Genomic DNA, 144,179 nt, shown 5'->3' on the forward strand with positions numbered 1-144,179 from the left:
ACTTCCCCAAGGACCAGAGTTTGCAGCCTTCAGCTTTTGAGATCCACAGCTGGCCTAAGAGGTACAACAAGGTTACACTGAAAGGAATGGACAGAACTGCCCAGGGTCAGGCTGTCTGAGGACATCCCCAGAGGAAATGTGTGTTTGCTTTGACCCTCCAACGCTGTCAACTGCTCCTTTCATCTAGCTGGGGGAGTTGTAAATGAGACTTTATGAGATTTCTAATGATGGTGGTTTCCCTTTATCGGCCTCCAAATGTGGCTTCCCTCGTCCATGCTTTTCTTGGAATTCTTTGGTCCGAAGCCAGGAAAACACCCACTCACTGTCCTGCTGCAAAGCAGGGTAAGAGTTGCATGTGCTGCCTCAACTGAGGAGGGAGAGGTGAGAAAAGCAGAGAACTAGAAAACACACTAAGAGCCAAGGGTCATGGGTTCTAGCCCCAGTTCCCTCATTACTTTGATCTTCAACTTCTCTCAAGTCAAAAACCTTCCTGTACCTCCATTTCCTTATCTGAAACTGAGAATAATAAAATCTGTTCCTTCTCACTGTGTTTGTCAGTTCACTACCATTAAGTACCAGTCCAGAAGAAGTAGGACAGTTAGGTAGCGCCACAGTGCACAAAGCTCTGGGCCCGGGGTCAGGGAGACTCATCTTCCTGAGTTCAAATCACTTATTAGCTGTGTGACCTTGGTCAAGTCACTAAACTTACTTTCCTCATTTGTAAAATGAGCTGGAAAAAGAAATGGCAAACCACTCCAGTATCTGTGCCAAGAAAACCTCAAATGGGGTCATGATGATTCAGACACAACTAAACACACACTGACCTAACAAAGCAAGACATTGCTAAGTACTGGAAATACAAAGGGGATGGGGCAAGGGAGGAATAGTCCTTGCTCTCAAGGATTCAGCAGTCTAATGTATGTACTCATCTTTGAATCTCTGTTGTCCAATAAGGTACTTCATATACAGCAGGCACTTAACAAATGTTTATTAATGAAATAGAATCAAGCCCACAGGGTTATAAAAATTCAATGAAATTATAGATGTAAAAATGCTTTGAAAAGAATAAAGCACCACACACATGCTTTATTAAAGCTGTACCATCACTACCCTGAGCATACATGAGGCATATGACTATGGGTATTCTTGAGTGTGTGCAGTGTATATGTCTCCATGTGCATTTGGACTTTTTTTATTCCATCTAGATCCGAAAGTATTTTGGGGTGGGCAATGGGGGCCCTGTGATTCACTTGTGTAGGAACTCCCAAGGTAGAAATTAACCTCCATGAATTTTGTATATTGTCTGTTTATACAGAGATGTGCATCTGTCTACAAGACATCACAGGATGGTGGAAAGAGCTAGGAATCTACAATCTAGGTTCCATTGTTATCTGGATGACAGAATCCTTGATTCTAGTGCCTTCCCTCTGTCGATTATTTATCCTCTTTATAGCTTCTTTATATACAGTTGTTTGCGTGTTTTCTCCTTATTTAGATTGTGAGCTCCTTGAGGTCAAGGACTAGGCTTAGCACAGTGCACACACATAGTAGGCACTTAATAAAAGTTAACTGATTGATCTTGGATATGTCACTTCCCCAGTATAGGTCTCAGTTTTACCTTCTGTAAAATGTGGTGGTTGGACTAGAACAGGGGCTGGTGGGGAACCTTAGGCCTCGAGGTAACATGTGGCCCCCTCACCCCTAGACTAGAAGTTCCCTGCTTGCTTCACATCATATGATCCAGGAACTGAGCAGGCATGTATGAATATGTACAGCAATATGTCTTAGTATGTCCATAGCAGAGGGTTGTACCTTCCTCCAGGTGAGGCTATGTATGGAGTCGGTATGATGTGCATGTATCTAATGGCTGATCACTTTTTAAGGGTGTGGCAGGATTGAGTCTGTGCAAATCTCCACATGTGGGTGTCAGGTACTCCCTTGACCCATTAGCTTAACTGTTATTTAGTTGTGCCTAGTTACAATGGACAGTATCCCTGGACCATCCTAGGTCTCCAGAACCTTGCTGTCATTAAACCTACATAGAAAGATTGTCAGGACAGTGCTTGGAACCCGGAGAAGGCCAGGGAAAAGAAGACGGGAGCAAAAGAACAAAAGCTCTTTCCACTTCACCACAAAAAGGGAAGTTTGGTTAAGCCGGCTCTGGACCTCGGGAAGAAATTGATAACTAGGCCTAGAAATGGTATACAGGAGGAAGATTGAGATAGCTAGGTGGTACATTGGGTAGCATGGTGGGCCTGGGATTTGAGAAGACAGGAGTTCAAATCCAGCTTTAGGTCTTCCTAGCTGGATGACTTTTGGCAAACCACTTGACCACTGTATTCCTTTTTTATCATCCATAAAATGAGGATAATAGCATAGGATACAATGAGATAATATTTGTAAATCACTTTGTACATCTTACAGCACCATATAAATGCTATCTATTATTGTTAAAGGTCTCAGGATTAACTTGTTACTATTTGTTTAAATGAAAGAAAGAATGAATGAATGAATGAATGAATGAATGAATGAATGAATGAACTAAGAGGCATTTACTTAACTAAGCCAATCACTCAAGCATGCAAATGCAAAATCTCAGTTCTAAAGGAATGGAGTGGAAACAATTCACAAAAAGCACAGAAGGGAGTGGTGGTTTGAGAGGGGTACTTTGGTTCACAAAATTAATTTTGGGATTGTAAGAAGAGACTTTGGGAATTCATAGAAACAGCCCATCCAGGAACAAAGGCAGAATGATTTTGTTCTGTGTTCTTGGTTCCAGGGGTGGGAGCGGAAGGTCTTGGAGGTGGAATCCTGTCTGGAACTTTCCCGCAGGGGTATTTCCCAATCACTTATTACTGGGTGGGGTGAGGATGGGGATGGGAGTTACCCTAGGGCATGGTCTCCAAAGTGGCTGGGGAGGAGTTTAAACTGAGATATGCTGGCTTTCTTTACTCCTAATTCTCCAGCTATATTCCCAAAGGAACTACCTTCATCCCCCACTCCTAGGTGGATGAAGCCCCTCTTATCCTGTAGGGGTCATTGGTAGTAAAGTGGATAGAGTGTGGGAACTGTAGTCAGAAAGACCTGAGTTCAAATGCAGCCCAGTACATTTCCTATCTGTATAACCTTGAACAAGTCCCTTGATTTCTGCTTCAGTTTCTTCAACTGCATAATAGGTATTGTAGGGATCAAATATTTGTAAAACACTTGGCACAGCATCTGGTACATGGAAGGAGTTATATAAACGTTATCCATTATTACTGTCATTTGCTGAGTGAGGCCAGTATTTGTAGTGGGCACATTTCCTGAGCACATGCCAGAAAGGAAAGAAAGGAAGAGAAAGAACTTATATTTTAATAGCATTTTAAGGATTATAAAGTACTTTCTTCACAGTAACTCCATGAGGCAGGTGATATAAGTATTATCTTCATTTAGTACATAAGGAAACCAGTTGGGGCAGCTAGGTGGTACAGTGGATAGAGCACCAGTGCAGGAGTCAGGAGGACCTGAGTTGAAACCTCACCTCAGACACTTGACACTCACTAGTTGTGTGACCTTGGGGAAGTCACTTTACCCCAATTGCCTCATTCTGGGTCATCTCCAGTCATCCTGATGAGTATCTGGTCACTAGATTCAGATGGCTCTGGAGGACAAGTGAGGCTGGTGACCTGCACAGCCCTCCCTCACTCAAAACAAAGTCAAGAGCAAGTCATGTCATTATTTCTCTGACAGCATGGTCTTCTTCGGCAATGAAGGACAAACATACACACACACGGAAACCAGTAGTACCCATAGTAAAATGTTGAAGTCAACTAGTAAAATGTTGAAGGTTGGATTTGAATCCAGAGGTCCTCCAACTCCCATCATGCAATGCTGCTTCTCCAAAAATATCCTGAGTAGCTAGGAACATTAGCCAAGTTTTAATATCCATAAACCAGACAATCCGTATTCAAGGATGGAATTTCTTGGGCCAAAAAAGGTGAGCTAAGAGTGCTGGGTCTGAAGTCAGGAACACTCATCTTCTTGAGTTCAAATCTGGCCTAAGACACTAGTGATAGAACCCTGGACCCTTAACCCTCTTTGCCCCAGTAAAATGGGGATAATAATAGCACCTACCTTCCTAGTTGTTGTGAGGATCAAATATTTTCTCATATTTGTTTTTTAAAAAATAATGTTACCATAGGTCCTTGCACATAGTAGTGACTATACACTCATTTCTTTCCCTTCCCCTTCCTAGGGTGACAAAATGGGCCAGGATCCTCCAAGGTAGCACCTAAAGATGAATGATGGGGTCTCACCTTCACCAACGATAAACATTGTTAATAAAAAAAAAAGCACTGAGCAGTCAGGGATGGATTAGGATCCTAGTCTCAGAGGAAGTTGTATAGATTAAAGAGATCGCAAAGATCACAGATCTTTGAACTATTGCTGTTTTTTTCAGTTATGTCCTACTCTTTCTGACTCCATTGAGGGTTTTCTTGGCAAAGTTACTGGAGTGGTTTGCCATTTCTTTCTCCAGCTCATTTTACAAATGAGGAAACTGAGGCAAACAGGTTTAAGTGACTTGCCCAGTGTCTGAGGTTGAATTTGAATTCAGGTCCTTCTCATTTCAGGTCCAGCACTCTATCTACTGTACCACCTAGCTGACCCCGAGTAGCAATATGTGGAGTTTAATAATAATTGCTGGGATTTATACAGGTGCTTTAAAGTTTACAGAGCTTTGTTTACATAGAATTGCTCTTCCTAACAACTTTCGGAGGAAAATGCTATTATCACCCCCATTTAACATTTGCAGAAACTTGAAACAAACAAGAATTAAGTGACTTGTCCAAAGTCTTGTAGCAAGTAAGTGGTGAGACTACATTTGAACTCAGGCCTTCCAGATTCCAGGCCCACTGCACTACTTAGTTGCTCCCTGTGTTGGGAGGGAAGGAAGGAAGGAAGGGAAAGAAGGAGGGAAGGAAGGAAGAAAGAAAAGAAGGAGGGAAGGAAGGAGGGAAGGAAGGGAAAGAAGGAGGGAAGCAAGAAGGGAAGGAAGGAAGGTAGGAAGAAAGGAAAGGAGGGAAGGAAAGAGGGAAGGAAGGAAGGTAGGAAGCAAGCATTTATTAAGTGTTTATTATTCCCCAAGCACTGAACTAATTGATGGGCTTATAACTAGAAAGGTAGAACAGTCTCTGCAGTCAAGGCATTTATTTGCTACACATATAGCAGGGTTCAGCTATAGAGTTCATGATAAAGCTGAAGAAATCCTTTGGGCTCAATAGTGGGGCAGGTGATAAGGCCTGATCATCTCCCATCTTTTTTTTTTAATATTTTTATTTATTTTTTAAAATTAAATTTTATTTTTAAAAATAAATATCCCTTTCTCTTCCTTTAGTCTCCCAGCCCCCTACTCCCTACTAATAAAACAAGAAAAACAAAGCCCCTATTTACAAACGAATGCTCAAGCAAAACAAATTTGTACATGGCCATATTCTCCCTCTTAACAGAAAGATTGGTGACTTCCTGCTCATCTACATAGTACTTAAGTAGCCCCAACTCTAGTAGATGGGTAAAAGATAAGACCTTGGCCCAAGGTCACAGATAAGCAGGCCTGAGGGTCAGAGTAGAACAGGGAAGATTCTGTGTTCCCTCCCAAGGAAGTAAGAATGGAGAATCAGCATCCAGCCAGAAGTGGAAGTGATAAAGGGGTACTGGCAGCAAAGCCAAAGGGAAGGACTCTCCAGGTCCCTTGCACTGCTCCTAGTACCCAATCTGGGTAGAAAGTGGCCTGGAGAGGTAACAAAAACAGAGAGGGGGTGAAGAAAATCAGCTCTTACGTCATTATAGTAAAGAGTCTGGCATTGTCCAGAGTCTTAGACTATGCATAATACTAACATCCTCCATGAACACAAATTATTGAATCATAAACATTCAGAGATGGAAGTGACTTTAGAGGTCATCTGGTTGGTTCAACCTTGTATCTGCTAGAAGAATGCCCTGTGCAGCATCTACGACAGATGGTCAACCTGTCTCTGCTTGAACACTTCCATTGCGGGGCAGCTAATCAAAGGTTGATTGTAGTATTGGCTGTTTTGTGTCCTATGCTATCCCCTAAAAATAAACCCTTTTCCTTGGCCTCCCTGCTGCTCTAAACAGATTCAGGCCCTCTCAGGTCCTGATTGTTTGCTTAGCCCCAACACCAATTCTTCTTTCCAACACAGGGGGCAATTTGAGGAAAGGGGATACAGGTGGAGAAATTTGAATGTCTTCTCCCTTTGATTCTTCAATATAGAAATTCCTCTTCCCTTTCACCTTGTCTCCATTTCATCAATTCCAGCCTGGCTAGAGATTGAGCTTTATACAATTCTCTCCCTTTCTTTTGGCCCTAGTTCATTGGGTCATATCTACCCTTGCCAAGGATCCAATTCAATATGTCATTACTACTGTTTGGTTTTGTGTAGGCCCTATCCAACCTAGAATGGTTCCTACAGTTCTGGTACTCTCCTTATTTCCATAATGAAAGCTTGGTTGGTTGGTTTATCCAAAGGATTTCTCTTCTGGATTGGTTTTAGGACTTCCTTGCCCAAACACAGAAGGATGGTTTCCATGATCTTTGAAGTCTCTTCCAGATGAAGGATCCTGTATCCTTCTTGATCTTGTATGGATGATAGGACCTATTCTCCCAACAAGACAACATGGGCATAGATGGAGTGAGACTCAACTGTAACCTTGTAGGCATTAGGAATTTAATATGATTTAGAGAAGGAAGTAACCTTAGCATGTACCCCCTTATTTTAAAGATAAGAAATTGAGGCTCAGATTGGTGAAACATCCTATTCTAGAGCACCCAGATGATAACTGACAAAGATAATGTCTTGAATCTGGTCCCTCTGACTCCAAATACAGTGCTTCTTCCATTGTAACATCCTGGCATAACCCATCAGTGGATCGAAAGACCTGCAGATCCAGGGAAAAACCATCAGCCTTACTGAAATTCAATGACAGTGAAGCTTTGCAAAGATTCCCTAGAAGAATAATAGTAATTAAAGGTTGCTGAGCACTTTGAAATACAGGTGTATTATCATCATCACAATAGCTAGGAGCATTATGATGACAATAATTAGGTAACTGCCATAGTGTTAGTATGGTCAGCTACTGCCAACTATACCTCTCTGCCCTACTCTTTCCCCAGGACTGCCAGGATTGGATGGTCCGTGTGGGTTGGGGTAGAGACTATGCCAGAGTGCAGTCTTCCTTGACAGGGGCTTCAGCCAAATTTCATAAAATTTCCTCTACCTAAGGAATAACAGATTTAGTTTGAAGGGACCTTACAAGGAATCTAATCAATTCTCTCATTTTTCAGATGAGCTAAGTCCTAGAAGGGTAAAGTTTCAGTAATAAATAGCAGAAGTAGAGTTTGAAAACAGGTCCTCTAACTCCAAATAGAGTTTTCTGTTTTTGTTTTTTGTGTTCTGTGTTTTGTTTTGTTTTTGACATGGCATCATGGATTGCCAACTCCCTAGGGATGTGTGTTGTGTGTTGGGGACTGTATTTCATCAGCCTCCAATCATCCCTTTCCATGTGGTCTTTGAGAAGTCTTCAGGAATTTATAATAATACTATTTCCTGAAGAGTAATTAGTTTGACGAGTATTGCTAGGGGTAGGATGACTCTGGGCCTCCTTCAAAGTCAGAAGCTCTTCCAATTGCTGGCTTGAAGTTTCAGAGACTGGGATCATTCTTAGAACTGCTTACCCTTCCTCCTACCTCATCCTACTCCATCCCACCTCATCCCTGGACAGAGAGGTGAGAGGAACAGAGATCCTCCAAATTCCCTTTGGGTCCTGGTCCTGAGAAGCATAGAATATGCAGAGTTGGAAGGGACTAAAGGATTCATCTAGAAACTCTAGAGCAACTTCTCCCAACTCTGGAATGCCTTCTGCAAATTGCATCTCTGGAGAATGCTCAAGGGTGCTGAAAACACAGTTCCTGCCCCTAAGCAGTCTATAAACTAATGGGTGAGACAATATGCAAACAAAAATATTCAAAGCAAGCTACTTAAAGGAGAAATAGGAACTAATTAACACAGAGAAAGTGCTGGATTTAAGAGGGATTGGGAAAGACTTCCTGTAGGAGACAGGATTTTAGCTGGGGAGGTCAGCAGTTGTTGTGACCCATTTCTTCTCTGAAGAGGTCTAATGGTCTGAAATGTTCTTTTTGGAGAGAAGACTCTACTTTTGCCTTTGAAATTTAATTCTACAACATCTTCCCAGGATGACCCCTCAGATATCTGAAGGTAGAAATCACATCATCCTAGAGTCTTTTTCCCCCCAAACTAAACTTTCTCCTCCCTTCAAACATTGACCCAAGTGACAACGCTCTATTGGACCTAGAAGCTGACTTGCAATCAGAAGGTCCAGCATCTCTAGATGGTCCTATTTATTAATTGCAGGATCATGGGGGGAAAAAACTGAGAGCCTCAGTTTCTTCATTTCTAAAGTGGTGATAAAGTATTTATAAGTATATTTATATATTTATAAAGTATATTTAAAGATAAATTTCTAAAGTGGAGACACTTGAACTAGCTACCCCACTGGGTTGTGAAGAAGTAGGCATTATATAAATGCAAGCTATTATTATGCAGATGTCTAATCTCTCCCAGCAACAGTTTGACTTGATCATCCTAAACTCAGGCCATCCCACCTGTCTACAACAGGAGGATCATTACAAGGTATCTGCCATTATATGAGAGGGTGTGTATATAGGTGCTTGCGTGTGTAAATGTTAGAGTGTGGGCATGTAAGCAGAGTTGGACTATGAAGTATCTTGGTGTAGTGCAGAGGTGGGGAATCTTTGGCCTCAAGGACATATGTGGTCCTCTAGGTCCTCAAGTGCCTCCATCTGGCTGAATCTAAACTTCAAAAAGCAAATCAAAGGACTTGTTTTGTAAAACTTGGATTAGATCAAAAGGATGCACCCAAGGACCTAAAGGCCACATGTGACCTCGAGAATGAAGTTTCCCTACCCCTGGAGAAGAAAGAGGTATTGAAATAGCTGGCTTAAGCCCATAAGGCCTCAAGTAATGGAGACTTGAGTTCAGACCTGGTCCCAGACACTGACTAGCTATGTGACCCTGGACAAGTTATATAATGCTGTTTGCCTCACTTTCCTCATCTGTAAGAAGAGAAGAAAATGGCAAACCAGTCCAGTGTTTTTGCCAAGAAAACCCCCAATGCAGTCACAAAGAGTTGGGGTGAACAAGTGGGGTAGAGAACACTGGAAATAGAAGACACGGGTTTTTAAATCCTGACTTTGCTACTTACTCACTATTTGTGTGACCTTGGGCAAGTCACTTCCTCTTCCCTTTCCTCATTTCCAAAGTAAAGGAATTGGATAGTTAACCGCTAAGGTTCTTTTTAATTCTATATTTCCAGGAATATACTTCCAGGAATACTTAAAACAGAAAATAGAAAATTGGAGGTCAAAAGACCTGAGACTCCTCGAAAGAGCTCATCGCCCCTCCCCTTTCCTTTTCTTTTCCGTTTAGGGAAAGAATTTACATTTTATCAAAAGAAAGCCTCATCCCCTCCAGGCCCCGTTTTGGGGACTGGACAAAGGGCTAGGAGAGCTTCGTCTAATTCTCCTATGGCCGGCACCGAGAACTCTGCCCTCTTTGGTTGCAACTGGAAAGCCTAGTCTCCTTTCATTCCTGGAGGAGATCTAGGGGTATGCGGGGTGGGGGAACCGCAGCATGAAGAGAGAGCTTCAGGCTGCTGGGGTAGAAATGACTGTTGGCTTCAGCCCCCTTGGAAAAGTGCCCAACTCACCAGGATGTGGCATGGGTATGAAACGGGAAGGTAGTGGGGAGTTCCTGCTGGGGACACTCTCCGGGTGGGCCACTTTAACAAGGAAATTCCCTCAGGCAGAATAAGGAGAAGAGGGAGGGAATGGCCAAGGAGGGAGAGTTCCCCCTCCATTCCCAAAGGGAAAGGAACATTGTAACCACACTGGTGACTGGGGAAGACTGGGCTCAGAACTGAAAAAGGTTCGCAGATGCGAAGCAATAATGAGGAAATCCAGAAAAGGAACGCTAGTGCATTTCTCTCCAGTCTCACCTGTCAACCACAGAGCCTCCCACCCAGGCTCAGGATTCCTCATCCTCGGCCCCCAGACCAGAAGCTATTAATCCCGTCTAGAATCCTAGAGTCCTTCCTCTCTTTCCCTCTCTGCCCCCTCCCCCCCTCGGCAGCAAAGCCTCCTTCTGCTCTGACCACTAGAGGCCACTACTTCCCTTCGCCAGTAATGCCGGAGGGAGGCTCCCCCTTTGGCCCTTCCCCTGGCAAAAAGCTGCCTAAACGGGCACCCCCTCCAACTCCAGGGGTGGACCTGCTGGTGACCCCAGTCACCCCCTCACTGCAGTCGGACCTTTGCCTTTCCTCCCTAGTATCGCGCGGTCCAGGCTGCCCGAGGCCTGGTCCGGCTCCTAGGGGGCCAGGAGGGGGTTAAAGCTAACCCCTCCTCCTCCCGTCTGACATCACTGGAAGAGGGTGAGAGGCTGGGAGCTGTGTGTGTGAGAAAGAGAGAGTGTGTGTTCGTGCTGGATGTGGGCTACATTGTTGCAGCTCGCGGGAGGAAGGCGGAGAGGGAAAGACAGAGAGGGAAGGAGGGGGACTCTCTCCTTTCGGATGCTGCGAGAAGCCCTCGAGGTAGTCCTGTCACCTCGCAGCGCTGTAGGATTCTGGGCCCCGGATCCCGCCTGGAGCCCACTCTCAGAGGACCCCGGCCAGCCATGGATGCCTGCAACTTGGAGAGAACGGGGACTGTTTGATTGATTGTGCCGAGCGCCCCCCCTTTCGCTCCCAGAGACCCAGAAGATCAGGGGGCAGTCTGTGCTTGGGCTCCGGGAGCCAGAGAAGCCCAGAGCTGCGCGGGGCGGGGGGGAGGGGGTTCCCTCCTGCCCCAGCCGGGGGCTGCGTGGAAGAGAAGGGAGAGAGAAGGGCGGGGAGGGGCGGAAGAAGGAAAGGAGAAGACGGGGCATGACTCGTTTAACTTGCGGCGGGCATCTGCCGAGGCTCTGAGCCGGCTGCCCTGGGGGGCCGGTTTGTGCCTGCGACCTGGGCACCCCCGCTGTATCCGATCCCGAGTTGACACACTGCAGCGAATTGACCTGGATACTCGGAGTGCCGGCCACCCAATATTGATCCCAGCTCGTCTTTGGGGATCGTTTCGGGAGAGGGAGGAGAGCTCTCCTCGAACCCCCTCTCCCAGGACCTACAGCCCCCCAATGGCTCGGATGGGGCATGCGGTCGTCTCTGGCTGCTGGTGGGCTTTCGCTTTTAGCTTGACCACCCTCTTCCTCCCAGGTAAGCGGTTTTCTTCTTTTCACCCTCGTCCCTCCCAGGCTCACATCCTCGGCGAGGCTAGGCACTAGGTGGCTGGACTGCAGGCGCCTGATCTGTAGGGAATGAGAGGGACCAGAAAAGTTGAATCTAGGTAAGGTTTGGGGGGTGGGAGAATAAGGGAGAGAGACTGAAGCTTTGAGAAAACCCAGGCAGACCTGCTGGGAGCTGGTGAAATGCAGGTTTCTCCGTGGAAAGCAAGCACTTTCTTGCGGAAGCTTTTTGAAAAAAAATAATAATAATATGTAATCGCGTTCTATTTATTTAATAACCAACTCTCTGCTCGGGAAGCAGTTTGGAAACACTATGTGTTACATAAATGCAAAAATAATCACCGTAATTACCTTCTCGGGGTACCGATACAACAACCCCTCCGGGGAAGGTGTCAAGTCTTTGAGCTGGTGGGCTGAGGGTTTGGGAAATGGCTTACGGCGGGAAAGCGTTCTTGCCTGACAATCCTTTTCTCTCTGAAATGGATTTTAGGAACTGGGGCTCCCCCTAAACCTGTGTGCATTGGGTCTTCGGCTCCTGCGGCAGTAGGTGGACGAGTGCGAGAAAGAATACTTCTCACCTGCGGCTTTCTAGTGAAGCTCGGTTAGGAATCCAGGAGGTGGGCAGGGGTGGGAACTGAATCCTTGGGGAAGATGTATGGAGAAGGTCCTGGAACTGAATTATCCCTTTCCCTAACTCCCGCCCCAGCTCGAGGAGGTCTCCTCTGAGGAGGTGCTCATTCTTCCTGTAGTCTCACTGGCTGGTGGCTGCGTGACCCACTTTTCCATTCATCCCCGGGGGGTGCCCCCGCCCGTCCCAGGGTGTGGGCCTGTCGGCAACCATGGGGTTAACCAAAGCCCAGAGTCCGGGAGAACCAACAAAAGGTGGCTGGCGTTTGCCCATTCAGATAGTGAGAGGGAAGAGGGAAGCTGGGACAGGCTGGGGTGTATTGTGCTGGGAAATGAACTGGAAAATACGTTTGTGAGGCAAATCTAAATGTTCTTAACCCCTTGAAGCACACTGTCCCCCTGTCCCCGTGGGGGCTACCAACCCTTAGCAAGAGGCCAGAAGGCAATACGCATACTACGTGGCCAGGAATATGGAATAAGAGCACTCTATCACCCCAATCAAATGAAATCACCCAATGAAATAATATTTGTAAATCACTTAACACTGTGCCTGGCACAGATTAGACGCTTAACAAATGCTTATTTCTTTCCCCCTGGTGTGTGTGGGGGGGGGAGGGGTGTCCTGTTTGAAACATGTGATCTTCACCTTGGAATGTGGAGGTATAGACCCTTTTTGTACTGGGATGAGAAGGGGAGGTATTGGCTATCTGGCTTGGCTGCCAATGAGTGTCTGGGTGCAAGTCGTGAGTGCAACAGACCCAGCAGGGGGCATAGGAGCCGGCTTGTCCAGAAGAGGCCAAACCTGCCTTGGAAGGAAGGTGGGTGGGGAGCATGGGGGAGAAAGGTGGAAAATCATAGGGAGGGATTTGTCTAATAGGCTTGGCAAAGAAGGTAGAGGAAGCTAGCACTGCGGTAGCATTTTACTACCCCATCTCTGGTCTCTGTTAGTGGGGGTGCCAAGGCAACTGGAATAGACAACCAGTTCAGTAAGAGTGGGTTGGTCTACCCTATTCTGGCGGTGGCACTGCCCACGTCAGATGGACATATCTTTTCTTCAGGACCTAAAACTTGATAAAAGCTCTACCCTGTCCCCTACCCCCCACTTTGGGGGCTCTGAAAAGAGGCTTTGAAGCTATGGGCCATACGACCAGCTGGAAACACCTGGTACCTATTGTCTGTAAGCCTTGAATCCTTTCATTCTTATATTCCCATCATCCTCAAAAAATCTATAGGAGGGTAATGGTCTGCCTAGGGCACTAGGGGTTAACACCCTAGGCTGGGGACAGGACTGAGGCCAGGAAGCTTTTGGGAGCTGGGAAACAAAGCCTCCTTTCCATCTCATTGTTGTCTTATCCTTCCCTTCTCTGTGATACCCAAGGGCCCCATTCCTCCTGTGGGGCTGGGGACTGACTCAGCTGTGTGCCAGCCCCCTCTGGGAAGGGGGCACAGATGCTTGGTGCCTTGAGCACAAGTGCTCAATATGAATCCTGCTCTAGAATGAGAAAGAAGGGAATCTCAGCACAGACTGGCACTAAGTGCTTTTTGATTGACTAATTGATGGATGTATTGAATCATCTGAGGCTAAGTTTTGTGGACTAAACCATAGGTTTTTCTAGCTTTTTTCCTCCCAAGACCTCTCAGCACTCTTACAGATCTTATTGGCTTATTCTTCCAGCAGTTTAAGAGGGAGGGAAGAGCAGGGAATGATACCTTCCAATTACACAAACGAAGGAATAAAAGACCAGAGAGGTTAAGCAACTTATCCAAGGTCACACAGCCTTCTTTCCTATCCAGCAGTCTTTTCTGCTAGGAGCCAGGGCTGCTTCTATCTGTCTTTCCTCTGGGGGAGCCAGTCTCGCCGGCCCTGCTGCTCTTTTCCAGGTTCTCTCTGGGCTATGGCAGGGAGCCGAGAAGCTGTTGAGGAGAGGATCCTAGTTGGGGAGGGGGAAGTAGAGAGAAGCGGAGCCCCCGGAGTGTGCGTGGGGGCCCCTGACTTTGAAATGCTCCCCATCTGGTTGTTGAAGTATAAACAGAAATATGTTTTTGGCAACACAGACTTTGTCACTCAGGGCAGTGAAATCCTGGATTCTCTCTGCTTCCTGGGATCGAAATCTCTTATTATCATTCACTGTTACTTAGAGTGTGTCAAGAACCAGATTACAGTGTGGGGCAGTGGGGAGTTGGGGGGGAATATTATTTAGAAATGGGAGAATGTCCCACCTATATTCACCCCACCCTTCTTAATTGGTTTCCCTAATCCTTTTGGTCCAAGAGAAAACACATCCTAAAACATTACACCCCCCCAAGAATTGGTTTGAAGACCTGTTATGGCCACAACTGGAATGCCCCTTATAACTCCAGCCTAGGCTACCTATGAAAATTGGAATATTGTTTTTCTTCACTCCTCTTTCCCTCTCATATACCGTAGTGTGTGTATCACAGTCAGTATTGTTATGAAAACACCAAACTCTGCCAACCTGGGATTTCTTTGGATACTTGCTAGCAGGAATTAAAATGATGCTTACCTAGTAAGAGATAGAGCCACTGGCAATAACTTAGGATGGGTTTCTCAGTTCCAAAAGCCAAGAGGAAAATGGGCATAGGGAGTATAGGGGTAAGTAAAAGGAAATGAGGAGGAGAAGGGGAAGGTGTTACATCAGAGGCTAAGTTGTTACATCAGAGCTGAGCCAAGCTCTGAAGTGTCTAACATCGATGTCTATGTGAGGAGAGGGAAACAGAAGGGGTAGTCAGGAAGGGCATTGAGACAGAAGGAATGTCTACATTCCTATGTCTCTCTAAAGAGACTGAAATCTATGTTGTAGGTATAGTTCCCTTATGAGTCACTCATTTTTGCACAGGAAAAAATCTACAACTAACTAGCCATTGATTTTTCCTGACCTCCTTCACCACTACCCCATTATGCTCTCCCCCCCAATACAAGTCCCATTCCCTTGTAGGGATAGGCTAAGGAAGTGTGGGTGGCTTCGAGCACAAGTGTCTCACCACCGTTGAAGACTAGCCCTGCAAGAGGGATGGACTGTGCAGGGGTTGGAGGAGCCATTAGAATGGCTTTGAATGTGTTAGCGGCTGTTTCTCTGCCTCTGTGAGAACATCCTTAGGAGCTGTGGTGGTACCTTTGATTTGCTAATTTTTTTATTTCCTGTTTCTTTTCATGAATTCAGTTTCTCCCACCTCTTGGGGTGGGGGTGGAGAGGCCTAGAGGAAAAGTCTTTTTCATTTGCATAGCTCATTAGCCAGCCTCTCCCCTTTGGGGAACCTTAGCTTACAGGGGAAAACAATTACCCCTGAGATAAAATACTTTTGCTACCATGTACAGTCCTTGTAGGGTGAGTGCTCATACAGGTGGGCCTGTGACTTTCTGTGTTCAGGGCTCTCCATGTAGAGGGCCAGGTCTATAGGTCAGCATGCAAATGGGAAGGGGAGGTTGTAGAAAGAAGCATTTATGTGTCTACGTATATGTGCTTCCAGATTGATTCTGAATCCCCAAATCTATTTTTCTGGGTCTGTTTGAATGTGTCCACACAACAGGACAACTATATACATGTATGTGCACATCGTATATGTGTATTGCTCCATTGGCCATGTCTAGGCTCATTTTCTCCCTTTTATTTAAAATGAAGGGGTTGAGCCAAGTAATGTTTAGGGTTCTTTTAGAGTTCTAATATTCTTTCAAATAATCTGGCCACATTCAATCTAGTCATTAAGAATGGGGGAATGGAAGAAGATAAATGGCTATCTGCTAAGTGCTTTGCAAATATTATCTCATTTTATCCTCACAGTAATCCTGCAAGGTAGCTTCTATTATCCCCATTTTAGAGTGGAGGAAACTGAGTCAAACAGGTTCAGTGACCTGCACGGAGTCTCAGACATCTGGTGTCTGAGGCAGGCCCATTGCTCTATCTACTGCACCATCTAGCTGTCCTCAGAATGGGAAGTTCAGGGATCTGAGGACCCTGGAACCCTGTATCCTCCTCTGATCTTGACCATGAATTTAGATTTGTTGGGTTCACATCACTCAATCATGTGTCTATGGTTTTAGGAGAACTCTTAGAGTGATTTCCTCCCACCCATGTACCCTTTGCCCTTTCCATCTCCTCTGTCGGGGTATTTTATTTCGCTCAATAAATATATATTATTTAGGTGCTTACAATATGCAAGGCTCTGCTGATTACTCCATGTGCAAAGATGAAAAGTTTCTGCCCTCAAAAAAGACACAATAATTGCACTGACTTATGCAAGTTGAAAGGATTAAAGTAGAGGAGTCTAATATATACTGGAATGTATTAGAAAGACAATGCGCTTTCAGTTGCCCTGAAGTCAAGTTTCAGACACTTACTAGCTGTGTGACCCTGCGCAAGTCACTTAACCTCAGTTGCCTTAAAAAAGGGGCTTGGTGGAAGGACCATATTCATGCAACAAACATTCATTAAATATCAAATATAGTTACTATATAAATCTATTATACTGTAGTGTAGATAGCAAGATACTATGCTAGTTTTATGCAATTCCCTGCTCTCAACAAACTTACATTCTACCAAAGTTATAACACATACCCAGGGAAGTCAGTGCACAACATTTTGGGGTAAGAGTACTAATATCTGTGGAGATCAGGAAGATCTAGTAGGTGATGGAAAGAAGAAAACCAGAGGCTTTTTAAGATGGGGCTGAGAGGGATGGTACTCTAATCCTGGGGGGCAGTTTATGCAAAATTTAGGGGTGAATGGTAGACTGAAATATAGGGAAAATTAGATAGGAGTCTGGCTGGAATGTGAAGCTCATTCCAAGCATTAATTATGGCAGGAAGGCAGAAGAGGACAAATTGCTTTCTCCCACCTTGTCCCCTTCTCTGAGGTTAAAATTAGGTCCATCCTTGCCTAGGCTTTCCCTATGTGTGGTCTGAATCCCTGAATTTCTGGGAGGAGGACCCTTCTGAATGCTCCTCCTCTCAGGTCTTTGCATTGGCCTGCAGGGTAGAGGATTCTTCCTTGGAGGGCGGAGAGAGTGTGGGATTTAGGAGAGGGTAAAGGGAATATCTACTGCTCTTTCAATAGCTAATCCCAGTAGGGACCTCAATCAATCCTGGGCATCTCTGAAAGGTCCGTGTGTTGGGGTCAGTGACACACATGCTTAGCAGCATTACACAAAGGAAACTAGGACTTAGAGTTAAAAAGAGCCACAGCTTTTCATAGATGAGAAAGCAGGATGGTGTATTGGAGAGTATTGTCTTCGAATCTCTTCTCTCTCTACGGCTTGTTACTGAAATAATTTTGGTCAAGTCCCTTAATTTCTCTGGATTTCATTTTCCTGGCTGTAAATTGAATGGGTTGGATTAGGTATCCTCTATGTTTCTTGCAACCTTTGAATCTATGATCCTAAATTGAGGAGGTCACCAGAACTGGAGTGATTTACCAAGGTATCTGCATGTGTCTTCCCTGATGGTCCCGGAGAGCAAAAAGCCCCTTTGAATGCCCTGCATATTGCAGAGTGCCTGGCCCTCTGTCCGGGCTTATAAATGCTTGTGAATTGATTTAAATCGCTGAGTCAGCATTGGAATGCTAGTTCTTCTAATTCCAAACTTTCTTTTGTCCCACACATTTTCATGCTAATACTGAGTGCCGAAAGGGACACTGAGAGCTCATTGGATGTGAGGAACTTGGGTGGAGGAGTGCTCACCTGGGTCTCTGGTCGTAGGGCCGGGCAGTACCAGACCTAGCCACGTTTTGAGGAGTGTTTTCCTCCTTGAGCTGCAGCTTTCCTCCTATTGAGCAGCCGATGAGGACACAGGTAACTGGAGATCTAGGTTGGAATCACCTTTCAATGGGGATTCCCTCCCTTCCCCCACTTCCCAAGCTGGAGATAATACACTTTTGTATTGTTAATGCTTTAAGCCCGGGCTCTGCTGGTGTACCTCTGGCTGGGGTAAGGGGAGGGGAATGGAGCTGGGGAGACATATCAGAAATCCCACAAGCCTTGAGACCCTTCCTGAGCTTCTAATACCTCTCTGGGAGAAGACCTGTTTCTGCCTTTGGTCTGGGTCAGACAGACAGCTTTGGGTATAGTGGGAAGTTTGCCCAGTTGTCTCTGTAGAAACTCTGTACTATTTCCCCAATAATAACAATAATGATAGCAACAACTCAAATTTGTGTAGCCGTTCAAGACCGACAAAGATACTTTTTCTTGAAACTATGTTGTGAGGTAGGTAGGGCAAGTATTATTATGACCACTTTACAGATAAGGAAACTGAGGTTTGGAGAAGTTAAGTGACGTCTCCCATTATCACATAGTTCATAAATAATGGGATTTGGTGCCAAATTCTCTCCTCTCCTGGTCCTGCGGTCTTTCCATCTTCCTATACTGCCTACCCAAGGGGGTATGCATGGAAATGTCCTGAGCCCCTGGCTAATCTGCTTAGTAGGGGAAATGCTTGGCCTGCTTGGGAAAGAATATTCCACCCTGACCTTGGAGCAGGAAACTACAGAGCAGAGCAATTTTCCTTAAGCACATCTGATCATGTGACTCCCCTAACTCAACTAACCCTAGTGGCTTCCTATTGCCTTTAGGATAAAAATAAGAATTCCTCTATTTTTAAAACTCTTCACAACTTGGCCCTAACTATCTTTCCAACCTCTTTGGAAATGACTTCCCTTCCCATATGCTGTGATCTGGTCAATCTTGTTCTCTCTTTTTGCTTCATTTCATTTCTCCTTGCCATAAGATTAGAGAGCCCTTTGCCCATTCTCCTCTCTAATGCCTGGAATTCTTCTCTTTGAAGATGCATCTTCAAAAAGGACCATCTTCTAAAAGACTTTTCTGATCCTCTCCAATTGCTAGTGCCCACCCTCCTGAACCACTTTTTTACATTTGTATTTATTAATTTTATATTTATGCTGTCCATATTTTTATATATGCTTGTCTTCCTCATTAGAATGTCAGCTCATTTCTGGGAGGAATCTACACATTTCTTTGTACTTGGCTCCCTGGTCCCTGTACATGGTACACACTAAATACTGTGAATACTTGCTGATTGGTTGATGACTGCCGCTTCTCACCCTGTTATGATTGCAGAGCAGACATACTTGGCATCTCTCCCTCCCATAGGCCCTGGATCTGGTTTTCTTTGTGCTAACTTTTTGGTCAGTGGCTACTTTGGTTCCATTAGAAGCAGGAAGATGAGCCCCTTCTTTTCTTGGAACTAGACACTCATCAAACTCCCCTTGAAAAAGAACTCAAGAGACTTCTACCCTTAATTGAGGCCCTCTGGTACAGATGTAAAGAAATTCAAGAACAATTTGGGGAACCATCTCCTATCTTCCCCCTGCTTGGAAATGGTGTTTGCAGCAATAGTTCTTGGAGGGAGATTCAGGTTGCATCCTTACAAAGGTGTTGGTACCTTAATGGCCTTGATGGTCAAATTCTCCCCCCTCCCCCCAACAGGTGTTACCAAACCTTTGTTCTGTACCATTTAATGGTGGAATCTCTTAGTGTTCTCATCTTGTCTTGCTGGTCCCTGCCCAGCTGGAGCATCATTGGCCATGTGGGGCCCTCTCCCTAAGAGCAGCCAGGAGCTTAAAGGGAAGCCTTGGGATCCAGCCTTGCTCTTATTTGGAGATTTCAGGTAGGGCAGTAACAAATATTTGCAGAAGTCATTTTGCCCATTTCTTGCCCTCTGAGTCAGATTTGGAGATGGATCAAAGGCATCAGTAGTGGAGGGGATTGGGAAAGCAGGTAATTCTCCCAGAAGCCACCCCTTCCTCTCTCCTCACAGCTTTCCCTCTCAGAGAGTCATCCTTCCCCCCCCCCCCCCCTTGTTATTCTTTCCCTTTGTAGTTTGAGACCCTTTCTTTGTGGAGTGAAGGAAGCTCAGAGAATCAGGATGAGTCAAAAGAAAAGAGCCCAAGGTAAACCAAGCATCAGTTTACACTGTCCAGTGGGATCCTATTTGTAGTATGCCCATTTTACAGATGAGGAAACTTTAAGTAACTGGCCCAGTTGCTGATGTAAATGGCCCCTACCTACTGGTCACTGTCACTGTGCAGTGCAAGAGAATGGATCTCAAAAGGATGAGTTAAGGATGACCCCAGAAGGGGTCCTCTCTAGGTTGTATTCCAGACCTTCTCTAACATGCCATAGAAACTTCTCCAACTGGGAAGCTCACTCTACCCCCTGGATACACATGGGAAGTATGATCCCTACAGACTCCCCCTCTGATCCTCCAGAAACCTCCATTTCAGGGAGGATGCCCATGTCTTCATTCCTTACCAACCTGCACTCCTAACTTCAGATTTTCTCTACCTTATGCAGGGTACCTTCATTTCTTCCCCTTTTTCAGCTTCCTTTTATGTATCATCTTCCAGGAATAGAATATAAGCTCCTTGTGGGCAGGGTCTGTTTTTCTGCTTCTATTTGTATCCTAGCATTTAGCACAGTGCCTGGCATACAATGAGAGCTTAATAAGTGCTTGTTGACTTGATTAACTAATAGGATCATGGATTTAGAGCTGACGTGAATCAAGTCACTTGGTCCAACCCCACTGTATAGATGAGGACACTGAAACCCAGAGGCTCATTAAAGTGATTATCAGGTCAGGATTTGAACGCAAGTCCGCTGGCTCCATATGTGGTGCATGTTCATCGAGATCTAGTTAAACATTGGTGTAAACGCACCAAGAGGCACAGATGAATATAGGGTCCGCAGTATCAGGAAAGCAGAGGTCACCAATGGAAACCAAAAACATTCTCATATGAATCTGTGATCTTAAAGATTTGAGAGTTCCCTCCTCTGATAAAGATTGTCACTGATCCATGCCTGCTCATCCTGAGGGTTGCTTTGTTCCATCTTCCAAAAATTTGCCACTTGCAGTCCAACCAATATGGGGGGGGGGAGGAATGGAGATGTCTTCCTGACATTACAAAACAAATACTAGTTATCTTAACCCATCTTTGTATTGTATTTTAAAGTTTGCAAAGCTTTTTACAAAGATTATCTTATTTGAATCTCAAAAAACTGGGAGCTAGAGGCTCAATAATCATTGAGTCTCTGGGTTTCAGTAAAGTAAGGTTGGACTAAGTGCCCTCTATGATTCCTTTCAGCTCCAAATTGAATTAAGTCATTCATCCCCAGGGTCACACACAGTCCCAGAAATTGGATTTGAACTCAGATCTTCTTGACTCCATGTTCAACACTTGATTCATCAAAAGGGGGAATGGGAGATGGGAATCTTAATCGTTGCTAGACTTAAGAGTTACTCCCTGCATGAAGACGAAATCTGGAAAATACAGTCTCTTCTCCGTTGTCCCCTGCCCCCACACCCTTTTTCCTCCCCTGTGCTGTCCCGATTTTTCCCGGTTTATAAGGAGTCTCATTACCCAGCCAAAGACAATAAACCCGCCCGGCCATTCCAGCCCCGGATCTCATTAGAGGACATTAGTTCCGCCGGCTGGTGGCTCCAGTAGGTCCACAGCTGCCAGGCAGAGCACTCGGGAAGCAGGGCAAGGGGGAGGGGGGAAAGTGGTACAGTAGCATTGGCCACAGGCACAAGAGACACCTCTAATGAACTTTAACCTGATGGGAGCATATAACAGGAAGTTTTAGAATCATGGAATTCTAGGGATTCTAGATATCATCTCATCCATCCTCAGTTCTAGAATACCCTAATGAGTGTCCTAACCACCTTAACCCCCCATACTAATATCTAGCATTTGTATATTGCTTTTTAAGGAAAGTGGTTTTTATAAATATTATCTCATTTTATCCTAACAACTCTTGGAGGCAGGTACTATTATTATCCACATTTTATAGAGTGTCTTGAATCAGGTTTTGAACTCAATTGTATTAACAACTAGTTATCTCTAAATGGATCCATCCTTTAGGTGACACTTTTCCATCTAGGAGGCTAAATGCCTGAATTCTCTTCACCCTCCCCTCCCCTCCAATCATTAGATTGGTTTCTGCATTTATTGCATATGTACTTCTATATGTAAAGTTTCCCATGTTATCTCCCTAGAAAGAAAAGAAAAACTTAAGATCAGGGGTTGTTTAGATTTTTGTCCTTGTATCCCTGTGTTGGGTCACATATAAAATATATAAACTCTGTTTAAATTCAGAACACTTCTTAACCTGACCCCTTACTACCTTTCTACCTACACCTTACCATCTACATGCTCTGCCCTCTAGACAGTCACCCTCTCCTTACTGTTCCTTGCTTAGGACAGTTCATGAATTTTCACTGACTGTCCCCCTTCATCTCTACTTTCTGGCTTCCTTCAAGTCCAAACTAAAATCCCACACTCTATAAGACTTTCCCCCACCTTCCTTAATGTGAGTGCCTAGATAGGTAGATCGATATTTGGACATAGTTATCTTTGTAGTTCCCCCCCCATTAGACTGAGCACCTTGAGAGCTGGTATTGGTTTTTTGCCTCTTTGTATTCTCACTGCTTAACACAGTGCCTGACATATTTGGTTAAGTGCTTATAAAATTTGTCTTGACTTGACACATTGGCTGTTTAATACATGCTTATTGGTGAATAAGTACTCATTAGGAAGCATTATCTTTGCTCCCTTCCCAGGGCTATGATGTGGAGGTGTGAAATAACCTTTGTAGAGTACTTTGAGGTCCCTTCAGTGGAGCAGGTTGCCAAACGCACTGGGTCAGAGAGGTTTTGAAGGTCTGGGGAAAAAGACAAGCTTCCTAGGGCCAAGGGTTACATAGCAACCAGGCTGGAAGAAGACACTGTCTTAGTATTCTCACCCACACTGATTTGGCTCTGAAGAGCTTTAAAAGATACACAGTATCAGAATGGATTCCAAAGCTTCCTAGTGTGGCCTTGGAGGGCAGTACAAACAACCCCTACTCACCCCTCCTTACACCCACTTCCTTCCCGGGCAGGCAGACTCAGCCTTTTGAAAATCAGCCATGCCCCCTCTCTCCCCAAGATGTCTGAGATGTCTCCGAGTCCAATAGGCCAAAAGATTTCTTTGTTTTGTCTTTCTGAACAAGGAGGGAAAGAAGGACCTAGAGAGATACAACCTTACTTAACCAAGAAAGGCACCGGACCTTGGCTGCAGGGAAGGAGTCACAGGAGACTAGCCAGCCAGCTGGAGCAGGGCAAGATGAGCTGCCGAAGCTGCTGCTTCCCCTCCCATGCCCACCCACACCTAGCTTTGTTCACATTCCCTATCTTAGCCATTATGGAACTACCTTCATCTAGAAGGAAAATAAAACGCTGGGATGCAGCTAGCAAACACATCTGCAGGCACTTAGCTTATTGGATGGTAATGAGGCCTAAAGTCGCCTCTGATCACTGGTGTTTTTGCACAGGCCACAGATCCAGCCTTTTGGCCATCTTGCAGATAAGTACAGCTGACCACAAGGAAGACTGGTGTAGCTGTAGGTGACTTGGGCACACTCACCCACATAGCAAGAGTGAGAAGGTTAGGAGGGATAGCACTGTCATCCTAGAGAGTAAATGAGATGGATATTTTGTTCCTGGAGTCATTACTGAATCCCCATCCTCTGTAAGTTAATTTTACTGGTGTATCAGACCATGCTGATAGATGTTTTTAGACAGGAAGGAGTGTCTTGGATGCTATTAGCATTATGTCCTGGGAATATCTTGGGAATATTAATGCTGTGTAAGGGTGATAGTACAGTATATCTTGATAGTATTGTTGCTTTGCCCTAGAATATCTTGCCACTGCAACCAATCCCTGTTTCTTGGGAGTGTTAGCATTCCATCCCTGAAGTGTGATATTGTGGCCCTGGAATGTAGAGTCTTTCATTTGTGATCAGGAAACCTGAGTTCGAATTCTGCAGTTACTCTCTTAGGCCAGTCAGTTAATAGCCATGGGCCTTACTTTCTCCTTAAAATGTGTGGGATTATCTCCTGGGTCTCTTCTGGCTCCAAATCCTATTTGTTTACTTAATATGTATTTTGAATTTACTTTGGGGTATATGTTATTTCTTTTTCTCCTCCCCCAGTAGAATGTAAACTCTGAGAGCATGGACTGTTTATTTTTATTGTCTTTGCTGCCTCAGAACCTGGCCTAGTGCCTGGAATTTTATAGGTGCTTAATACATGCTGCCATTCAAGTACATGTCACTTGGGGTCTTTCCTACCTTACTGAGTTGGAGAGATCTGGAGTCTGCTACTGCTTCTATCCCAGGAGAAACAGCCTGGGAATTGTGACTAGCAGGGAGTTATCCCTGCTCTGAGAGTGGGTCCAGGCTTAGAAGATTGATGCTCCCAAAGCCAGCTCCAACCCTAAGCCTCTAGAAGGTTCTGCTCTCTAGCTCTCACCTAGTACTCATCAAAACCAGAACCAGTGATTCCCATGGGGTAGACAGGAAACAAGAGGTCAAGAGAGATGGCAAGGGAGAGGCTCCTCCACCTCCAGGAGTGGGAAAAAGATTTAAGTTGTTCCTTTTTGCCGACTACTTTGATCTCAAGGGATGAAAGGAGTTTGGAGGCTTCTGTCTACCCACTCCCTTTACTCCCCTTTTCTCCCCACCCCACTGGGTACTAGACCCCAGGCAGGGCCAGTCGCTATCATGGGATCCCTATGCTCTGCATCCCTCCCCCAACTCTCAGTCAGAAGCCTGGATTTCTCTCTCCTTAGATAAGATGATAGAAGGGAGCAAGACTGTCATTTATTTGTCAATTATGTTAATAATTAATAGCCAACCCTCAGTGATCCATGTACAGATTATCTACTCTGTGGATTCTCTGCTGCAAGGTTTCCATTCTGGCCCTTTCTCCCAGAGTGTCCTACTGTTCTGTCCATCAGTGTGTACTCAGGGAACGAAAACTCATTTGAGTATTTGCCTGCCTAATTAGGGAGGTAAATCTGCGGCAAAATAATCACCTCATATGTTCCAAAGCCAAAGAGAAATTACTTTTTAGTCTCTCTTCTGCCCTAGACTATCTGTGCTCTGTTAGCAAGGATTACTTGCATGCCCTCTATGTCTCAGCATACACCAGAGCCTCATTACTGGCTCTCTCTAACAGAACTCTGTTTTCTACTCATGAAGTTTTGAGAAGAAAAATTTTGGCTCCTAACAGTGGTAGGCTACAGTGACCCAAACGGGTTAGGTGAGTTGCCCAAGGTCACACCAGATCATAGTAGATGATGGACTTGTGGAGTCTAATGACAAGAATACTGAATTTGGGGTCAGTGAAACCCTGGTGTGTCTAGCTCTGTATTTTAATAGTTGTGTAACCTTGAGCAAGTCACCTGACCCCCCTGAGCCTGGATTTTCTCAGGTATAATCAAATAGAGCTGATAATGCTTGCATTTTCTATCTCATAGGGTTATTGTGAGCCAAGTAGCAAGTGGAGGAAGTAGGTTGTGCTAAAGAATTGTCATGTTATGGCTAATTTCCATCAGATAACAGAGCACCTGAGAAATAAGCAGAAAACCCATTTTTTGCAGGATACATAGGCAAACCCTCTTTTCCTTTCCTCTTTCCCCAGCCAAGACAGACAGTGAGGCCTTTATCAGGAAGCTGCTCTAGGATGGTTGGGTTTTCAGATCCTGGAGTTTCCAGATACCTTTGGGACATAAATGGGAATACAGAGACAGGTTTTTCCCAGTATATGAATAAAATTTGAGCCAGTGAAAGTAATAATGCATGGGATTATTTTATTTATTATCCCCACTCTTCCCCCCTCCCGTTCCCCAAGTGTACCTTATCTGATTGGCCCATTATGGTACATCTCTGGATAATGGATGTGTTGGTGTCCAGAAAGGTGTCCAAGGCAGTTCCCATGGTCCCTTCCTGCCTGGCACTTGCATAGAATTATGCCTCTTGTTTGTGGCACCCATAATAATCAAGAGTCCCCCACTGGGCTAGAACACACTGGTAGTCAGTGTGGGGTTGATGGATGGCCATTAGGGAGCTAATGAAGCGGCCCCCTCCTCTAATGCAACTGGGCCCTGCCTGCCTGTAGCCAATGCCTGCTTTGCCCAGCGCCCTTCCTCATTCTTTGCCTGTTCCCTAGGAGTCAGATAAACCCTAAAGAAATGGGGTAGGAGATTTAGTGGAAAAGGGACAAGGTGAGGGGACACAGACCTCAGCAAGGGATGTCTGCGGAGGCTGCCATGCTGTCCCGCTAGAGAGATGGCTGCAGAGGGCATTTGTGTGGGCCTGTGTCTGCTGCCAGGAAACCTGGGTACAAAAGACTGGCAGTAGTGAGTGCCTTCTGGGCAGTTTCTCCCAGAAGGGCCCTTCCAGCCTACCTGGATGTCCTGTCCTGTAGAAAGCTTTCCCTGATTAAACCCCACTTAGCTCTAGCCATGCTATCACTGTGCCCTCTGATCTGTTTATACAGTTCACCCTATAGTAATCATTTGTACCAGTTTATAGGTTTCTTTGCAAGTGTTTTTATATCCCCTGTGTTTGTGTACATCTGTGTATTCTGTCACTCCTGCGAGATTATGAACTTCCTGGTCCTAAGAGGCATGTTGTTTTTCCTTGTTCATTTCCAGTGTTCAGTTCAGGGTGGGGTATGAGCATGGTGCTGATGGACTACACACAACAGCTATGTCTACACAGCAGTCCAAAGGAAGAGTCAAAACTAGGTCAGCAAACCAGTTGTTTTGTCTACAGGATGCCAAACAACTGGTTTTCCAATTTGTCCCTCGGCTGTTTTGGTTGTGACTCTGAGTGCACCCCTGTATCCCCTCACACCCACAATACACACAATACTTGTACTTTGCTCACTTAGAGGCAGAGTGGTATAGTAGATAGATCACTGATTAGGCAGGCTTGGGATTATTTCAGACATCTACTAGCTGTGTGATTTTAGGCAAGTCTCAAACCTCAGTTTCTTCACCTGTAGAAGAGAAAAAATTTGTATCATTTAATTTATAAGAATAAAGACCAGATGAAATAAAGAATATAAAAGTACCTGGCCAACTTTAAAGCACAACATGTGTTAGTTATCATAATTATTAATATTTCAAGATCACCTTGGACGAACTCCCTCTACCTCCTACCATATTCATCTCCCTTCTCTCTGTTCCAAGGATCCCAACCTTCCATTTTAAACATGACCAAACTAAGATCTAAAGATGTTAAATGGCTTGGCCAAGGCCACACTGCTCTTTAGTAGGTTAATCAGAAGTTAGAAGCCGTAAGGTAAGGTATAGTGGAAAAGAATATTGAATTAGGGAGTCAGAAAATGGAAGGATCAAGGACCCACTCAACCATTTATTTGTATGCTGCATGGACATATCACATAACTTTTTTTTCTTGTAAAACCAAGTGAATAATGTTTGCAAGTCTTCCCTAAAGGTTTCCACGGACACCTTATCATAGTGTGAAGATAATCCTGAGTTCTTAGAGGCTATGAATGCTGTTGCTGACCTGACTAAGTTGGAGTAGGCAGCCTGGGTGTCTTATTTTCCAAGGATCTGCCTGGCTAAGTGTGGAAAGGCTCATTACCACAGGGCTGTCCCAGTAGGTAACACATTTCAGCCACAACAACTCACAAAAACTACCTCCTAAGGCGTTAGAGGGGCTGAAATCCACATGGGTGAAGGGAGTGTCCACATGGATGCAGACATTGATCCTTGAAATATTGAAATCTGTCCTTTCCCACTGTTGGGAGGAAATGACTTTTTAATCCATGAAGTACTGTATAAATCAGAGCTATGAAAAAAACTCCACCCTGGGTCTTGGTGCCTCCCTACCTGGGGACCACCATTTTTGGAAGTTATGTTTCACCTCACTCAGGCCAATTCTGCTTTTCTCTTCTGCTCGCCTGATTGTAGCATTATGCCACTGTCTCCTTCTAACATCCCCTTTTGAGTTGTTTTCCTCATTAGAATATTCGTAAGCTCCTTGAGGGTAGGAACTGTCTTCATTTTTTTGTATTTGTATCCTAGCACATAGCATTGTGCCTGTAACTTAGCAAGTGAGTAATCAATGCTTGATTTAGCTGTCTCTTATTAAAATTACCCAAGTCTACTGATCCTTCATTCTATTAAGAGAAGTAGAATTTCTGGCCTAAACCTCCAGAGACTCACTTCCCTCCTTCCTTTCCCCTATGTTCTCTTTCTTTCCCCTTTAGAATGTGAGTCCCTTTAGGGAAGGGCTGCTTTGTTTATGTATACTTAACCCAGTGCCTGGCATATAGTCCACATATAATAAATGCTCCTGTCCAGCTACGCTGTTATTGTTCAGTTGTATCATAAAAAGATCCTGACGCCATGGACCATCTGTCCATGGGGGGTTTTCTCGGCAAAGATAGTGGAGTAGTTTGCCATTTCTTTCTCCAGTGGATTGAGGCAAGCAGGTTAAGTAATTTGCCCAGGGTCACGCAGGTAAGTAAGGGTATGAGGTTATGAGGCAGGATTTATACTCAGGTCTTCCTTCAGTCCAAGCCCAATGTTCTATCTAGTAAGCTACCTAGTTGCCTCCTAGGCAAACAGGGGTCTAAGTGACTTGCCCAAGGTCACACAGCTATTGTCTAAAGTCAGATTTAAACTTAGATCTTCCTGACTCTGGACCCACAGTCTATCCACTGAACCATCTAGATGCCCTGTCTATCTATATAGCAAGCTGTTATTAAAATAATCCATATCTCATGTTTCCATACCCTTGGGACTTAGAAATTAAGGATCAAGTCCAAGAAAACGATCTCCTAACTCACCTATTTCACAGCCCTTCTCAGACAAAAATCACAAAACCTTTCCCCTCCTGAGGCCTCCAGAGACCTGGCAGTTCATGACAACATGATGAGATAGAGTGAAAGAGTGGTCTGTCTGCTTGCCACCACACTAATTAGTGGCTGTAATGTGGCTCCTCCCTGGCAGATGTATTGATCCTGGTTTTATATGGGGAAATCCCTTCAAAACAATGCTTGGAGATCCCCTAGCCAGGGCTGTGATATCCTGGGTACAGCCCTTGTGATAGGGGGATGGTAAAGTGCCAAGGGGCATGAGCAGGTTGGGGATGCAGCTTCTCCACCCACACATAATGAAATGTTACTACTGAGTGTATAGATACCCCATTAACCCCCTACCCAAACAACCTGGGCACCCAGCCAAAATGTCCTTGATCCACTACTATGCTGGGGAGCTGTGGGGCTAGGGAATAGGTCTAGAGCCATGAGATCATCATAGACTGAGAATTGCAAGAGACCTTAGGGGTCATCTGGTCCAACTCTTTCTACATATAAGGAGTAGTATAGAAAAGCAGACTGATTGCTGTAGCTGGATTTTCATAGCTCCGACAGACTTCCCTTTGGTGTGAGAGCAGAAAGAGGATACTATACTAATGGCTGGGATTTATTATAGCACCTGCTAATGGACAGGCAATATGCTAAGCACTTTGCAAATGTCTCATTTTATCTTCACAACAATCCTGGGAAGTGGGTACTATTATTTGTGCGCATTTTACTGTTGAGGAAATTGAGGCAAATAGAAATTAAATGACTTGCCCAGGGTCACCCAGCTTATAAGCATGTGATGCTAGCTTTGAGGTCATCTCCTGATTACTGTGTCAGAGCTACATACACTGCACCACCTAGCTGCTGGCTAGTTCTTCAGGTCAGAGACATGTAAACTTTCCATCGCTGCCAATACCTAGAACAGAGCTCTGAGATGCCAGAGGATCTCTATTAGGGGTGTGGTGGTATACTAATTGTTAAATTTTCCTGGAGAGCATTTCAACCTCAGAAATTTGCGGAGGCTACAAATCTTGATTACTTTGTTGGTTGTCTAGACTTAAAGAAGTGGAGGAAATGTTAATAGAGATTGAACATGAAAGTATGTTATTTTTCCCCCTGTGAGACGAACTTGTTAAACATTTACCGATTCACACCTGGGGAAATGTTTGTTGAATGAATGAATGAATGGAGCATTTTACCTTCTCTTTCCAAAGACCTTCCCCAAACTAAGTGAAAAGGACACCAGAAGAGAAGAATACTGGTAGTTAGCCTTTCTATAGCACTTTAAGGTTTGCCAAGCTCTTCGGTGTGTTGTTTTAGTAAGGGAGGTGCTATTATTATCCCCATCTTACAAATGAGGGCATTGAGACAGAGGTTGAATTACTACTTGCCCAAGGTCGCTCAGCTGAGTTAGGATTTGAATTCAGGTCTCTTAGGCTCCAAATCCAGCGTTGCTGTCTTGTAAGATGTTGACTCATTTGTTACCCTCGTCACTTTAGACAGGGGAAGTGGTATCTTATCCCAGGTTTGGAGAGCCTGGCTCATAGTTGGGTGTGTGCAGTTGGGAGAGGGGGCATATTTACCTCTTAGGACTCATGAGGACAGGTCCAAAAGGATAATAATACCTTTACACTGGTTATGACGATTTATAGCTTACAGAGCATTTTTACCTGTTGTCTCATTTGATCTTGGCAACAAAGCTGTCAGGTAAAGAAGGAAAGGTATTATTATTCCCATTTTATAGGTAAAGAAACTGAGGCCCAAAGAACTCAATTAACCAAGTCTGGGAAGAAATTGTGGAGCCATATGACTTGAACCCAGTTTACTGATTTGTATTGCCACCATAGTGCCACTGTGTTTTTCTCCAAGAAGCCAGAATTTTTGTCTACCCAGGTTTCCTCAGATGCTGGGATCCATGGGCATTCACAGATATAGAAAATAGCGTTAGAGGTCTTTGGTCCTGTCTACCTCCAGCATTTCAACTTTCTTTTTGGAGGAGAGCTGCTTATCTCTTCTAGAAATTAAGTCAATGAGGAGGAGGAAAGGAACCAGAGAAAATGGTATTTACCAACAGGCAGACATGAGGAAGGGAAGAGTGGGTATTTGAGGCACATGGCACTGAGTCTGGCTTCCTTCTCAGCTAAGACAGCATATCCAAGCTGACCTTGTCCTGGACAAAAAAATCAGGTCATCCTGGTTTGTAGAGAGTTCCTGGCAGGGTTCACAAAGGTTATTTCATCACCATTTGAGCCTCCTGGTGATGCAATTGATGCTATCTGTTCCAGTGAACTGTGCTGAATCAGTGAGGAGGTGGGATGGTATGATTTCTTGGTGACCTGTTGTGATATTATGCTGTGAGGAATCTGTCCTATGTCATGACATGTCAGATCATGTTGTGTTGAAGGAGTGAGATCCAGCAACTATTTTATTAAGCTCCCACTAAGTTGCTTGTGACAAGTCTACAAAGGCAAAAATGACAGTCCTTGCAGGAATACTCCCAGTACTAACATTCACCTGGCACATACACCCCTTTCTCCTCTTCTGCTCACCTCCCTTCCGCTTGCTTCCCCTTCCTGGGCCTCCCTCCTTTCCCCTAAGAGATCTCTTTCCTTTCTCCCTCCCCATTCAGAGATAATTTCCTTTTCTTCTCCGCTTTTCCTCTGTCTTCCTCTTCCCCTCACCATACCCCTTTCTTCTCTTCTTGTCAGCCATGACTGCTCTTTGCTCAAAAGTCCCCTTTACTAGAAGGACAGCCACATAACACTTCTCACCTTTCTTCTCTGGGCTGGACTGGACTGACTTAGTGAATGACAATAGACTACATATATATAGTCACAAAATTTCAGCAAATTCACAACAGCAGCACTGTAGGCAGTGCAAATATTTTTGTCCCCATTTTACAGATAAGGAAAGGATAGGAGGTTCTCTCAGAGAGGGTCACCTAGTAGCTGTTAAAGTGTTAATGAGATGATCCCAGGTTTCCCCAGACTATAAGCCTAGTACTCCCTCTACTCTGACATGCTCCTAGACCTGGAGTCAATCAGCTTCCCAAGAGGTCAATCAGCTTCCACCTCAGTGGGTTTGACACTTATATTTGATTTCACCTTTTCCTGATTTCTGACCTATGAGGGGGAAGGACTCCTCCTGACTCTGTGCCCTCCCCTCTCTCTGGGTCACCTCTTCCCAAGCCCAGCCTCTCCCCATCAGAGCAGCCCCAGAGGGCTAGAATTTTCATCTCCCTGCCTTTCTCTCCATTTCTCTGGGCCTGTCATTCATTTACAACTTCTGCCCATCCCCTCCTGGCATCAGACCCCTCCCTACAAGGGAATGCATGGCATGGGATGGGTGGTACCATTCCTTTGCCCCTTCCTCTGGCACCTCAGACTTTAGTTTGCCAGATCCCTGAAGGCTAGGGAAGGGATAAGGAGAGACTTCCCCATGGCCCAATTCCCAAATGTGGAGGACGGGACATGGACTGACATGGGAGTGGGAACAGACTCTCTAGGCTGTATCCTAGTCCTCATTCCCCCAAGGAAGTTCTCCAAAGAAAAGCTTTAACAAAAATCCCCCTCCTGCAAACCATGGTTCCATTCATCTACAGCAAGACCAGAAGTCCCCACACAGGGGAAGGAGGTGGAGTTTGCCAGTCTATGTAATAGAATCCCAAGGCTCAGACAAGGAGGGAAACAGGAACTGGGGCAGAGAGGGAGATAAAGAGTAATGAGGGGTTTGGGGGGAGAGAAGAAGGGATGTGGCAACTTAGAGAAAAGGAGAATGAAGGAAAGACCTAGAGATGAGGTGAAGTAACAGAACCTAATTGGGGAAAAGTGGACAGGCCAATTAGCAAAGCAAGAGAATTTAGGGAAAATGCTGGAGCCCAAGAATTGGAAACTCAGACCAGGAACTCCACCTCGGGTTAATAATTAGTGAAGGTGGTTAATAAATCATTGACAGTGCTCCTTCCAAATTTCAGCTTCCTCCCCTCCCCCTGCACTTTCTTCTAGGGTTGTGTCCTGGGGTCTTCTAAGAGAGGATCCCCATTCCCTCCTTCCCTGACCCCCCCTCCAGTGACTTCTCAAGTGGGCAAGTCCCCTTGGCTCAGCCTAAGCTCGGATTCCTCTCACTGTAACCCCAGTGGGACGAGGGGGCTACTTCTGTTATTTTCTCCCCTCCCCCCAACAAGGTTCTGGAGAGCCAGCCTAGTATTCAGTCCTAGGGAAGTGAAGTGACCTGGTTTAGCTGCTCTCCCCTACAGAACTTTTGATGTCTCCTGTATGTTTCCTTGATCTTTCAATCTACCAGAAAGCAGGGTAGAAGGAACTCCATAGAGCCTCCTGAAAGGGGCTGGGAGGTGGGGTCAGGGACAAAGGTGTTGCTAGTAGTTTCCAGATAAAGAAGACTCTTAGCACTGATAATGCCCCTCCTTGTCAGTACCTGACTTGCCCCCAGTAGCTTACTTGGCATTAGGCCCTTTTTATCAGGATCACCACCGTAAGGAGGGGCCTGGCACTGGCCCACAGAATGGGTGCAGGATGACCTACATGGGCCCTGTAGTTTCCCTAGAAGGTCATAGTACTCTAGTGTAACGCTATGGGAAACTTTCCCTTCTCTGACCTTTTGAGAAAGATTCCTGCTTCCTTTCTCCTGAGGGATCTTCTCTGAATTCCAGAAGATAAGGTTCATAGGATCATAGATGAGGAGCTGGATGAGATGCTAGCTAGTTCAACCTCCTCTCATCAGGAATGAGAAAACTGAGTCAGAGAAAGGACAATGGAAAGTCTAAGATCATATAGGTGGAAAGAAGATCTAGGCCTTAAACCCAGATGGAAGTAAGAGCTGGGACTTAAACCAAAAACCCAGGTTGTCCAATTCCAAATCGAGGACTCTTCCCATTACACCATACTACCTCCCTTCCAGCTGCTTAAACAGTTCTGTATTTTGACATCCCTGTGGCTCAATGGATCCCACAGTCAGAACCAAGACCCCTCTTTCAAACATAGCTTGTTGCCCAGGGATGTCCCCCTTCCCCACCCTGATGATATTTCTCCCCTCAAAACCCCAGCTTTCCTGTTTTCCACATTCTTTGTGTCAAGCGGACATAGAAGACAAGACTTTGGCTTCCCCAACCTCCAGAGAGACTGTATCTGTGTGTATGAGCAGGTGGCAATTCTGTGTGTAGTTACGTTTGTTGTGTAGCTATGCATGGCTTTCTATAATTGTGGGTTTACTATATATAATGTGTACATGTGCTTCATGGATGCTGAGCTTGTGGGTATGTGATGCGTATGTTTTGCAAAGGCAAGAATTGCCAAGGTTTTTTAAAAGTGTGATAATATTTATTTTGTGTTTTACAAAGCATTTCTTTGTTCTGGGTTAATCCAAGTGTGTAAATGTGTGTCATAGATCATAGATTTAAAACCGTGAGGGACCTTAGAGGTTATGACAACAGCCCCTTCCCTTTACACTTGAGGAAACTGAGGCCCAGCAAGGTTAAGTGATTTGCCCAGGGTCATCCAGCTAAGTGTCTGAGGTGGGAGTCAAACATTTTGTCATGTCCAGCATGCCTGTGAACCCATGTCATTCTATCCTTGCATGCTCATAGATATATGTACACATATATACCTATGTATTTATTAGTTGTGAACGAGTATGCGTAAATGTGTTTACATGTGTTTCCGTTTCAATACATTCTGTATGTATAAGACACTGTTCCCATCGTACCTTCCCCTCCCCACTAGAGAGCAGAAGCAAGGCAGTCATTTTTATGGGGTGAATGAGGCTTTACCCAGAGTTTTTATGTGGTCTCAAGATGGACTTTCTTTGACTTTGACAAACCTTATTAACAGGTTGCCATCAGGGCCCTTCATTGGGACCCACCTTCTTCCCTTACCCCCAACACTACTGGGGTGAAGATCAGACTCTCTTGGGGAAGGGACCGCCACCCTCTCACCCAGCCTGGCTTCACCTACAGTCCCACTATCCTCTGACTGTGCCCTGAACCCACTCTCCCAGTTATAGGTGAAAGGGAAGACCTTGGCTGGAGTGACTTTCTATGTTTGAAGGTAACTAATGTTTATCCTTTGGGGGTTTCCCCATGACACTACATTGTAGCTAGACTCCTGTGAGATATAGAGGAGTGCTCTTCCCCTCATTGTACTCCCCTTGCCCCACCACATGTCTTGTAGAAAGTTGCTGTGTGGAGTAAGGGGCTGGATGAGGATGTTTTGGGAGGGGACAGATGGGAGGAGAGGGGAGCGCGTGCTGAGCCTCTTGTGGCCTGAGTGATTCCTCCCTCTGCTGGCCCTGTCTAATTGGAATTTGGCTAGTGGAGACCATCTGTTCTATTCTGGCCTGTTGTCATGACAACCAAGTGGCTTGAGACTGAGGTTTACTGAGAGAGAAGTAGCCTGGGGGATGTCGGGAAAAAACAACAGAGGTCCTCCCCCTCAAACCCCTTTCCCCTGCATGTCCCCCTCCCAAACCCCTAGCTAAAAATAAAGCCCAAGGTTCTCCTGGCAAAGAGCTTGGGAGTCCCCTTTGGCAGTGACACTAATCTCTCCCCACCCCAACTTCTTTTGTCCTTAGCCTCTACTATTTCCCAGATTCCTCTCTGGTTCCCCCACAGTGCTCTTCCTCCCTCTCCATTCATAAGTACTTTCTGGGCTGCGCTAGCCTCACCAGTCAGTTTATGTGCTTGGCTCCCGCTCCTCTTTGCTTTCTCCCAACCCTCTCCATTAGCTGTCATCTCCCTCCCTGCTCCTCTAGAACTGTCCCAGCCTGGGCCCCCTTCTGTTCCCCACTTACCCACCTCTCTGTTCACCCCACTCTTGACCAGGGGAGAGATGCTGAAGCATTTCTGTCTTTCATATTTCTCCTCCTAGTCATCATTCCTGCTTGTGGCCTTAGCTGTCTACAGCAGGATCAGATAACAAAGCCAAACTAAATCTTGAAAAAAACTGATGGAAAGTGAAGATGAAGTCCTAGATGGTGCCCTCCAGGGATTATCTTGGCTAGCCCCACTCATAGCCCCAGGAAAATAACCATTGGTCCCCGTTAAGAGATTCCACAGCTCCACCCCACCCCCCAACCAACTACCTCATATCCCTCCCCACATACACATCCGAAAAGTCTGTTCGTTATGTCTGAGCTAAACACCACCTGCTTCAGGTAAGGCTGTGTCCTCAGCCAGTGGCTTAGAGAATACTCTTTAACATCCTACGAGGTTAGGCCTTGATAGCAGGATACCCTTCTTATATCAACTGGAAAATAAGGACTCTGTTTTTTAGAGGAAAAAGAAAAACCACATAGCAGACATAAAGAGAACCTGAGAGATCAGAGAGGAGGTATAAGAGGATAAGTGATGTGGATGGTCTGGTAAGGTATGCTTTTAAAAAATTTAAGTATTTTTCAATTAACAAGGAATTATTTTCTCTCCCTACCCTACCTCCAAGAGCCACCCCCCCACCTTCCTCCCTCCCCCACTTCGCACACATACTTTTGAGAAAGAAAAATAAAACCCTTGCAAGTAGACACACAGAGTCAAGCAAACAAATTCCCACATTAGCTATGTCCAAAATATGTGTGTCTCATTCTATATCTTAAGTGAGGATGTAATTTGTCTGGATGACTTTTTTTCCTTCTCTGGGCTCTCAGCTTCCTGCCTTTGGCTTCACTCTGGGACTTTCATGGGATCAGAGGAGCATAGATTTCAAGGTAGACTTGTGGAGATGAAACAAGGTGGTTTAAGGAGGGAAGGTGAGAGTGCTGGGAACAGCATGGGGGATGTATGTACTTGAAGGCCAGCTGGGCAATGCTTGATTCCCAAGAGCTCTGATGCACTCTGATATCAAGAATCTATGTTGTATTGTTTCCCCTTTTATTTCTGGGTGGCTGGTTCTGTTTTCTCAGTGCTACTTTCTAGGTTGGTCTCTAGGTCAAAGCCATGTCCACTATCTCTCTGTTACTGAAGAATCTGACTATCTGATGGGTAAACCAGCATGTAGCCTAGTGCTTTGTGTATGTGGAACTCCAGGCCCTGGGCTCAGCATGTGGGCTGTGCTATGCTACCTTAGTATTTTCTCAAAGGGCTGGGTACACTGCACTTTGATATGTTGTTGATACAGTTCTTGGGACATGAACTTGTACAACTTAGTCAATATTCAGTAGCATCTGATAAAGCTGAGGGTTTGGGCATCAGGGCTAGAATCAGATTTCCTGATTGCCCTTGGCATTCCTAAGCCTCCTGTTTGCAGAGCCTTGTCTGGAATATGAAGCCAGGAGTTAGGACACACTGCACAGACCTAGATATCCCACAAACAAATGTTGTTGTTTGTGTTGAGTCATTTCAGTCATGTCCAACCCTTTTTGACCCTTCTTGGGGAAAAATAATGGAATGGTTTGTCCTCTATTTTTCCGCACATTTTACAGATGAGGAAACTGAGGCAAACTGGGTGAAGCAACTTGACCAAGGTCATATATCTAGGAAGTGTCTGAGGCCGCATTTGAATTCAGATCTTCCACTCTATCTACTGTGCCACCCAGCTGCCCTTACACAAACAAATAGTAAAATACACACACACACACACACACACACACACACACACACACACACACACACACACACACACACACACACACACCCATAGAACTGAGCATTGCTTATTGTAACTGCAAAAGAGCTATAGATCTGAGCTCACTCACTATAAGGGTTACTGGAGAATTCAGTAGAATTAATCTAGGAAAGCTTTCTGGAGGAAGGTAGGCATGATGAAGGGTTGGGAAGGAAGCCAAGGACATGACTTGCCAGAGAGGATGGAGGAGAAATGGAATACCTTTGTCAGGACCAGAGGTGAAGGCTTCAGGATGAAAAACTGTGGGAAAGGTATGAGTCTTGGGGAGTAGAATATGGGGAAGAAAAATGACCTGGGAGGAAGGGAGAGGCTATGGTAGCAAGCTTTATGAAGGGAGACTAGTGGGTGGAAGTTCCAGAAAAGAAAATTTCTGCCTCAAATGAGGCTAGACTTTAATAATTAGAATTGTCTCATGAGCTGTCTCAGGGGGTAAAGAGTTTCCTGTCACTGAAGATCTTCAGACAAAGGCAGGCATGGGTTTGACCAAATGACTCTTTAAGTCCTGTCCAGTTCTAATAGTCCATGATTGTGAGACCTGGTTTCAAGTCCTAGTTCTACTTGCTGTGTGGACCTTGGGCAAGTCATTACCTCTATAGGCCTCAATTTCTTCATCTGTAAAATGAGGGAATTTGACTAGAATTTGACAGGTGGAAAATCTGTGGCCTTCTAGGTCCTTGAGTGCAACTTTTTGACTGAGTCCAAGTTTTACAGAATAAATCCTTTTGTTAAGGGGATTTGTTTTGTGAAGTTTGGATTCAGTCAAAGGGCTATAGCTGAGGATCTAGAGGATATCATTATGATAATAACTAGCATTAATATAACACTTTAAGGTTTACAAAGTGCTTAACAAAGATCCTCACATCATCTCTGTGTGTCTGATTTTAGCATTATCCCCATTTTACAGATAAGGAAACTGAAGTAGATGATGGTTAAGTGACATGCCCAGAGTCACACAACTAGTAAATGTCTGAGGCTCGATTTGAACTCCAGTCTTCCTGACTTCAGGACCAGCTTTCTCCACTGCGCTGGCTGGCTGGCTGTCCAACCCTTACATTTCATTACTGCCTCTACATGCTAAACTCAAGGGTAAAAAGAGAGATAAGCTAAATGGAATTTCTTAGGGATTGCAATTGAGGGGGGACTCAAACATTAAGCTAAGGAATTTGGATTTGTCGTTGCTGGGAGCATTGCTGGTTTCTCATCAGGTGCTGATGCTATCAAGAAGAAGCATATTCAGCAGTGGAAAGAGCTACAGAAGCTTGTCCCTTACTAGTTAATTGTGTGCCCTTGGAAAGCTTACTTGACTTTTTCTGAGCCTCAGTTTCCTCAACTGTAGATTGAGGGAACTGGAACAAGATGATCTCTCTTTAGTTTTTCTTCCAGTTCTAAATCTGTGACTTATGACTAAATGTCACTTAAGAAAGATATGATTCTTTATGCTCTGGGCAGACGAGATGAGTGGTGAGAATGGCAGGAGGCTGATAACAGAGACCTTTGTTTCCTGGGATGAAAGAATGAAATAGGGCCTAGACTCAGGGTGTGGCTGAGGGAATGTGAAGGAAAGGGGGTGTACCGGTGACATTGTAGAGGTGCTTTATAACCCAGTCCTGAAGCCCTTTGCTCAGTCCTCCAATGGAGACAAACACTGCTATGGTCTGCCTCCAAGCTCCATTTCAAAGCTTGAGCTGCTGTGGTTTGCTCTTCTCACCATCTCCTGAACTTCTTGGCTTTTTGCCTGCTTCATTCCCTCTATTTGAAATCCCTTCCTGCTTCTGCTTCCTCTAACCTCTCTCCCCAAGAAGCCCAGGTTCTGATCCAGGCTGTGACACAAGCTAGTTGTGTGGTTATGGGCAAGTCAAGTCAACTTTAGAGAATCTTAAAAGAGTTGGAAGGGACCCAAGGGGCCCTCTACCTACTCCAATTTGTGGCTAAAAAAGAAGCCCTCAATAACATCCCAACAGTGATCATCCAGATTATAATTAAAGATTGCCCCAGAGATGGGGCAGCTAGGTGGTGCAGTGGAGAGAGTACAGGCCCTGGAGTTAGGAGGACCTGAGTTCAAATCTGGCCTCAGACACCCACTAACTGTGTAACTCTGGGCAAGTCACTTAGATGCATTATCTAAAAACAAATTTATTTTTTAAATCCCACTGTAAGAAGAAATATTTACTGCCTCAAAGCAAGCCCATTGCACTCTGGGATAGCTCTAATTTTAGGGAAAAGCCTCTTTATAGGAAGCATAACCTTCCTAGTCTTTTTTTTTTTTTAAACAGGAAAGCCTTTTAAATACTTAAAGATCGGCGTCATTTTCCCCTCAACCCCACCCCCAGTCTTTCTCTCAACAGGCTAAAATTTCCCACTTTCTTCAACAAAACCTCATATAAGACCCTACATGCTATATGATGTAAATGAATAATCATGTTCTCCTCCAAATTATAAATGGCGTTCCTAAAACACGTAGGGCAATGAGGTGGCACAGTGAATGGAGGCCTGGAAGACTCATCTTCCTGAATTCAAATTCAGCCTCAGACACTTATCAGTTGTGTGACTCTAAGTAAGTGACTTAACCCTGTTTGCCTCAGTTTCCCCCTCTGTAAAATGAGCTGGAGAGGAAATGGCAAAGCATTCCACTATCTTTGCCCAGAAAATCCCAAACTGGGTCACAGTCGGACACAACTGAAGCAACAAAACATGGTATCCAGAACTGAGTAGGATACATTCTTGATTGACTGGTTAACTACCACTTCCTTGTTTCCCAATGCTTGCCTCTTTTGATGTAACCTACAACGGTTAGTGTTTTTAGCTGCCATATCACAGCATTCATTACACTTGTGGTCCACTAAAAATCTCCAGATCTTGTCCAAACAATCTCCATGCCTTCCCAGTCTTGTCCTTGAGAATTTGTGGTGTTGTTTTTTAAAACCCTAGTGTAAGGCTACATGTATCCGTATTAAATGTTATTGTATTCAATCATTCAATCTTTTTGGATCCTGATTCTGTCATCTGACATATTAGTTATGCCTTCCAGCTTTGTGTCAAATTTGATAAGCATTGCATCTGAGCTTTTATCTGTCACTCACAAGAAGGGTTGCATAGCTCAGGGCCAAGCCCCGATCCTGGGAGCGCTCCATCAGAGACCACCTTCCAAGGTGACATCCCACCATTAGTGACTGCTGCTTGGGTTAGCCATTCAACCAATCCTTAATCCACCTGTCTGAACACTGACACACCCCATATCTCTTTATGCTGTCTGAAACAATAGCAGTAGCCTCTTTAAGCTGCACTTTCCTCTTCTATAAAATGGGGGTGGTGATACATGGTTCCACTTACAGGGTTATTGTGAGAAAAGCACTTTTACAAACTGAAAACTTGATGTAAACATCTGTTTCATCATCCTGTATGATAGGCATTTGTTATATTATTACTCTTTCACAGAGTGCATTCCAACCAAAATGCCCTGCTTCCCATTCTCCAGACTTTCCAGGTATCCCACTCCTTGTGTCTTCTGTCAAGGAATTGTCTTCTTCCTCACCTTTGCCTCTCAGAATCCTTAGCTTCTCTCTGAGCTCAGCTCAAGTACCACCTCCTAGAAACTGTTCCTTCCACCCCAGTGGTTCTTGTTCTCCCTCACAAATTATCTTTGTCCTGCTCTCTGTGACCCCATTTGTGGGTTTCTTGGTAAAGATACTGGAGTGATTTGCCATTTCCTTCTCCAGATCTGAAAATGAGGCAAATAGGGTTAAGCGACTTGCCCAGGGTCACACAACTAGTTTCTGAGGCTGAATTTGAATTCATGAAGATGAGTGACTGACTTCAGGCCTAGTACTGTTTTCTTCTTTTTACTTGTCTGTTTACATGTTGTATCCTCCCTGCATCCCTTCCCCTCCTCTCCTCTCCTCTCTCCCCCTGCCCTTCCTAACCCCTCTTCAATCTGTCTGTCTCTCTCCCTGCCCCCCTCCCAACTAATAAGTCAGATAGCCAGTAAACCATGTGATCTTGGGCAAATCACAACCTCCAAATACTCTGGTCAGTTTCCTAAGACAATAAGGTGCCAACCTGTATTAGTAGAAGACATTTCCTTAACCAGGAATTCCCTATCTTATCCCATGAAGTCACAGGTCCTCTTTGTTTCTGAGTCAAAAGGTGGGAACATTTATAAGACAATTTATGGAGTTAAAATAATAACTCCAAAGAAGGTTACAGTCACTGCTTATCCTTTGAAAAAAGATCTTTTTTCACCCAGAGAATTGTACTTTTCAGATTTATTTCTTGGGGATGGGGGGGGGGGACCTTATTTAGAGCCTGGTTATAGTTGGGATGTGTGTTATGTAGTGTTTCCCACCCCTTCATTCTCCCTTCTTCCAGAAATATTCTTAATCTTCCCATCAGATATGCCCCCTATTGTTAGAACCCCAGGCTGCATACACTGGGAGAGAAAAGATGTCAGCAGTATGGAGGGTGGCACGCACAGATGCAGTGTTTTATGTGGGGAATTATGGTAGGCAGCCACTTTCCCCACAAAGGGATCCAGTTCCCAAGGAGGATGCCAGGCAGACCTGCTGCCCCTACAAAAAAACAAAGCCATCCTAATTGGCTTTTAATCTAGGAATGTTGAGTCTGCTGGTGTTTGTGCTGAATGGTGAAGGGAGATAATATCTTTTCCTTTGAGTGAAAAGTTATTTGATCTTAGTGTGTTGGAAAACCTGTGCCCTGGTGAGACTGAAGAGGGAGAAAGAAGAGAGAGGAGAAGAGAGAAGGAGGAAAAGAGAGCAAAGGCCTGGCTCACAGCCTAATCTAGAGCCAGGAGGCTGGTTTTCTTCCCAATAACAATCATAAATAAAGAGAAACAAGCATCTCTGTTATCTTAACTCAAGGTCTTTGTCTTGTACTGGGTCTTCCCACCTTACCTCCACCCCTCCCCACACCCCCCATCAGCCATTCAGTCATTGAGGTAGTGAGGACAGATTGTCTGCAGGTAGACATGGGAAGCCAGGCTGCCAGCTGTCTCACCTGAGCTCAGCAGAATGGTGGAGGTGGGTATCAGGACAGGTGAGATGCATCCTATTCCCATGCCTCTCAGTTTTTCTCTGCCCCCCTACCCTAAGAACAAATCAGGGATTCACTATGTGGGCTCTGAAAATGGGCACAAGGGTAGGCAGCTGCAACAACCCCTGGATTCAACCCCAAATGTGCCAGGAACCATGGTGTGTGCTGGGACACAAATGGATTAGGCATGGACTCTTTCTGTCCTTAAGAAGATTATATTCTCCATCCCCGGAGACGTTTCTCCCGTCTTCTCTGCTAAGTCATAACTATTCCTTCCTTCAAAGATCTTAAGATTCGCCACTTCCAAGGAAGCTTGCTCTCACTAGCTCACTGAATTCCACTCACATTTGCAGAGTCTGTACTGGCCTTGGCCTTGTGTCCTCCATTTGCCTAATATTTGTGGGCTCTCTTTGGCCTAATTCTTTGTGTCACTGCATCTTTTTTAGTGTGAGTTACCAATAAAGATATAACTGTTTCAGCAACTACCTAGTCTTCCAATTTCTCTTTCATTCTCTACTTACCACCCACTCTCCCTTCCCCTACCTCCATATGTGTACATACTCCATTAGCCACTGTGGTGAACTCTTCCAAGTGGAAAGCAGAGGAGACTTCAGAAGGGATAAGGTAGAGAACATCAGATTCACCAGCAAAGTATGGTGTCTCTCCCCTCTACCCCTATCCCTGACTTGGAGTTCTGCTGTACACCCAGTGGCTGGGAAGCAGACCATCCAGTATGGAAGCAGGAGCATGAATAAGACTTCTGTAAGACCTTTCTGACCTTGTCAGTGATTCTAGGATGTTGTCCACTTGGTGGCTGCTCTGTGATAACAACCAAAGGCAATCTGTTCTTCCTAATTGCTGGGTCTTGACCTGTTCCATCATATCTGGAACATACCTCCCTGGTTTCAACCTCCCCACCCCCATATAAACACACTGCTAGATTAACTCTTGGCCTGGCCAGCATATATCAACTGTTTATCTGAACCTGTCCATCCAACTGAGAGACCACACCTCTACCACACACACACACACACACACACACACACACACACATACATACACATGCGCACATACACACACTGAGTCAAGGAAAGATGTTTTCTATGAATCTGCTTCAGATATCCCTAGAAATGAGAACATAGAAGAGAATTGTCTTATGCTGCCAGCCCTCACAACTACCACCAGAGGAATGGGGAGGGGAGGGGGTGCTGCTTACTATGATCAGGCAGCAGAATTGAGACTCAAAGCCCTGACTCAGGTTGGTTCTCTTTCCCCTGAAGCCCAGTTTTCCAGGGCTAGTGGTAATTGACACTCAGCTCCAATTTTCCCTTGTTGGACTGCCAGCTGCTGATCTGAAATTTGGTCAGTCTATCTAGCAGCCCAGAATATTGAGCGTTCCCTATATAGAGAGAACCTGTCTTAAATCTTTATTGATTGATTCATGCAATCGACAATTATTGAGTATCCAAAGGCAATGGGGAAGTAGATCTTACTACGGTGTATAAGACATGGTCCTGCCCCTCGAGGAGTGTGTACTCTAATGGAAGCCATGTGCAGAAATCCAGGAGGATGAAAAGTAACAGTCCCTGCCCATTCTTTAGATGGCTCCCAGTCCAAGGAGGCCTTCAAGCGTGCCTTAGAGATTCAGGAGGGAAAGCTTTAAGTAATATTACCAATTCATATTTGCGTAGTACTTTAAGGTTTCTTGACCCCTTTTCCCATAGCAACTCCATGAGATGTGTAGTATAAATATTACCACCTTCGTTTTACTTAAAAGAAATTTGAGGCTCTGAAGTGTAGGATCATTCAACTGGTGAGTGTTTGAGTTGGATTTTAACCCAAGTCTCTGTTTCCAGGCCTAACATCCTTTCTTTACACTAACTGGAGGCTTTCCATCCGAGACTTAGACTCAGGTAGGCCTATCAGTCAGCTCTGAGTGAGTGTGAGGTCCTTACCTGACTGGAGAAATTTCTTTCCAGAGAGACAAGATAACATATATATTACTCTCATATGGGACAATCACTTGTTAAGGGACAATTTTTTCCCCCAGAGAGACTATAAATAGATACATACAGACATACAGACATACATATATAATATGAAAATCACTTCCTGGAGGACTTTGTAGATAGGAAACAGTTTCATAAACGTAAAGCTGGAAGGGGCCTTCATTTTATAAAAAAAAGGAAATTGATGTTAAAGATTAATTGACTTGCACTTAAAGGAGGATTTTAAATGCTGGTCTTTGATACCAAATACCTTGAGATAGGGGTTAGAGTAGATAATGTCTAGGGTCACTTTCAATTCTAAGGTTTGGAAAAGATAATAAAACTGGAAAAGACCTCAAAGTTCATCTAGTCCAATCTCTTTATCATGGCAATGGAGAACTGAGGCTCAGAGTGACAGACTTGAGACTTGCATCAGTTGACTCCAAAGCCAGCACTCTCCACGCTGTCCCTACCATCAAGCAAACCACAATAAGTAAATATGAATAAATACTACCTCTGTGACCTTAATCTCTCTAGGCCCCATTTGCCTTATGTGTAAAATAGGGGAAATACCACATCAGCTTAAAGGTAGGGGTCTGGACCAGATGATCTCTTGAGGCCCCTTTCAGCTCTTAGAAGCTATGTCCATAAGTAATACTAAAAGAGGGCAAGAGTAAATAGAGTGGTCAGAGCTGGATGGAGTTACCCAGGGTGAGATTACTGGAGGAGGAAAGTCTTCAATAGATTTTGGAAGGAAGAGGGTAAGAGAAAATATGCTCTGAGACCAGGAGAATGCTGAGTGCTGGAACTGTCTTGGAGAGGGAGTAATAAATTAGAGGGGGCAGGTTTGCTAAATTGGAGCAAGAACGAATGTGAAAGGGAGATAGAGGTCCTTGAATTAAGGAATACAGAAATTTATTGTATTATAAAATTTATATTATGCTACAATATATAGTAATATTATAAAATATATTATAGAAATAACACTTTATTTGAAATCAGTGACCTGTTTTGGAGTCCCAGGCTCTACTTATTAGCTGGGTGACCTTACTTGGACAGATAATTTCTGGGCCTCAGTTTTCTCATCTGTAAAATGAAAAGATCATACTGGTTGGTCTTGTCTAGTTCTAACATTCTGTGATTCTCTGAGGGGAAGAGATATGTATAGTTCTTTTTTCCTGGTAACTAAAAAAATTTAGATCAATATTTTTTTTTTTTGTACTGAATGTGGTGACTTTATTGGTGGTACACAATACAGGACTCTAGACTTCTCCCCCCTACTACAGGGGTGTATTGGGACAAGGATGTGAATGGGACATGGTAACCCCAGTACAGGAACATAAGTTAGGAATGTAGGCTCCCCAGTGGAACTCCTTTTTTGACTGAGGATGAAGATCCATAGTTTCCACTTTACTCCTTGGAGGCCATGTAGACCATGAGGTCCACTACATGGTTGCTGTAACCATACTCATTGTCATACCAAGAAATGAGCTTGACAAAGTGGTCATTGAGGGCAATACCAGCGCCAACATCAAAGGTAGAAGAGTGGGTGTTGCTGTTAAAGTCACAGGATACAACCTGGTCCTCTGTGTAGCCCAAGATGCCCTTCAAGGGTCCCTCTGGTGCCTGCTTCACCACTTTCTTGATATCATCATATTTGACAGGTTTCTCCAGGTGGCAGGTCAGATCTACAACAGATACGTTGGGAGTAGGAACATGGAAGGCCATGCTTGTGAGCTTCCCATTCATCTCAGATTTGACCTTGCCTACAGCCTTAGCAGCACCAGTGGAAGCAGGGATGATGTTTTGGGCAGCACCACACCCATCACACCACAGCTTGCCAGAGGGGCCATCTACTGTCTTCTGGGTAGCAGTAATGGCATGGACTGTAGTCATGAGTCCTTCCACAATGCCAAAGTTGTCATGAATGACCTTGGCCAAGGGGGCCAAGCAGTTGGTAGTGCAAGAAGCATTACTGACAATCTTAAGGGAATTATCATATTTTTCATGGTTCAATCCCATCACAAACATTGGGGCATCAGCAGAAGGAGCAGAGATGATGACCCTCTTGGCTCCACCCTTCAAGTGAGCCCCAGCCTTTTCCATGGTGGTAAAGACTCTACAACATACTCGGCTCCAGCATCTCCCCATTTGATATTGGTGGGATCCCTCTCCTGGAAGATAGTAATGGCTTTTCCATTGATCACCAGCTTCCCATTCTCACCCTTGACAGTGCCCTTGAACTTGCCTTGGGTGGAGTCATATTGAAACATATAAGCCATGTAGTTGAGGTCAATGAAGGGGTCATTGATGGCCACGATGTCTACTCCACCTGAGGTGAATGCAGCCCTGGTCACCAGGTGCCCAATACGGCCAAATCCGTTGACTCCAACCTTCACCATCTTGTTTCTGGGATGCAATTGAAGTAGCAGATCCTGGCACCAAGCTTGAAAAGCCAAAACCTAGATCAATATTTCTGTCACCAGATTACTGACCATCCATATTCAAGGGACAGTAGAGTATAGTACTTAGAGCATTAGAGAAGGATTCTTGATAGATACCTTTTCCTAGCTCAAAGGATATTACCTATTATTAACTATAATGCCTGCAAGTGTCTTAGAGTTTGGGTGGAAGGGTTGGGGCTGCGTCTGAAAGACCCAGTGAGGAACAGAGGTGAGCAAGAACAGAGGAGAATGTCTCAAGACCAAGGGCCCTTCATTAGAGGAGTGAGTATAGTCATGTGGCAAGACTGCAGAAAGAGAAGGTTAAGGAAGGGAGAGTAGAGACCAGGGACTGGGAAAAAAGATCCTTTGGAAAAAATAGAACCCAGAATTAGGAACAGGGATTGGTTGCAGCTACTTCCAGGCAGATGTCAAAATTTGACATCCAGAATTTCATTTGAGTTCAAAGAAGGGAGTTAGGGAAGACAGACTCACTCTACTTGGCAAATACTGTCAATACCTTATTATCTGACTATGTACTAGTCACTTCTTCCTAATGAAAGTCCCTCTGGGTGGCCTCCCCATAATTTAATTCCAATAAATTTTTAAGCCTATTTTGAGCGAGAAGAGGAATACAAACTTGTTTTAATATTGGTTTAAAAAAAGAAACAGAACTAGGAAAGTAAAACTGTCAGGAAAAAATAAAATAGTACACAAAGGATGATTTGTTCCGCAGAATCATAATTTGGTACTAGAAGGAACCATAGGGTGGTCATCAAGCCCAGAGATTCTCAGAGTGTTGTTTGATGATCTCTGTGGCAATTCTGAAGAAAAAGAAGTGTTCAATGAGGTCAAAAGTATTTTCATAATAATTCTAAGATACGTTTAATTCTAATATGGTAACTATCATTATTTATAACCTAGGGGATCCTCAGTTTTTAAGCATGTAAAAGGGGTCTTGAGTTCAAAAAGTTTGAGAGCTACTGATCTCTCCTAACCTCATTTAAGAGATGAGGTAACTGAGGTGCCCAGAGTTAAGTGACCTGCCTAAGATTACACTAATACAAGTAGCAGTACCAGAAGAAGCGTTTCATTTCAGGTGCTCTGAACTGCATTACCTCCCAAACTCTCTTTCTGGGATAGACAAGAACCAGTTCAAGACCTTGAAGCTGCCTTCTGAGCTTCTGTGTTTTCTTTAGTCTTTTCCTGGCTGGATGATAACCCATTGCTTTCTTCCCTCTGTCCCTACATTCCCAGTTAACCAGTTCCAGGGAAAGTGCTTAGTCAGTCTCACTCCCCCTTGAGTTTTATTATTTTTATAATTTATTTATGATTTTTTAGCAGGTGTTGAAGAAAAGGCAAACAGAAGCCAAAAACTGTGTCACCCTGGTCCCTGGGACTGGGAGTTCTTCATTTGCTTCCTGAATTGGAAGCAGTCTCAAAATCCCAGCTGGTCTGTAACTGCCCAGAGAGAGGCAAGAAAACACTAAAAGGAAGGAATAGAGAGGCCTAAGTAGGGACCAGTATTTGCCCAGGAGCAAAATGATCCCTGGAGGTGGGGGGGAGAACAAAGCAGCCCAGTCAGTGTCCCAGCTTCTAAGCATCACTTAGAAGAAGAGAGCCTATAGGGAAAGAAAGAACAAGGAAAGGGATGGTAGGGACAGGCAAGGTGCAGCTGAAGTCCAAAGAGTCAGCAGCATTTTCCCCTATCACCCAAGGTCAATGTGGCTTTGTCCAGCCGTTCTCCCTGCTTAGAACGGCTCCTGATTATGACTGACTCCCTGTAATTCTCCCCTAGGCTTTGATTCAAAAGACAAATGAGTGGGATTTCAATTGCAGCTCCTGGATGGCAGTTAAACCACCAAAAGAACTTCCCAACTACTTGGGCTCTCTAAGATGCTGCTGATGACCAGGGCGTCTCTAGCTCTGCCACAGGACTTCATTAAATTGCATTTTCCCGGAGTAGTTCTCAGGGCAGGGCAGTACGGTGACAGAATGAGTCAACACTACTCCTGTCACTGCTGGAGCCGCTGGGCATAGAGGGAGATAATTGGGAGCCGTTTTGACAGCTTAATGTCTGAGGTTGGCTTCCTGGAGGTGCTGAGGTGTGTGAGTGTGTTGGGGGCTAGGGGAAGAGTAAGAAAGAAACCCATTTTGCTTGTCTGCCTTCAGATTGACCCTCCCCACACCCCATCCCACCCTCTTCAAACTCTCCTTACCCGCCAGCAGTTTACTGGGCAGGAAAATACAGCACCAAGACGGAAATTAGATATGGAGAATAAATGAGGCTTTCTTTATTAATTTGTCAGAACTAATTAGCATCTCCTCTAGATTCCTCTCCTCTCTCAGTCCCACCCTGAGCTGAGGAGAGAGGTGAGAGATGAGAAGGACTAGGCATTAGCATGAGACTCAAGGATGTCCCAGGGTGAGTCTAGGATGCCATTCTCAGCCCTTGGTTCTTACTTCTCCCTACTTCCAGTGAGGAAGAGCCTGAGGCAGAGAAGGAATAGGAGTGGATACCCAGGGTCAAATTTATAGAATCTTGATTTGAAAGGACCCAGGCAGCAGCATGGTGTACTGAAAAGAGTGGAGGATTTAGAGTCAGAGACCAGGGGCTCATGGATTTAGACTTAGTGACCCTATAATCACTCATCTTCAGTTTTCTCAACTATACAGGGATGAGAGTGCCTTTCTCATAGGACTGTTGTGAGGATCAAATGGGGGAGGTTAATATGTAAAGCATGTGTGTTGCCCATTTCAAAGTGCCATATAAATCTTCCATATTATATCTATTCCGGTCCCTTCATTTTACAGGTGAGGAAAATGAGGTGCAGACAGCATATAATGCCCTGCTCAACATCACCTGATGAGTGACCTTTCTACTTAAAGGTTTAAATCTTAGCTCTGGTACTTTGTGACCATAGGTGAATCACTTCAATTTCCAGTTTCCTCCCTTGTAAAAGGGGGAGGGGGGAGAGAAAAAGAGAAAGAGAGAGAGAGAGCATGCTTTCTAAGGTTTCTTGCAGCTCTAAATCATAGAATTTTGTTTAATTTTAAATTTATTTTAACATTGGTTTTTAAAATTTGATGTCCAAATTCTCTCCCTACCACTCCATGGAGGAGGTAAGCAATATGTAAATCCCATAATTTTGTCCATGTCCCTGCTTCCCAAGGAAATGGCAACCAACTAACGCAGGTGAGGCCAGCAGGTATAGGAGTGTGGGGCAGAACCTAAAGGAAAGGGAGGAACACGGACAGGAAGAGTGGACAGCTCAGCTATTTGGGCAGAGGATGGGGGCTTAGTTCTCAGCTTCCAATAGACAAGAATTCCCAAAACATATTCATGCTGGTCACTCAATAGTGTGTCCTGGCAGCCTGGAATACTCATTCAGTCATGTAAGCTGAGAAAGACCGTATTTCAGACCAGTGGAGATGATAGTCCCACCATCCTCAGTCTGGTTACCTTATATATGTGGAGTGTGGTATTGTTTATCAGAGGTGGGGAACCTGTGACCTCAAGGCTACTTGTGGCCCTCTAGGTGCTCAGGTGTAGCACTTTGAATCCAAACTTCACAGAACAAATCCCTTTAATAAAAGGATTTGTTCTTTAAAACTTGGACTCAGTCAAAAGGCTGCACCCAAGGACCTAGAAGGCCACAACTGGCCTTGAGGCCGTAGGTTCCCCACCCCTGGGTTAGATCTAAGCAATATAAATCAAGAGGTTGAAGAACATCTGATATAGATAACTAGGGTGGGAAAGGGACAAGAAATCATGCCCTTTAGAGAAGAGTTCTGGACCTGGAATCTGAAATTTTTCCTCCAGACACTTGCTACTTGTGTGACCCTAGGCAGTTTCCTGGTCCATAAAATGAGGATGAGAAACTAATAGCACCTATCTTCCTAGATTATTAAAAATAAAATGAGATAATATCTATAAAGTGTTACACAAACTTTAAAGCATTCTATAAATCCTTATTATTATTATCATCTTTATAATTATAATAAGAAATTGAAGGTGTTTAGCCTAGAAAACAGAAGATTTGGGGAGTGGGTTGCTTGATCATCAAGTATCTGAGATTACATTAGATTTGTTCTGAGGACAGAATTAGGGTAGAAACTGTAGAGGCAGCTTCAAGCCAATATAAGGGAAAACTTTCTTAACAATTAACAATCCGGAAGTAGAACTGGGTTAGCTGGGAAGTTATCAAAAGTGTTCTGGTACTCTCTCTCTCTCTCTCTCTCTCTCTCTCTCTCTCTCTCTCTCTCTCTCTCTCTCTCTCTCACACACACACACACACACACACACACACACACACACACACATACACGCACGCACACATACACACCCCATCATCACCATCGATGGAAGTCTTCAAAGAAGAGGCTGGCTGGTGATTTGTCAGGGCTTTTTTAGAAGGGATTCCTGCCCCTGCCTTTTCCCAACAGGCTAACATCTGACAGACCTTTCCAGTGGTGAATCTTATTCTGCAGACTTCAAGCTAAACTTAAGCAAGAAGTTAACCAACAGATAGAAAAGATTATTAGCCACATTTTACAGATGAGAAAACAGGCTTAGCCAAGGTCACCCACAGGTTAGCGGACTTTAGAACGCAGAGCTTCAGACCCCTGGTCCAACGTTCTATCCACTGTGAATTTCTATTGTATGATCTCCTTAACCAAAGAAAAACTGTCTCCTAGATGAAACCTTTGGTTTGGCATGAGTGCCTTAATGCAGAGAGGAGAAAGGTTTGGCCAAGAGACAGGATTTAGGGCTGGGAGAGACCTTGGAAGTCATTCAGTCCCACTCTGATTTTACAGATGAGGAAACCGAGATCCAGAGAAGTTAAATGACTTAACTCAGTCAACCTTCTTTATGCTGGGCACATACAAAGAAGGAAACAACTCCTACTTGCCAAGAACTTACATTTTAATGAGGCCATGCATGTAGGAAGTTGCAGAGCTGAGCTTTAAACTTAAGTCTTAACTTGTCAGCCAGCCTCAACTTCCTCATCTGCAGAATGGGGATGATAGTAATAGCACCTGTCTCACAGGATTAGTATGAGGATCAAATGAGATACTTATATGTAAAAGCATTTCATTTCCACTGCATCATTGTGCCCCATTTCTTCTAACTGCTGTGATCTCTGGTCCCATTGCGAACAATTTTCACTGGAACCCAATTCACTTCTAAACCTCTAAACCAAGACTTGCAGAGCTTCCAGAAGGTCCTATTAAATAGTAGCAGCAAAGAATTAGCTGGCTCCAAATGGGACACATTCACCTCTGGGGTAAAACTCAAGGTCCATGGACTCAGGAGGGCTTTTTTGAGGGGAGGATGGAGGAGGAGGAGGGGTCTTCAAGCATTTGTAACACTATTCACTTCCCAAAACCTTTTTCCATATATTTTCTCATTATCTGGATCCTGTACAGTTGATAGAGAAGATTATTAGCCACATTTTACAGAGGAGAAAACAGACTTAAAGAGGCTTAGCCAAGGTTTCCCATTGGCTGGTGGATGTTAGAGTGCAGAGCTCTGGACTACTGGTCCAGCATTCTACCCACTGTGAATTTCTGTTGTATGCCCTCCTACCAGCCCTGGGGTATTGAGAGAGGGCTGATTCACTGAAAGTCAGATCTCTTACTAACTACCAACTCACTTCCTGGGTGTGAGTTCAAAGTACTCTAGCACACACCTAGGCTAGTTCCTTTTTCCTCCAATTATCTGACAGTCACTATAGGTCGCTAAACTAGATAGGGTATGGTTTTCTTTTTCAGATTCATTCCCATCCCCACCAAACACTGGCATCCTCCCCCAATATACCTTTCCTTTTTACCCTAAGGATTCTGAGGATCTAACAGTCCTGTTAGAAACCAGGAATAAGAAAAACATCATATTTCCTGTATGTAAAGTGCCATTCCATATAAGTCACAGCTTGTTTCAAAGGCAAAATGAGGTTACACAGTTTCTACTATTCTATTCCCCTCTCCTTCTAAACAAATATCCTTCATGCTACACATCTACCTACTGAAACAACATACCTGTATCTCCTGAGAATTGCTGAAATCCCCCTTCAAAGAATATGACCCTGTATTTTTTTTGTAGGCCAGTTTAAAGAACTGAATCACAGGCTATGTGCATTATAAAGTCCTTTATAGATTATCCAGCCCCCTCATTTTACAAATGAAGAAAATGAGGCCCTGGAAGAGAGGTAACTCCTAGATTACACCCTGAGATATTGGCAACAGTAGAGACTAAGCAACTTGACTCAGAACCACAAGCTCTCACATTTGGAAGGAACTTCAGAGGCTAACTAGTTTAGCCCATACAAAAATAAAGGAGTCCTTCCAATATCCCCACCAAGAAGTCTTCCAGATCCAGTCTTCGACATGAGACTTCCACAGAATGGGGACCCCCGTCTTATTTCACTTTTGGATCATTCTAATTATTAGGAAGGCAACTGAGTATTGAAATAGGTAGAGTGATGGGCCTGGAGTCAGGAAGACTCTTCTTCCTGAGTTCAAATCTGGCCTCAGACTATCTATGTGACCCTGGGCAAGTCACTTAACTCTGCCTCAGTTTCCTCTGTAAAATGAGCTGAAGAAGGAAATGGCAAACCACTCTAGTATCTTTGCTAAGAAAACCCCAGATGGTGTCACAGAGAGTTGAATGTTACTGAAACGACTGAACAACAACAACATTGTTAGGACATTTTTCCTTAAATAGCACATAAATCTTCCTATCTCTAAAGAATAGTATAGCACAGTGGATAGAGGGCTGGATGTGGCATTAGAAAGACAAGAGGTTCAAATTCTGCCCCATATTTACTTAACTAACCTCTCTGACCTTTGGTTTCCTCGCTTAATAAAGTGGGACTCAAAGTAATGACTTTGCAGAATTGTGATGAGATTCAAATAAGCTTACTTTCGTAAAGGGACTTTTAAAGAGCTGTATAAATGTGCAGGGCCATTAGTTGCAAGTTCCCCCCATCATCTTTGGTGCTGGGATCAAGCAGAACAGCTATCATCTCCCACCAGTCCATGGCCTCTTATGGTATGATCTTAAGATCTTCCTCATTCTCGTCATTCTCCTCTGAATGCTGCATCCTATCAATGTCCTTCCTAAAATGTTAGCATTTTCCTAATAATGATACTGTTGTGCTAGATGCAGAGACATCTGTAAAAACCTTGAGTGTGCCACACAAGGAGCCCCCAAGCTTCACCAAAGGTGAACCAGAGCATGCATGGGTGAGCAACTGTGCCAAAGCAAAATAAGCAATATACAGGATACTAGGCCACTAACTAGGCAGGATGTCTAAGGGCCCAGGCAAGTGCTCTTCTGTCTTTTACCCACAACACATCCTCCCCTCCCACCAACACATCTAACTGTGTGACCATGGGCAAATCACTTTCCTCATGGACCTCATTTTCTTTATAGAGAGAGGGCCTTTGCTCAGATAAGAAAAAAAATCCCTTCTGGCTCTCAAGTTTTATAAAAAACACATTCTCTCATAGATTAGCTGGCAAAAACCCTCAAGAAGAATCTGGCCATCAGTGTGAAAGCAGAAAAAAGGGTCCTCAGTATTGGAGTGAGGCTGAGATTATATTTCCAAAGGTCATACCTCAAGCTCCCTTACCCTTTAGATTGTAGCAGGCAGCTAGGTGGCAGAATGGATAGAGCCCGGAGTCAGGAAGACCTGAATTCAAATGTGACCTTAGACACTTAACTGTGTGACTCTGAGCAAGTCACTTAACACAGTTTGCCTCATTTTGTTCCTCTGTAAAATGAACTGGAAGAAGAAATAGCAAACTACCCCATACTCCAGCATCTTTGCCAAGAAAACCCCAGATCAGGTCACAAAGAGTCAGACAACTACTGAAAGCAACTGGTAGGTGCTGAAGGGGAAGTATTGGTGTTGATGGGGGCAGCTAGCCAGTCCCCTTGAGGATCGGCCGTCCTGTCCATTCTTAGGATGTAATTCTATACTTGGAACATTCTCCTTCACCTCTGCCTCATGGAATCCCTTTCTTCCTTGTGACCCAGCCCAAGCACTACCTTGCACAAAAAACTATCCATATGTACTTAATTCCTAGTGCCTTTCCTCTTATATTTAGCTACTTTGTACTTAGTCTTGTATTGATTCTGTATATACATAGTATATATGCTTGTTGCTCCCTTTAGGACAAGCTCTTTGTGAGGACATAGAGGAGATACTGTTTCTTTCATTGTACTGATATCCATAGTACCTAGCAGGTCGTTGTTTAGTCATTTTTCATTTCTTTGACTGGAGTGGCTTGCCATTTCCTTCTCCAGCTCATTTACAGATGAGAAAACTGAGCAACAAGGGTTAAGTTAAGTGATGCCCAGGGTCATCCAACTAGTCTAACGCCACATTTGAACTCAGGCCTTCTTCACTCTGGGCCTTCTTGCTCTTTTCACTGAACCACCTACCTGCCCCAGAACTAGGCTGATAGACTTGACCAGATTTCTGTGTAAGAACTGATGCAATGCAGATGTATGCAGGTGTCTGAAGAAGACTTCTCTACTCTCCTGAAAGGAACATGGACAGAGCTCCCTACTTCGAACTGGAGGAAAAACTGGCAGTAGTATCAGCATTGTGGGATGAAGTATTATTGTCAGCCAAATGCTGGAGGAGAGAGGGTATTCTAGGGTTCTTTTTAAGGATATCTTGAGCTTTCCAGGTCCCATTCCCTGCCACCCTCTCCATAAGCTGAATAAAGAGAAGACTCCCTGTCACATCAGTCCATCTACCTTGGCTTCTTATAGCTTCCATTTATACAGCACTTTAACATTTACAAAGCAAACAAACAAGCACACGTATGTTATGTTTCCCCATTTGACCCTCTCAACAGCCCTGGGAGGTTGGTAATTCAAGTATCTTGTGTTCTCATTTTATAGATGAAGCTTTTCAGGGAAGCTAAATGACTTGCCCAAGGTCACACAGGTAGTAACTAACAGAACCCAAGCTCATGCTTCTTTTCCCCTCATGGGTGCACAGGTTTTACTAGCATCTCCATATGCAACCAGTTACTGAAGACCCAGGTGAGAGTAGATACCCCATGTATTCATGGAAGGTTACCATTTTTAGCCATAACTGAAAGTCAGTTCTCAGGAGCCTAGGGAGAGCTCCCTGGGTAGGAGGGTATTACAAACCTTCCCCTGACCTCCCTGCAGAAACCTCTTTCCCATAAACATTGTGGAGCAGGTTCCTTGCACAGGAGCCTAGACCAAGATGTGAGGGGAACTCTTCATTGGACAAATGTTTTATTAAGAAAAGTAATTGTCATTTGGGAAATGAAGCCAAGCTGTGAGGAGGTCCTGCCTCTTCCAAAACCAGATCCCCCAGAGCAAAAGTATCAAACTCATGCTGTAGGAATGTGACTAGAACTGGAACCAGATTAAAATATAACTGGGAAATGTTTAAACAAAAAATAAAAATACAATGCAACGTAAGTAATGTTAATTTGAGATTTTTTAAATCAATATACAGCCCTCAGCGATTGGTTTCTATTTGCTTTTGACACCACTGTCCTCCTATATTGTCCTCCTGTTTCCTAGGGGCCCAGGAAGTATCAGGTCATATTAGCAATGCTGTTCATCTCCCAGGGCTGGTTCACCGATCTCTCCCTCCATCCCCACCCCCCACTTCCATCACCCTGCACTATCAGTCAGGATTGTTTTAAGACCTGAGTTCAAGGCCCAATTCTGCCTCTTTCTATTTGTGAAACAGTAACTGTTGACATAGGAAGCTGTCTTTCCCCTTCCCTATTACTCTTGAGGACAATACTTCCAGTCTTCAGGCTCACCTAGCAGTTAACCCTGACTCTTCACTATCTCTCACTTCCCATATCCAATTTGTTGCCAAGGCCTGTCAATTTTGCCCTGGAACATCTCTCAAATAATCCCTCTTCTTGTCTCTGTCACTGCCACCACCCTGGTGCTGGTCCTTATATCACCTTAGGCTTGGAGTACTGAAGTAGCCCACTGGTGGATCTGCCTGCCTCGGGTCTCCCCATTCGAATCTCTTCCATTTAGCCACCAAGGGGATTTTCCTAAAGTGTCGCTCCATTCATGTCATCTTCCCCCCAAAAACTCCCGCAGCTCCTTATTGCCTTTCCAGTCAAATAGCAAATTCTCCTTGTGGCATTCAAAACCCTTCATAACCTAGTCCCCTCCTGCCTTTCCAGTGTCCTTACGCCTCACTTCCCTTCATGTACTCTTCCAGGGACACTGGCTTCCTAGCTGTTCCTTGAACCAGACACTCACCTTTTGGCTCTGGGCTCTTTATCCGGCTTCCCTCCAGACCTGGAATACTCTTGCCTCTTGCCTTCCCTGGCTTCCTTTAGGTCCCACCTAAAATCTCATCTTCTATAACAAGCCTTGCCCAATCCCTCTTAGTTCGGGAGCCTTCCCTCTTTTAACAATTTCCTATTCATTCCTATAGCTCATTTATTCTATAGCTTATTTGCACATATTTGTTTGTTTGTTCTTCACCCATTAGACTGTGAACCCCTTTAGGGCATACGTCATATGGCTCTTTTTGTATCTGCGGTGCTTAGCATAGTGCCTGGCACATAAGTGCTTCATAAATGTTTACTGACTGACTATATACACAGGGCAGCTAGGTGGCGCAGGGGATAGATTGCACGGCCTCGAGTCAGGAAGACTCATCATCTCCCTGAGTTCACGTCTAGCCTCAGACACTTAGTAGCCATGTGACCCTGGGCAAGTCACTTAACCCTGTTGGCCTCAGTTTCCTCATCTGTAAAATGAGAAGGAAATAGCAAATCACGCCAGTATCTTTGCCAAGAAAACCCCAGCTGGGGTCATGGAAGAATCATGTTTGACTCTTTCAGACATGACTGAGGAACAACAAGATCTATACACAAACAGAGAGTATCCTCAGGGAGGCTCTCAGCAGAGAGCCTTGGCAAGCAATATGCACAGACTGTATCTTTACCATGTGACTATTAACTAAAAGATGTAGAAAATATAAATAAGTATTGTTTTGATTATGGAAAAGCATAAAATTCAGTAAAGAAATTTTTAAAGGCTCTTTTACAGTAAATGTGTCCCATCTTACTTTAAAAGATCATTCATGATTCCTTGGGACCTGTGTCAGGACAATGGCAAAAAATTGTCTTGATCAATGTCCCTGTGATGATAAATAGCAGGTGAGGCATAAGGCAAAGAGATCGCCAAAAGTATCTGCCATGGAGAAGAGCTGGCACAGAGTAGAGGGATAGATACCTTCTGAATAGGGAGGTCCTTGAGATGCTCTTGTCTGACAAAAGTGCTGGTTGTATCAAGCCCTGAGATGTTGTACAGTACCCTGGGAGAAATCTGTAATCGCTTAAAGGAGTTTGGCTCATCCATCCACACATGAAAACAAAGTAGATGAAAAATATTTATTGCCCAAATTTTCCCATGCTTTTGGATAAGCACCCCACAGAGTTTGTTTAGCAGTCTACCTGGTATAGTCAGTATGGAAAATGTTCTGGTCCCAGACTTGAAAAGGAAGAAGAAAGCTGGGATAGTGTTCAGGAAAATGCAAAGGTCTTTTATTGACCCCAAGCTTCCCATTAAAGCAAAGGCCTATTTCGTCACTACTAATATTTTGCCAAGTGTTGTTACATGCCAGTGAGCTGTGGAACTTAGTTCCTCCAAAGAACTGAAGATGAGAATCATGCAGAGGTGAATGCAGAGGTTCATGTTGTGCATGAGCTTGCTCCAATAGATAACCAACCAGCAACTATGAAAAACCAGGAGTAAATCATGTCCATCAAGAAATTATGAGACAGGACGAAAAAGATAGACTAGTCACACCTCAAGAGAGAAGGCATAAAAGATAGGAAGCCAAAGTATTTCACTAGTAGCCTCATGATGTTGGGAGAAATTGAGGAGAGGAAGGACTTTGGCACACTAGGTAGACACTCTGACGGTGAACTTGTAAGGAGAACATGGATAACAATAACAGAATAGGAGCAGATATGGGTGGTTGGGATTTGCATCTTTGGAATCACATCCATTTGAGTAGGGTGTAGTGGAAAGAGCATCCAGTCTGGAGTTAGAGGCCCTGGGTTTGAATCTCAATTTCTTACTCCTATGTGAGCTCGGACAAGTTAAATCTCCGTTCATATCTCAGTTTCCTCTTTTGTAAAATGAGAGGGTCAGATGGTTATCTTCCAGCTGGATCCTTTACTAACTAATGGCTGCCCTATCTACTAACTAATGATTGTTACTAGGATCAAATGATGCAAAAGGGGAAAAAGATTGTTATTGATTTCCTCCTCTGGCTTTAGGGGATAGGATGGTCTGAAATGCTTGCATCCACTGTCCTCCTTTCTCCTCCATTTCTGGATTAGAAGCTAAAGGAAACCTCCTTCCCAAATCTTCTGGAAAACCTCCCTCCCAAATCTTCAAGAGGGAGGGTCTTCCTATGCCTCCAGCTTAGCCTTAACTGAGATACAGCCCAGCATCCTCTCGGTTTTCATCCCATCCACCCCAGACAATTTACGGAACAGACAAACTGATCTTCTGTTAATGTAGAGTCCAAGTAAGACACCAGGAAGAATTTATCAGCAAAGAGTGTCAAACACCCCTGCAGGTTTTCAGGAGCCCTGATGAAATCTACTGCCCTGGAGACCTTCAAGGACTGATATCCATCTGTATAGGTTGGTTCAGGTGAAATTTGCCTTGAGGAAGAAGGGTTGATCCTAATTTACTCTCTCCATCCTAGCTCTGACTTTTCCCACCCCCTCCTCCAATATCTCATTCCTGCTTTAAGAAGTTCACAAAAACTAATTCCCCTACCATGAAGTCTGATAACATGTTTTGCCCAAATTTTACATCTTCCCCAAAGTGTAGCACTGTCCTCTGCACCTACTAAGTACTTAAGGCACAAGCAAGTGATACTATTTGTGGGATGAATGAGTGAATCTTGTGTTTCTCTTCTCCCCCCCACCCCCATCTAGATGTGTTTATAGCTTCAGGCATAGGCTCTACCTTTCACTAGAGCACCACCTCACCCAGGTCCACTCTAGTACCTTTATTAATTGGTGCCTGGGGCAGCAAGTAGGGAAGAGCTTGGCCAGCCCATGGGTGGATGTCCCCAGATTCACCACTCCCTGGCAACTCCCTCCTGCCTTGAATGGAGCCATACTGCATCCCAACTCTTAGGTCTCTGCTTTCGCTTTCCTCTTTAATTCACAGCACTGGGACAGAGAGAAGGAAGCCATCTTGGAACCACTTCTCCTGAGCTGGACAAGCACATCCCCCAGACTACAGGCCACTAAGCAGAGAATTTAAGATTTCCTCCTGTTGGTACCACTCCTTTCCTCATTCATTGCCCATGTGTGTGGGCACCCCTCCTGGAAGGTATTAAGAGTTGATGAGACTTGGAGCAGCTAGGTGTCAAAAAAGAATAGTGTGCCAGCCCTGGAGTTGAGGATCTGAGTTCAAATATGACCTCAGACACTTAATAACTGTGTGACCTTGGACAAGTCACTTAACCCTGTTTGCCTTTGTCTTCCCCTCCCCAAAAAAGGAAGTAGATGAGACACCAAGGAGTAAAGAGAAGCGAAGAAGAAGAAATTTTGGAACTAAGCTGAAACCCCTGAAGTACTGATCCCTATTGATAACACATTTCCTTGGTGTTTTAAGGCTTACAAAGTGTTTTCCTCACAATAAACCTGTGAGGTAATTGATGGTCAATTTTACAAATGAGGAAACTGAGGCTCTGAGACTTACAGTTTCATTAACTGGTAAAGTTAGATGAAGGAGGAACAGTATAAGATTACTTTGCAAGTTTTAATCTAGTGTTTCCTCATTAAGCAACATTTTCTCACTTCTATCACTTAAGCCACTAACTTTTAAAAAGATGACTTTGAAGATGGGTAGTATAAAGGGGGTCATGTGTGTCCATTTACTTTTGAAGATGAAAAATTGTTGTAAAACGACCATTCTGATGGGGCCCAGGGCGGATGGTAGCAAACCATTTAATTGTTACAGTTCATATCTTTTTAAATTTAAAAAGCAACAACTTCCTAGTATCCTCTTCTCCCTGTGGGATCTAATACCTAGTTCCCACTAGTCTTCCTAGGGTTCAAAGACTTTCCGGGCTCTAATTGTAATCTCCACCCCCCACTCCCTCCACCTTGCTACACACACAGTGGCCTCACGCCCACAGCGTGAGAGCCTTTTTCAGGGCACCCTCTGTGCCACCACACCCCAGTTTAAACCTCTCTCCCTTATCTGTTCCCATCACTGTCAGGGGAGAGGAGGAATGGCTATTCAGGCTGTGTAAGGAAGGAGTCTCTCTCTAGTGGATTCAGGCAGCAGCCTTCTGTTGATTATGGTGTATTGTCAGGATAAAGTGACTGATCTATTCTCCCTTTTATCAAGGCCCTATGCTGGTTCCTCCCCAGACAATGGAAGGAGAGATAGAGGCTCCAACCTTGCCCTATCTGTAGCCAGCAGTGATGCCTGGGACTTGTCTGGTCCTGAAAAAAAGGGGGGGAGGGGAGAGAAGCACCTTGGGCTAAAGACCAGTCAAGCAAACAAAGCCAGATTTTCCATGCTGAGAGTGGAACTCTCCCTTGTGCCCTTTCCCTACCTTCCATTTTGTAATATTGTACAAGATGGGGCACTCACCCCCTTCCTCCCAACTGATCCTGTGACCCTCCCCCCCCCCCCCCCCCATCTCACTTGTATAGTTTATAGCTACATTTGGATGGGCCCTTAGAACTGATCCTATCCTACCCCTCTGTTCTTTCTCTTTCTCTACATGCCCCCCCCTTCCCCTCCCCATTGTAAATATTCTGGAAGCAAACTGGAACCAGTATAGCCTTTCCCCTCTCTCACTCTACCTCTCTTACTTTCTTCTTCCTACTGTCTTGGTTCTTCTCTCCAACTCCCCCACCCCAGCTTCCCACCACCCCAGGAACTGACTCACTGACGCTCCTTAGCTCTTGCTTCTGGAGCATGTCAGGGCAGGGCAACTGGGTTCTGGTCGGACAGGCTCCAGTTGTCTGTGCCTGCTTGGCTGGGTGGAGGTGGGTGGGGGGGATGTGCTTTGACCTGCTTCTCTTGGCTCCAGCTTCCCCCTCCTCCCCTCAGGGAAAGACTTGAACTTAGAAGACACTTTCCCAGGAAGAAGCTGACATTGAGGACCCTAAAGCCTAAACCCTTCATGGTCTTCTAGGTAGCTGGCAGGAGGAAGTGGGAACAGAACTCAGTCCCTTCCTACAATCCCTTGACACTGTCCAGGTGCAGAGAGGCTGGTCCCTAGGCTCATCACTGCTTGGAGAGGGGAAGACTACCTCTCCCTGATCTCTCCTGTGTGGTTTCCCTCTCAGACTTCCCAAAGCCCATTGTTTTGCACCTCTCTAATGTACTTAACATGTATATTTTAGGTATTTGTATATACATTTTATCCTTTTAGCTAGACAGCAAGCCTAGTGAAGTCAGTGAAGTTTAGATCATAAAATATACACTAGTAAAATATGGTAGGACAGAGTGCCTGCCCTGTCAGATAGAGAGGTACCACCTACTGCCCTGGATAAGGCGCTGATTTTGTAGCTAGATTGTTAAGGAAGTTGTCCTAGCTTTGGGAAACAAACCCTACTCCTCTCTCTCTCTCTCTCTCTCTCTCTCTCTCTCTGTCTCTCTGTCTGTCTCTTACACACACACACCCTTCTGCTCCCAGAAAGCACTGAATGTGTTAATTTGAATGTAAATGAACATGAAACCCCAGCCTACCCTCCAGAAACTTGAATTAGTGGTATAGCAGAATGAACATAGACTGACTTTAGAGTCTGAGCAACTGGCTTAAAATAGCCACCGTCATTTACTTACTACACAAATGACCTGGGGTAAAACACTTGACCTCCCTGGGTCTCAGTTTCCTCATCTTTAAAATGAGGCAGTTAGACTAGAGGACTCATTGAGGTTCCTCCCAACTCTAAATCTTCTGATGATACTGTCAGGGTCTTCTGCCACCTGTCCCTCCTATCACTTTTCCTTTCTCCCCAGAACTGGAGAAAAGCCCTGGAATAGAAACAAACACAGAGACCTGGGTGATCAGGTCTACCACTGACTTGTTTCTGTGACCTTGGTCAATCAGATCCCCTTTCTGAACCTCAGTTTCCCAATCTGTAAATTGAAGATGTTGGACTAGATGATCTCTAATGTTCCTTCCACTTACAATATTCTGTGATTCTTGCTACTCTGGGCTGGTGGGTTCCAAGACAGAAGGCAAAAGGAATGAGTAGGCCCAGGCAGGCCAGCTTGAATTTCAGGGGAAGAGATGATCCCTAAATTAGACAAGTGAGAGGAAACAGGATGTTTCCTCCAACCTATAATAAGAGCTACAAGCTATCACCTTCTGGGTATCCCCATAGCTGTTGGCACAAATAAAGAGAACATCTCAATTCCTCCTTCAACCAAAAAGCCACCATGGCACTGTACTGAAGACCCTATAAAGAGGACTATAAACTGGCTCCTGAAAGCTTACCAGCTAAGACTTGCCTCTCCAGGCTGTTAGACCCGAAATCAAGCAGGGCCAGCATGTTCTGGTGCTGCTAAGTCATTAGCCAGAGTATCCAGGGGCTGATGTAGTTGCTGAGCTATCTTCTCCACACACCCCTTGGAGAAGGAAGAAATGATAAGTTATTCCATAGAGCACCAGGCAGATACCCAGTTACCACATGTTTGGGAGGTAGGGTTTGGTTCATATGAGACAGTATTTACAAGGATGGGCATGTGGAGAAAATAGAGCCAGCGAATATGAAATTACAGAAGCAGGTAAGAAGGAATAGAATTTTAGAAAGTCAGAGTAGAAAGGGACTTCAGGGATCTTCTAGTTAAATGCCCTATATAGGAAACTGAGGAGCAAGGAGATGACAAAACTAACAAGGATCTAACATGTTGTAGTTAGTAAAAAAAACTGGGTCTCCTGACTCTTCCATTCAGTGCTATTTTCACTAAGTTGGGCTGCTTCCCAGCCAGTTTAGATATTTGCTTAGCCATCCATCAGCCAAGAATCAAGTACATTTTACCAGCAAGAGTGAAAGACAATAGCCATAAATATAGCTTGTATTTGTATAGCTTGGTTGTTTCATATCTATTATTTCATTATTGAGGAAGAGAGCTGGAGGCCCCCCTCTCCATCCGTGATCTGCATGTGCCATGCTGCTTTCTCTTCCCCTGATGCACTGGAGAGAGTGCCAAGCTAGCAATGGGAAGACCTGGCTTCTTGTCCTGGCTCCACTTCATACCACCTGTGGGACTTGTCACTTCACCTTCACCGAAAATGAAGTGGTTGGATTGTAGGATCTCCATTTTCCTTTCTAGTTCTACTACTCCATCATTCCCTCCCTACTGCCTACTCCTTCCTGTCACCAGAGTCAGGGTTCATTTCCTTTCCAAAAGCCTCCTCTAGCTGCCTTTCTTTCCCCAAGTGTCATTAAGGATTTCCACTGGTCTCTCTCTGGTCCTCCTTTTGCCTCACTGCCCTTTTGACTCTCTCCCATGTATCTGAAACACATACGCACAACACACACACACACACACACACACATTTCAGTTTTCCAATCAAATCATTAATTACCTCTGTAATTAAATCCAATTAACAATTGCAGGGTCCTTTCAGAGAGGGGAGCCATTAGCCAGGGTGAAAATGAAAGTGAAAACCCACCCTTTCCCAGCAGTAAAAAATGAAAGCAGAAGGAGAATTCATGAATTATCAGAGGCCCCCAATTAGAAGCTAAGGCCTTGTTCATTAAGCTAATTAGACATTCAGTCCCAGCAGCCTCCCTGGTGGAGGTGCAGGCTAGTTTAGAGACTTGGGGGATATTTCTTCAGGGTAGCTATTGTATTTTCACACAGATCCCCCTTTATCTGACCCCTATGGGTCATAGTGAGATACTAATAGAATTTATTAGCTTTGTGTGGGGGGGGTGTGCATGCATGTGCACATGCGCATGCTAACCTTGGAGAGAAAGGACCTGAATTCAAATTCCATCTGCCTTTTACTGTGTGACCTTGGCCAAGTCACTTAATCTCTGGACCTCAGCTTTTCCTCATCTGTACAATGATGGAGTTGGATTGAAGGACTTCTAAACATTCCTTCTAGTTCAATAACTATATGGTCCTGTGATCCTAAAACAGGGAAAGAAATAGGGAAGAGGAAGGTAGGGAAAGAACACTATATAGTAGGAAGAGTGGTTAGATTTAAAGGTAAAGGACAGGCTTTGAAAATTCTGCCTCTGAGTGACTTGAGACAATTCTTTCTCAGATTTCTCATCTGTAAAATGGGGGGATTGGGCTGTATGATCTCTAAGGTCTCTTATGGGCCTTAGCTGTAGAATGCCTGTCCCCTAGTAGATAAATGAGACTTCTTCCTTAGGGGCTTATGGGTTCTCTTCTAGCTCCTTGTTAGAAGCTGGAACTTCAGGAGTGGTTGGTGGTGGTGGTGGAGAAGGAGGAGGAATCGGAAGGATATAAGACCTTGCTACGGTGCTGGAGTGGCAGAGATAGGAGAAAGGACAATATTTCCCATCCCCACCACAAATACCTCTTATCTTAATCCCTTGGCACATTTGGACTGACACAATAACACCTTAATGTATTGGGGAATCCTATTAGACCTGCAAAGGCAAGAGAAGTTAGCCTCTAGACACAGTTCTAGCCTCAGGGTATCCATGCTAGAAAGTGGAGACATTATGTGGTACCGAGAAAAGCAAACTGATCCTAGAGGCAGAGGGCTTGGGTTCAAACCAATTCTGACCCTTGCGACCTGTGTGACCTTGGCCATGTCAGCTTCCCTCTGGACTTCAGTATTCTCACCAATAAAATGAGTTTGGACTAGAGACACATTAAGCTTCCTTCCAGCTCCAGTCTATGATTCCAAAGTACCAAGTGTCATTTATCCTATGGCCAGGAAAGGGCCCCAACCCTATGACTATGAGACATTTCTCAATGACTTCTCAGCCTATCTGGTCATTTAAAAAAATTTCCCTGCCCAGGAAGTGAGAAGAGAAACCAGCAGTAGATTAAGCCCTTGGGCCCAGGCTGAGGCTGTATTGTTGTTCAGTTCTAACCCCTGACCCCATTTGGTGTTTCCTTCCCAAAGATGCTGAAGTAGTTTGCCATTTCCTTCTTCCGCTCATTTTACAGATGAGGAAACTGAGGCAAACAGAGTTAAGTGACTTGCCCAGGGTGACACAGTTAGTGTCTGAGACCAAAATTGAACTCATTCCTAACTCCAGGTCTGACACTCCATTGCACCCGTAGCTGCCTTCAGCCTGGGGCTGTTCCTGTACCTCAATTTCTGAGGGTTCCTTAAAGGGGGAAGAGGGAGGAAGCAGCTGAGCCCAAGTGAGTCAGAGAGGTACTGAGGACATGGGAAGTGGTGCCCGGTGGAAGCTGAGCTTCTGGCTGTGCAGCTGGGCTCAGCTCCCCTCCTGCCTACGTGCTGGTTCCACGAGGGAGTGTGAGAACAGGTTCTGACATGTGGAGCCCCTACCTAGCGATTCCTGAAACCTTGACAAGTCTGAGCTGGAAGAGGGATGGGGTGAGGCACCTAGCAGACTCATGGCGGGCGAAGCAACTGCTGGGGGAAGGGTGTGGAGGGACCCTGGGCCCGAAACTCTGACTCTGCTGGGGACTGGGGAAACTGAGAGAGAGTGGGGGCGGCCAAAAACTTGGGATTTTCATCTCCCGGTTCCCAGGCCCCCCACCCCAGCCTGTCCCAGCCTGGGACGGGTTAGAGGGGAGGGCCGAGAGGGGAACAAGCTGAAACAGCAATGAGATGGATTCTCCCAGCAGTCTGCCAAGAAGGGGGAGGTTGCAGAAGAAGAAAGGGTAGTGGGTAGTAGGAAGATGGGCATCAGAAAGTCCATGGGGTTTGCTTTTATTTTAGAGCAGAATGAGGCCTAGGAGATCAATCCACCAATCTCCCTACCCACAACCCTCTCAGGGAAACCTATCTAAAAGGTCAGAGACCTATAGGACTCCCAGGATAAGGAATTTAGGGGATGTCAGAGTACTTGCCTGGGTTCTAGGCTCTGGAACCTAACCTGAGAAAGTTTTAGGACACAACCAGCCCACGTTTCCTTCACTATGGCTTCCTGAAAGGTCTCTAGGATTGGGCTGAGGTTAGCATGAGCACTGAGTTTACTGTCTGCACCAGTGTTAAGACTAGCCAAGGTCAGCTGGTAGGATGGTCAGAATTAGGGATTTGGTTAGTGTCATAGCTGGTGTTGACAACAGGAATAAACGTGAGTTATGGTTGGTATTTTGTGTTTAGGTTTAGGCAGGGGTTAATTGTAGGGTTTGGGTTGGTGTTAGATTGGGTTAAATCCGGGGTTTACACTGAGGTTTAGGTTGGCGTGATTAATGAAGTTAAGACTAGAATTTAGTATTGAGATGAAGCCTGCAGTTGAGCACAGAGGTGGGATTCCGCATTCAAGGAGTATGTTTTTCTCTCTTCATACTTTGGGCTAAGAAGGTAGTTTAAGCCATAAAGGTATGGTGGGCATGTAAAATGGGTGAGGGAATTAAAAGAAGTTTAGAAGGAATCTTCTAAGAAAATTCTTTCTTTAGAGGAAGAAGACCCAGACTTCTGCATAATTAGACAGTTGTCCAAACACTAGAATAGGCCAGAATTGCCTAGAGAAGGTGTGCTCTGAGGCCCTGTGAAGAGGACTGAACTGGAAACAATTTCTTTGTATGTTTTTTGTTCCTTAGCTAGAATTTAAAGCCTCCAAGGTGATTAAGGAAATTGGCTAATTAGCTCTGCAGCTTTAAGGATAGGGAACCATATTGGCAACTTGGAACCCTTGTCTGCATGTTCCCAGGGTCTGGATTAGTTCCTAAGAAGCACTTCCAATTCAAGGATTGGTGGGGGGAGGAAAAAGGAAGAGAGGAATATGCTATGTCTATGAGGGTTTGAGGTTAGAGCTTTGACCCTGGAGAGGACCTGAAGCCAGGGGATCTCTGTTGATTTCATGATACATCTCTGGGAGTTGACTGGAGATATGGAATTAAATGATCCTCTCATCCAAATAGCCAACCTAGTTGGACCTCCAGAGACAAAGAAGCTTTGGTCAACCTCCTGGGAAAATCAGCTGCTCATAAACAGGATTTTGTTTGTTTGTAAAGCTATATTACCCTTTTTCCACTTTGGCCCTGTCTCCTACCAAGGAAAAGCTTCTATACTGTCCACCAGGTAGACCTCACCCACCATACATTCACAGCCATTCATTCTGTCTTCACTCTGTCTCTTCTCACTTTCTCTCCCTCCCTCCCTCCCCCCCCCCCCTCTGTCCCCCCTCCCTCCCTCCTCACATTTGTCAGGCCACATTCTTTTCCTGTTCTCCAAAGCATGGTCTGGGCCTGGATTCATTCTCCCCAGAGTCATCTTAGATCAGGGATTCTTAACCTGAGGTCTATGAACTTGATTTTTTTTCTCTAAAATATTTTGACAACCATCAATATAATTGATTTCCTTTGTAATCGGATGTGCCTTAATTATGCCTTTAAAACACTCGGAGGTGTCTGTAGGATTCACCCATCTGCTAAAGAGGTCTATGAAGCAACAAAAGGTTAAGCATCCTGATTGTATTCAATTGTAGTCAGTCTTACACCCTGCTACACTTACATTCAATGTAATTTAACTTGAAATACATTTATTGCGTCCTGACTTTAAGGCTTTGTGCTGGGTTTTGGAGATACAGATGAAAGCCAAAACGGTTCCTGATCTCAGGAGCTAAAACTTTTATGGGGAAATAGCCTGTATGCAGATGAGAATAAATTAATGGTAGGAAGTGAAGGGAGAAAAGGGGAAACATCATTATACAAAAGAGCTTTTGGAATGTTTGAAGGGGCGATGAGAGCAGTAACATCTAGCAGAACTGAGGAAGGTTTCATTGAGAAGGCAGTCTTAAGGCCAAGCCATGAAAGATGAAGGCAGAGAAGGTATCTGAAAAGTGTGTCAGACATGGGGATGGCCTGTACAAATATGCAGAGGTTAAGAAATGGAGTGTTGAGCTCAGGCAACAGCTACTAATAAATACTCCACTTTAGACTGGAAGACAGCATCATATAGGGAGAAGGGAGAAACTGAAAAGGTAGGTTGGAGTCACACTGTGGAGGCCTTTAGGTGTTACATTTTAATCAGAGGAAAGCACAATGAGACCTCTGCATTGGAAGATTCCTATGAAACCATATGAAGGCTAAATCAGAGATGAGATTTCTGGTGCAGAGTACAATTAAGAAGTTATTACATTTCTAGTCAAGTAATAAGTATAGCCTGGACTAAGGTGGTGATCTTGAGTGGGGAAAGGGAGTGGATTCAAGAGATTTCTGAAGAGGACTGATATATTGGTGGCAACAACTCTCCATAACTGGCAGTGTGGTGGTGCCCTCTGTAGAACTAGGTGACTTTGGAGGCAGATGGGATTAACAGCTGACTTTGGGGCATAGTGAATCTGATATATCCAGTGGGCAGTTGGAGATATGGTACTGGAACTCAGAGATTAGACCGGTTTAGAAATTTCTAGGATGCGGGAAATGCTTTATTTTGGATGCAAAGACAAAAAAATGGCCCCCAAAGAGTTATATTCACTGAGGGGTGCGATGTACACAAATAAGTAAATACAAGATAATTTGATGAAGAAGAAAGTGTAACAACTGAGATGGCTTCTCATAGGTAAACTGAGGCAGATGTAAGGTTGGGAGGTATCCTAGGTGTCCTGTCTGATATTTCTCAGCAAACATAGGCCAGTTGGAGTAGAGTGCTTGAAAGGGAATCACATGAACTATCTGGAAAGGGTGACTTTTCCCAGGAGTTTGACTTTGAAAGGGAGAAGAGATAGAACCTGAATACTAATTATAATAATAGCTAACATTTATATAAAGCTTACTTTGTGCCAGGCACTGTGCTTTACAGTGATCTCTTTTGATCCTCATCACAACCATGTGGAGGTAAGTGCTATAATCATCTCCAGTTTACAGATGAGGAAAATGAGGCAAACATAAATTAGGTGACTTGTCCAAGGGTCACACAACAGACTGTCTACAGATGGATTAGAACCCAGGTCATCACAGCTACACTTTCCTTCTCAAGCCCCTAATACCATCGCTGCCCCCTCTTTCTAAACAGATGAGCTCACCTAAGTCAGGTGTTCTTCAATTTTGGGGGTATCATAGACCCCATCTCAGAAGGTTTTTAAATGCATAGAGTAAAATGCATGAGATTACAAAAGAAGCCAATGATATGAAATAGTCATCAAAATATTTTACAAAAACGAGTTCGCAGACGTATTTATCTATTTTGTCACCAGCTGCCTCTTTGGGAAAGAATAAGGACCTTCTTACCCAGTAACTGGAGCAAAGGAAGAAAGAATGAAGGGTGATGTAGAAGGATTTTGAGGTTATGTATCAGGGAATATAATAAGCTCATTTATATAAACACTTTAATATTTGAAAAGTTCTTTCCATGCATTACCCTATTTTATCCTGTCAACAACTCTATAAGATACACACTATTATTATCTTCATTTTACAGATGAGGTAACTGAAACTGAGACATCTTAAGTGACTTGCCCTGGGTTGCCAGCTAGGAAGTGTTTGAGGAGCTCACAACAGCCTCTATCAAGGGTTGTACTAGAGTCAATCAGGGAAGAATAGAAGGCTGTCCATGCAGCAATGAAGGCCAAGTCTAGATTAGATAATAGAAATTTATAGCAGACCCAATCAGCAAGATTGGGTGACTTCCTCCAGCACCACTCCACAACAAGGGAGGGGGAGGGGCCTCAGGGTTAGAGTTTGGCAAGGCATAGAGCTAGGACAAGGGGCACAGGATTCGAGGGCAGGGGATAGTGAGTCCATAGTTGAACCAAGCAATGCTAAGGGCAAGCCTATGAAGAGATGAATGTTAATCTAGAGCAGAAGTAATGGCCCTGGAGGATTGTAATGAGGATTGAAAAGATCCAGGGCATGACTTTCCCTGTTCATGACTGAGGTGAAACATCAAGCAGACAGGAGATTTGAAGGACTTGCACCAGGACTCAAGAGTGTTTGAAGGGTATATCATCATGAATATTGAAGCCTTCAGTGTAAAAGCAAAGCATGGGGTGGGTGGAGAGTGTGACTGAACCAGACACTGTACTCCTTGGGAAAGTGAGGAGAGTGACTTGGAGGTGGATGTCAACAACCTGTTTCTAGTTAGGATGATACTATATGGAACAGACCCATAGAAATAGAAGATACTATCAAGGGAAAGAGTGGAGAAGAAGAGGAGAAACAGAAACTAGGACAGAGCCATGGGTTCACCCATGCTTTGGGGGATGGAGATGGATGATTCAGCAAGTGAGATTGAGTAGTACAGAAGAGGAGGAGGAGGAGAAGGAGAAGGAGGAGGAAGAAAAGAAGGAGGAAGTGTCATAGGGAGAGAACCTAGAGAGCTTTGTCCTTGGAAGCCTAGGAAAGAAAGAAAGATTATCCAAATGCAAAAGGTGATTAACAGTTTCATTGATTTACATAGGAGAATGAATTTGCAGTTGAGTGGTAGGGTCTGAAGCCAGATTATAAAGGGGAGTAGGAAAGGAGTGGGAATGAACAAAATGAAAGAAAAAACTCTTATTGTGTGCCAGTGCATACTATGGAATGCAAACGTAAATGCCAGGTGGTCCCTACTCAGGGAAATAAGGAAGTAAAAACAGGAATTTACTATTTCTAGGAGTTTGTTAAAGGAAATAAGGACATAGCAGGATGTCTTGAGGGGATAACGGGGTCAAGTGAACATCACTGTTGTTTTTAAAGATCCAGACATGTTTGTGGGCATCAGGGAAGGAACCAGTATATGAGGGAAGTTTTAAGATGAGAGTCGCAGGAACAAATAATGGGACTGGCCCCACTGAGGCAGACTACTTCATCCTCTGAGACTTTAGAAGATGAGAAAAAGTATAGAGATGTTTTGAGGTGTGGAGTGAGAGGAAATGACCTCAAACTGGGACAAATGTTTTAATGACTATTTCAATATAATTGGTTTCCTTTGTAATCCCATGTATTTTATTTTATGCGCTTAAAATTCAGTATTCTGAGATGGGGTCCATGACACCCCAAAAAGTTGAAGAACACGTGGCTTAGGCGAGCTCATCTGCTTAGGAAGAGGGAGCAAGGATGGAATTAAGGGCTTGAGAAGGGAAGTTTTGGAACAGCTTCTGTGGGAAGAATATGATAGACAGCCTATTGGCAAAGAGCAAAAGGACTAGTCATTTACCAATGACCTTATAATCAATCCTATTCATACAGCCACACCTTTGTTGTGTGTGAGTACGTTTCTAGAGTGTCCCATCCTTCCTCATTTTGGTTGCCGCTGTGGGCATGGATGAAGCAAGGTGTTCTTCCATTGTTGCTCCCTGCCCACAGTGGATGGTCAGTTCCTTTAGTAATTTGGCAAAGAATGACTGTGGGCATTTCCATTGGGAAAATGAGCTCAGTTTTAGCTCAGCCTACCTAGAAAAATACAGATTTTAGAGTTGTAAGGAAACTTAGAAAGCATGTTTCTCTTGGTCACTGAGAACAATTTTTTTTCCATAAGAAAATAACTTATTAAAATATATAAGAAATGATAGGATTTAGAGCTAGAAAGGGGTTGTCTGGCACAACCAGTTTATTTTACAGATGAGGAAATTGAGGCCGAGAAAATTTAAATTATGTGTCCAACATCAGAATTCCCATTCATGTTCTATAATTCTAAATCTGTTCTATAGTTCTCAAGTTACTTTGCAATTTCTCTTTCTTTCCCTCTTCTAATTCTCTGGGCTCTGATAATTAGATTGGCTTATTGGATTCATCCAATAAACAGCTGCCAAGAGATAACCACTTAGCCTTCCACCCTCTCACTACCAGGTCTTACCTTCCTCCTTGACCCTGGGACCAAGGACTACTGTTATAGGAAGAACAGAAGAGAGATGGAGAAAGGGCCCCAACTGGGAGGTGGAGGAGGCCAAATGGGGGGAGAGGAAAAAGGGATGACAATAACCAGCTCCTCAAGAAAAAGGTCAATCTGCCTTTGAGATGGGCTCCAGGCCTCAGTCTGAAAGGTTCCCCAAGGGGTCTTTTGGGTTGGCCAATGATAGCCATTTCCCCTTTGATTGACAACTTTCATATTTTCTTTCTGGCTATGGTTATGTTTTGGCTGTCCAATGACACCCAAGAAGCTCCTGCATTCCTACACCAGGGTCTTGGGAGACCGTGGCTCTCTGGGAAGGAAGAGGAAGAAGAAGTCAGGAAGACCAAAGATGGTCATGGTTGTACAGGAGCTGTTAGCCTGTTCCCTAGAGAACAAGAGTCTTCCTAACATTTCATTTCATGAAAGTGTTGAAAAACTGAGAGAAGACAACTTACCTGGGACTTCTTAGGTTCTACCGCTTCCCTAGGATATACAAATGTTTCTCAGGGTAGGGAATGGTAGAAACAAACTAGGCAAATCATTAGACCTTATCAGTGAAATTATATTACCCTCATTAGAAATGAAGACATACTGAAACCTTTACCAACTTCCTTCCCCCACCCATACCCATAGATGTATCAGGTGGGCATCTTGACATATGGTGCCTGTGCAAGTGTAGCATCGGTCCCTGGGTCGCTCTTTGAGTGAAGAATCCAGACTGATGCAGATTCCCTGGGAATGGGGGAGGTGCCAAGAGGAGCAAGGTTGGGAAGACATGCATAGAGGTACCAAGGACTGGAGGTTTGTGCATTAGGTGATAGACTAAGACAGGTGCCAAGGGGCGAGGGTACCAAGATGAGAAGCTGCTATAATGTGGAGTACTTTGGGAGTACCTTGAGCTAGCATTCTTCAGAAAGGCTGGGTTGATGTTTCTCAACAGATCATAACCTCACATAGCAAATTAAACCCAGCAGAATAAAAAGGAAGAAGGAGGGAGAGACACAGACCCAAGGAGGAGAGCAAACAGCAAAACTTAATGACTTTAATATGGAAGAATGTGCCACTAATTAAGCACAAACACTCCACTAATGCAGGGAACACATGTTGTGGATTTCACTTAAGCAGGAACCAAATGAGGTGAAAATCCTTCCAAAATGATAGCAGTTTACAAGTGAAGACACTCGACCTCACTATTAGAACTGTATTCCCCTGTCCCTGATCCTCCCCCGCCTCCCCTCTGTCTAGGCTTGTCTCTGTTCTCCTTGTCAAATTCAATTCAATTAAGCAAACATTTATGAAGCATCTATTTCATAACAGGCATTGTGCTAGGGGATGAGGATGGAAAGATGGAAAATGACAGTCCCCACCTTCATGGTCCTTACAATCTAAATGTCTCTGCTCCACTTTCTTTGTCTCATCTCTTTCCTTCATGTCATAGCGGATTATAAATCTAGAACTGAAGAGGAAGGACATTAGAGTTCATCTGGTCCATCTCCCTCATGTATAGAGGAACAAAGTGAGACCCAGATAGTACTGGGCAGAGCTGGTCTTCTCACTCTCCAGTTTTGATTCTTGGAAAAGTGGATCAAGTATTGGACTGGAAGTTAGGAAAACCTTGGTTTAAATCCCACTTCTGACATTTATTGGCTGTATGTTAATTCTTTGCCCATCTCTGTCTCTGAAACTCACCTGTAAAGTAAGACCAATATTCCCTGCCTCACAAGGTATTGTGAGGTTCCAATGAGATGATTTTGCAAACCTAAAATCGCTATCTAAATATAGTTGTCATTATTATTTATATAACAGATTTTTGAGCCAGAAGAGACCTCAGGGGTCAATTAGTCCAGAGATGTCAAATAAGATTCACAGCCTTGAATCTTTCATCATTCCAAAGTTCAGTGGAACTAACTTTCATTATCATTGGGAAATAATTAGCAAAATAAATAAAAATGCAGTAGAATGCAGATAAGGTTAACATGTGCTTTTCTAAGTCAATATGTGGGCCTGTAGGGATTCTTATGTATGAATTAGGGGCCTCTGTTTCTGTTTGAGTTTGACACCACTGGTCAGTCCAATTCCTTCATTTTAAGGAATGTTTAGGACCTCCTCTTTCAAATGAAGAAATAGGGTTGAAGTGACTTGCCTAGTAAGTAATGTCCATACAATCTCGTTTTATGTTCTAGGGACAGGTGGGCCTTTTAGCCCCTGGGTCTATTTCCTGATAATTGTCCTCATTCGCACCCCCCCCCCCCCCCCCCCCATGACCTCCTAGCTTTAATATTCCCCTCCCACCTTGAAAACCTCCTCCATTCCTTGCCTGTGGAGTTTTCATGTATCATTTCCTCAAACTGAAACAAGCTCCCTCAGAGTCTAACTGGGACAGAAGGGTCTTGGATATGTACAATCCCTGTTTAAAGCTTTCCTCCCACAGAAAAGCTCTCTTGACTTTGCACAGCTGGACCACCATACTCCTCCAGTGTGGGCTTCACAGCCTTCGTCATACATAGGCACTAGGTTCCCATGCCTTGCTGAGCAGATGTGGAAGGTATTTCAGAGATCTACTTATCCAAACCCCTACCTTTCCTAGACAAGGAAAATAAGGCCCAGAGAACTGACTTGCCCAGGGTCCAGGACCTGACTCCCACACCCTTCTGCTCTTGCTGTTATACCATTTTTAGAGCACCAAGTTCAAATCAAATACTGCACTTACTGCATCACCAAATCATTTAACCTCTCTGGGCCTCAATTTTATCATCTGTTAAAAAAAAAAAAAGAGGGAGTGGAAGTTGAACCAGATGGCTTCTAGGGTCCCTTTCTGCTTCAGATCTGTGATTCTGTGATCCCTCCCTCTTGAGTATCATTGTTTGGGGAGCCCTATGTTCCTCTTTTCTTCATATCTCCATCTCTACTGGGTTCTGCACATGGGGGCTTCACTCAGCCCTGGGGTATTGATAGACTGACTGCAGCTGGCTTGAGAGTAGAAAGGGCCAAGACTTGACATGCAGGGTGGTCTGATAGATTCCCCCCACCCCACATCCCATCATGAGAGGAACAGCCTCCTCCAAACAGGTGTTGAACATCATCATAGAGCCAGCGGGTGCTCAGATGGTTCATATGTCAATACAGAATGTTTAAAGTTCTCTTGGAGAAACCTGGGAAATTCTCCACTCCACAACAGCACTCATCCTTCCAGAGACTGCCCACATTCTCTAAAGTATGTCATTAAAAATGCACAATTGCTGCAGGAAATCCAAATTGTAATGTCTGTTGGGAAATGTTGCATTTGCTGCTGCTGCTGCTGTTGCTGGGATGGAGTGGGGTTTCAGTGCCTGGAAAGAATGAGGGTTTTACTGTCCCAGTTCCAAGTAGTTCTGCATTCAGTGAAAGGTAGGAAAGGGGCTGGGGTGAAAGGAAGTGCATAATAGTTCAGGTTGTATCTGGAAGGACAGTACTGGAGGAACTGAGTAAATGAACCCAGAAAATAGATTTCTCAGTTCAACTTCCCAAATTGTATTCACAGGAATCTTGGTTGCCCCATGGGGACATGAATAGAGTGGGATGGGATCTACCGGAAAAATCTGATATTGGCAATATTTTTTCCTCTGAAATCTTGTATGAATTAAAAATGCTTGTTGTGCTCAACAATTTGGAGAAGTAAAAATAGGCTTCATTTCCTCTTTCACTCCACATTTTTCCCTCCATCCTCTATTTATATGGGGAATATTCCAGACCCTTTCTCGCATCTATACCCACATCCATACCACCTGAATTAATGGATTTCATCCAAATGTTTTCATGCTCAAACGTCTTTTGTGGCTAAATGAGTGGGAAATGTTGCCCTGGGGCATTGCAGTGCCAGGATGTTAGGAAAGTGTTGGGGGGGGTGCTATTTAAGAGAAGGGTGTTCTTGGGAAAGAGAAAGAAAGACTGATGCTGGTGAGGAATTTCTAAGGAGAGGGTAAAGAATAAAAAGAAATAGAGGATAGAGGAGAAAAAAGTATCAGGAAACAGCAGTGAGAAGCCAGAGCCAGAATATATAAGGGTGACATGTAGAAAAATCCAAACATATGATAATACTGACAGATTGAAAATTTATAGGTCTAGAAAGACATCACCTAGGAAGACAAATAAGTACAGAAATATGTAGGCCAAATCCATGGCCCCATTCTCATCCCTTCTCACCCCTGCCCCACCAATGATTGGTCCCCCTACCCTACCCTGCCCTACTTAACTGTCTCACCACCACCTTTACTCCACCCACCTACACCTAGCACCATCTCATCTTATGATAGCCTTTGCCTCCAAATGTTGACCTGATAGTCCTGGGCTGAGTCTCTCCCTGGAGAAGTATCAGCAACTTCTACTTCCCTGGGAGTTTTTCAGACTTGGATTCAGAGATGCCAATGACTCCTGATTCCATTACCATCTCATTTACAGATGTTATCAAGAGCACCTTCAGTATCCTAATTTGTACATCACTGAAATGGGGTAAGGGTATGACTTCAAAGAGTACACTATATCTGTCCTCTACTTCTATTTTGTCAGGGAAAATTTTTTTTTTAGAGAACTTGCACATTTGAAGGAAGTAGACGGTGGCAGGTTGGAAGGCAGAAAGAGAAGGTATGAGGTAGAAAATGGAGCAAACTCTGGGCTCGGAGAAAGGAGTCAAGAGACTGACATAGAATCACAGAATCATAGACTATTGAAGCTAGAAGGAACCTTAAGAGATTATCTCTCATTTTGTAGATGAGCCAACTGAGGCCCAGAGAGGTGAAGTGATTTTTCTCCAAGGCTACACAGTCAGAATTAGAGCATAGGACTAGATTTTAATCCGGTGTCTTTTTCATTTTACTGTTTAGCCAAAATAAATACTGGACCTAAGGGAGGAAAGAGAGATGAGAACATACAGGTGAGGTCTTGAAGGTAAGAATGTGGGGAAAGAACTGAACAGACAGAAGAGCTGGCTTCGAATCCCAGCTCTTGTACGTGTTACCTGTAAGGAAAGGAGATTGGACTAAATGATCTCTAGCCCTTTCTGTCTCAAGCCTATAACCTCTAAGGGTCAGAGAGGAGTCAGGACTTGGACTCATGTTGTTCAGTCATTTTTTAATCATGTCTGAGCCTGCATGACTGTATCTGGAGTTTTCTTGGCCAAGATACCAGAGTGGTTTGCCATGTCCTTCTCCAGTTCATTTTACAGATAAAGGAAGTGAGGCAAACAGGGCGAAGTGACTTGTCTAGGGTCACACAGCTAGTAAATGTCTGAGGCAGGATTTGAACTCAGGAAGATAAGTCTTCCTGACTTGAAGGGAAGATAACAACTGATATAAAGTTAAAGCTTTACTTATTTCACTGAAGCCTCACAACAGCCCTGTGAGATGGGTACCATTTAAGAGATAAGATAGAAGTTTACAGAGATTGTGACTCAACTGTGTCCACACAGTAAGTGTCAGAGGTGGGATTTGAACCCTCCTGACTCCAAATCAAGAAGGAAAGTGTTTCAGGAACCATGGCCAATGATACTGACTTTAGAGGTTTGGGCTGAAGGAGACAGGGCAGTATGAGGAGTGAGACCACCATGGATTTTGCCAGTCTGCTGGTGAGGTGGGAGTGGGTATGGAGAAGGAGATAATGTTCTCCACATAAGTGATGGTAAGTGAGGAACTTGGACCATGGAAGTGTACCCTGAGGAAGTCTAGTGGAGGGAGGTCCCCCCAAAATGGACATGGTTTGGTCTCTTTGCCTTGGAGTCCTGAGTATAGATTCACCCTGGCATCTAGCCTCTAGGTCTACTTAAGAGTGAGGGTGTCAGGACTCTGGCATTTATTCATTACCACCCTACCCCCAACAACCTATCCTTCTAGGTGAGAGTAAGAGATTGGGCAGTACCCTACCTGCCTCCTTTCCTTCAGTGCCCCCAGGCATAAGGCCCCCTGGAGCCAAGCCTCCATCTGGGGAGCCTGGCTGGGGCTTTGGCTCCTTTATTTTGGCTTTCCCCCAGAGCTATTGCCCTCCCCCTCTTCTCCCACGCACCCACTCAAAGAGCCCGGCGCCAGCTACACAGCCCATCATTAGCCTACCCAGTGTTGGGGTTGGGGGGGGCAGGCAAGTATATTGAGGGGAATGTCTAGTTTCCATGACCCCAAATGAGAGGTGGAGGCGTCTGGGCTGGGAATAGGACAGTAGCAATTAGCTGCTGGTTGTAGGAGCCTGGGATGTTTTCATCTCTGTCTACAAGTTGGAGGTTGTGAGGGGGCATATTGAACGAGACCCCTTGGACAAGTGGGAGTTTTTCCTGTGGGTGATGCCCTTCAGGGAGAAGCCAGACAGTGGGTACTCCCTTGGCCTACTGACTGCCACCCCAGTGAAGCAGTTTAACTGGCACCCTAGCTCTGGTTCAGCAGCTCCTCCCAGAAGTGTGGTGGAACCTTTCCTGCTCCCACCTATAGTAACTAAATGGCCAAGCCTGGAGCATGTGTAGAGGCATACCTGCCCCGCAGCCAGCTCTCTTGAGCCTTCAGGGTCTCTTAGGATAGAAGGATTGGTTAGTTCCAGTACCAAAAAATGCTAGTGCTATAGCTACCAGGATCTTTGCTCATCCCCTCTCTTTCTTTTCCTGGAAAGACAGACTCTTGTCTAGGAGCAAAGGTGTGTGTGTTTTGGGGGAGGAGGGTGGTGGTGTCAGGAATGGGGCAGATCACCTCACCTAAGCTAAGTGGTCTGTTCATTTGTTTATCCCATCTCTCTCTACCCCTGGTGCCCTGAGGTCCAGAGCCAATTGGATAGGCTCTCTCTACTCCAACTCCATAACACTGCCCACTTGGCTGTCTTGCAGGGAGATTCCTAGCTACAGTAGTTGCTCACCATGCCCAGTGAAATCACCTTCCCTCCGCTGCTCCTACCCCACTCCATGATCCAAAGGACTTTCACCTCCTTATCTTCTGCAGGGAATCTCATGACAAGGTATGGGGGAGAGACACTAGACCCTTTGCCCTGCCATAGCCTTCTGCCTTCCCTTTCCCCTGCCAGGGAATTAAATCTATCTCCGGAGCAGAGGCTTGGTTCTTTCTTTCCCACGTCCCCAGATCCCACAGCTACAGTCTAGCATCTCACCCACAGTCTCCTTCCATTGCTCCTCACAGGGAACTGACTGACTATATCTCCAGAGCAGAGGTGTATTTACTTGTCTCATTCATCTCTACCACTCTCCTAGCCACTAGAGCCATGGTCTGCCTTCCCACTCACTACCTATGAGAAATGGAGGAAAGGATCTTTGCTTTCCCTGGCTAGAATAAGGATATTGGGGCAAGACAAAAGACTTTTCCTTTCCAATTTCTGTATCTTACAAAGTCTGAATCAATCAATGTTTATTAAGTGCCTACAAAGTGCTTGGCAACAAAAGGGAAGCAGGCCCTGCCCTCAAGATTCTGACATCCTTGATTTGGACCAAATTGAGACTTCAGAGACACTAGACAAATTAAAGTACTCTGAAGTATTGGTCTAATTTGTCTGGGTGACACAATAAAGGAAGAAAAGTGAGTGGAATCTCGCCAGCATCCTTCCATATCCATATCCTCCTAGCCCCTCTGCTGTCTAGTTTCTCACCTTGACCTCTGCCCTTAGAACCATAGACACAATGGTAAGACTGTGTCAAGCTGCTTCCAGCAAGTTGGAGGAAGTGGTAGTGTCCAGAAGTAAAAACAGAAGACCTGGTCATAATTGAGGGGGAAACTGATAGTCACATAGGCATGATACAAAACACACCTAGGATATGGGTATCACACACACACAAACAACAAGGAATGAAAGAAGTTAGTAATGGAATTGACTATAGCCAGCCTGGTGGTAGCAGTCGTGGAAGGTTTCTTGAAAGCAATCAGTTTTGAGCAGTAGAAAGTAATTGGCATTAAAAAGGATAAAGGTAAGGGGAGGGGGCATCCTTCTCTTATTACCTCACTTTATTTACTCAACTTGTTCACCCCCCTCCCCATGACAGCGTCTTGGCATCAGTGAGCTGGGGGATGGCCAGGCTGGAAAAAATAGCTTTTAAGGAAGTGGTTGTGTGTACTTAGTTGTGAGGAAGAGGATGGAGGAAAGGGGGGAGGAGGAAGATCATCAAAAGCATTAACCTTTCAGTTGCCATGCTGAGTCAGCAAAATTTTGGCTTAGGTCCTTGAATGAGGTGGGTGAGTCATCTCCACTTAGCAGGTTTCTCACCCAACATGATGTTCCTTCCTGGTAGAGAATAGGGGGCTGGGAGTGCCTTCCATGTAAAATGACATGGCACTCCCCTCATCCCTCCACCGCCTCCAAAAGATATTGGTTTTAGAAATTCATCTATTTCAGCTTCCATGTCAGGCGTCCCCACATTCCCTCTCCTAAAAAACAAAATAAGTAAAAAAAAAAAACCTATGCCACCTTGACTTGGTGCTTAGATTGTAGTGAAGTTATGGTACCTTGACAGATGACACCAAGAAAGGGGGGAGACCAGACACATCTGGAGTCTTGGAAAATGATTGAACATATGGAAAGATCAACATCCCCTTATTTTTACCACCTGGTCTCATACCCCATGTCTGTTTCCCAGTTACCAACCATACCTCTGCCCATGAAGAGATGATTTCCCCAGCCACTCGTGCCTTGTTAAAAAGAACTTAGAAGTCCAAGGAGGGTGAGGGGGAAGTGGGCCAGGGACAGGGGTCCAGGGAAGATGAGACTTTCCAGTAGGGCACCTCCCTTTCACCCCTGCCCCAGCCCACTTCGTGGGAATCTGTAGAACTTTGGGCAGATTAGCTGAGTGGTGGGCAGGGTGTGGCCCTCTAGGGAGCAGGTTTGTCAGCCAGCACTGAAGAGCCTTTGTGTTTTGTTGCTGAGCTTGGGCTTTTGTGGGGTGATGACATCTTGGGGGGGCCAGGCTCCTGCACTGCTAGGTCAGCACTTCCTCCAGGGACCAAGGCATCCAGGCTGCCCAGCACTGGGACCTGACAGCCTAATGTGAGGGGTAGAAACTAGACAGCTCCCAAACCTTTAGATCCTGTGGTCTCTGCCTGGTCAAGGAGAAAAATGAGAGGAGTTAGTAGAGGGTGAGAAATTCAAGGTCTTCTCCTTTGGTTTCCCCAAGTTTTGAGGTATCTAATGTCTACCATCTCATAGTTCTATGAGATTGCCTTTTCCTCTGGTTTTCCCTGAGGAATTCTGCCCAGTCCAAAATCAGCATGGTGTATGATTTTGAGATTCAAAGTCAATCTCTTGGCTCCTTTCTCAGCCACTTTCCTCCTCCTTTACTGCCAGTGCTCCCACACAGGGGGTTCCTCAGAAGGTCATAGGGGGGGACCTGCTCTAGCCTTTCTGCCTTCCCACCCCCAGGCTATTCTTGCACACTTGGCACCTTTTCCCCAGCCCAGCCCACTCAACTTCAGAAACCAACCAGGTTGGGCAACCAGCCTTCCTAGGACCATGGGGCATCTGACTACAGGGCTCTACATGCCTGCCCTGCAGGAGGGCAGAGCCTGAGTGTGCCCACCCAGAACTCAGGCAAAGTGCCAAAAGAGGTGGTGTGCTTGAGCACTCTAGCCTTGGTCCCTCACCCTAGTGTTGAGGTTGGGTTCCATCTTTTATTCTTTTCACCCACCAGGTGGGGAAAGCTTAGGGCACAACTCAGTCAAGGACTGCTTGCTCCTGAATCGGACCCAGGGAGAGAGGGGTGCAGTTAAGACCACACTTCCTCCTAAGCTGGGCTCCTTTGGGTCTGGCTCTGCTACTAACTAGCTGAGTGACTTAGAGCAAGTCCCTCCCTTTCTCTGAGTCTCAGTTTCCTGAACTGTAAAATGAGGGAATTAGAAGAGATAATCTGTAAGGTCCCTTCTAATTGAAACATTCTGTGATTATAGCCCTTCAAATCTACAGAATGGGGAGAAAGGGGGTGGGATGTGGCTTGTATAATTTACGGTTTTTGAGTTAGAAGAGAGGGAAGGGAGAAGTGATTCAGAATGATGCTTTGTACCCTGTGTGGTAGCCTGGCTCCCCTGGGGAACACTGACCAGCCCTAAACTAAGTACCCCAGGACTGGGATCTTAGACACACCCTCTTTATTATTTTTGGTGGCTATTGTAGGAATAGGGGGCAGGGGGAGTCGGAGGAATTGATGGCACAATCTTCAAGCCTGGATATAGCAGCTGTTTGTTTCCCTATCACTCCATCCTACCCCTTCTCCTAGGAGATCCATGAACTTGCATTGTTTGGGGGTTTTATTTTTGATAATTGTTTGATTTCCTCAGTAATCCAATGCATATGAAAACATTCTAAGAGGGAGTGCATAGGCTTCACCAGGTTGCCAAAGGGGTTGAAGATACCAAAAAAAGACTAAGATTCTCTGTCCTAGCCTTTTCCCCTCCTCCCCAGGGCAAAGTACCTTTTTGACTGAGAAACCAGCTGATTAAAAGGAAGACATTTCTGTGCTTCTCCTCTCTTTCACACCTCCCCATCCCCTCCCATGAAGAACGGTTGCCCCCTTGTATCCAGATTGACACTTCAGAGTCCTTTCATGTGGGGACTTCCTTAAGACAAAAATATATCTACCAAAACAAACCCAAGGATTATGTAAACAAAATTATTTTTTTAAAAAACTACACAAATAAAATCAGATTTAAGTAACTGAAAAAATGTTAATTGTGCATGGATAGGCAGGGCCAATATAATAAAAATGACAATTTTGCCCAGGCTAATTTATATATTCAATGCCATCCCAATTAAATTACCAAATATTTATTTCACTCAATTGGGGGGGGGGGGCGGGAATGTATTTACAGCCCTGCCCAACAGGATGAGCTGAGCAGGGGGAGAGTGCAGAGTGTCTCACTCAAGAGCTCTCCTGCATCTGGGGAGCATCCATACTCCCACTTACCCCCTCTCCCAGGATCCAACCCCTCCACTCTTATTCCCACACTCAGCTAAATGCTGAACCCTACTCCCCAACGTGCCCTAGCATGCTCTTGCTGCCTGAGAGCTTCACAGTTGGGACACATGGTGGCTGCTTATCCCTTCTTCCTACCCCACCCTCAGCTCCCATGGGCAATGACTCCCCTCAATTCTGCTCCTTGCTCCATAAGCAAGGCTAGGTAGAACAGCCTTCATACAGCCCCCTCACAAAAGGGAAGACCATAAGATGTAATGGAAAGAATATCACACTAGGAGATAGGAGGGTAGGAATGGAGACGATTCCTATCCGTGCCATTGTGGGCAAGTTGTTTGACATCTGAGCTGCTTCACCCCATTTATAAAATGGTCATAACACTGGCATTTATTGCACAGTGTTGTGAGGGGGTGCTTTGTAGTATCTGAGAACTATAGGAACGGAAGGAAGGGGTTGGGCTAGATAACCTGAGGTCCCTTTCAGCTCTGAATCTATATCTAAATGACTTTGAACGTGTGGGATGAGAAGAGCCAGGCCAAGTGCAACCTTCCTTCTGAAGGGCCTTCATGTCTCGCCCCCTGCCCCCCCAACCTGTCAGTTCCCTTCCCTCCTACCAGGATTTGTTTTATATTGTTATTTTTGCATGTATTTATACACACATACATAAATAGTTAATTATATATAGAACTATATATACTTAAAACTATAACTACACACACACACACACACACACACACACACACACACACGAGGACAAGCTCTGCTGTGAGTTTTACGTGCCCCAAGTGCTTAGCGCAGTGCCTTGTGGCCTTGCAGGTGTTTGATATGTGCTTGCTGAATTTAATTGGCCTGTAGAATGGGGGTGAAGGTATGGGGCAGCTCTTCCAACTCCTACAATTTGCCAACCTCAACCAAATCCCAGAATTCCATGGACTCCAGAGTTGGGGGCCCCGTACCTTTTGTGGGCACTCTCCTTGGGGAGGAGGCAGAGAGTAACGAATGGGAGGAAAGCTTGAAGTGAAATGGGGTGGGGAGCAGGCTGGACTTAGCAAAGGGCTGTGCCCCTGCACCCTTTCTGAAGCCGCTTCTCTTGATCATGCCCACGCCCCTGCCCCCACCCCCAGCTCTCACCCTTTGTCCCTAAGCCTTCCAGACTGGCTTTTCCTGTTCTCTGCTTTGTGTTGAATGTTCAGCAGCTATTGCAATGTTATCTCCAGCCCACTTAGGAAAGGGATGATAGGCCAGGGAAAAAGAGGAACTGAAACCAATTTGTGTGATGGTGGTCGATACCTCCTCTTCCTGGTTTGAGACCCAGGCACAGCTTCCTTTTTTCCCGGAGGAATGACTGAGGACTTAATCCTGAAAAGGTGTTTAAGGCCCCCTGGCCTTGGGGAGCATCTACTTCTAAAACAGAGCCAGGGAGCTGGATTCTCTTTTGAATTTAATTTTTTTCAGTTAGCACAAATTTATTTTCTCTTCCCCACTGTCTATAGGAAAGAAATAAATAAAAACAACCCTTGTAACAAATGCACATCGCCAAACAATAAATTCTGGAATTGGCCACGTCCAAAAAATAAATCCCTTGCTCTGCATCCTGAACCTAAAGGTGGCAAGCTTATCTCTGCAGTGTTGTTATTGTATGAATCGTACCACTGGCTCTGCTCATTTCGCTCACTCAACTCAGTTCAAACAAGTCTTCCTAGGTTTCTTTGAACCTGTCCCCCTCATCATTATTTACCTCACAATAGTATTTCTTTACAATCCTACCAAAATTTGACTTCCCCAAATGATACACACCCCCTTAGTAGCTACTTCTTTGCCACCACAGAAAAGACTACTCTAAATACCGTTTTCCTCTTTGGAATCTCTTTGGGATAGGTCCCTAGTGGTAGGTCAGAAGGCATAGACAGCTTATCAGCTTTGGGGGTACAGTTCCAAATTGCCTTCAGAAATGGATAGACTGTGGGGATATTCTTCAGCTTAGGTACTGATTCAGTGTTTATTCTGGGCCAGGTCTTAGAGAATATGGGAAGGCAAGACTCCTACAGTCAGTACAGTAAAATCAAAATTCTGAATTACAGGATATAAATTCAATTAAATTAAGCAAGAGTTTCTATAATCTATGCCAGGGACATTTAGGTGGCACAGTGCTACGTCTGGAGTCAGGAAGACTTATCTTCCTGAGTTCAAATCTGGATTCAGTCACTTACTAACTGTGTGACCCTGGGCAAGTCACTTAACCAACCCCGTTTGCTTCTGTTTTCTCACATGTAAAATGAGCTAGAGAAGGAAATGGCAAACTACTCCAGTGTCTCTGTCAAGAAAACCCCACATAGGGTTTTCTTGACAAAAACTTAGACACAGCCAAAACAATTCAGTAACAAAAGTTTCATACCAGGCACTAGAGATACCAAGACAAAAGTGAAATGCTACCTACCATCAAGGAATTTGCTTTTTATTACTGGTTTTCCAATCAAATTGTGACTTCAAAGAAAGAGAAAATGTTCCTTCCCCATTACAGGGCTAGAATAGTCTGATAAGGTTATATGGAGGAAGGACCTTGGGTAGACTTTAAAGGGTAACAAGATGGAAGGGTGAAAGGCATTGCATAGTCTTCTGAAAAAAATGTGAGAAGCTTAACCTTGCAGAAACAGGCCGGCCTGTGTTGGAGAATCATAAGAGCGAAGTACATGTTTTGTACGTGGATTCCTGTGTTCTGGTCCCCATTTTGCTACTAAATATTGGTGTGATCTTAATAAGAAATCATATAATCTCTTTTTTGTGCTGTTGTTGTTGGTAATTCGGGTTAACTCACCCAGGCACCACACTGCTAGCTAGTAAACATCTGAGGCCAGATTTGAACTCAAGTTCTCCTGACCCGAGGGTCAATGTCCATCTACTGCACCACCTAGCTGCCCCTGAAATCTGAATCTCAGAGGAGCAGCTGTGAGAAGCCCTACCTAAAAGTGAATTCCTTGTATAACCTCCCTGGTATTCTAGTCTCCACTTAAAGATGTCCTCCTGAGACACAGACCACTATACTTTTAGATAGCTTTAATTATTAGGGAGTTTATCCTTACATCAAATCAAAATATGTCTCTGCATCTTCCACCCAGTTCTGCCCTCTGGGGCCAACAAGATAAGTCTAATCTCTTTTCCATGAGACAGCCCGTCAAATAGTTGAAGATGTTACTATGTTCCATCCTGCCCCCAACTTCCAGATTATCTTCATCAGACTAAGTATCTCTACTTCCTAAACAATCTCAAGAAGGAATGCCATTTTTTCTCAAGCAAATTACCATTCTAGACCTCAGTTTCCTCATTTGTAAATGAGAAAAGAGAATTGTACTGAACAGAGCTCCGTTCTGTGAGCCTATGAAAAATGAAGTATGTCTTAATGATTCTCTCAGTGGACATGGTGCCACCGAAAATGAATCCTCCTCTGCTCTTTTAAGGGGGTAAATTTGATCTCCTAAGCCAGTTCAACCTCTAAACACTATAATCTCCCTGTGGCCCCTGATTTCCCAAACCCAGTTACTGAAGACAGTGCACACCGGAGGTCATCAAAACCACTCCCATACTTTGGACAAGACCTAAATGTGAGCCTACAGCTGCACAAGGAGAACAATACGGATAAGAGGACACATAGTTGGGGACCTAATGGAGAATGACTTTATAAAGCTAGATAAGTCAGGAGAGGGCAGAACCAGGATGTGGTAATTAAAAAAAATAACTGGAATTTGCCAAGGCCAAAGTACCTAGCAGAAGCAAATCCTGTCCCAAATCTCCTCAGGGGTGTTTGCAGACGACAAACAATCCAACCAAATCCTAGCAAGGAAAGCCCCACCACATTTGAGATTCTCCTCCTCTTACTATTCCCCATTCCTACCCCCCCACCCCCACCCCCCTCTCAATATTATTTGCCTGAGACCATTAACCTCTATCTGAGCTAGCTGAGGGCAAGTCCTATAACCTTTCTATCTGCCAGTATCTTCATCTGAGAAGTTGGACTCAGTGACAGCTAGATGGTGCAGTGAGCCTAGAGTCAAGAAGATTCCTCAGCAGCTGTGACTCTGGGCAAGTCACTTAATCACCTCTGCCTCAGTTTCCTCATCTATAAAATGGGAATAATAATAACTTTTCTCTCTTCTCCCCTCCTCCCATTGTTATGAGAATCAAAGGAGATATCTGTGAAGTGGTTAGCACATGGCACCTGTTTGTGCACTCATTCTTCATTCATGCCAGACTCTTGAGGACCCCATTTGGGGTTTTCTTGACAATTGCCTTTTCCTTCTTCAGCTCATTTTGTAAATGAGGAAACTGTGGAAAACAGGGTTCAGTGACTTGCCTGAGGTCACATAGCTAGGAAGTGTCTGAGACCAGATTTGAACTCAAGAAAATGAGTCTTCCTGACTCCTGGCTCTATCCACTGTGCCACCTAGGTACCCTATGGCACATAGTGTGATTAATAAATATATATCTCCTTCCTTCCTCTCTCCATGATTCCTTCCAGTTCTAAATCTGTGCTCCTACAAGTCTCAAGTGATTTTTAGCCAGGGTTTATTCATTGCAAAGGAAGGGTAAAAACCTACAAGTAAATTACAAAAGAAGGGCAAAAAATCTGCAAGTATGTAGAAATGGTAGAGAAGTTTAAAGAGTACTCCAAACACATCAAAAAGCAACCTAGTCCAGAGCCAACAAACTTACCCAAGGATCCACTTGGACCTGTCAAACTGACCCCTCTGGATCCAACCTCAGACACAGGATACATCAGCTCTACTTGGCTGGAAGAGACATAGCCTGACCCGCCTCCTCCTGCTCCACATTCTTCTTTCTCCACTTGGTTCTCTGCATCTGTTCCCATTACAATGCTCTAAATCACTAATCCTGATGCTAATCTCAAATATGTAAGAAAGCTGTTACAGATATGTAGAGTTAAACTAGTTCACAAGGGTTTTTTGGTTTGTTTGGTCCAGATCTGTGATTTCTTTGGTTTTGAAAACTCCCAGTGGGAACTATCTCTACTAATGCCAATGTATAACTACTCTGCCACTTCCACAGTTTTATACTCAGAACTCTCTCCTTCAGAGAGTTGCTTGGGGGCATTAAATGACTTGGCTGGAGTCACACAACCAGTATGTGCCAGAGGGGGCCTTGAACGCAGATTTTCTGAATTGAAAGTTTTCTAGCTACATCACCATTCAGCCTCTTCCCCCCCCCCCCCCCCCCCCCTGCCCCAGCATGTTGTCCTGGGCAATAGGAAACATTTCCTGGAGAGGGAGAGGTGTGAGTGGACCTCCAAATAAGAGAAGGGCTTTGATTTCATAAGTGGTGATGTGGTGATGGAAGGGAGTCCTCCTACTTTAGAAAAATTTATATGTGGCAGCTCCAAGATGAGACAAAGACAAGCTATGTCAAAGTAGAGACCGAACTAAAAACTGGTCCAAGTTGAAGATTCATAGGACATAAGGGTAAATTAAATAGATACAGAGAAAATTGGGGCTAGGGTAAGGTTGAAGGTAAGGAGCCATCATGAGAATTCCTGATGCTTGGAAGATGCCTGGGTTTTTTTTCCTCTAACGTGTTTTCACATCCATTAGATCATTTTATCTACAAGGTCTGGCAGTAAGTTAATGACAGCCAGGACTAGAAACTTTAGGTATCTAACTTTTAGTCCTTTCCTCTTTGAATTTTTTATTCTTTAGAAGAAGATTCAGGGAGTAGTAGAAGAATTGTCTAGGTGTCCCTGATCCCATCTCTCTTTGTCCTTCTCAGGTCTGCAGGCTCAAGTGGTACAAGTGAATGACACTGTATCCGGCTTCATCGGCACAGATGTGGTTCTCCACTGTAGCTTTTCGAACCCCTTACCCACAGTGAGGATCACCCAGATGACATGGCAAAAAGCCACCAATGGCTCCAAGCAGAATGTGGCCATCTACAATCCAAATATGGGAGTCTCTGTGCTGGCTCCCTACCGTGAGCGTGTGACCTTTCTCCAGCCATCCTTCACTGATGGTACCATCCGACTCTCCCGTCTCCAGCTAGAGGATGAAGGTGTCTACATTTGCGAGTTTGCTACTTTCCCCACAGGGAACAGAGAGAGTCAGCTCAACCTCACTGTTCTAGGTAAGTTCACCTCATGTTCTCCAACGATGGGTCTCCTGATCAATAGCCTACAGGAGATCCTACATTGCTTCCATTTATTAGGGGGTAGGGATGGAGAAGCAGCTTTGACTGGAACACTAGGAGACTCTACTTTTCCTCTAGACCACAGTAATCTTAGCCAGGCCTCATGAGGATTGATTGCACCAACCTGATAGATGCCATCCCATACCACTAGATACAGTCCTAGGCCTAAGTACTGAGGTTTACCTATGTTTAAGGCTTGGTCAAACTGTTTCCATGGTATCTCTGGACAAGGATGAGGGACCTAGTTAGCTCTGGAACAATTAAGCGATAGAATTTAGTGAACTATTGTTCTGACCCTGAAGTGCTCCCTGGGAATGCCACAGTGAGCCATGTCAGAGAGTTTTTGAAGGTCAAGAGACCTGCTCCTGGAGCATGTAGGGAACATTAGGAGGCAGAGCAGAAGGGCCTGCATATTAGGATGGGGGCAAAGCCTTGGACCAGAAGGTCAAGCGAGGTTTGGGAATCTTTTAGAAGGAAGCGGTGTACCAGGTACAACTGAAACAAAAAGAACCATTTTTATTACCAAAAACCACAAGAATATTTATTTGTATAGAGTTTTAAGAATTATGAAATGCTTTACATAACATTATCTGAGAACCCAAAGTTCAAATTCTAGCTCTGACACAATACCTCTGTGACTTTAGGCAAGTAACCTCTCTGGGCCTCAGTTACCCTCAAGTGTAAAATTCCTAAGACCCTTCCAATTCTAAATTTATGATGATCTATTGTCAGCCTTCTCTGTATGAGTTACAGCAAAAACAACTAGGAGACAAAGGTAACAGATCCTGACCTTTGGAGGGCCTGACACACACCACCAATCAATCAGTCAATCAACAAGCATATATTAAGTGCTTGCTACAGCCCAAACATTGCTTAGGCACAGTTATGCAAGTATAAATGTTCTGTCCTAGACCTTCGTCTCTACACTCTCTCAGTGATGGACCTTCGTCTCTATACTCTCTCAATGGGGGCAGTTTCATCTGTCCCCTATCACTTTATTTTTTTGGAGACAGTCAGGGCTAAGTGACTTGCCCAGGGTCACACAGCTAATGTCTGAGGTGAGATGTGAACTCAAGTTCTCCTGACTCCAGGGCCAGTGCTCTCTCTGGCTGCCATTCCTCTCTCCCATGATTTTAAATATCAGTTCCCTGTAGTTGACTCCCCCATCTATATATCGGTATCTATATCTCTATCTCTGTGTGTGTGTGTGTGTGTGTGTGAGTGTGTGTCTCTTTGTGTGTATCTGTATCCTCTCCCCTGAATTTAACTGTTGCATCAGTCGTTTCCTGCAGGATATTTCAAATTGGATATTCTGAAGACACCTCACATTCATCATGTCCCAAATTAAACTTATTTTCTTTTCCCCCATTCCTTAAATACTTCTCTCTCCCAAACTTCTCTATTTCTGTCTAAGGCACTCCCAACTCTCCAGTCTCCCAGGATCCTAACCTTGGCATTGTCCTGAGCTTGTTCTCTCACATCCAGTCACTTGCCAAATCTTGACCTTTCTGCTTCCACAACGCCTCTTCCATCCACCTCCTTCTCTCTGCTCAGCCAGCTACCACCTTATTTCCATCCCTCATCCCCTCTCACCTAGATCTGAGCAACAGCTTCTCCCTGCCTCAAGTCTCTCCCCATTCGAGTCCATCCTGCACACTTCTGCCAAAGTGATTTTCTGTTTTTTAAAGAACATTTCCACATTAGTCATGTTGTGAAGGAAGAATCAGAATAAAAGGCAAAAACCACAAGAAAGAAAAAAAAGTGAAAATGTTCTGCTTTGCCCTGCATTCAGACTCCCTAGTTCTTTCTCCGGATGTAGATGGCATTTTCCATCTTGAGTCAAAGTGATTTTTCTTAAGGGCACATCTGACCATGTCACTTCCCTACTCAGTCAACTCTAGTAGCATTCTGTGGCCTCTAAAATCAAATGTAAACCTTTCTCTTGAGCTTTTAAGGCCTTTCACAAGACTGAACCTAGCCCATCTCTCTTGCACTGTTGGATATTACTCCCCTCCTAAACACTATGATCCAGCCAAGCTGTCCTTCCCTCAGTTTCTCCCACCTCCATGCCTTTGTACTTACTATCCTTTGTTTCTGGGATGCTCCTATTCCTCACCTCTGCCTCAGAGAATTCCTCTCTTCCTTCAAGTTACAGATCAAGAAGTTTCACATGAAGCTTCTCCACTTCCCCTATCTGATGCATGCTTTCCCTCCCAAACATCGTTCTATTGATCTTACTTTGTATTCACTTTGTATTTAATCACTTTATCTTTATTTTGTGCAGACACATTTGTCCCCTAGTTGTGATTCCTATTGAAAAGTCCTTAAGAGTAGGGATTATTTCTTCCTTTGTACTTACATTGTCTCTTCCATGTCCTCTACCTGATTAGTGGGGGGAATAATCAGAGTGGGGTAAAGGATAGAAAAGAGAGGGACTGGAGGCTTTTATCACGTTCTGTCTTATTTCCTGACAGCCAAGCCAACAAACTGGATGGAAGGCACAAAGAAAACCCTCACAGCCAGGAGTGGACAGACAGAAAAGGTCCTGGTGGCCACTTGTACCTCAGCCAATGGGAAACCACCCAGTACTGTTTCATGGGACACTCGGCTGAAGGGTGAAGCTGAATTCCAGGAGATCCGGCACCCCAATGGCACAGTGACAGTCATCAGCCGATACCGCCTAGTGCCCAGTCGAGAAGCCCATCGCCAGCCTCTGGCTTGCGTCGTCAACTACCAACTGGACCGGTTCAGTGAGACTGTCATCCTCAATGTGCAGTGTGAGCCAGAGGAAGGGAAAGGAGTGGGACAAAGGGAGGCAGGGGCTTTGCGGGGAAGAAGTCTCCAGGCTGATGGGTGAAAATGATCTTGAATGACCAACTGCTGCCTCTTCTCCTTAACTCCAAATTCCGTCCCCACCATTGTGCTTGACTTTTCTCCTTTCCTTCTTTTTGTTCCCCATCTTCTCTTTTCTCTCCTCTTGACTTTTTTTGCCTTCCCTCTTTTCCTTCTTTCTCTTTTTCTTTTTGTCCTCTCTTTCTGTATGTGTGTATACGTACACATGCTCTCTCCTTTTTCCTTCTACACTCCTCCCTTCTCTCCTCTTGTCTTCTCTCATTCCTCTTCCTCCCCATCAACCTGTTATTTCCTTATCTATACTTATTGTGTCTATGTCATTTCTCTCCCCACATTTCTCATCCCCCTTTCCCTCTCCTGTACTACATTCCTGTTCCCTTCAATTTTGCCTCTTTTCACTATGCCCTTTTCCCCAACACATCCTCCCTGACTCTCCCATCATTCTCCATCCTCCCCCATCCCAACCCACAGATGAACCTGAGGTGACCATTGAGGGCTTTGATGGAAACTGGTACCTGAAACGAATGGATGTAAAACTCACTTGCCAGTGTGATGCCAATCCTCCAGTCACCCACTACCAATGGAAACTGTAAGTATTTCCCATTTTTCTTTCCTCAGCCTTGGGCCAGCACTAAAACCACTACCCCCAGATTTATAGTTCTTCCCATTGGGTAGGAAATTCATTTGAGGATGAGTAAGGGCTTATTAATTATGGAAAATAATCTACAAGCACATACAAAAGAGTGTTGTGCTATAAAGTATCAAAAGCAGAATCCATTGACAGAAATATTGTCCAGTATTTCTAACTTTAACAACCCAACATAAAAGTCTCCATGTAATGGAGACTTGATTCCTGCCCCCTCTCTGTGGTAGACCCCCTCCATTTTAACCTGGACCTCCCATCTGAATCTCCTCCTTCTCTGCCCAGGAAGCTTGATATGGTTTGCCTGATCCAGCTCCTAGGTAGGGATGTTTTCTTTCCAATCTATAGGGAACAAATATGTCTAACCCTCCACACTATCCACACATACTTATTATATTCCCTATACCAGCACCTACCTGCCCAGGTCATACAGATAGCCACGGGTGCTCTGGACTAATTTTCAGTGTGAGCATTTACACCTTGGAAATGGGCAAGCACCACAAATCAAGGTTTCATTTATTGTTTTTCTGACTGTCTAGACTTAAGAAAAAGATGGAGAAAATGATAATGCAGATTAAACTTAGTGGATTGTGGCCATATTATAGTTTACCTGCACATCACTACAGGTAGCGTCTTAGTAACAACATCAGTAATATAAACATAAACAGCTGGATGAGGATTTGCTAAAATAACTCCCAGTATCCTTCTCCCTACTCCTTCCCGGAGATCCCTCCTGTATAACAAATAATATTTTTTAAAGAAACAAGAGAGGAAAGAAAAAGCAAAATCAATTCATACATTGAGAAGATCTGAAAACATGTGATATACTACACCCATGAACCTCTCCAGCTACAGAGGTGTGTGTCTTCTCCTATTTCTTCTTTGGGACCATACTTGAAGAACAATGTTATTAAGAAAGCTTGGCATGCCAAATACTCATAATCTCCAAACCACAAAGAAGAAAACTCTTAAAAACAGAGACCAAGTAGAAGAAATTTCAACCAGGTGAGAACAGGATAAGGAGTACAGGCCATCCTTCTGTGCTACTTAGAGATGTCCCAAAGATGTTTTCTGTGAACCTGTAGAGGATGAGCCTTTATCCTCATACACTAGTTTAGTTACCAAAAGGAGTCATTTTAGGCACTGGTACAATTGTCTACAGAACATTAAGCAGAAGAGAATAGTTGCAAAGTGGTGATCTGTCCTCGAACCATTTCTACCTGAACTCCATCAGAAAAGATGAGGAGAAGGAGCCAGCAGCAATGATGATAATAATAATGTTTCTGTCTGAACTCCATGGAATGGAGGGAGGCAGGAGTAATTAATACTAAAGATAGCTGACAAGGATAGAGTACTTTAAGGTTTACAAAGTGCTTTGCCCATATTATTGGATTTCCCAGAATCACAGTATTTCAAGAGTTGCAGGAGACTGATAAGACCATCCACTCCAACCTGAAAATGCCTTCTGAGCTGGGGATGAGAAAACAGAGACTCAGAGAAAAGTCTCTGTTTATGGTTATGCAGCAAGTGTGCGTTGGAGATTGAATTCAAACTCAGATCTTTCCTGACTCCAGATCTATACTCTCACCACTATTCCACCCCATACCCTCAAAGAAAAGTCAGAAGCATCATCCTGGTGTAGGTCAGAGAAGGGATGACCACTTAGAGAGACCTCATGCTTTTCTCTTTTGTTCCAGTGAAGTCAGTCATCCTGTAATAGGCTTCCTTTATCATGTTTCCCTGCTGCTTGATACTAAATGTGTTTTCATTTTTGTTCAGTGATTCAACTTGACTCAGACTGCCCTAACCCCCAATATTTCTTTTTGAGTCATCCCTAGGAAAGCTGGCCTTGAAAAGTGGTCAGAATGCTGCATTTTCCTGGGCTTACTACTTTTCCTAGGCTGACAGAAGGAGGAAAGGGTAGAGGAAAGATGGATGACCCGGACTTTGTGGGTTCTCTGGGATTTCACTCCCAACCTTCAACTCTCCCCAGATTAATTACCCTACCACCTCATTTCTGGTCTTCATGATGTGCAGTGCAAGGAGACAGATATGGTCAGGAGATACCTGGGTTCAGGCTCTTCATAGTCTGAACTCTCCCACTTCATCCCAAGGTTCTGGCAATCCCAACCTCAGATTCAGTTGTAGAAATCCCTGAGGGATCAAGGCTGAGAAATAGGGTCAAGCTAGTGGGAGAGAAAAGCTAGAAGGGTGTAGTTAGAAGTAAGTAGAAGGGTGAACACAGTCCTGTCAGAGATGACTAAAAGAGGAAATATAAAAAGGCACAAAAGCAGTCATGTTAAATCATCTCAAGGAAAATGATACGTAATAGTACCATTTCACCCTGGATAAGCTTGTCATGCTTCTCATGCTTCCCCAAATCATCTCTGTAACCAAGCATCCCCAGCTTCACTCTGCATCATGACCTAGAGGACTGGAAGAAACATCATCCTTGTCCTTGGGAGGCACCCTCTGAGACATAGGACAAATCAACATGTAAAAAAGCAAAAAACTGGAAAACTCATTAACAGGGACATAGCTGATTGTAGGTGTATAGTGGGATGATACAACAATTTAATTCTACAGGCACTTATTGAGTGTCTTCTGTGGGCCATCCTCTATTCTCAGCTGGAACCAAGTGAGATTAATTAGGGTTGAGGGAAAGATATGACGTGATCTGACAAGGGGATAGAAAGAAAACATTTCTCATGATGGGAGGGTGGAGGAATGATTGCTTTATCCCTTCCCTTGCAGCTTGAATGGCACTCTCCCCTCAAGTATGGACACTCAAAACAAGACCCTGTTCTTCAAGGGGCCTGTGACCTATAGTCTGTCTGGGACCTACATATGTGAAGCTACCAATCCCATTGGCACACGTTCAGGCATGGTAGAGGTCAATATCACAGGTAGGAAGCTTATAACTGTTCCCCACCCCCACCATCCCCATTCCTACCTCTCTCCTCTTCTGGCCCTCTTTGTAAGACAGCATGACTTATTCCCTAGGCTTGGCCTGAGCCTTAGAACCTTGGATCTTGTCTCTCAACTGGAGCTACACATGGGGTTATTGTCTATCTTTGCTTATGCGCTCTCTCTCTCTCTCTCTCTCTCTCTCTCTCTCTCTTGAACCCTGGGCTCTGATGAATCCCACTCTGCTGTCTTTCTTCTATGCTTGATTGGGGTCAGTGATGGGAGAGGAAGTATCAAGCACAATGAAGGAGACTGGAGGAGGAAGGACAGGGGAAGGAGAAGAATCATTTGTTCTTTTGGGATGAGTTATTAGGGCAAAGTTCTGGTATTTGGAATTTCCATATAGGTCTTGCTGAGAGAAAGCCTACGTGTGATGTCAGCCACCCTCTTAGCTAGTTCTGGTCTGCACAGCCAGACTTATAAAGGGTCCTTTTCCTTCTTGGCAGCATGTCCATAATTCTGGCAGCTGCTACCAGGTGAATGGTAGTATCTGGCTTTGGTTGTTTTGATCAGATGGTTAGGCTATGCATGGTCAGTTGAGAGAAAGCAAAGAGCATAGGATTATAGCCTTGGAGATCACCTAGTCTATAATCTAGTAATTTTACAGAGGAGAAAACTCAGGTCCTAGTTAAATGACTTGCCCAGAGTTATATAAGTAATAATTAGCATAGAAGGGACATCAGAAAGTTTGTGTTCTATGCAGGAAGTGATGCCACACAGTTGCTAATCAAGAAAGCAAGTTTTGTCTTGAGTTGATGGAATAAAAAGGATGCAGTGGTCACAGATAAGAAAGGCTGCACTAGGATGGTTTTAGTGCAGTTAGAAGAAGTGATCCAGCAAATCATCCCAAAACAGGATTGTCCCTGGGGATTTTGGTAGATAAAATTTTTTAATACAGAGTGATGGGGCAAAGATATACTCTGGCAGTGATACCTCAAGGGCTAATTATCTCTGAGCTGTGATGCTATGTTGTCAGCATTTGGTGGGGAGCTTCTTTATGGGCAGATCTGTTTCACAGGCAACAAAAGAACCCCTGGAACTATCCCCAGTGTGATCAGAGACCTGCCCTGCCCTTGGGGCCTTCTCTCTCTCCTTTATCCCCATGAGTATCTTTCTATCCTCCTGCACCAGAGAAATCACTGCCGCATGCCTACATCAGGCTGTTTGACCCTAGAGAAATGGGAGGTAGAAGCAAGAGAAGTCTAGGACCTTAGTGGATACTGTTCCCAGCTACAGAGAGGACAGAAGGGACAGGGCAAAACCTCACTTTCCTTTATCTCCAAACAAGAGGTCAAGTGCTATGTGTGACTAGGTCTGGAAGGTGAAGAAGTACTTATCCCTGGAAAAGAGGGACTTCTGATGAGATCAGTAAGGACTTTTTCCAACAAGAGATCTTTTCTCCTGGCGATAGGGAGACTCCTGTCCTTAATTTCCAAAGGAGAGATTTTTCCTTTCTAGTTAATCTTCTGTTGGTACCTCTGGAGAAACTGCCTACGCGGAGATCAGTGAGCATGGTTGAAGTGAATAGAGGAGACCCAACAGTCCTGTGACTTGAGCTAAGACCCACTTCTTATTTCCCTATCACTCCATTTTCCCTTCACCATGGGATAAATACAATATCAGGACCCACAAGTCTCATGGATGTAGCTTTGACTGTACAACTTCAGAAGCTTAGGGGAGTATTTGGTTTCTTGCTTCTCTCAAGGATGCAAGGGGTCCATGGAGGCTTATATAAGTTGGTGTATTACCTGCAAAATTTAACCCTGGACCTAGAGAAAAGAGAAATAGGGAAAGGGTCCTAAAGTCAGGATAAAAGGCTTTGGCTTTGAACGGATGAGAGAAAAGGGAACAAGGAGGACAATAGGGAGGAACTATAAGTAGAGCACCACCTGACCAGATGTCAGTTAATGGAATAAAGTTGGGAATTGTGTTGGTTGTCTTGGTGGTGGTGGTTGTAGGGGGACTGATGGTGCTTTGCTGGAGTGGGAGTTGGCAGGGGGAGGGGTGAATGGTTTGTGGCACTTGGGTGGGGGAAGAAGAGGAGAAACATCTCACCGTTCACAGAGATGATGGAAGTAATGATTGTGTTGGTTGATGGCAGAGGAGATAATAGCCTTGATCATGGTAATGACAATACTGTTGGTGATCCTGATGAAGAGGGGTATGCCCATAATTGGGTCACTGATGCCAGACAGCTGCTTTCAGGGGGAAAGTTGGCCAGGGGACAACACAACTTCCCTGACACTAATGGGAAATGGGGTGCTTTGAAGGCATCATGGTGGGGAGGGGTAAACAAGGCAGATCTCTTCCCCCGGCCCCCAAGGGTGCAGTCTGGGGACTTAGTGAAGGGTGACAGGATTGTTGGCTGCCTAGTTAGGCCAAGCTGAGGGGAAGCTGAAGCTCACTGAATCATTCATGAGCTCAGGATCTGTTTATCCAGCTCTCCCCGAGGGCTGATTAGGCCCCTACTCAAGAGGACTCAGCCGGTCATGCTGAGCCATTACAGGGACATTTGTTCCTGGGCTCGAAAGCAATTTCAGGATTGTCAGCCGACCACAAAAACCTCTTCCCAGAGCCATTTGCCACAAACAGGACTGCACCTGCCATACTGGCCACCCTAGGTGGACAAAAGCCAGCTCCCCCTCTAAGGAAAGTCACTCACTCTAACCCCTACCCAGTGACCTGGACATTCATTCTCTATGGCTAGGGGGCCCTGGCCACACTCTTGGGCTGGGGAGTTGGCCAGAAGGAGATGGCTAAGTGGAAATTTAATATTTGATTCTGGCCATCCATCTTGGTAACAGCTTTGCCTGCCTCTCCTGGGGAGGTGGGTGGTGTAAGTCTGTACGGGGAACCGTGATATGGCTAGAATAGTGGAAGGGGAGAAGAGATTGCATGTGGTAAATCAGGCTGAAGGAAACATGTATGAAAAAGCATAGATAACCATAGCATGTTCACAGGCACAGATGCTACACATTAGCATGTGTGAGCACATGCCAACATGCTTCCACTTAATGGCCCTGTACCCAGTTTCTCCCCACCCTGGAATCTGAATATGTGTCCTTGTGGCCAAGAACATATACAGAGACACATACATGCTCCCTTCTCCTGTCAAGGCTTGTGGTTAATGACATAAAATTGCAGAAGATAAGACATAGAAGGTGAAGCACATAGCAAGGTTGTATGGATGGACAGTGGGGATTATATTTATTCAGGCTAGAACATAGATCAAAGACTTATTGGGTAGAGCTGGTGGGACCACAGACACTGCAACTCCCTCATTTTAACTGATAAGAAGGAACTCAGGCCCAGTGATGCCTCTACCCCCAGGTAAATTGGCTAGTCCTCTCTTGGCACCTGGAAAAAGACACGAAGAGCTAAATTCCTTGCAATGGACTTTAGGGGAAATCTTATCTCAGAGACCCTAGTGGGTGACAGATGGTTATTCTAAGACTTTCATGCCTAAGTGGTCCCAGAGCAATCATAAATGTTCTGCCCCCACTTTAATTCTACATTCTCCTTCCCCAGCTGGAAATATGAATGAGGGTCACAATTGTATGGGATCTTTTGGATCTGATCAGCCTAAAGTAAAACTAGTGAAAGATACAAGGTCTTAGCAAACAGAGGGCTGAAGGTGAGGAAGGGAGAGTATTCTCCAGCTTTTTCACTTCCCCTGTCATATATTTCTTAACCAACAAGGCTAAGAGACCACTGATATCCAGAGAGGCCCATCCCATGACCCCAGATCTGTCACCTAAGGAGTAATTCCCCCCACTTCCTCCACACATTAAGTCTCTTTCCCCATTCAGAAGGCTTTTTAAAAATAAAAACAAACTTATTTTCCTTCTCTTTATTTTTTCCCATATTTATCCATTTATTTGTTTTCAGTTTTCAACAATCACTTCCATAAGTTCCAAATTTTCTCCCCTTCCCTCCCCAAGATGACATGCAATCTTACATGGGCTCTATGCATACATTCCTATTGAACACATTTTCACATTAGTAGTGTTGCATAGAAGAATTCTAGAAGACTTTTTAAAAAATTTAAATTAACGGATATTTTCCAAATGGAAAATATTCTACTGGGGGTTAAGAGAAAATAAGGTATATGAGGTTTTGAACTCTTCAAGAAAAGCACTACTGGTTCTGCTTGGTGAGAAGTATGTGTATGATCATGACTTGTCTGTGCATCCATGTGTGCTAGTAATTGTGAGTTTGGGTGTGAACAAATGGGAGTCTGTAAACATGTGCAGGTCCTGTGGGAGAGTTTATATTTGAAAATGTGTATAGAGTACTTAGAGGGTGGCTTAATTCTCACCACTGGTTTGGCTGGGCTCTGCGTCCCTCCCACTTTCCTCCTGATGGCAGGACACGGGCACCACAGCTGCAACAACTGGATGGTGGGAATGACTTCTGAGAGTGAGCCCTATATCACCATTGCATGCTGGGAAATGTAGTTTCTCCCTAGTTCACTCTAGCTAGCCTCTAGCTTTCTAGCATAACATTTCCATCACTGGATCCAAGAAATAAGCCCAATACTTCTTTTGACACTGGACTTAGCTCAACTACGAAGCTTAGACCATCTACCTTGAGCTATAAACCCAGCTCTTTTCCCACCCATGCTTCAACCATGCGCTGCTCCCTCCCCCCCCCCCCAAAAAAAAACCCAACAACACTCCAGCTGTCAGTCAGATTTTGATTCCTCTTTGTAGGCTCTATCAAGGGAGGCAGTAACCTGGGTTCTGGCCAGCCAACAGGAATACTTCCTCAGCTCAGTTCCTGCTGTAGCTGCTCCCAGCTGCTGCCCCTCCTCCCCCAACCCCGGGCTTTGCTCCTGGCATTGATACAGGAACTACTGGATGAATGTGACAGCTGGCAGGGCTGGAGCGGGTGGGGGTCGGGTCAGGCAGCAGCAAAGGCGGATGCCTCATTCCTGAGCATACAGCCTTCTCTGTTTAGGAGGGAATGGAGGAAGCCATACTCCCTGCATAGCCAGATCCCCCCCTCATTCCTCCTCCCCCCTTTCTGATCCCTAGTATCAGAACACTTTCACTGAAAAGCCATTCAAACCATCCCCCTGCCTCCAGGCTGGCTGTTCATCTGACTAGACCAGGGGCCCACCTTCCTTAGCCTGAAAGATCCTTAGCAAAGAGGCCTGGAGAAGGCTGAAGCATTTTATAGTGTAGCACTACCCACCTTGTTCTTCCTGTCTACACCTATGTGACCTTAGACTGGTTTCTTCATTTTCTTAGTCTCAATGACCTTATCTCAAAAGGAGCTTGGATGGTAAGATCTCTAAGGATCTCTTCCAGCATATTTTCTTGTGATTATAAATTTCCATTGTAGATATCAAGGCTTTATTACTGTCCCTCTCCCATATGGACTAGATATCCACGTGGGATACAGTTACACTCCATTCAGGGAAGCCATAGTTTAGCACCAAAGAGAGTACTAATGATTTTCATGAACATCATTAATAATAAGCATGTATTAAGCACCTACTATATGCCTGGCACTAGGATGAGTAAGAAAGGCAGAAATAGGGTCCCTGTCCTCAAAGAGATCACCTTCTAATGGAGTTCCAAGAAAGGGGAGTCATTGTAGGCTGGGATGATTAGGGAAATAGTACATAAAGGAGGTGGGGTCCAAAGAAACCTTGGAGGATAATGGGGATCTCAAAAGGTAAAGAAGAGGGGAAAGGGCATTCTTGGTGGGGAGTAGAGGAGTGAAAGTTTGGCCTATTTTGTGGACAATGAGGATACTGACCTGTCTATGGCCAAAGGTTTATATTTGGGATTTGGGGAGATGGCAGCTGGGTAGCTAAGGTGGTACCAGTGCCTTGCACTTAGTAATAAACAATAAATGTTTGTTGAATTGAATTATGCAGGACTTTGAATGCCAGGCTGACTTTTTCTTATAGGCATTTTCAAGCCACTGAAGGTTTTCAAGCAAAGGAACGGTAAACCAAAATTGCCCCATGAGTGAGGTGAATCTGGCAGCAGTCACATTGATGAAGCTATTTGGGGTTTCTATAAAGTGGTTTCCTCACCACAGTCCTTTGAGATAGATAAAACCTGCATTATTGTCACCATTCTATACATAAGAAAAAATGACATTCAGGGAGGTTATTTAAACAATTTGATTGTACAGCTAGCAAGTAATCAAACTGAAGCCTTAACTCCAGCACACCTTGGGGTTAGGGTTGGGGTTGGGGTTGGGGGTAGGGAGAAGACTTGAGTAAGAGACACCAAAAGGAGAGTTATTACAAAGAAAGAATCAACAGGACTGGGTGACAGGTAGTGTATAGGAGCTGAAGTCATGTGATCTAGAACTGGGACCTTCCATCTCTTCCAACCTAAAGAGAAAAGGGGACTTTGTTTGCCAAAGCAACACAGGCAGTAAGTAACTGAAGCAGGTTTCTTTTGTTTTGGGGGGGGGGGGGGGAGGGAGAAGGGAGAGGTGATTGGAGTTAAGTGACTTGCCCAGGGTCACACCGCTACTTAAGTGTCTGAGGCTGAATTTAAACTCTTGACTCCAGGCTCAGAGTTCTCTGTCACCTAGCTGCCCCCAAAGCAGGTTTTAAACCCAAAATCTTTGATGTGAAATCCTGTCCATCCATTCTTAAGAATCGTTGTAATTTTGAGCCTCCTCTGAGATAGATGGTAATACTGGAAAAGGGAGGAGCTGATAGGAGAAGCTAATTTCTGAGGGAAGACCATGAGCCTTTGGATACATAGGGTTTGGGGGTACAGTAAGGCATTATCAGTCTCTGTAGCATCCAGGCGACGGCAGAGGCAGGGTGGGAGCTTGGCTAAGAAGTAAGGGATGAAGGGCCGCACAACTGGCGGATAAACATACTAGTTGAAACAGTTTGCTAAGGGAAAGGAGAGAGACCATGAGGAACGGAGGACCAAGGGCTAAAGCAAGTGCATGAACAGGAAGAAAGAAAGGAGCCACCAGTAGAAACAGGAAGGATACAAAGGCAGGGAAAACCCCCCCAAGACATCTCATGTTTCCAAGACCTCAGCAGGACAGTAGAGTTTTCCCAGTGGAATGATGGTTGATGTCCTACACCTGGAATTTGTCCATCTTTTGACTCTACAAGTCCTCCACATCCTTCAAGGCCCAGCTCAAGGGCTACCTCCCTCCCAAAGAATTCCTTGGATACCCCAAAACCACAGAGACCTCTCCTGCCTCTGAACTCATTGTCTGCAGCATTCACTGGGCCTGTGGTATGCTCATAGATTTGTTCTCAAAGGACTTGAAGCTCCTCCGGATCGATCCCTGCATTTCACAAATGAGGAAATTGAGGCCCAGAGAGGGGAAGTGATTTGTCTGTATCTCTACCCAGCATGGTGTAGAAAGAGCTCTGCACATGGAGTCAGAAGGCCATGAGTTTGGGTACAGGATTTCAGCAGCAATATATGTAGGTCATGTCTCCTTCACTAGACTGTAAGCAGCCTAAGATCAGGGACCATCTTTTATTTCTTGCCTTCACTCATAGTTTCTAGTGCTATGCCCTTCACATAACACAGTAAGCACTCAGTAGATGTTTCTTGAATAAATGAATGAATGAATGAATGAGGAGGAGGAAATTCAGATGTTAAGAGGGAAAATGGTGGCGGTCCAGGCAGAAAAGGGGTTCTGGAGGTTAGTCTAGGAGGAGCTAGGATTACTGTCACCTGCCTCCGTGGCCCCACATAAAAAGTCCTCCCCTTCCAGGTGGTGAGCAGGTGTACAATCTGATAAAACAGTTAGGGTTATAAATGGGATGGGGAACTAAGCTGGATGAAGGAAGCTAGGGGAAACTAGGAGAGAGGCATGAGACCAGAACAGAGGACAGACAGACTAGTGTTCCAAGGAGCTGACTGTAGGGTTCCAAGCAGAGGGACAGCTACATCTCAAGTGTTAGCAGTTTTCCTTGAGAATAGTAGGTCATATAAGTGGGGCTCCTGTCACCACTGCCTTTCCTCATCAGAGATGCTTTCTAGGAGATTATTGTTTGATCTACAGAATGTCTGAAGTCATTCCCACATGGTAAGAACTCATCGGGAAATAGAATTAAGGTGTTAGAGCTAGGAAGGACCAACGGATGCTATTCCCACATTTTACAGACAAGGAACCAGTTTCAGAGAGGTTAATCAACTTTCCCAAGGCTGCTCAGCTAACATTAGCACAGGTTGAGGCTAAAACTCGGGTCTTCTGACTGGTGCCTTTTCTACTATTGAGACTGAGCGGGGGCAAGGAATTTCATCTTCCCTGTTTCTCTCTCTGCTATGAGAAGAGTCAGTAAGACCAGGTTATATGGGAAATGTATGTGTAACCTTAGTGTAACGCTGGGAAGGCAAAGGAGAGTGAAAGGCTGCTTCCAATACCCATCACCCCTACCTCAGGGGCCAGAGGCACCTAGAGTCTGCAGTGGTACCTGCTCTGTTCTGTATGATAGTGAAAGGTGACAGATGTGCTAGTGGCCTGAAACCTGGATATAGATACCTCTTCTCTCTCTCTACCCTCAAAGCTTAAGACCTGCTAACTTAGCCCCCAATGACCTGGGTTTTCTCTTTACTCTGCACGAGGCCTACTGAGGCCAGCACTGGTCTCAGGAGCCACCCAGTGGTGGTGCTAGGAATGTCCACTAGGTCTACCTTGCTGTGACCCCTTCTTAGACCTGCAGCCTTTGACCCTGTCCCTCTTGAATGCCTTCTCCCCCCAGTTTTCTCTCTCACCCTTCATTTTTCTTTGAACCTTATTGTCCCTACACCTTCTGTGGCACAATGGGGAAAAAGCATTGGAGTCAGGGGGCCTGGGTTCAAGACCTGACTCTTGTCTATGTATTATCTTCGTGTCTTGGGGAATTCATCTGTAAATGGGGCTTGGTGAGAAGGTCAGACTGAAAAGTCTCTAAGAAAGGCCTGTCTAACTTTAAATATTAGCATATTCAGTCACTTGTCCACAATGGAACCATATCAAAGGATGACCCAGTAAAGGGTTGGGGAAGAGGAATTAAGGAGCATTTGTCACCAGCTTTGTTTGCTATCCTATGTAATGCAACTCTGCAATCAACTGCTGCTCTACATCCTGGGCATGAGCTGGTGACTCCATCACTGCTCATTACCTCATCTTTCTTTTTCTCTTTCTTCCTTATCCCTTCCCTTCTTCCCTTCCTCTCTCCCTCCCTCATCCTGCTATCTCTCCCTTTCCCCAGTTTTTCCCTCCCTCTCTCCAGTTTCCCCTTCTACCTCTCTCTCTCTCTCCCTCCTCCTTCAGCCTCTTCCCATCACTCTGCCTAGACCTTCAGTACAGACACTCTCCCTCCGGGATTCTGTGAGTTTTCCTTCCCCCATCCTCAACCCCAGCGAACCAAAGACACCAGCTGTTTCCATCTGTTAGAGTGTAACCCTCCCTCAGCCTCAACTAGAGAGGAACAAGCTAAGCAGAGTAGGGTTGGGATGAGGGAAGGGGAATTGCAGGGTGGGGCTGGGGAGGTCCTCTGTGTTTGGACATTGCCTGTAAATAGCTGGCTATTGGGCCTCCATTTGCCCTATAGCAGACATCCCTCTCAGTGGACTAGCTCCACCTATCTCTGTTCCTTCTCCTTCTTATGACCTCTCTTATAATATGTTCAGCCTACGAATAGAAAGGAATGTCTTGGGGCCAAGGTGGTGCATGCCGGTTTTTGTTGGTATTTTTGTCCTGAGGACCAGTGTATTTTTGCAATACACACATCGTCCCTGTCTTCATCTCGAGTATTTTCTTGTTCCCATACACATCTATGCCCTCTTCCTTACCACTTTGACCAACATGGGAAAAATAAACATATAAATAAACATATGAACTCCCCAGGGATGTTTGGCTACCAGAAATTCCCATTTTCCAACACGTAAGCTGCCTTATAAGTGTGCTGAACTATGCAATCAGGTCATGATAATGGAAAGAATACTGCATTTGGACCCAAAGTGTGTCTGTTCCAACCTCATCTCTGCTTTGAATGAACTGTCTGACCCTGGGCAAGTGACTTAACATCTATGGGCTTCAGGTTTCTCATCTATAAAAGGAGAACTTTTGACTAGATGACTCATGAGGTTCCTTCCACCTCTAAGATAAGTTAGTATGTAAGGTCATGAACCATAGAGCTTGTCCAATCCAACCCCCTCAATTTCCAATTGAGAAACTGTGGCCAAAAAAGAAGGCTAGATTTGTCCATAGTCACACAACATGGCATCTCTGTGCCTGAAAAATCCCCTGAAAGATAAGTAGGTTAGGTGATCTCCAGGTGCTAGAAGCTTGAAATACTATGATAAGGTGAGTTTGACACTCTACTTCCCCACTATCTCTGAGATTGTCCTATGTGAGTACATGTACAAATATGTTTTTATACATGTACATGTGTTAGACATGTGCCATATTGGTCCAGATCTAGGCTGTCCTAGATTTCTGTGAAACTTCAATGTGCCCAACACTCAATTGGTGTCACTTTTCCATGTTTTCTTTCTTTCAAGGAGTTCTGATCTAGGGTGCAGCTTCTTCTATTCAGGTAGCTGATGCCTGAACTAATATCCCCATGCATGCCCTGTGACCAGACATACTTCTTTCTGTGCACAAGCACCTCTTTCCACCTTCTAATGCAAACTCCTTTCTTGCCTTGTCTATCTCTGCTCCAAAACCACACTTGTCTATTATAACTGCTTGGTTGCTCAACACCATCTGATCTGGGCAAACCTTCATCAAGAGAGCCAGAGGTGTCCAGCTTGGGCTTCTGTACATTGGCATCTATTGCCCTCACTCCTACCCTACCTTCTTTCCCAGGTCATTGGCATGGGTACAGCATCAGTCTGATGTCTTAACACCCGAGGATCCCTTCTCCCCTGACCCAGAGAGTGGCCTGGCACCTGCTAGTGCCTCTCTGGACCAGTCCTCTTCATAGCCATGGAAAGGGCTAGCCACAGTGTCTGGCACACAGTCTGTTCTCACAAAGACAGTTATATAAAAATATACACATGGGAGGAAGGAGCATTCTCTAAAACACATCAGGTTCTGAGAAAATAGGAATTTGGGTTTGTAGGTGAGGCTCAGGCTAGGGAATTGAGCTGGCATTGTTTCTGAGGAATTAGCCAGGGTTGCTCAAAGATGCTGTAGGCATCTCTCCTACTGTGGTTATAAATTACCCAGTAGGACTTGGGATTTGGTGGAGGACAGGAAGTTAACAGGTGTTAGAACCCCAAGATCCCTCCATTTCAGGAATATGGGAAACACAGGGTCACCAGGCTAAGCTATGGGAAGCCACATTCTTGGGGTACTTTTTCCCCACCCCAGCTCCCACTCCCTTCCTGGCTTTTCCCTCACCTATGCTCCCACCTCCTACCCCAGTCCTTCCCCCAGCAGCCCTGAGAGGCAAAAAGAGACTGACTCTGTCCCCCTTCCATGTCTTTTCCTTACCCAGAGTTCCCCTACACCCCGTCTCCAACCGAACACGACAAGCGATCTGGGTCCAGCGTCCCCACGCCCATCATTGGGGGCGTGGTGGGGGGCATCATCCTGGTGCTGTTTGTGGCGTTGGTGCTTGTGGTCTACTTCCGCCGGCGCCGACACACCTTCAAGGGGGACTACAGTACCAAGAAGCATGTCTACGGCAATGGTTATAGCAAGGCGGGCATTCCACAACACCACCCACCCATGGCCCAGAACCTCCAGTACCCTGACGACTCAGATGATGAGAAGAAGGCTGGGCCACTGGGGGGGAGCAGCTATGAGGAAGAAGAGGAGGATGTGGGTGGAGGGGAGAGGAAGGTCGGGCCCCCACATCCCAAGTTTGATGAGGACGTCAAGCGGCCCTACTTCACCGTGGACGAGGCTGAGGCCCGATCTGACGGTTATGGGGACCGGACTCTTGGCTACCAGTATGACCCTGAGCAGCTGGACTTGGCTGAGAACATGGTTTCTCAGAATGACGGGTCTTTCATTTCCAAGAAAGAGTGGTATGTGTAGCCCCACCTCTATGCCCACTCCTTTCCCCCTTCACCCGCACGACCCCAGCCCCCAGGTCCCCAAGGAGCTCAACAGAGACTCAAGTGCCCCACTTTGAAGCCCCCTACACTCTCAAGGTACATGGGGGGAAGGATCAAGCTGGGGCAGGGGGCTACTTTATTTTTTATCTCTTTCCTGGATGACTGCCTTCCGCTTCCTGCCCCCTCCTTCACCCCTTACCCCCACTTCCTGTGGTGTTGTGTTCGACTGTGGCTTTGGTGTTCCTGTACTTTCCTTTGACTACTATCTGCCCCGTGTATATGGAGCCTGTTCATGTCTTGTTGTGTTTCTTGACCCTGGGATATGAGGGGGCAATGGTATCCAGCCATCTCCCTCCCCCCTCATCCCCTGTCCCCAAACACTGGAATTTGTTTATATGTTGTCTTCATTTTTTTTTCTTTATGGAGGGGGAGGGCTGCCCTGGAGGAAACCAAATCCACCCCTCCCTCCCCAATGCTGTTCCCTCTTCCTTGGTTAGGTAAACCTACCATGATTTAGCTAGAGTGATTGGATGATTATAGACCACCCTAATTCATCCCAGACGGAAGGGATGAAGGATTAACAGAAGCAAAGTGATGGGATTGTACAGTTGCGTCAAGGAATACCGATTAAGTAAGAAAAGATGTGGGTTGTTGACTTCTAGGCCTGATGATGCCTACACTGTTCACAGTATATTTTGCATTTTTTTCCTCACTGCCTAACGAAGGGTTAGGTTAGCCATGATTTGATTCCTCTCTTAGACTCCAGCACGCGCACACACACACACACACACACACACACACACACACACACACACACACACACACACACCTACCCTTGTGATTTCTTCTCTGAGGTCCCCTGTTCTTTACAGGAGCGCCATATCTATTACCCTCAGCCATGAGCTTCACTCCAGGTGGGCACTGCCCAGGGTGTGGCCACTTCTCTGTTTCTTCCCCCAAAAAACTGAGGATTTTCCCCAGCTGCATGAGTTGGGGAAAAGAGCCTCTCAGGGAAACCAATATCTGAACATGATCAGATCAGATAATACCTTTATCTGGGGCCACCTGTCTAGTCCAGCCTACACTCAAATTCCAAGACCTTTGTGTCTTGCTCCCAGCCCATCCTGCTGTCTAAGGTGCTGATTTATCTTGGTTTTCTCTCTTGCTGTCCCCCACATACAGCCAAGCCCAACTCCAGCTCCTCAGATCTTCAGAGGCCGCAGCCCCCCAGGGTCTTTCAGTATGGAATGAAATTATTTAGGGAGTTAAAAGTGAAGAAAGGCTGTGTGCGTGCATACATGTATGTGTGTGTAGCAAGTGGAGAGAATAATTATCAAAAACTCTTATATAGGGCACTATATGAAACTCAGAAGAGTATAGACTGATGATATACAATCTGCAAGTCTATACCAATGAAGTAGCAAAGTTTAATAAAAAGAGCAAGGGAACAAGTGGCTCCTTGAGTTTGAATCCTAGAGAGTTCCTCTTCTGTTCAGCACCTCCACTGTCCTCCTTCCTGCCCTACTCAGACTTCATCATGTCCTTCTATCAAAGGAGGACCATGGAGAAGGTATCCAGATTGATGCAGGGCTTCTCTTGGTCCCTGGCTCCCTGGTTTTCCTACCTGTAAATGGAAAGAAAGAAAGGGCTCAGCACAGAGGGAATTCCCTCCTTCCTCTGTTTCCCCTCCAAGTTCAAAGTGCCTCAATCCCCTCAGCCCTCACAGTTAAGGGGAACTTCTCAGCAGCCTGCCCTGTCTCTAAATTTGGAGTGATGAGCATGGGAAGAGAAAACCCAGTAGAGACCTGGCTCTTCCCCCATGCTTCTGACAGTCATGTCCCTTCTCACAAAGGGCACCAGAGACAGGTGTCAGCGGGTGAAGATTGAAAATGCTGTGTGACCAACAATTCCCACTCCTAGTCAGAGTTCTGGGTCCCACTTGATCCAAGTAAGGGACATAACTAGAGAGAGTGGTTCTATGGAATGATAGGCAATTGTGGGGGTTTTGGAGGGTGGCATCCTGGAGACCATGCATTCAGGAAACCCCTTACCATTTGCTTACTTCTCCTACACCAGAGGCCACTGTAGAGACCCAGGTAACCTCTAGCTGGGCCTTAGATTCCTCACCTGTAAAAAAACTAGATGAATTCTTCTTGCTCTAAATCTTAGGATCCTATGATACTACCCAGAAAACCGTCCTCTCACCCAGGTGCTGCTGTTTGACAGAGACTCCCTTTACCCTCTTTGCCCTGGCCCTGCTCTCATCCCTCCACCTCTGAACATGGGTGAGCTTCCCAGCCAACTTCTGATCCCCTCAACCAGTCTGCAGGTACCTGAGCAGTGATCCTAGCCCAAAGCCCTTGACCACTAGACCCCTGTCCTAACCCTCCCAGTGGGCAGCCCAGTAGCCATGTAGCAGAAGTCTCAAGCCATGCCAACCCCATGGCTGGCCCTTCCTTCTCTTGCAAGCCTGGTATTGGGGAAGATGGGTCAGGGCAATCCTGAGACCTCTTCAACCATGGCAAGGTCAGGAACAGTTCTGGAACTGGATCTAGAGAGTCCCACCCAGATGCTGTCTCCCCAGCAGTATTAGTAGTACTCTCTTTCCCCTCCTCTCCACTCCTACCCTGCAAAGAGCAGGGGATTCTTTCTTTATTATACCCTGCCACCCTTGGCCCACCTCACTTCACATCCTCTTCACTGACCATCTTTGTCTGTTTGTTCTACCCAGAGAGGAGCCAGGGCCAGTGACCTGCTAGAAGTATTCCTTTGCCCTTAATTCCTCCACCCCAGTCTGCTCTCAGCCCTGTTTTCCCAATCTGGAGTCTGGAATTCTAGAGTCAAATGACTCTCCTTGCCCTTTCTACCCACTGATATACAGTGTCCCACCAAACCCTGGTGTTTCTCACTTTATTTCCACCCCCTTCCTCTGTCCCTCCCTCTCCCAAAGTAAAGCACACAGAACAGAGCACATAAGGGGTGTGTCTAATAGGCATCCCCATCCCCTGGACCCAGGAGCTGTTCCCCAGGTGGTCCACTGCTACAGCCTTCAAGAGGACAGGATATTGGGGTGGTCATCTCCTTGAGTCCTCCTTGGCTCTCTATGCCAGGAACTCCTCAGTAGATATGAAGATTGGCGTTGTTTCTGTGGTTATTCTCAGATGGACAAGGACCAGGCAGGGTGCTAGGGTGAGACCAGCTCCCCTTCTGGTACACTCTTTGGCTGTTATGGTAGGCTATGCCACTTCACAGGAGAGGTGCCCAATGCCACTGTATGCACCTAGCCGATCAGGAAGGATAGACAACAGAAATACAGTGAGAACTGGGCTTGTTAGCCAGCTGCTGGGGCTTTTCCCCCATCCCCACAAAGTGAGCTGTGCTTCAGCCAAGGCTGGCTTTGCAGGAAGTGAAGTGAATTGGGTTTGACTGGTACAACAGCCACCCTAGCTGTTTCCTTCTGGCCTCTTGCAGTGGCATCCCCATGCTGTCCATTGCTCTTCCTTACTGTATTTAATTAGCAGATTTTGATTTCAGTCTCATTCCACCACAAAGCCCATCTGAACCTCCCTCCCCTTCGTCAGACCCCAAAGCAGCTACGTACAAACATAGGTGGACACCTAATACTTGTGTTAAGACACGCCATACACAGACACATGTAGATATACACATCCACGTCACATGTGTAGATAGACACATGATCAGTTGTATACATGCTCAGACAGGCGCAGCTTTCACACACACGTACATGCGTGCACATACACACACACACACACACACACACACACACACACACACACACACACACACACACACACACACACACACACACCCCAAGAGGGGTGGGCTTGATCTTGCTTGAATGAAGCACTGTAGGGGGAGTGCCTTTCTGATTTTAAGTCAAAAAGTGACCAAGTTCCACAGGGGCAGTGGGAGAAAAAGGGGTCCCAATAGCCCAGTCACTGCTACTCTCTGCTTCCCCCTACCCTGCCCAAGTCACATGTGCAATAATTGTCCCAACTGGGAACCAGGTTGCTAATAATGCTATTGCTGGGGAAGAAGAGGGGTGGGCCGAGGACCAAGAGTAGCAAAGGGGTCAGATGGACGCTCCCAGTGAGACAACCGTGTCCTAAGAATGCATGGAAAGGAGGGAGGATGGTCAGATCCTGACCTTTTCTCAAAGCATTGTCAGGGGCTGGAGAGAGAGGTGAGGGATGTGGGAAGCCCCTTTGGTTTGATGATCCTGGGAATCCTTCATGTCATCTCCAGTCCAGCTTCCCCTGATATCCCATCCAATCAGAGTAAGGACATTTGCATGTGAATGAGGTCTGGGTAGCTAGTCAGTCTTTCCTGGCCCATGGAACCAATAGGGAGAAGGTATCTTCTTCCTTCCCACCCCCAATCCCTCCCTCCACTCCCCAGCATCTAGGAGCTGAGTAGCAAGTTGGACTCAATGAGCCAAAGTTTGATGCTTTTGATGGCTCCAATGGGAAGCCCAGGAGAGTCGAGTGAGGACATGTTTTAAGTGGAGTTGTTGTGTTGTTGATGTTACTGTTGCTTTTTTTTTTTAAAAGAAAAAATCAAGGAGAAGGCCCCTCCTTGCCCAAGATTGTCATGAGCTGCCTTTCCTTCCCGCCCTTCTCCCCCATATTTCTTTGGTTGAGTGAAGCGTTACCAGGGGATGGGCCCGCCAGATTCCCAATTCTGACTATTGAGCGGGGTGTTTGTTCCCCCTTTGTATAAAAAAAAATTATGGGTAAAAATGTACTGAGGAAAAAAAATGTACTTTTTTATAAATAAAGAGTTTAAAACAAATTCTGTTGTCTTGTGCGTACCATTTTTTTCCCATCTACGTTTCCAGGATTAATCTCCCAAAAACATAGTGATTTGGTTTGGGCTGTCATTGGCCCAGGGCAAGCTGTCTTCTGAGGACTCTGGCAGCTGCTTGGCATTAGAATCTCTCCTTCGTGCTTTAGATGTCTCTGGCTGAGACCAAGAAAAATTGGATTTTAGCCTTCCTGTTGTCAGGACCTGAGTCGCAGAAGGTTTCCTAGCATAGTTCTCCCACTCTTGGTCTTCTAGAGCACATGGTTCCTCATAGGAACATAGCTTTAAATCTAGAAGGGATTTTAAGAGGCCTGTCATATGTCTAGACCAATCAGCTTGTTTTACAAATGAAGAAACTAAGAGATGATGACAGAGATGAAACAAAGTCTTTGCTAAGATGACTTAGCCTGACTTTGTTAAGCATAACTTGGCTCGTGCACAAAGTCTGTGGTAAAAATCAGTATTTGAAGCAGTTCCTCTGACTAAATCTGCCATTCATTTCATGTGATGACTTATGTTCACCTGGACTGTGCCTTCTAGGAGTCTAGGACCCAAGTCTTTTTTCCCCAAGTTTATCCTATCAGTGACTAGGGCATGATATCTTGGCAGAGTCCTTCACAAATGAGCTGTAAGTCAGCTTCATGCCCAAGAGAGATTCCAGCTTGTGAACAGTGAGTGCCAAGACTTCAGGGGGTGCCCAATACAATACCATGGGCTTAGTACTAACTTTGGGCAGATTCCCAAGCTTGGCACCGTGGGGAGGCACAGGCAGGAGCAGAGCAGTCTTCTCTCAGACTTCAAGTGACTAGTAGTCATAGAAATGAATACAAATTGATATCATCCAGACTCAGGGTGAAAGTTACCTAAACTAAACTCAGTAGCTCATTTGGTGATAATGAGAACAAGGGCATTGGTCCAGTTTCTGAAGGTGGGGGTTGGGGTGGTGAAGAAATCACTCCAAATGGATCAGGGAAAGGGGTGATCTATGACTTTCGTCTTAGTTTACATTTGACAGTTGCAGCAAATGTGTATATTTCAATCAAAAGACATTTATTAACCTGTCTTACAGTGTGCCAGGCACCATAAGCACTAGGCATACAGAGGCTAAAGTGAAATAGTCCCTACCCTGAAGAAACTTACATTGTAATAGGAAGGTAATTGGGCTTCACTATCTGATAGGAAGCTGCTGGACAGATACAGGCAGGAGAAGCAAAAGAACTTAACTAGCAGTGTCTGGTAGCCAAAGCTAAAGGGAATTCTAGGAGCAGTCGGGACCAACTCCAAATGGTCTCTGTCTCCCCAGAGCCCTCTATTCACTTTCTTCCCCAAAACTTCAGAGTTTGGACCATTGTACAAAGGTTCCCCAGTTTCTATCAGTTTCATGAATAGTGGAATTAGAAGAAGTATTAATGAGAACATCTAATCCAGAGATTCTTAACCTTTTTTTATGAACACTTGCTCAGAAAAATATTTTTAAAATCATAAACACATAGGATTACGAAAGAAATCAACTATATCGAAGTTTTTTAAGTTCAAGGACCCCAGGTTAAGTACTTCTCATTTAGTTCAACCCATTCATTTTACAGATTGATAAGTCTAGTGGGAAATGCTACTTTTTCAAAGTCACAAAGCAAGTTAATAAATAGATCTAAAGCTCAAAGAGAGCCCAGACATCATCTGTCTAACCCCCTTATTTTATAGATGAGGAAACAGGTGAATGACTTGCCCAAAGTCACATCAAAAGTTAGTGCTAACATTCCCTAGAACCTATGTCTCCTAATTCAAGGGGCCTTTCCATTGTACTGAACTTCCATCTAAACTTCAATTCACCCTCCCTGCTTCCTTCCTGTTTTCTCCTTTACTCCTGCCAAATCCTTAAGAGAAATCCACCAGGTTTACACTTGTCAAATTGAACTGCTCCCCAGGAGGATGGATGGGTGCAGGACAGAGGAAGGTCAGCTTTGCCCTCTGACCTTACACCGAGGACCCTGAAGGAGCCTCCCCCACAAAGCACCCTTTTGCCTCCTAAAGGATTCCATAACTTCCTCCCAGAAGGCTTTACAAAGTCATCCTCAGGTTGCCCCATAGTTACTAGCCCTCATCCTGATCCACCCTCACCCCTCCACCCACCATCTGCTTCCCATCTCCAGGTCTGGAATGCAGTACAAATCGATCCTCTCCAAGGAAGGGGGTGGCAGTGGCTGTTCCAGTAGCTACCCCACCTCCAAATAGTTTCTCCTTTCACTGAAATCAACACCAGGGGATCAGGCTGCATCATGGGGAAAGAGGGCTGTAGAAGAGAAGAAGTGGGTTTGGGTGGAATGATAGAAAGTTAGAACTGAAAGCAACCTTAGAGATCATCTAATCCAACTCCCTCATTTTACAGATGACGAAACCAAGAGGAAAAGACTTGTTCAAGGTCACACAGCTAGTAAGTTGGAAAGCTGAAACTCAACCCCTTATCTTCTGACGCTGGGTTCAATGGTGCTTCCACTTTGCCATGTTGCTGTAGTAAATCATGGTGTCCAATTAGGGGATGGTACTACTGTTAGCCTGGGGGGAAAGGGGATGGAGGAGGTGGGCCTCCTTCTCCAGACATAGATACTGACGTATCTATGACATTAGGGCTAGTGCTTGAAAGAAGAGCCAGACATAAGGCAAAGGGGGGATGGGGGAAGATCTTCCCCAGCTGTGGGCAGCTGGAAGGACCCAGTATCTGTGAGCCAAACTAGCAGATTTGAGTGAGGCAAGCTTGAGGGTGTGTGTAAAAAAGAGTGTTGTTTGGATACGGTATGCTAATGAGATGCAAATTGTCCGTTTATATGGTCACTTCCCAGGTTTTCCTGGCCATCCGATTAAGTTAATTTTTAATTTGTGCTGGCAATAAATGCTTAATTACATTATTAATATATTGGAGTGGAGCAGTGGACGGAGCACTCTAATTGGCATTTAACTAGATCGTTCTGGCAAATTAGCTGAGCTTTTCTCAGGCAGCAGGAGGAGAACATCCCAATTAGTCCCCCATGCTGAGACGTTCTCCCTAGCTTCTCCAGGCAGAGCTTAGGGCAGGGGTACTCCCGACCTAAGTCTCTCCCTTCAGACTCAAGCACCAGGACACTGTTATGGTCTGCACATGGCCTGATGTCCCTGTGGAGAAAACTCTCACTTAACAAGGGCATCTGACCCCAGGACATTGAGAAGGAGGCCTCTAGGCATGTGGCCTCCTTATAAAGGGTAGGTAAGCAATTGTACCAGAAAGCCATGGGGAGTGACTTATGGGACAGTTTTTCCTGTTTGTTATCCCACAGTTATAGTAGCTTAATCCTCAGGACACTTAATGTCCACCTAGATAGAGCCCAGGAGCTTAGCGTCTTTAGAATATGCTCTTCTATTCCAGGGAGGTTGTCCCACCTTAACTGATGATGGATGAACAAGGATTGCTAAGAGAAATCATAGTAGCTGATGTGTGTGTATGTGTGTGTGTGTGTGTATGTGTGTGTGTGTCTATTACTTTAAGGTTTACAAAGCATTTTCCATATATTTTCTCATTTGAACCTCACGATAACTCTGGGGTAGGGTGCTATTATCATCCCCATTTAATGGATGAAGAAACTGAAGTTCACAGAGGTTAAATGACTTGCCCATTGTCACATAGCTGGTAAGTGTGGAGAGAGAGGATTTGAACCCAAGCCTTTCAGATTCCAAATTCAGTTGTGTGTGTGTGTGTGTGTGTGTGTGTGTGTGTGTGTGTGTGTGTTTGGGGGGATGGGGGGGGGAAGAGAGAGAAGCAGACAAAAAAACAGATGAAAGATAAGATAGAGATGAGATGGGGATGAAAGAAAGAGATGAGATAGAGATGATAAGATAGAAAAATGAGATGAGAGAGAAAGAGAGAAACCACTGACTTATGCCAAGGCAGGAAAAGAGTATCCCCAAGGTGTTATACAAAAGGGACGTGATAGGTTCTTTGAGGTGTCTAGAATCAGAATTAACCCAGGCTGGAGAAAGGAGAGGCACCCAAGTCTTTCTTACTCTATCCTGGTTACTGAAAGTAGGAGATAGGCATGGAACTAGAAAAGACCCAGTCCTTGCCTTTCAGAGTGCCCCCATTTGAATGTGGGAGACTGGTCACAAAGTTCAGAATGTCCTCAAAGCAACCAGTGCATTAGTGTTTAGGTGAGCCAGAGTTAAGGGGTCAGAATCCAGATCAAATTCCTGGAAGATATGAGTCTTATTAAAGTTTTAGAGGAATAAGAGGGATGTGGATCAGTAAAGAGAAAGGAAAAAAACATTTAAAGACATAGAGGAGGGGTGGAGGATATCCTGTGGGAAAATATGGAGGAGGCTAGCCTCTACTTTTAGAAGAATGGTCAAAGCTGGAAATTGGCCCCCACCATGCTGGACTCAGGCTCTTGCTAAAACCATTTTTCTATGTCGTTCCCTGGTGTTTCAAACCTTGAGTTTTCCTGTGTCCACAACTTATATAATCTCACAATCTTGTTCCCTTTCCTCTCAAATATAACACTGGGGAGAGTGAGGGAAGGCAGCCAGGAACAGCCTGCCTCTCTCCCTCTGTCCCCCAACTCTTCCTGTTCCCATTATTAGCTCCTTCTAAGAAAAGCACTATTTTTTTTTCTTTTTTGTACATATGGGTCTTCTTCCTTTTTCTTTGATCTCTTTGGAATAAAGGCCCAGTTCTGTTACTGCTAGATCAAACTGTATGCACAGTTTAGTGATTTGGGGGACATAATTCCAAACTGTTTTCCAGAATGGCTGGAGCATTCACAGTTCCGCTGCAGAGATCTTTTAAAATTTTCATTCTTTCATCCAGTGTGCTTGTTATTCCTCCAAACTTTGTGTCTTCCTGTTCCACTAGCTTAGAAAACCCAGGTGGGCACAGCAGGTGACAAGGGAAGGAAGGAGTAAAAAAAGAAAGTGGCCGTAAGTTCTGTAGGGACCGGAATGCTGGCTGAATTAGCTGTCTAGAACATCCATATGGACGCAATTTAGAAATGCTGCTTTGGGTCCCAAGGCCCAAAACACTTGCCCTCGTAGTAATCCATGCAGACCCATTGCGCTCCCTTTGTGTAGTAGTGAAAAGAAAAATGCAAAGTTAGTCAGACCCTTTCCTTGAAATGTGAACAGGAACTTTGTCCTGGGTAAGAGGGAACAGGGGTGAGGGAGAACCAAAGGAAAGAAATGAACATACACATGACCTGCTTTGTGGGAGCTCCCAGATGATTAGGAGAGGTGAGAAACACACATAAAAAAATTAATGATACATACTATAGAATACAAATTAATATCCTCTAATGCAAACTATGGTACATAATTGATAAGAGGGATGCTGAGCCACATGGTGTCCAAACAGGGTGGGTTAAAACAGGCAAGTCTTCTCAGAGGAAGGGAACATTGGATACAGTGTTTTTCTCATGGATTTTAACCTCACTTTGTTTTATTTTTGAGAGGAATCTCAGAACTATAAACAGATTAAATTATACCTGTGAGGATATACTATTGGAGAAGGCCTGGATACCTTATCATAGAAAAATCATTGAAGGAACTGGGGCTGTTAACCTAGAGAAGAGAAGACTTGGTGGGGGGACATGGTCACTATCTTCAGATAGACAGGCTTATTGTGTGTGCACAGATTAATATGAACAAGATAGGATATTATAGGAGCAAAGCAGACATTCATTTGGATTCAACAAGTATCTATTAAGTGCCTACAATGTCTAAGGCCTGTGCAAGGATGAAACATGTCCTACCCTCAAGGAGCTTATAGTGTATTGGAGTGCAAGATGCACTAGGAACATCTAAGGAGGAAAAATACTTGCAACTAGAGAGATCTTGGAAAACTTCATGGATAGAGTCATGCTTGAGCTGAATCTTGAAGGAAGATACAGACTGAGGAGGGAATGTAGACCTAGGCAAAAATACAGTCATGTAATGGGATGGTAAACTGTGGGGGAAAACAGTCATTAAGTCTGACTGGAACATAGAATGTAGGGAGGAATGAGTATTATAAAACTTAGAAAGGTAGGTTGAAGCTACATTGTGGAGGGCCTTAAAGGCCAGGCTGAGGAATTTGTATTTTATCTAGAGGCAACAGGAAGTCAATGAAGATTTTTGAGCCAAGGAGAGGTTAGATCCACGCCTTAGGATGATTATGTTAGCTGTAGTGTTGATTGGAAAAGGGAGATCCTGGAGGCAGAGAAACCAGGCAAAAGATGGATGTTGATGGTCTAGGTAAGAGGTACCGAGAGCCTGAATTAGAGTAATGAAATTGAAAGTAGAGAGAAAAAGACCTATGGAACACATGTTGGAGAAGTAGAATTGGCAGAATTTGGTAATGAACTGGATTAGAAGATCATTAGTTTAGAGCTAGAAGGGAGCTTAGACATTTTGCAATCTGACCCATTTATTTGAAGAAAATGAGGCCCAGTGAGGTTAAAGTGATTAGGTCAGGTCACACAGGGAAATTCAGCACTCTTTCCACTATACTAGGCAACATGTAGGGAACAGAAGACAAGGAAGAATCAAACGTAACTCCAAGCTTTTCCCCTACTTTTAACATTTGATTTAACTCTAAATTTAGCAATGTCAAATAAAAAGGTCATTTTCTTATACATTTGTCGTTCAATCATTTCAGTCCTGTCTGACTCTTTGGGACCCATTTGGGGTTTTCTTAGCAAAGATACTGGAGTAGTCTGCCATTTCTTATACATAGTAGACCCGAAAAAGAGAATTATACATGAAATTGCAGATCTCTATTATGTACAACTTGCTTTTCTTTTTAAGTAATAAAGAAGTTCAATCTGCACTTTTCAAAGCTGTCCTACTTGTCTGTGCTTCTTTACGGCCTCCATTAGATTGTAAGCTTCTATTAGATTGAGGGCAGGGACTATTTTTTTTTTCTTTCTTTGTATACTCAGTGTTTAGCACAGTTGGTGGCACATAGGGTAAAAAATAATAGATAATATTTACATAGCATGTACTATATTCCAGACTATGTTCCCATTGACTCAGAATCAACATTTTTGAATTGTGGTGCTGGAGAAGATTTTTGAGAGTCCCTTGAAGAGCAAGGAGATCAAATCAGTCAATACTTAAAGAAATTCATTCATACCATTCACTGCAAGGTCAAATACTGAAGCTGATGTTTTAATACTTTGGCCACATAATGAGAAGACAGGACTCATTGGGAAAGACCCTGATGTTGGGAAAGATTGAAGGCAAAAGGAAAAGGAAATGGCAGAAAATGGGATGGATAGATAGTGTCATGGAAAAATGAACATGAATTTGGAAGACTTCAAGAGATAGCAGAAGATAGAAGGTCCATGGGGTCACCAAGAAGTCAGACACAACTGAATGATTGAACAATAACATTCCAGATGCCATGCTGTGCTCTTAACAATTATCTCCTTTGATCCTCACAATGACCCTGGGAAGTAGGTACTACTATTATCATCATTTTGCAGATGAAGAAACTGAGGCAAATTGCAGTCAAATTACTTGTCCACTGTTGCAATAGCTAGTAAGTGCCTGAGAACAGATTGAATGCAGGTCTTCTTGATTCCAGGCCCAGTGCTCTAGCCATGAAACCACTCAGGTGCCCCTAGGTGTTTAATAAATGCTTGTTGACTTGGCATATTGTCTCCTTTTTCTGTATTAAAAAATTACTCAATGACTCTGTTTTATTTTTTTCTTCCCCATATCTATCCTCCCTCACTGTCCCATCTACCTCTACTGGGAAATAGAAAAGTGGAGTCCTTGTTACAAGTCAAACATTGACTATGTCAGAAAATACGTTTTTTTCTTCATCGTGAATTCATCACCTCTCCGTCAAGAGATGGTCAGTAGGCTTCTTATCAGTCCCTGAGTCATAATTGGTCATTACATTGATCAGAGTACATATATGTGTATGTATATATGTATGTATACATATATATGTTTGTACATATGTGTAACATTGTACTTCTGTAAATTCTCCTTCCTAGGTTTCTTCTAAACTGTTGATTTCATCATTTCTTGGGGTGCTTTAATATTCCATTGAATTTAAACCTCGTAATTTGTTTGGCCATTCCTTTAGAGATGGACAACCTCTTCATGCACTTTGCTACTGCAAAAAGAACTGCTATAAATAATATTATACATATGTGTCTCTTTCCTCATTCTTTGATTTTCTTGGGGTATGTACCTAACAGGGATATCTCTGAGTCAAAAAGTATACAGAGTTTAGCGACTTTTTGGGGACATAGTCCCATGCTTTCCAGAATGGCTGGACCAAATTTGCTAGGGTTTTTATCATCTTTACCAATCTGAACATGCTAAGTATTTCAACTTGTGCTACATTGGGACTCCAAATCCTGGGACTTGGAGAATAGCAGTATATACCATCAATGGAAAATAAGAGATGTGAGAAGCTAGGTAAGCTTAGAGGAAAAGAATGAATACAGTTTTGGACGTGTTAAGTCTGAGGGATCAATAAGATATCTAGATGAATGTGTCCAGCAGGCAATTGAAGATGGAGGATGGGAATTGTGAGATCTTCAGGATGAATATGCAGATTCAGGAGTTATCTGCATAGAAGTTGTTATTGAACCTAAGGGAGAGAGAGAGTATAGAAAGGTAAGAGGAAAAAAGCATAGGACAGAACCTTGAGGGACATCCACATTTAAAGGGTGGAAACAACACAATGAGACAACAAAGGAGATGGAAAAGGAGCTATCAGACAAGGTGTGTTGTTGTTTAGTTATTTTCAGTTGTGTCTGACTCTTTGTGGCCCCATTTTGGGAGGGTTTCCCTGGCAGAGATACTGGAATAGTTTACCATTTCCTTCTCTAGTTGATAGTATAGATGAGGAAACTGAGGCAAACAGGGTTAAGTGACTTGCACAGGGTCACACAATTAGTAAATATCTGAGTCCAAATTTGAACTCAGGTCTTCCTGACTCCAAACCCAGCACTCCAACCACTTTGCTACCTAGCTATCCCATCAGATACATGGAAGCTATCAAAACCTGTGTCAAAGAATCTTAGGAAGAAAAGCATTTCCGGAAGAAGAAGGAGCAGAGTTTTTAGAGCGTTCACAATGTTAAAAGCTTCGGAAAATCCAAGAAGGAAAATGAACAAAGTTATTGCTAGTATGCTGCAGTGACAAGTGGGCTGGATTTGGATTCAGAGCATGTGGGCTCAAATTTCAGCTCTGCTACTTCTTACCTGTGTGACCTCAACCTCTGTGTCACAATTTTCTCAGCTGTACAATGAAGGGGTTGAATTAAATGGCCTCTAAGCTCTAAATCTATAATTCTGTGATGTAACAGTGGGTAATCATACAGAGAAGAGTTTCTTTAAATTTTTTTTTATTGATATCTTTTGTTTCTATATTACCTACATTTCCCTTATCTCTCCTTTTCCTTCCCAGAGAGTCAGCCCTTAAAACAAAGAAGGAAAAAGAGAAGGAAAAAAAAAACAACTCAGCAAAACTTACAAACACACTGAAGTAATTCCAAAATTCTATACATTGATGATACCCATAGTCTCCTTCTCATTTCTCTTCTTTGGGGCCAAATTCAGTAATTATACTTTTGCAGCATCTGGATCTAATTGTTCCTTCCATTTCCATTTTTGTAGTTCTTGTGCCTGTATTTTTCCTGGTTCTGCTTACTTCTTTACTTTGCATTGGTTCATGTAAGTCTTCTCATACTTCCATATTGTTCATACCCATTGTTTCTTACATTAGAATAAAGATACACTTCACCTTCTTTAGCACTTCTCTGATCTATGGGCAAAGAGAACATTTTCAATCAAGTGACGAAATTTGAAGCCAGATTGAATGGGTCGTGAGGAAATGGGTGCATTAACTGGATGCTATCCTTTTTTTTTTTTTTTTAGTAGCGTAAGGTGGGGGAAGAGACATTGGGTAATAATTAAAGGAATTTCAAGGTCAATGGATGATATATAGAAAAAATCCACGTCTATGTTTAATGATAGTAGAGTTTGTAGACATCATGAAAGAAGCCAGTAGAGAGAAAACAAAAATGAGTGACAGAAAAAGAATGATCTTTCTGGCCAACTTTCAGAAGAAAAGGTGGAATCAAATGCACAAGAATAGTTGGCTTTAGCAAGCAGAAGGGTTTGCCTTATCATCTGAGACTGGAGAAAGGAGGAGAGGATGCTGAATCTATAGAGAGGTTGTGAGGGGTGGAGAAAGGCAGATAAAGAACCTCAGAGTATACCTTCAATCTCCTCATTAGAGTAGGAGGCAAGGTCATTCATTGAGGAGGAAATGACATTTGAGCTGGCCCTCAGGTTCCCCATTGGTAAAATGACCAATAGCCTTTGAGGTTTGTTCTGATTCTAGATTCATGATTCCAGAGAGGCAGATTTGAGTTCATTAGAAGAAAAAACTCCCTAACTGAGCTATCTAAAAGTGGAATGGTCTACCTCAGGAGATGGTGCAAAGGCTGAATGACTACTTGACAATGTTGTACTGATAATTCCTATTTAATTATGGGTTGGACTAAAGATCTTTAAAGTCTCTAAGATTCTAGGAAACAGGCAGAGTTGAGGACTGAACAGAAGAATGGATTGAGGCTGCCAGAAGACCCTGCCCCCACCCTGTTACACTGTGCCAAAGCAAAGAGTCTTGGAGATTTGGAGATAGGAGCTGTCAGCCTCTTCCAGGCATCTCTCAGACAAGGAACAGCTAGATTTGGAAGGGAATGACAAGGTCACAGGAGTCTCCTCCATTTGCTCCTGAAGCTACTGACAGTGATGAATCATTATGACTGGAGCCCACCTCTTCCATTTATTGCCTCTGATGCAAGGACCAGATACCAGGGGTGACAGTCACCAAGCCAGGAGAACAGAGATTTCAGGGTACTGAGGAGGATTGAGCAAGGTCTTACTCACCAACCCACTAAGTTTCAGGATAACACAGCTCTGTGGGGATTGGAGCTCATACTTAACATTCTCCTCTTCTGTCTCCCCCCTTTCCTCCAATGTCACATGGTACTTTACTGCAACAGTTCTTTTAATGAAGGGGGTTCTTAAACTTCTTTATATCCTGAATCCCTTCCAGGGGTGGGGAACTTATGGCTTTGAGGCCACATGTGACCTTCTAGGCCCTCAAGCATAGCCCTTTGACTGAGTCCAAATTTCACAGAGCAAATTCCCTTAATAAAAGAATTTATTCTGTAAAATTTGGACTCAGTCAAAAGGTTACCACACTCAAGCACCTAGAAGGCCACAGGTTCCCCACCTCTGCTGGCAGTCTGTTGAAGCCTAGAGACCTTTTTGTCAGGATAATATTTTCAGATGTATAAAATAATACACAGAATCAGAAAGGTAATCCCCTAAAGTTGACAGTTCCACAGTCAGAACCCAGCTTGAGTAGCATGAAAATGATGCAAAGTGATTAACATGAAAAAAAGGCTTAAAAAGATTTTGGAGAGCCTTGAATTCCAGAATAAAGTATTTTTATTTTGTTCACCAGTCAACTGGATCTCACAGAGAATTGTTGAGGAAGAGAATACTGTGATGTAGCTATGCATTAGAAATGCATTGGGCAGATGTATGAAGGACAAATTGTAGAGAGGATAGATTAGAATCTAGGAAACTAGTTCAGAGGCTATTACAACAATTTAGACAAGAGATAATAGGAGCTGGAACTAAAGTAATAACAGTGAAAGTGAAAAGAGAGAGGAGGGATGGAGAGAAATTTTCAAGGTAAAATGAACAAGCCTAGAGAGAATCATAGATAAGTGGGACAGCTTTGAAAGTAAAATGTTGAATTTGTAATATATTTGAAAAAGAAAAGCAAGCTATTTATTACAGAGATTCCATTTCATGTAAAAAAATTTTGTGCTATTATACATATGGAAATGATAACTTTGGAACAGTGGAGTGAGAAAAAAGGTCAGGGTAAGACATTTTTCAGGCCTAAAAAAGCTTAGGAGGTCAAAAGAAGTTTGTGCACCAGGGTGGAGGTTTGTTTGTAACTCTGTTGCCATATGGGCAGCAGCTTTGGGAGCTCTCAGTCCAGAGATGGTAAGAGGGTCAGAAACCGATTACAGGGAATCCTTTGTTGGCACTAGGTAGAGTGAGTGTCCATATTGTCCCTACATAGTTCTGGGTCACAGTTAAAGGGTGAAGAGAAGAATTAGGGGCCAATCAGAAGGGAGCAGGGACCCTACTCATAGTTCCCAGGCAAAGAGGAACGCTAGCATTTGTGGCTGCAGGGGACCAGGACCCGTCCTGGGTAAAGAACAGAGGGCAGACCAGAACAGCAGTGACTACACCTCTGCTCACGTCATAGCACCTTGGAAGCATCCAAAAACTTGCAGACCCCAGAACTAGCTCTGAAAAGAGCTGCACAGAAAAGATTGAAACTTGGGACAGTGTCTCCCCACCCCCAGGGGAGTAGAACCCAACCTTAATATAAAGTTCAAAATCAAGAAATAGTCTGGGAAAATGAGCAAACAACAACAAAAAGAACTTTGACATAAAAAGCTAGTAAGCTGTCAGGAAAGACCAAGCTATTAACTCAGAAGACAACAATGTGAAAACAGCTGCAAAGAAAGCCTCAAGGAACAGGAGAATTGACAGCATGGTAAAAGAGACATTAAAACATGTAGAAGATAATAACACCTTAAAAAACAGAATTGACATAATGGTAAAAGAAGCCCAAAAATTCACTGAAGAAAAGAACTCTTTCAAAAGCAGACTAGGCCAATTTTTTTTTTTTGGCGGGGGGCAAATTCACTGTAGAAAAATATCTTTATAAAACAGAATTGGCCAGATTGAAAAAGGTACAAAAGCTCACTGAAGAAAATCATTCTTTAAAAATTAGAATTCAGCAAGTGGAAGTTAATGATTCCATGAGACATCAAGAAACAATAAAACAAAGTCAAAAGAATGAAAAATTAGAAGAAAATGTGAAATATCTCATTGGAAAAAACAATTGACCTGGAAAATAGATTGATGAAAGACAATTTAAGAATTACTGGACTACCTAAAAGCAATGATCAAAGAAAGACATTACACATCATATTTCAAGAAATTATAAAGGAAAATGACCCTGATTTCTTAGATCTAGAGAGTAAAAAAGACATTGAAAAAATCTACTAGTCATCTCCTGAAAGAGATCCCAAAATGAATATTATAGTCAAATTCCAGAGTTCCAGGTCACAGAGAAAGTACTTCAAGCAGCAAATTGAAAGAAACAATTCAAATACTTTGGAGCCACAGTCAGGATCACACAAGATTTAGCAGCTTCCCTATTAGAGGACCATAAGGCTTAGAATAAGACATTCCAGAAGGAATTCCAAAGGAACTAGAATTACAATCAAGAATAACCTACCTGGCAAAACTGAGTATGATCCTTCAGCGGGGAAATGTATGCTTAATGAAATAGAGTACTTTAAAGCATTTCTGATGAAAAGATGAGATCTGAATAGAAAATCTGACATTCAAGTACAAGACTCCAGAGAAGCATAAAAAGGATACACACAGTGGTGGTGATGAAGAGATTGGAAGAAAAAAGAACTAGCAGGAAAGATTAAAAGATCTGCAGGAAAAAGAGCTTTATTCATTAAGGAGAGAAGAAAGTTACAGGACTATTGAATAGTATTGTGTAAGGGCATGGTAGCTAGGTGACCACCACCTTTCTCCCGAAGACCAAATTGTGTTATGAAAAAATAACAAAGTTCAAGAATGTTCTAACAGTGTAGAAGCAATGATCAGGGGAAATTATGTATTTTTTCTTCCAGATTTAAAAAAAAATCATGTCTTAGTCTTCTGGATAGCTTTGGATTGGGGGGGAGGGGTGGCTGAAGATGTGCAAATATAGAAAATCTTCCCCAAATGTTCACATGGACTATTTGTGCCCAACCTGTGACAGAACATTCCAAGCTCATGTTGGTCTGATCAGCCATAGTCAGTCACACTGTAACTTGACTCTAATATAGTGATGTCATTTTGGTCCTTTTCAAGAACAAAGGATAGCAACCAAGTATCTCTTTCCAGTCTTTAGCTAGAGTTAAGTCTAAATGGAATCTTCTGTAGTTGTGGGAGTGGGGGGGGTGACTGCTAACTACAAACCACAGTTCCTCTTTCTCAGTAAGCTTTCTGGTTACAAAAGGCATCACATCTTAAACAATGTATCAAAAGGTCTGGTAGGATGAAGGGAAGCAAGGACCGCAGGCAATGGGTCAGTCTAGCTTAGAGTCCCCTCCCTGAAAGTGTTTATCTCATCAGTCACCAAGGCCAAGGACTTCTGAGTTAATCTCACTTTGACATCTAAATGTTGCCAACAATACAGATCTGAATTAAGAGAAACTGGGAGAAGCTAACTAGTCAGATGACTTGCCTTGTCCAATTGAATAATGTTAAAACAAGTTTCTGTATTTTTTTATTCCTCTCTCATAAAAATCAGTTCTGTAAATCATTCCTTGTGTCTGACATCTGAGGAATCAGATGACCTGCTTTGATATGCAAATGTAAAATGTAAATTATGTAAATTAAATCATAAATAGTTAGAAATTTTGTGCCTCAGTTTCTTTTTATTTCAGGTAATTAATTTTGACACTCAGGAGAGTTCTGTGTCTATTCCATGTGTTTTCTGAGCACTCTTCAGCACACACAGACATCTCAGACAATGTGTCAAGCGATGGACCCTTGGCAGCATGTTCTGCCTCTAAACAGTGCTGGAGAGGAAGGGGAAATTGCAGGCCATCAATGCCAGGGCAGATCTAGCCCAGCACTGGGAGTGGGGAGAGAGGAGGCTTCTTTTTATATATTTGTTTTTCAATGAAAACAACTTTAAAGGATGTAGACTCAAAATTCATAGGTCATCCAGTGCTAAGCAAGGTCTGGCTGGTCTGGCATCCTTTGCTCCTCACTCCCTGCAGAATGAGGCACTTCTTGTCACCTGCAGTGCAGCCAGGCCCATGGGAGCATTAGATGGTTCCCAGGAATGATCTTGCAGGGTGAAGGGAAGTAAAGAAGGCAGGCAGTGGGTCAATTCTATCTTGGAGTCCCTCCTTGCACGAGTTTATCTCATCCTATCCCAAGTGTGGCATCCCTTTTGCCTCCCTCCCAGAAAAAAAAATTCCTCTCTCCCTCCCACCTTATCTTTAGGTGATTGTTTATTTCTTATTTTGCAAAAAAATATATATATATATTCTAGGGAATCTACAAAGTCATATCATATTGAATATTCCTATCCATGGTTAACCAACAGATAAGGATTACAGGTTTTTGTTCAACTAAAAGATGATAGGGAAGGGAGAAAGGGAACCCAGAGACAGACCTCCTGGGAACTGGGCTCCTCCTGGTCTGTGGGCAAGATAGTCCCTGGATAGGCTGGGGTTAGACTGTGTCTACTGGACCATACATTCCAGACTGTGAGAAATGAAATTTATTTTTGACATGCTCATTTTGGCTTTAGTGGGAATAACATGCTGAAAAGAAAGTTCTTATTAAGAAAAAAATCAAAAGTTTTCAGTTATAAAAATGATTATTTTATTTAGTGTTGCTAAAGTCCAGAATAAAAAATAACATTTAAAAAAATAAAATGAACAGGCCTTAGAAAGTGGTTCAGTGTGGTCACTGATAGAATGGGACTTGTGGCTTGGGAAATAGGAAGATGGTGGTACCATGGACAGAAATGAGAGTATGAAGAGAAGATGATGAGTTCCTTTTTTAATGTGCTGTTCTTGAGGTTATTGGTAGGACATGTAGGAAGCTGATGATCCAGAGGCAGAGCCTGAGAAAGAGGTCAAAGCTCAAGAGAAAGATTTTGGAATCATCTGTGCATGGCTCTGGATATGGCTATGCTTACTGAGGGAGAGAGCATAGCAAGAGAACAAAAGAGGACAGAGCTCAGGAGGACACCCGTATTTATGGAGCAAGAAGAGCCATGGGAGAAGATGAGAAAGTGATTAGGGAGGCCGGAAGATAACTAGAAGGGTGTGATGTTTCAATAGCGAACGATTACATTATACGGAAGGAGGGGGTAAGTCATAGCAAGGTCAAATGGTGCAGAAAGGGCAGGGAGATGTGAAGATGGAGAAGAGGTGACTGGATTTGCTAAACAATAGTTCTTTGGGGATTTGGGAGTAGTAGGAGTGGAAGCCAGATTATAAAGGATTTGAGGAGTCAAACAGTCAATAACTATTTATTGAGTATTTATTAGTGCCAGGCACTATATTAAGAAGTGAGAGGTAAAAATGCTGTCTCTTCCCCACCCTCAGGGAGTTCACATTCTAATGGTAGGGAAAATATATAATGTTACAATATATTATATGTAATAAATAATTGATTATATTATATTATTATATATAATTATATGGTAATAACATAATAATAAATATACAATATATAATATGATATAAGATATATACATGTATACGTATATATTATGTGTGTACACTTATGTATATGTACATAGATACAAATACCTTTATATATACATACACATATTTGTATACACAATTGTATACACATACACGTATATGGCCATAATGTATATGCGTTTATGTTGGATGAGAGGGAAGGTATTAGCACTGGCAAGGTGGGGGTGGACCAGTGTAGGGGTGGGAAGGAATAAAGTCTTTAGAGGACTGGAAAGGTAGGAAGATGCCAGGCTGTGAAAGGTTTTAAATTTGAAACAAAGAACTTTATAGCTGATCCTAGATTTAATAGGGAGCAGGTGGAATTTATTGAGTAAGGGGTATGGAATAATCAGACCTGCACTTTAGGAAGATGACTTTGTCAGATGAGTGCGGAGAGACTGGAGGAAGAGAAATGAAGCAGAAGACTTTTGTAATAGTTCGGAAAAGAGGTTTTGATAGCCTATAGTAGGGTGGTAACCATGTGAGTAGAGAGAAGGGAACATGTGAAGATACAGATGACAAGAACTGACAATCAATTGGATTTTAAGGATGAGTGCAAATGAGAAGTTTAGGATGGCACCCAGATTTTGAGCCTGGGTAGCTAGGAAAATGATGGCCCCCTTGGCAATGATAGGAAAGGATAGTTGGGGTATAATGGGTATTCAAGAAGGACCAGCACCTCTGGAGTGAGGGCTTGCTGAGACCTTATCAGGGCTGCTCATCCACCTTTGGTGTCCATCTGGCACTCAACTGTCACATGTGACTCCAAGAAGCTATAGCATGTGCAGTAGCCACACCTTGGCAAACCATCTTAGCAGACAAGCTAAACCAGGTTGAGAGTAACCAATAAGACTCAAACCTGTCTGTGAGTTGAGGGCAAAGAGAGGGGGGATGTCTATCCTAAGCATGCGAAGACTTCCCCTAGAAGAATGGACAAATGAGATCAATTTGTCCCAATAGTCACGAAGGTGACTGAAGCAGGTACCATGGAGAGCTTAGAGCTTTGTCAAATATTGAAGACACCAATGTTATCCACAGCATCCAGGACTATTGCCAGTCATCTTGACTTTTGCTCTGCCCTTCGACTTCAATACTCTGGAAGAGACAGTGAGGCTGACAACTCTGTGCAGCTCTGGCTCACTTAAATCCAATTCACGCATGAGTCAAGACATCCCTCCATGATGTCATTGATCCTCTTTGAAAATGAAGGATAAACAATGACAATGACAACAACAATAAGAAAATTGGAAAGATAGGAGGGTTTAAAGGCAAAGATAAAGGGTTCTGTATGGTGGTGTTAAATGTAAGATTCCTGTGGGAAGTTCAGCTCGAGATGTCCAAAAAATAGTTGGGGATGTGGGACCAGAGCTCAGGAGAGAGACTAATTCCCAGATATCTAGATCTGGGAATCATATGCATAGAGATGATCATTGAACTAACGGGAGCTGATGAGTTCACCTAGTGTGATATCCCAAGACAGAGCCATGGAGTACATCCACAGTTAGTGGGTATCACATGGATAAAGATCTGGCAAAGAAGACTGAGGAGAGAAGAAGAAGAAGAAGAAGAAGAAGAAGAAGAAGAAGAAGAAGAAGAAGAAGAAGAAGAAGAAAAAGAAGAAGAAGAGGAAGAAGAGAAAGAAGAGGAAGAAGAAGAAGAGGAAGAAGAAGAAGAGGAAGAAGAAGAAGAAGGCATTAGATTGGGCAATCAGATCATTCATAACTTTGGAGAGATTGATTTCATTTGAACAATGAAGAAATCAAACTATAGTGGAGGCACCTAATGACCTAATGAAGAGGGCTTTCTCAAGGAGTTAAGCAGAGAATGAGAGAAATGTTGAACAGGGATATTGGGCAGATTAAGTAAAAGTTTTTAAGAATTGGAGTGACATAAGCATGTTTGTAGGCAAGAGAGGAAAAGTCTGTAGAATGGGATCAATCGAAGGTTAGAGAGTAGGGATGACAGTGGGGGCAATCTCTCAGAGAGAACTGGAGGTGACAGGATCAAGGGTTCACATAGAGGGGTTTGCTGTGTCAATGAGAATGTCTAACTCTTCAGGAGAGACAGCGGTGAAGAAGGAGGTAATGGGAAAGATGTCTGAGTGATACAAGATGAGGAGAAGAGGAAACTCTCTACAAATGCCTCAATTTTTAAATTATGTCCTCAACTGAGAGGGGGGACAGGGAGGCATGAGGAGGACTGAACAGGTGAGGAAATGGTGGCAGCAGTTGTCATTTTGGCTTGAGTACAGGCTATGCCCCAAAGAGATCAAAGAAAGAGGGGGAAAAAACCTTTAAATACAAAAATATTTTTAGTATCTCTTTTTGTGATGACCAAGAACTATAAAGTAAGGGAAATGGCTGAACAAAGTATAGTATACAAATAAAAATGGAAAATTATTATACTGTAAGAAATGATAAAGGGCAGTTTCAGAGGAATCTTCAAAGACCTGTATGAACTGATCCAGAAGAAAGTGAGAACCTGAAGACCAATGTATACAATAACAACAACATTGTAAAGGCAAACAATTTTGAATTTGAATAACTGTGATCAACTCAGTGACCATTCATGATTCTAGAGGACCAATCAATGAGGAAACATACTACCTAATCCTGGCAGAGAGGTATCAGATTCAAAAAGTATAGTGAGTTTTTGGATATGGCCAATCAGTGAATTTGTTTTGATTGTGATTGCTTGTTACAAGGGTTGTGCTCTTCTTTTTTCTTTCTTTCTTTTTTTAATTGGACAGGATCAGTGAGTAGGGAAGAATGGATTTTTGCTCATTGAAGAAAAAGATTTAAAAAAATAAAAGTTATCAGAAAGAAAAAAAAGGGAGTGAGAGGTAGTATGGGGGGGAGGGCTTACTCTTTTATCATTGTTTAACCATTTAATGATCTCTAGTCCCTGGCTGGAATTCAATTTAATCCAATAAACATTTTTAAAGCAGCCACTATGTGACAAGTACCATGCCAGGAATTGGCCCTCCTAAAGGTTTTTATATTCTCTTGGGAGATACAATATATAGACTAGCTTAGAAGACATGGGTCCTCTGTTATCTCTGGCCCCTGAACTCCCTTGGCACCCTGGACTTTGAGGTCTGCTTGGCCCAGTCCCTGGTCACCTTCCTCCCATCAACAGCTCCTGTCACTGAAACTGGATACTTGGCTCAAGTATCCATTCCTCCTTTCCTTTTTTTTTATTTCTCACCCTCCCTGTATCTTCACATACTCTAGACCATAAACATGTTTTTTCTAATTCTTATTCAGGAGGGGAAAGAACAGTGAGAGGAAAAATGCCCAATACAGATTGGGGGGTTGGGACCCTGCTGAGCCATGCTCTTCCTAAAGTTCCCAGGACTCACAGAATGTTGCATAACCCGTCAAATATGAGTGACATGTTGGTTGGTTTTGTCGAACTACTATTTTTTTTCTCTTTCTTTTAAAATTTTTATTAAAGGGATTGTCCTCTGGGTAGGCAAGTGGAAAGGAATATATTTGTAAATGAAGGTGATGTGAAAACAAAGATACTGGTAAAATAAGATTAAAAATATTAAAGTTCCCTTGATCCCAGTTTAGCCCTAGGATTCTCCATATCCAGAGCCCAAGTCAAGGGATGCTGTCCCTATTCTATCCTACCACAGAATGATACTTCTCACCCCAGACTCCCTCCCCAACTTAACACTTTGCCTGGTTGGGATTTATACATCTGGGTCCTCCATGTTCTGGGTTTACAATTCCAGATTGATTTTCAGCCAATGAAGAAAATAAAAGACTGGCATCTCATACTGCTAATATTCCTCCTTAATCACCGAGGATCAGATACCTCCCTATTCCTCTCCCTAAAAGGGAAGGACGAGAGGAAGAACACAGAAAAGATGATTTCATGCTTTTGCTCATCACCCAGAATCGGACATTCTGTTTATCCCCAAGGTACATGAAGGACTCCCTCTTTTTCTTAAGCAGCCTAGTTTGGTGAATAGAAAGCTAGCATCAAAGCAAAGAGGAGTTGGTTCAAATCCTGTCTCCCACACAGACCGACTGTGTGACCCTGGATAAGTTGCTTATCCTCTCAATGCTGTAGGCAACTTACTGTGACCAGAAGTTCCAGAGAAGTGTTGAACTGTATTAGTAGAGGGAATTCCCTCACCCTAGATTCCCTATGCTAATGACATCACAGGTCTAATCCCTATCTTTTCCCCCATATCCCTTTAATACATGATTCTTCTCCAGGGACCTCTCTGAGTTCCAAGGGGTTCTAGAAATAAGAAGAGAACCACATAAGCTCACAGACATGCCATCCCCATGCAGGAGGCCAGAAACCCAGAGCAGATTGTCTAACGATCTGCTTCTTCTTTGCCCCCTCCTCCAACCTCTCTAGTCCTGTAAAATTCAGTCATTGTGGTTTCCCCATCCATCATCCCAGACCTAACTGCCGTATCATGGAGGGGTCTGAGAAGTTTGTTGAGGCAAAAGAAGGAAAGACTCTTTGGTCTGACCTCCAGAGCGGAGGAAGTTTGGTTTCTAGCGTTCCACCTACTAGAGACCTTAGACATATTAATTCAATGGATATATAAAGGCCAGGAGGTTCTGGTCCAAGGCTCTCCCTCCTTGCCTGCTCCAGGGCCACCTCCCCAGTTCCTAGATGAGCCCAAATCACACAACCCAGCCCTCTGTCCTTATAAGAGGCAGGATGAAGAGGAGAACGATGTAGTGGAGAAAGAGTCTGACTTGAAATCTGAATCCTTGATTAAAGCATGAGATGGGAACAGGCTTTTGCAGAGAATAATCTACACATCACCACCATACAATTAACTGAAAGGTATAGAGAATACACTGACCACACTTATTGTTTGTCGATTATTTTTTTTTCTAAAGTATTTGATTTGGTAGAGGAAAATGCTGCTGTAAAGGTTCCTTTCCCACAAGGGTTTTCCACACATATATCAGAATCATATAAGATTCCTGGAAGGATATGACAGAAATAACTGTGTTCAACAACCCTCAGATTATTAGTATCAAGGAAGGCATAAGTTAGAGCAATGTATTCACTTTTTAAATTTTTGATTCATTTATTTTGTTATGACATCCCTCCATTTCAAAGAATCCCTGGTCATTCCTCTTCCCAACTCAGAGCTGTCTCCTAAAACAAAGAATAATAAAGAAAAGCAGTTGAGTAAAACTGAAAAACACACCAGCCAAGTCTGACAGTTTATGCAGTATTCATACCCAGCAAAAGAGGGAAGGGGAGGGGTGGAGGAAGAGAGGAAGGGAGACGAGACAGGGAGAGAGGGAGAGAAGGAGGGAGGGAGGGAGGGAGGGAGGGAGACGAGACAGGGAGAGAGGGAGGGAGGGAAGAGGGAAGGAGGGGGGAGGTGCATTTTCTCATTGATCCTTCAGTGTCAAGTTTGGTGATTATAATTAATTTTGTTTTTGTTCTTTTACATTGTTGTAGCTTGTATATTGTTTCCCTGATTCTGTTTATTTTACTTGTCACTAATCCAAATAAATCTTTCCATGCTTTTCCAGGTTCTTCATATTCATTCTTACATTGCAGTCATGTTCCATTTCATTTAATGTACCAATGTGGTACAAAAAGTACTGTTAAGAAGATTTTGTTGTATATGGGCTATCTTTGTTTTCTTTCTTTTTTTCTTTTTCTTCTCTCTCTCTCTCTCTCTGTCTCTCTCTCTCTGTCTCTCTCTGTGTCTCTCTCTGTCTCTGTGTCTCTGTGTCTCTGTGTCTCTCTGTCTCTCGCTGTCTCTGGCTCTGTCTCTGTCTCTCTCTGTCTCCGTCTCCGCCCCCGTCTCCGCCCCCCCGCCCCCTCTCTCTGTATGCCTAGCAGTAGGATCTTTGGCCAAACAGAGCTTTCTTAGCATAATTTCAAGTCGATTTCTAGATTGACTGAATCAATTCATGGCTTTAACATCATCACATTAGTGTGCCTAGCTTTCATAACCCTTCCATTGTTAATCCTCCCCATCTTTTTTGTCATTTTTGCCAATTTGCTGTGTGTGAGGTAAAACCCCAGAGTTGTTTTCACTTGCTCTTTTCTTATTTGTGATTTGGACCAAACTTTCCTAAAGTTGTTAATAGTTTTCAATCTTCTTTTTGAAGACTTTATTCATGTCCTTGAACTACATGTCCATCAGGGAGGGGCTTTCGGTCTTATATTTTGTTCCCTATAACAGGAAAATGTACTCTTCTACTGTGGTTGTTTGGTCATTCAGTTGGATTGGATTCTACATGACCACATGGACTTTGTCCATGAGATTTTCTTGACAAAGATACCGAAATGGTTTAACATTTCTTTCTCTAGTGTGTCTCCATTTTATAAATGAGGAAACTGAGGCAAATGGGATTAAGTGGCTTGCCCAGAGTCACACAGCTAGTAAGTGTCTGAGGCCTGATTTGAACTCAGGTCTTCCTGATTCCAAGCCCAATGTTCTATCCACTGAACTACCTCACTATATACTCTTCTATGAAGGATGTCTAGTACAAATGGAAGATAGATTCACCATAAATGAAGACTTTCTCCAGATGCTCTTGTTTGTGGATGACATTGTGCTGATTATATGTAACTACAAAAAATTAAGAAGATTCCTAAAAGGAGATCCTGAAGCACTCTAGCACATTATGTCTAACCATCTACACTGGAAAAAATCAAGCAAATGAAAATTATATCTCTATATCCCTCTATAAGTATATATCTATATCTATCTATAGCAATGTCTGTCCTTGTGTATATACACATATATGTACATGCACACATGTATATATGTATTTCAGACTATGGGATGTACCTAGAGGGACAACCCATTGAACTGCTTCATCAGTGCACATACCTAGAACAGATTGTGCAAGAACAGTTATATGGACCCAAAAATTAACAGGAAGAAAGGAGTGACTTGAACTGCCTTGGAGATATTATACAGAAATTTTAATGATCTCAAACTTCTCCCTGAAATAAAAAAGGCCTGTTTTTTGAACAACAATAATCTTCCAGTGGTAATGTGTGACTATTGAAGGATATGATAGTCTCCTGAAGAATTAAAGTCCAAGGTCACTCAAAGAGTAATGGAAAGGTGGACAGTGCATGTAAGCAAACTACAACATATTACTGATCAAGAATTCCACAGTATAAAAGGCTTTATCTTGGGATCTTTGGGCAAGGGATAAGTAATGGACAGTCCTCCCACTCTATTGGCATCCACTCTGTGTCAAGAGAACAAGAGGGCCCCAGAACATTCAGAGGACCTCCATGAAGAACACGTGGGAGGATACGGGCAAGACACATATAGAGGCATGAGAGCACATGGATAAGTTGTGACCTGCATGAAAGGAGAAATATTTCTCCTTCAGTCCACTTTTAACCAATTATCACCTTAATAGTATTTTTGGGAGGGTGAGGGAGATGGTCACAGAATTATACATCCCATATTATGCCCTGAGGAAGGAGGGAAAATAATGATCCCAGGGTTTTAGAGTCAAAAGGAACATTAAAGATCATCTAGTATAGTGAAACTTTTTTTATAGATGAGAAATCTATGGCCCATAGTGGTCGAGTAAATTGTTCAAGATCACACAGCTAGTGAGAGACAGAAATGGGATTTGACCCCTATCTTTGAATTCAGCGCTTTGCCCACTGTATCATTTTGATTCTCTATGACAAAAGCACAGGAGAAAAAGCATGGAAAGGGAAGAAGGTGGAGGCACACCAGAGGGACAGCAGGAGTCTGGCAGTCTGCAAAGCCATGTGGAAAACCTCAGTGCCCAGCAGGAGACGGGGCATTATCATAGCAAAATAGCCCTTCTCTGGCCAGAGACAGTCAAGGGGTGGGAGGCAGTGTAGAATGGCCACTTCAAGTACTCATTCCAACAGTTGGGGATAGGTTCCTTGTAAGGGAGAGACCCATTCAAAAGCTCTCCTCCTCTCCACCTGGGAAGGACCTTAGGGGCAGATGTGGGGGTCAGCTTGAAGGTTCTATAGTGGAAGATAGCACCTCTGTGTTTCCTCTTTCCTCTCAGCCCCTAGGAATGTGCGTGAAATCCTCATAACCCTAAGCAGCTGGGCCTCATGTGGGGGCATCTGGAGTCCATCACTCTGGGAGAAACTCCATGGAGAGAGGACAGCTGCAGAGTTGGCAAAGGCTGCCCACACTGCCATAAGAGAGCAGGCATAAGTATGTGGAGTACCCAGATTCCATAACTTCAAAGTTATCATCCTCATGTACACATACCTTCCCTCCTTGTCCTGGGGCCCCATGGTTCTTACAAAGCCAAGACTGGGAGGTAGAAATAGATACAGCTTTGGCTTCAAAGAGGAAAGGAAGGCAAAACTAGAGAGATGAGAGAGGATATGATGTAGTGTAGTGGGGCTAGATATAGAGTCAGTGTGATCATGGGCAAATCACTTTTCTCTGGACCTCTGTTTTCTCATCTGTAAAATGGAAGAATTGGACAAGATAATGTGTAAGTTTTCTTCCAGCATTAAATACTATAAAAAAGAGGCTAGCCTAAGACTGCCTATATAAATTAGACCTCTCAAGGACCTCTTTAAACCACAAAGTGGGACGGGGAAAGGGAAGGGAAGGGAAAGGAAGGGAAGGGAAGGGAAAGGAAGGGAAGGGAAGGGAAGGGAAGGGAAGGAAAGGGAAGGGAAGGGAAGGGAAGGGAAGGGAAGGAAAGGAAAGGAAAGGAAAGGAAAGGAAAGGAAAGGAAAGGAAAGGAAAGGAAAGGAAAGGAAAGGAAAGGAAAGGAAAGGAAAGGAAAGGAAAGGAAAGGAAAGGAAAGGAAAGGAAAGGAAAGGAAAGGACAAACAGAAAGTGTTTCCAGTTTCTGTACCCAAGCTTCCAAACATCTGGATGCTGCTGTGTAATACAGGGACTCAGGATCCTCTATCACTGTCCTTTTTCCTTTTTAAATTTTGTATTGATATATTTTGTTTTTATATCATTGACATTTCCTATTGCATATCTTTTCCCCAAACCCTCCCAGAAAACTATCCCTTAGGATAGAGAATAAAAAAGAGAGGAGAAAGAAATTTAGCAAAACCAACCCCCACCTCTCCCAAAGCCAATACCTAACCTGAGAACCCATGCCAAGTTCTAATAGCTGTCTCCTCTAGAGTCTCATTAATGGTGCCCCCAGAGTCATCTGCTCTGAGTACCTCCAATAAACAGGGGTCATGACAAACATCACCTGTGCCTCTGATGCAGTGTCCTTCTAAAAGGTGAAGCATCCTCCCTACTCCACCACTCCCATTCTCTCAAACTGGGTGATAAATATAAATTCCTCTACAGAAGACTTTTAGGAAAAGAGACCAAGGTACATGACTTTGGGAGAATGGTACAGCTGAGAGAGTGCTGGATTTGGGGGTCAGTGGACCTGGATTCGAATCCTGATTCTTATTGGACAAATCATATTACTTCTCTGCAATAGAATGGGATAAACATCTATTAAATGCCTCCTATGTATTAGGCACTGTGCTAAGTACTTTACAAATATTATCTCATTTGATCCTCACAACAACCCTGGGAGTAAATATGATTATGATTCCATTTTACAGTTGAGAGAACTGAGGTAGACACAGGTTAAGTGAGAGCTAGCGCGTGTTTGAGGCCAGATTTGAATTTCAGTCTTCTTCTCTGGGCTTCAGTGTCCTTAACCACAGAATGGGGGTAAGGAGGAAAACTACTTGGATGGCCCCTGAGGTCCCTTCTTGTTCTAAACCTATATTGTATGATCCTCGGCCTAAGCAACTTTCAATCGTCCAACAAGTACTTATTAAATATCTGTTGTGTTCCAGACACTGTGCTACATGCACATAGAAAGACAAAAATGAAATCACTTCTGTCCGCAAGTAATTTATATTCTGCTGAATGTAAGCTTTGCCTTTCAAAGCTTCATTGTTCTAATTTGTGAAACCAAAAGAATTGGGTTAAATCATCTATAAGGTCACTTTTAGCTCTGACTTCTTTTTACATAAATGAGCTCGTTATCTGAAGCTGGAATGGAACTTGGAGGCCATCTTCTCCAAATCTCCCACCACTACCGCCACCACCACCATTTTCCAAATGAGAAAACTGAGGCCAAGGAGGATTGTGCCTTACCTAAGGAATGAAGGAAGGAAATGAGCATCTATTAAGTGCCTACCATGTGCCAGGCACCAAGCTGAGCATTTTACAACTATTATCTCATTTGGTCCTCACAACCCTGGGAGCTAGGTGCTATTATTTCCATTTTACATCTGAGGAAACTGAGGCACGGGTTAATTAACTTACTCAAAGTCACATAGCTAGTAAGTGTCTGGGGCAGGATTTTAAGTCAGGTCTCTCTAACTGCAAGTCCAATGTGCTCTCTCCACTGTGCCACCAGGCTATTAGGGTCACACAAAGAATAAGCATCAGAAGTAGGATTGGAATCTAGGTCTTTTGAGTCTGTAGCCAAACCTCTTTCCACTGCACCTTCTGCTCTTGGGCAGAGATGCCAGGCAAGCATCCCCATTCAGGTGTGGGGGAGGCTATTTTAGAAGAGCATTGGAACCTTCTAGACTCCTTCCTCCCTCCCTCCTCTCTCAAATTGGGTGTGTGGAGAGAAAGAGAGACAACTGAAAAGTTTCTAAACATCCACATAGTATGAATGGATCAACTTCATGAGGAAGCTGGGAAATAGAATACCTGTATTCCATTTCCAGCAGGAAAAAAGAGCCAGAGGAATGGTCTAATTGCCAAGGAAAGATCCTAGGGGACTGGGGGGTTGGTCTGGAAGATTGTCTAAGCAGGGTTAAGCATGATTATAGATTTCAGTTCTTTGGACTTGAGGCCAGAACTATCCAAATTCTTCACCCCACAGTGAGTGGCAGAGGATGGCTGGGCTAGAGCTCTCTCTTGTTCTTGAGGTAAAAGGAAAAGGGACTGGACTTATGCCTTCATTGTTATAGGGAACTTTCAATCTCCTTCCACCAATGCAAATCAGCACCTTCTTTGTAATTGGAGAGTCTTAAAGAGTTTCCTAGAGCCCTGGAGGAGCTGAGACTTCTCAGGTTCACACAGTCAGCATGCATCAGAGCTGGGGTTAGAAACCAGGTCTTCCTGGCTTCCAAACCAGCTTCTTTACCTACTACCCACATTGTCTCTACTTTCCTCTCAATGGAGCCTACATCACTCTGCATTCTACTTTTGGTGTTCAATTGTGTCTGACTCTTTGTGACCCTATTTGGGGTTTTCTTGGCAGAGATCCTAAAATAGTTTACCATTTCCTTCTCCAGCTCTTTTTATAGATAAGGAAACTGAGGCAACCAGGGTTAAGTGACTTGCCCAAGGTCACACAGCTAGTAATTGTCTGAGGCCAGAGTTGAACCCAGGTCTTCCTGACCTCAGGCCCAGTACTCTATCAACTGAGCCACCTATTGCTGAGAAATTACTATAGTAATCTCTTCTTGTTGTGTTCTCTGTAGCCTTGGAGGGAGGAAGAAATAAGGAGAGGTCATAGAGTCATAGAATTTAGAGTAGAAGGTTAAGGGACATTATCAGCTAGCTAGTCCAACCTCCTCGTTTTGCAGATGAGGAAACTAAGGCCAGACCAAAGTGACCCTAGACAAGTCACTTCCCTCCACTGGGATTACCCCAAGCTGTTATTGTTAGGAAAATGCTATACAAATCCAACTGCCATTTATTAACCTAGACTTCCTTATGGGGGATCCAGGGAGACCCTGGATGGGTCTTGTTAAAGGCCCCTTCTCACTAGCCAAGACCCCAGAGGCCCACAGGGGTGGCTTCACCGGGGAAGGCGGTGGACATGGAACATGTCGGGAACAGGGATTAGTCATGGTGGTAACCAGAGAGTGGCTGGGGGCCCGGATGCCAGGGTTCCAGCTGGGGCCAAAGCCAATCTTCTCCACAGCTGTTGAGAGGGAACCACCAAGTAGAGGGGGAGGGGAGATAAAGCTCACGGTTTCTGCTATGCAATGAAACTGAGAACTGAAAACAATCCCTCTCCCTTCCTTTCTCAATTGTCTTTCCATCTTTTATTATCAGACTTGCTGCCCTCCCCCAGAAAGTGGTCAGGCTTGTGCCCAGTAGCTTAATGGTGACTTTGTCCAAACTTTGAGAAGTTGGGGCAGGTAGTTGTGTTGAAACTCCAGCCCTCTCTGTCCCCCACCCCCACCCCAGCCTGATGCTGTGTCCTGCCTGCCCTGGGGAAGCATGCAAACCCACACATCACCCTTTCCTCCTTTCTGGTCTCCTTTTTCCCCACTTCAACCTTGATTCTCTTCCCTTTCTCCTCTTAGCTTTTCCCTAAGGGAGGATCCCTTATCCTCCCCTTCTCTTGCTCCCACTAATGAGAGCTCCAAGCCAAGGCAGCTCTCCCCATCCATCCCTTCTCTCCTCCAGCCTCAGAGCTTAGCCAAAGCTGAGACCACTGAAGGCGGCAGTTGGACATGCAAACTCAGACTTCCCATTAGAGATGGGATCTTTGGAAGTCAATTCATCAGAATTATTGGGAGCCTGCTGCCCAGTTCTCCACTGTCACTGACTCTACCAGGCTGAAGTCCCAGCCACCACCACGGTCATCACCAATCAGCCCTGCCCATTCCTGACTCAAAAGGGAGCCGGATTATTTACAGGCTTGAGAAGAGTTTCTGGAAGGGAAGATCAGGCAAGGGAGTGGGGTAGAACTTCTTCCCAGGACTCAGTGCTTGAGCCTTCCCCATGGTGACCTCCCTCAGGGAGTTAATGAATGCTCCAGAAGGAATTTCCTACAAACTGGGGTTGGGGTGAGGGATGGAGGATGAGGGAAGATATTGCAAAGGAACTTAAGGAGGAAGACTTCTAGACAGCAGAAGGTTATGATTAGGGTTAAACATGGAGCCCATGGTCCACTGGACTGGGATTGGACTGTGCTGACTGGGAAATTGATTGGGTTTCCAGTTCAAATCCCTTCCCTCCCCAGAAGACTTTCGCTTCATCACTATTCCTTCCCCACCCCAGACTGCCTATTTCGCTCATTAACTGTTAGATACTGGCTGCAGCAGGAAGGAGGATAAAGTATCTGAAAAGATTGAAAGACTAGGTGTAGTGAAGGAAGCCCAGACCTAAGGCATCCAGGAACATGTGAAAGCCAACTCCACCTAGTTCTGGAGAGCTACTTGTTAAATTTTCAGTGTGAGCATAAACACCCCAGAAATCACAAAATGCTACAAACCAGGACCAGATCTATTACCTAGTCGATCACCTCAACCAGAGGTGTCAGACTCTAACAGAAACAGGCCTCTAAACCATGCAAGGATTCCTGTGGACTGCATACTGAGTTCATTTGAAAATGTAATATTACCTATGTCTCACTGTATTTTTATTTATTTTCTTCAATATTTCCCAATTATATTTTAATCTGGTTTCCAGCTGCCCTCAGGAGCGTTGTGGACAGTATGTTTAATACCTCTGACCTAGACTTAAGAAAATGATGAGGAAAAAATGTAGCAATACAGATTAAACCTAAAAATATATCTTGCTTACATATATACATATGTATATGTATATATATTTATTGTATCATTCTGGAGAGCTGGTTGTTAAATATTTATCAGCACAATGATTAATCCATCTCTGGGCCTGTGGGAGTGAGTACCAGCTTGTGGTACAGGCAGGGAGATGGTTGAGATGGCCATCTGGCAGAAACTTCCCACTGAAGGAAAACAGATTTTCTTACCCTATCTGCCTTGTCAAGGAAAGCAAACTAAAAAATGGGGCAGCTTAGCTGGATGGAGGAGGAGGATGACCCCAGGATGGGGTTGGTTTGCTGATGTGCACCAATAAAGGTTAAGAAGTAGATTACCCCGGACCACACAAAATTATTTGTTTCTGCTCCTTCAATACACTTGTATGTGCTATAGATGTATAGATAAGGATATATGGGTGCATTGGGTATTCAGGGAGGGCTAGCACCTGTGGTGTGAGGGTTGCCTAGCCCTTTTCAAGGCTGCTCATCCACCTTTGGTATCCTCCTTCACCCAGCTCTCACCTGTGACTCCAGAAGCAGTATCACACACAGCAGCCATATTCCAGTAAAATTATCTTGGCAGATGGGCTAAAGCAGGTTGAGAGTAACCAACAAGCCTCAACCTTGTTAGTGAGTTAGGAAAATGTCTACCCCAAGAATTGGAAGACTTTCCTCAGAAGAACGGGCAGATGGGAATAATTTGTGCCAAAGTCCATGAAGGAAGCTGAAGCAGGCACTGTGGAGTGCTTAGATCAAGCAATCAGGCCTCAAAGATGCTAAGGTCATCCTTTGCATCCTGGGCCATTGCCACTTGTCTTGACTTTTGTCTTGCCTCTAGACCTCGATACTCTAGGAGAGAGTGAGGCAGGTGAAGTTGTGCAACTCTGCCTCACTTAAATCCAATTCATAGGTAAGTCGACATCCATGGTGTCACTGGTCTTCTTCCAGAACAAAGGACAAACAACATGCATTATAGATAAAATATCTGTGTGTCTTAGTTCCCTACTAGACTATAAACTCGGTGAGGACAAAGACTGTATTATCTAAATTTTTATCACCTCTATGACTTTATACATTGTTCTTGTACACAATAGTCTCTTAATAAATGTGTAATA

The 144,179-nt window shown here is 44.2% G+C and overlaps 1 protein-coding gene and 1 pseudogene across 1 annotated transcript; one reads left to right on the forward strand and one right to left on the reverse strand.

Moving 5' to 3' along the window:
- Positions 1-10,669: 10,669 nt before the first annotated feature.
- NECTIN1 (nectin cell adhesion molecule 1) lies at positions 10,670-109,815 on the forward strand. Its single transcript, XM_072612951.1, has 6 exons — positions 10,670-11,343; positions 89,464-89,814; positions 92,352-92,654; positions 93,202-93,319; positions 96,128-96,279; positions 107,781-109,815. The coding sequence occupies exons 1-6, from the start codon at positions 11,265-11,267 to the stop codon at positions 108,323-108,325; spliced, it is 1,548 nt and encodes a 515-aa protein (XP_072469052.1). The 5' UTR covers positions 10,670-11,264; the 3' UTR covers positions 108,326-109,815.
- Positions 45,700-46,773, reverse strand: LOC140506136 (glyceraldehyde-3-phosphate dehydrogenase-like; annotated as a pseudogene).
- Positions 109,816-144,179: the final 34,364 nt, after the last annotated feature.

The sequence above is a fragment of the Notamacropus eugenii genome, chromosome 5 (genome assembly GCF_028372415.1).
Source record: "Notamacropus eugenii isolate mMacEug1 chromosome 5, mMacEug1.pri_v2, whole genome shotgun sequence".
Lineage (NCBI taxonomy): Eukaryota > Metazoa > Chordata > Mammalia > Diprotodontia > Macropodidae > Notamacropus > Notamacropus eugenii.

Coding starts and splice junctions, on each gene's coding strand:
- NECTIN1 (XM_072612951.1), top strand. CDS start 11,265: ATGGCTCGGATGGGGCATGCGGTCGTCTCTGGCTGCTGGTGGGCTTTC. Junction 11,344..89,463: donor GACCACCCTCTTCCTCCCAG/GTAAGCGGTTTT, acceptor TGTCCTTCTCAG/GTCTGCAGGCTCAAGTGGTA. Junction 92,655..93,201: donor TGTCATCCTCAATGTGCAGT/GTGAGCCAGAGG, acceptor CCCAACCCACAG/ATGAACCTGAGGTGACCATT.